Genomic DNA, 144,179 nt, shown 5'->3' with positions numbered 1-144,179 from the left:
GTATTAGCTGGGGTTTCACATTTACATTTTTAAACTTGAGCAAATTTTCTGCTGAATATTTGGGAGTGCACAGAATAAAACAGATGGTAGTTATTAAGTATATTGCTTTGCCAGATACAGTAGATTGCACAATAGAATTTCAGTAACAACAAATGAAATCCCACGAACCAATCAACCAACTCTGCATCTGACTCAGTCAAACAGACCAGAACAAATGTGATACGACACACTGTAAAACTCATAACTGCTACTAGTTTCCAAACTATCCCTTTCTCATCAGAACAAAAACATAATTTAACTTTCTCAAACTATTACACTCTACTATTTCTACAATGTGTAACAGTGTTCAGCAGTCCTCGGTGGTGACTGATGCAGCAGTTTTATGTTTGTCTATACATGGCTTTATCACAGTTTACATCACATTATTGCAAGTTGTATTTCACTTTGGTTGCCCGCAGCAGAGATGTCATCACTTCTGGATTCAAAGTTTAATTGTTTTCTGTATTTATGGCTGTTTTTGTGAGTTTTCTATCACTGATAACCACCACACATACACACAAACACACACACTCTATAAAGGAGGTGGTGTCTATAGATCACTGAGGCCCCCTACATTACTACATACAAAATCCACCATAAAAGGGAAATAAAAGCAGGAAATCAATGTGTGAAATCAAATGTTTTGATTCGCTCTTGATGAATCCTGCGAGCATGATTAGGTCACTCCAATCGTTGACACACTTGCAGGAAAAACAAGAGCCAACGATAACCACCTGCTGTGCGTCCAGCATGCTGCCTTGCCCATGGGGCTCCGGTATCGATCATGTGTCTTTTTTTTATGTAACTACACAACTCAAACCTCAATTGTCTGTTTCTTCCTTTTATGTGTCCCTCGCTCTTTCTCTCCTCCTGTCCCTCTCTCTTCCGCTTTCTCTCTCTCTCAATGCCTCATTAGTGCTCCGAACTGCCGACAGCCATGCCCGGGGCTGCTGGGTAAAACACTGAACAGAGCTGACAGCAGAGAGGGAGGCCAGGGCAAGAAAAGAAATGTACCAGAGCGATGAGAGCAGAGAGAGGAGTCAGCCAAGCCGTCCTCTTGCCATGAGGACGTTGGAAGTGGTATCAGCACAAACACAAACACACTGTACTCTATGTACTGTAATTACAGCTACAGATAAAGTTCTCTGGAAAACTTGGGGATTTAAAGTTACTTTTTTCTTTACCCAGCATCCATCTTTTAAAATGTTACCCAGACAACTAACTCAGACTTCTATAAATTGGTGCAGTAAATTAGTAAGGAAGTTTTATCAATGTGTGTCTGCATTTTGTAAGGTAAACTTGAATTTTCCTTCTTCCTCTTTCACGTGTTTATCTTCTGTCCTCTCCCTCTGATTTGCTTCTTTCTAAACTTAAATATTGACATGCTCTTCATCATATTAATTTTTTGAAAGTGGCAAGGATTTCTAGAAAATGTAATGTTTATAATGAATGTATCTGCAAACTTTGAAATGAGCATATTTGCAAATAAGTAACTTTCTGTTTTATCCCCACAATATCCCCTGATGGTAACTTATGCATAGTTTAGTTTTTAATATTTAATATTTAGACAACTCAAAGTGCTTGGTAAAAGTTGAGGAAATATTGTTGTTTTAATTAAAATACTTAAAAATGTCAATGCTGAACTGAAGCATGAGATGGAACATGTTTTGTAATATTCAAGCCATCCCACAATCTGTCCCTTATTGAAACTAAATGTAACTGTGGCTGTGAGATGCAGAATTCACCAGTGTCCACACTATATTACTGTCTTACTGTCCTCCCCAGTTAAGTTTCAAGTGTGTTGCAGCTCTGACCACACCCATTAGTGATGTCACGGTGTACTGACACACCCTGCAGTGCACTTCAATATCACTGCAGCAAAGTGAGAAGTTAAAGAGATACTCCATCAATTTAACACATGAATATCAGTTTATTTCGACTCAGTCTGTGAAAACAGTTATATGAAGTCTTCTGTGGCTCTGAAAGCTTTTCAAAGATTTCACATTGAACTTGAGATTTAGGTCTAATGAAAGACAGTATTGGCTGCATAATGGGAATTTGTAGGATCCAGTGATTTTAGAACTTTAAAGTTAAGTTCCCCAACAAGTATGAGCTACACTTTTAAGAGACAGACAAACACATTGTTGGTTTTGACCTTTCATTGAAGTTGTAGATAATAATAAAACTCTAGAACACCAGCCTAACATTAAAAATGAGATGTGAGTGGTACATAAGCAGCATTGAAGCTTTCTATCAATTTAATCCATGCTGAGAGGCCTCCCAGATTGTTTTTACCTGGCTCACTGCTCACTGACAGTAGAAATTTACTGAGCAAAAATTGTTTTCATGAAGGCTTCACAGGAGGAAATATATATCTATTATTTATTGATTTACTGATTTTATTTATTTGGTGAGCTGGGGGAATCTGCCTGTAGTGATACTGGCAAGCTTATAGCCTTGATCTATCATTAAAGATAAATTCACAACATATTATTAACAGCAGGAGAGTTGTGTGATCTAAACAGTTGTCTGTGGAGATTACACTTCACTAAATCAACCCAATGAAAAGACAAAAACTAGAGCGTACAAAATTGTGGAGGTCCTGGGACGATGCACGAGACGTCTAGATTGATACATTTTCTGTTCTGTTTGTCAAAACCAATTCTAAAAACACATTCTATGTGTATATGCATTTATTCTTTCAACAAAACTTTCCCTAACTTTAACCACATCTTTTAGCTGCTGTGGGATCTCTGACAAATGTCTCCTGTGTCAGAGAGCGCTGTCAAGAACATGATTCAGACAGCAGAGTATATGAACATCTTTTGGAAGAGACAGTATTGTCTCTTACCACCTCAACCATCTTCTTTTTTTTTTTGTCGGAGTGTGTGTGTGTGTGTGTAGTATACTGGTGTGTGTGTGTGTGTGTGTGTGTGTGTGTGTGTTTGTTGCAGCAAGCAGGAAGTAATTTTATCTGGCATAGTATAGCATGGCATCTTACAGTATGTGCCACTTCTCCAAATGCCTTTTTCAGTCATATAGCTAAAATATGTGTGTCCAAACCAACAGGAAAATGCAGGTTTACCAATGTTATACTGTACACACTTCACCTTATACATAAGATATAATGTATGAAAACAATATGTGACATAATAACCTTACCTTTCCCTCTAGCTGGGAGCTGCATGTGTTTGTGGGCATGTTGTCATGTATGCGCAGCTGCAGCGGGGAGCAGATTAATAGAGCCGGCTGTGAACTAATGGACCCTGGCAGTATACTGCTCCCAGCTCTCAAGGGAATTCCTCTCCTCTCCTCCCCTTTCCTCTCCTCTCCTTTCCTCTCCATCCAAATTGATTTAGTCTCTCCAGCCTTATCTTTATTCACATTTCTCTATTAAAGACCTGATGTCAGTGATCTCTCTGCAGTAAGCTGGACAGTAATGACAGTAATGACACACGTGCTGCCAAATTCAACTGAAATGGAAATCTGTCATGTTTGCTAAACATGCTCTCAGCTGGGTTTTTTAAACATCTTGCCTCAAATGACATACATGAAGAAATCTGATAAAGTAGAACCAAAGATACCATAAAAAGACAGCTGGGAAGATGTGAGCAGCAAAAATACAAAAGGACAGAAGGAATAAAGACTTGCTCACTAAAAAGAGGTTAGACAACCTGCAGATTAATCAGACTATTTGGAAGTCTTCCTGGGAGAAATGACTGTTAGCACTAGTTAAATAAAGAGGAATAGAAGGTCTCACAGTCTTATTCCCACAAGTCAATCATGCTATTAGATGTGGTGTTTGAAAAAGAACACTGAAGGAGGCTTCACATGATTGACTCTTCAGTCTTTGCTCATTTGCAAAATCAAAGTCACGTGCTGTTCAGTCTTAAAGGGCAACAAGAAAATGTGAGATCATATTAGGCTCTATTCTCCTGAAAGGTGCAGACAGAAAACAGAAAACCCCTGGTACAAACACAAATCTGTATATTTGAAAGGACTCATTTAGGTCTTTAAAGTCAATTAACACAACCAAGTCTAAAATATGCTACATGCTTGTCTTTATTTATCCAACAGAAAAAAGTAGATATTAAACTATGGTTTGTTTAAAAAAAAACACATAAAAGGCAGTAATCATTAAATCCTGGTCTTATTGTGCAATATAAGTAATTAATGAAGGTATCTGCTTTGCCAGCTATGTGCAAAGAAAAGTGTGTTCCTGCCTCTGCAATCTGATTGATATATTTTCATAATTTATTTATGTCCTTCCTGACCATTGAGCATCCCTACAATATCCTGTACTCCACTTCTGCCTGCACCGTCCAGCAGCAGCTCTGAGCTTGTATATGATTACTGGTCAGGTCAGGTCTTATTTAAACAGGACAGGTCTTGAATTGATTTACAGATCATGTCCACTAACAGATCAGTTTTTATAAAGTTTTGCAGGTTCTGAAAGAGTATGATATGTCCAAGACTCTGGTCAGAAGATTAAAAATGTACTTGCATGTTTAAAATAGTTTGAAAATAGTTTCACGGATCCTGTCACCTTGTCAGGAGTTTGAAATAATGAAATCACTGAAGCTGTGCAATCACTGCATACAATTAAGCATAATCTCTCTCTCAAATCAGAGACTGCAGATGAAATATAACAATTCAGGAGCGCCCCGATAAATGAATGGTTACTATGAATGCCATATATCCACAACATTACTGGTTCGAGTTGGGCCAAGGTTCTTTGTTGCATGTCACACCAATCTCTCGCTCCCCTTGTTTCCTGTCAGTGTAACTATCCAATAAAGCCAAATAAAACAAAAAAAACCCCATCATTCCTGCTGCTGCTATGGGTTCAAAGGACAGGTGCCCAAATGAAAGCTGAAACAGGTTTTTCTTGACATAATTGTTCTTCCTGTTGAGATTGGCCATTGGAAAATCACATCATAAAACATTTACAAAGTCCACAGTCCTCCTGTGCAAAAATGCATTTAAGGTTTACCTGAAGCTAATATAAAGCTTCAGCTTGAGTCAAATCATTAGATATATCTTTCAACTTTACAGTTTTTTTAGTGCCAAAGTCCCTCTTTTGGTTACTATACATCCACCACAGCTCAACAGAGAAACACAAAGAGGGAATTTGATGCTAAAAAGACTGTAAATGTGTCAGAGTAGCGGATACAACACGTCATTAATGGGTAGGCCTGGGAATACCTGGATGAGCCTCTTTTATTAAAGAAACAAAAACGCATAGCAGAGCAGCTGCGAAAACTTCTAACTTGTGCTTTCTGATTCAATGTAACATTTTTTAAAGCTTGACAGAATCAGCCCTTCAAAATAAAAGCTCTGTTCCCTTGCTTAAAATTAAGGTTAATAATGGATTTAATTCTACAAATACGTTCACTAAATGCAACTAAAGCAAACACAAAACAATAATTACCAGAACTATGGTGAAATATATTACAGTAAAAGCTAATGTAAATGTTGCACCGGTGTACAACAGGCTGTCTATTCTGGGGGGTGTCATGCTGGGAAAAAAGCTTTTCTATTAAAGACTGGTTTATTTGAATGCACCATTAGCTATTCATTTATAAACACATATGTTTATACTCTAAAACTGTTTCAATCTACTTTTATTTGAAACACAATCAAAACACATATTGCACCTGAAACACTGTGTGGGGTTAATGGTTAATGGTCCGGTAATGATTTGCTTAACTGAACTGGACCGGTATATTAACTCAGGGTTTGGGTTAGGCTATGAGTTTCAATTAAACCTTTTTAAAAAACACGGCAACTTTACATAATTGATAGTATGTATCTGTATGCTCACTCGAGTCCCAAAAACTCTTCATCAGAGCTGTCGCTGTGCGAAATATTGCACCCAAGTCACTGTAAGTCTCACCAAGCACTTTGTCCTCAGAGTAGTAATAATCAACAACAGACATAACTGCAGTGACCTATCACCTAGATCGGTCAGCCATTGTTTTTTTTTAAACTAAAAAATCAAAGTATATGTCAAATAACATTTTTCACAATGATTATTTCAACTGAATCCAAAATCAACATGACTGGACGAGCGAGGAAGACCATCCTTAGTGTGGATGCCCGGGTGCAGTGTTTTGGCTGTGGTGTCATGGTTTGGAGAAACCTCCTCACCTTGGTGCCTTGGAGGAAGAGCTGTACTAGATGTCCTGGTGATCCACTGTGCCAGAAATGACCTCAGGAACATGAAGCTTGTTGCAGGGATCAAGCAGGACTTGCAAAATCTAGACTGGTATCTCCTCTGCCATCACCCAGCAATGTCGGTGGAGGTCAGCCCACCCAAAGAAGATGATGGAGATGTAATTGGCTATTTTGTATCCTTATTATGTATCCTTATCCTTTCAGTCCTCTCATCTCGCATACTGCCTTCTACATTTATTGGTGTAAACTGTCACTCAGTTTGGTGTTTATTAGAGTAAGAAGTTAGGTATGTTTCATGTTTAATGCACATAACTCAAGAAATGTGAAAAAAGCTGGAATACTGCTGATTTTACAGTTGAGTGAGGTGGAGAAGTTGCTTCTTGTATAGTAAACAAGGCTCAGCCTTCAAGACCTCCACTTTACGAGAATGCCTGGAAAATAAAAACTAAATACAACATGGGCATCAGTGGTATACTCATCAACAACATCCATGGATTATCACCCTCCTGTCACCATAGTGGTTGGTTAATACAACCACAGTATACACAAAGATCAGAAGAGTGACATTCATTCATTCATTCATTCATTAATCATCCATCCTATGGGAAGCAGCAGTCACATGCCATGATGTATCAATCTTGGCACATTTGTTTGTTTATATTCACATAAAGGGAGTTGAAAAGTAAATCTACAGTTGACTCACAATTCATTTAACTTAAATTTGCTAAATTAACTTGTAAAAACATTTTAAATACATGAATTATAAGCTGTGAGTTGATGGCGTTCAAAGCACACATTACACAGAAAATGTGTTTTCTTTAACATGTAGGGATTTGTTCTGAGATGAGACCAAATATGAAGACCAGTAGGAAATTGGTAGTGACTGTGTTAGGGGGAAACACTCTCCACATAGGATGAAATGAATCACCTGAATTCAAAAAATAACATGGAACTTGTGTTTGTTTGATCAGATTCTAAAGCATTATGATGTCATAGGCCTGATGACATCACATTCCAAATTCACAGCCCTCATACCAAGAACCCAAGACACACTGATCAATACACACTCTTCAGATATCTGCAGGAGTTTGTATCATCAAGTAAATATTTGACAGAAATTCAACATATCTACCATGTCTACGCAAGAGTTAATGACTCTGACCAGCGGAAATCAAGGTAAGTTATGGCAAGAAAATTGCAATCCCTACTGACATGAGAATCCACAGGATTTATCAGATGCGAGTACCAATTCTGATACAGTGCCTTGATTTGAAGTGAAAAGTCCTGTTGTTGAGTGTTTTACAAATGCTGAGAACGTATTCATGATAAACATTTGTGCTATAACTTTTCATTATTATTTTCAAAATTCATCAATAGATTACTGACCTAAATATAATGATTTAATTATCAAATACAAATGTTTTTGTCCAAACAATATTCTCCATACAAGGCAATTATGTCATGTGATGATGACACATGTAGGTCCCATTAGCATCACCTCTTGTTCAGTACTGATTTAATTATTCACCTCCATCACTTTAACTAGGTGCAAGTTCAAAAAACATTTTCGTGGTGTCTTGTAAGCCAGTTGGGTTGGGCACTTTGTGACACAATAAGAAAATAAAATCAATCAATCATATATTTTTCTTAAGTCAAATTACACAACTATAGTGTGTTATATAGTGTGTTGAGTATAAAAAGTTGTTGACAGGGTTTTTTGTCATTTGTAGAGAACATAGAGATGGCTCTCAATGTGAGGAGACGAAAAAGAGAGGACAGTTATGATGCTGAGCCGGCCACCAAGAAGATCAAGGGTTGCAACGTCTCCACTGAATCCAACAACAGGGTTCAGGAGGAAGTCAGTGGGAGAAAACGAAAGGGAAGCGACAGTGCTGGGCCATCAGCAAAAAGAGTTAGGTCTAGCAGCAACTCCTGGATCAATGTGTCCAGCACCACTGGATCCAACACTACTGGATCCTGCACTTCTGGATCTACTGCATCATTCATCACTGTACCAAGCATCACTGTACTCAGCATCACTGTGCCCAGTCCAACTGCACCCAACGTCTCTGCGCCCAGTCCCACTGCACCCAACGTCACTGCGCCCAGTCCCACTGCACCCAACGTCTCTGCGCCCAGTCCCACTGCACCCAACATCACTGCGCCCAGTCCCACTGCACCCAACGTCTCTGCGCCCAGTCCCACTGCACCCAACGTCTCTGCGCCCAGTCCCACTGCATCCAACGTCACTGCGCCCAGTCCCACTGCACCCAACGTCACTGCGCCCAGTCCCACTGCACCCAACGTCACTGCGCCCAGTCCCACTGTACCCAACGTCACTGCGCCCAGTCCCACTGCACCCAACGTCACTGTGCCCAGTCCCACTGCACCCAACGTGACTACAGACAGCGCTACAAGAACCGGCACTTCTAAATCCAGTTCTGGTGAGGTCAGCAGGGAATCAAGTGAATCAGAGATGGAGGACAGAAATGATATTGACTACGTGTTTTACAACGTCCCACCTGAGGAGGAGATGATGTTCCTGATGGCTTCCTCAGGAAAAACAAACAGAGGTAAGCAGATAGTGTGAAAGAAAGTTAGAGAAACAATAGTATGTGTGCTGCTATTGCAGTTTAACCTAAGTGAAGGCACTCTGCCTGCACCTTCTACAAAAGATTACTTCTAGCCTGGGCTTTGTATTCTGGGTTATGGTTAATAATAAATTCAGGACTGGTTAGGAGAATGGTTGGCTGTAAAAATGTCAGAAGTAAAACTAATCTCTTTTGTGTGTTTGTGTGTAGCTGAATTTATTGCGAAGTATCACCGGCAAGGACATCTCGGTGCAGGAGGCTTCGGCTCTGTTTTTGCCGGAATCCGTAGACAGGACTCGTTTCCAGTAAGTGTTACAATCACATGCTCATACACACATTATACCATTCACTGCAAACTCTAAAAGTGCCAACCCAATAACTTGTATTTCTTTTCTTGCAGGTGGCTCTCAAGTTTATTCGTAGGGAGGATGTGAGGTGCCAAAAAGTGGTGAGTCATTTGTTCTGATGTCCAACACAAGTTAGAATTGTTACCTGAATGTTGAACATTTCTTTCACTGCTCTACTGCGGATGAGCAAAACTCATGCACACACTAGCTGTCATTTGTAAATACATTTTGCTGCCTGTATTACGTCTTTTGAAAGTACTTCAGTTGAACCTCATTTAAAACTCAACGTGTATACATTTGTTTCTTTAGATATGCAACGGGAGGTTATATCATATCATTCTCGAGGTGGCCATGATGCTGAGGGCCACAGGACCAGGACCAGTTGGACATTCTTCTGCTATATCCCTGCTGGAATGGTACACTCTGGAGGATATGTTAATTCTGGTGTTGGAAAGACCAGACCATTCCCAGGACCTCCACACGTACCGGCATAGAAAAGGAGGCTGCTTGCCAGAACATGAGGCTAAGGTACTGAAGCTGTGTGGAGGATGTTTCTGTGTGTGTGTGTATGTGTGTGTGTGTGGCCACATGGAATCATAGCTAGCTCATCACATCTTAATTCAGTTCTTCTGAAAGACAATTGAGCTTCACAGTTCAGCAGTGTGTGAGGAACTGTTCTGAAAATTATTGACCCATAATGGTATTTTAGACATGTTATTTAGACTTTTCCACTATGCTAAGAACCTGGAGAAAATAGTGCCTTACAGTCCCTCTCAACTACTGTATGTCCATGTCTCTCTCTATCTTAGATGATTCTGAAGCAGATGGTAGATGCTGCTGCTGACATGCATGCCAAGGGTGTCTTTCACCGGGACATCAAGTTGGCAAACACACTAATCCAACAAAGTCCAACTGGTGTCCCAAGAGTCCGGGTGATCGACTTTGGCTGTGGCAGCTTCTCAACGGAGATGCCCTTACGTTCCTTTTGGGGTATGATCTCCATTATTTAGTTTTCAGAATAATGACTCTCATGTTTAATGGAAGCTTAGCTCCCCTCTCATTTATGCTCACTTTTTGTCTTTGTCTTCCTTAATTTCTATGTTGCTGTGTGTTCTAGGTACCCGTATATACGCCCCTCCTGAGTGGTTTGAGGTTAAATCATACTCAGCCTGTCCCACCACGGTTTGGCAGCTGGGTGCCCTCTTCTTTTCACTGCTACATAGAGAAGAGCATTTTAGTACTGAGGAATTCATCGACAACCGCACTCAGATTAGCCCAACACTGTCCCGAGGTAAGACTCTTATACCAGACAGTATCTCCTTCTAAAAAATAATATGCTTTTTCCCCTCAAAGAAAACAGTAGCTGTCCCCTTAAATTTAAATTTTGCTCTGCTTTCACTCCTACTTTTTAGAAACCAAGATTTTGTTGGAGATGTGCCTGACCAGAGACCCAAAGAATCGTGCCACATTAGAGGAGCTACAGCGCTGCCCTCACCTCCAATAACTCCACCATCTGCCCTCCACCCACCAAAAGTCACGTAAGTTCCTCTCAATAAAAAGCCTTCAGGTATGTTCCTCCCTCCTCCCCACATGCTCACAGTCAGGACAGCACCACACACAATCTCCAAATTGCAGGAAACAGTTAGCATAGAACTGTCATTTGAGATATGCTTTTTTTGCATGTAACTGTTTCTCTTTCTGCTGAGATGTGCTGGAGCCCACCTGTCCTCCATCGCTGTCTGCCATGTGCCCTGCTGGATCCATGGAAATGTAACGTAAATACTACGGAGGAACCTGGAAGAAACACAGCTACAACCACAAAAATGGACCGAAGAAACACCCAGCCGTCCGTGTAGAGGGGATCTCTCCTTGAATTGCCTCTGCCGAGGTTTCTTCCCAAATTTCCAAACGGACTCAGAATTTTGGGGAGTTTTTCCTCGTCTTCTTGGAGAGCTTGGGCTGGGTCAGGTCAGGAGAGGAAGAGACGCAGGAGAGAGAAGTCGAGGCAACAGGCATTTAACAAAGACATTGTTCCTACAGAGTTGTCAATTAAATATGAGATATATTATTATTATATGTATATATTATGATCTCTGTCAGAGGAACATGACAATGTTCATTACAACTTATATATTTACTTTTAATTCAAATCACAATGACGCATGATGTGACATGAATGTATGAATGTCATAGGTTACTTTTGTTGTTTTTTATTTAACACCCACACACTACAAATGGTTGTATGAAAAGTACTATACAAACAAGAATTTCCTACATAACTGATTTAGTGATATATAAACACAAACACTTTCACACCATGGTTTGTACATTCCAGCTGTGTGTCACACCAATTTTATATGTCATGGGTAGGGGTTTGACGATACCCTCAGCTCATGAGATGAGACAATACACGATACTGAGTTCACGAGAACGAGATGAGACGAGATTTTAACACTATTTTTAAAAAACTTCAATGACAAAATATATGACTGGAAAAATAGTCCTTTATTTGTGGATGGTCTTTTACATACCTATGATCATACCCAGATCCAACCTCTCTCTACATTTTACTGGTGTATAGGACACACCAGTATATAAGACGCACCCCACCCTTTTAAATGAAAAAACAAAATTGCCTTAAAGGTGCTTCTTATGCACCGGTTTTTACGGTTTATCCTAATTGAGGCTTTATTTATTTATTCATTCATTCATATTATTATTTTCATGAATCTGGTTTGGTGGGCCACCTGTCAATCTGGGTGGGCCTGTGCACATCCAGGCCCACCAGTCAATCCACCCCAGTTTACAAAGCACATTTGAAGGGTGAAGGGTGTCTTTAATATTCATTGGTCTTCCTCAGTCACATTAAAAATGATAAATTGAGGATTTTCTGTGATTTTGTAGAGCTAACTAAAGTAAACTCTGAACTGCAGTTACAGCTAACAAGCTTGCTTGCTAATAAGTTATCTCATTACATGTTAGCTTAGCTTGTTCTCTAATTGGGATAGTACTTTCAGTTCATACTGTTCATTAAAAGTAGATAAACTACTTCTCTTTTGTGCAGGAGCTACTGTAATACTCCAATAGAGGAGATTAGATTAAAGGGGATGGTGCAACACAGCTAATAAGCTACAGTAGCTTCCTTCAAAGGTCAGCACTGTCAGGAAAGGTTTTTATTGGTCAGTCATTTAAAAAAAAAAGAAAAAAGAAAGAAATCATGCAGATTTAGTCTACGAGATCATCTAAAGATCAGGGGAATTCCTTTGGGATGAGTGATCTCACTATGAAATGTCATATTTCATTCCGGTCCTCCTTTAATGTATTAGTGTGTTTGTACTCATGCAGACTGCATGACCTATAGACTCTTTTTAGGTAGAGAGAAAAGTACATGTATTAATAACACCTGAGTGTGTGTCCATGTGTGTGCATTTGCAGGTTCATGCTTACGTGTAATCTCCCCATCAAAAACTTTTTCACCTTTTGAACATAATGTTTTTTTTACTGATATTGCTTCAAATGCAAATGTCATTTGTGCCGCTCGCTGACTTTCAAGTTTGGTTAAAAAAAAAAGAGAGAGAGAAGATGGGAGAAAAAAAAAATTAAATAAGCATGGCTAAATTTTTTGTCTGACATGTTCCTTCTCCCTGTTTGGCCTTTTGCGTCCTCCCAACATGAAAGACTTCCATTTCACCCATGAAAGATCAACAATTTGAAAGAGATAGCTTACTCATTTTCAATTACGTAGTTCAACATTCAGTGCAGACAGCTCACCTTTCCCATCAAAGGGGAAGGGAAGGGATCGAAAGCACACAGTCACCTTTGACAAAAATCTGGTCGGTAATGAGTTTGCACATGAGAACAGACTGTCAGACACTGAACTCTCTGAGTACTGAAGACCGACACTGCACTGTCGGACCAAGAAGGGAAAATGGTGCAGGTTCTGTCCACGACACAAAAAGGAGGGGCCAGTATTATATCTGTAATGCCCATCACAACTGATGAAGTGCCATTGAGTCTGGAATTCGTCCACCTGTAACTTGATCTGAAATTGTCACTATATAAACAAGCATATGCATGTATTAGACAAACACATATGTATGAAGAGCTGTGGGGTAAATTATGAAGCCAATGCTCATGCTGCAGATCTAAAGCGACTGTTAGATGTCTAAAAACTGTGTCTCTTGCTTCAGTGCATTTGTCCCTGTCGGGACACAGGTACTACAGGTGTTGGGATCATACGGAGACCACACGGTCTGTGGGGGAAGAAGAACAAATAAAAAGAAATGACAGAGGAAGGAGGGGGAGGAGGAAAAGTAAAAAGGAAGACATAGATGTGGTTCATACATAGAAGTAGGAGGTGATCATCTTTTGCTAATTAATCCATTTGAGCAATATCGCTTTTCAAATGAATCTGAACCAATAGTGTGCTCAGAGATTATTCTTTTTTTTTCTATATTTCATTCATAGCAAACCTTTGAGAAAGGAAGGCTTTACATACTTAGGTCCAATGCAAGTATTTAATTAAAAAGCCAAGCTTTTGTTCTTTAGACGTTCATCAGGATGAACAGTATGCTGACAAAGGGGAATCTTAGAGTTTAGAATGACATCCTTTGCACTACTTAGGATGGAAAAGCTGGATGTCTTCTAATACTTTTAGCTATGTATTTTAACCTTCATGCTAACTAGTTTGCTTAAACTATTAATGTTAAACCTGACAACAAAGTAATTAATGCTCTAGGGACTATTAATGGTTATATAATGTTGTGCCAAGCCAATAGTTGTTGAGATGTGGTGGACTGACTGATCAGCAGACTTACATAAAGACACACCACACACACCAATCCCTACAGCCAGTAAAGCCCCTAGCTGCTAGTGTGGCTAATATACTTATATATCAGCCTCATATGTATGTATGTGCACACACAATAATATACTGGCCATAACCACCCTCCAAAAACTTTCTCAGCCTCTCCATCCTCAAGTACAAACAATCCTTTATTAACTTTTACATATATATTTAAACAGCAGATTTTTTATTAGTGTATAGTAAGGGGACATTTCCATTTGAGACTATATGTGCTATTGGGCTATAAGCGGGGAGTGGGGTAATAAAAATGATAAAACAGTGAAGCAGCTTTTGTGAAAACAGTTTTCCTCCATGGAAAAATAAGCTTTGTATTTTCAACAATAACAAGCTGCTGAAAAAAAAAAGAATTTCACTCAGACACAAGGTTTGTGTGGGTGAATCTGAATCATGAATGGTGCCCTGTTCATAAACTACTTCTTTCACATTCACTTTACAAAGTGTTTTCTCACATATGTGCACGGACTGTTAATAACATCTAGAAGGAATATTATTGGCTGGACAGCTTAAAAAGAAAAAAAGCTCTCTGACACCTGGAGCACGTTTTCTTGATTAATGGCTGGAAAGCTGATGTATGATTCAATATATTCACATCATGTGAAAGCTCATTTAAAGTCAGGAGTCATTTTTAAGGGCTGTGTAGAGACATGTCCATTGTTAATAATCCCTCATGTCCTTTTCAATGCAGACGCAAATCTACATAAAACATATAATGAATGATTTGTTGAGTCGATATTGAAAAAATATTGAATCCACACACCATGTCGTTAAAACTGTAACCTAATCATGTTGCGCTGCCTCCTGCTGAATGAAGGACCTCTTCATCGTGCACACACACATACTAATCCTAACGCTGCCAGACCTCACAGGCGAGCGAGAGCCGTGTAAACATGTGAAATAGAATTCTAATTCGAGAGGTTTTTACCCAGGAGTCCACCCCACAGACTTCCTACTGACACCATGATGAATGGCTTTGTGTTTGTTAGATGTGGTTGTTTATGTGTGTGTGCATGTGATTGTGCGTCTGTACAAAGGCTCAAGGCACAGAGGTTGTCACCCCTCGAAAAAACAGCCCCCACACCTCCCATTAAGCTGCTTGTGGATAATTAAACCTAGTTTTGAAGAGCACCCGTGCTATTATTTATTTACTTGTTTGTCTCAGATGATACATGAGAAGAGTGAATCTAAGAGGGAGGCTCGGAGTGGAGTCTGCCAGACGCAGCATATTCAGGGCCACACCTCCTGTTAATGGAATAAGAGAATAAGGAGTCACGCACTTTCACATGTTTTGATACCTGATGGTGTGTTTCGCAAAGGCTTTTCGGACTTTTGATTAATTCTTGTCTGTTAGTAATGTTCAAACCTGCGATTCGCTATTGTCATTTTTGCTACTAAACAATGACAGTGGCCTCGGCTTAAGTCGGGCCACTGACGCAAACAAACTGCTAGCTTAGCCCTGTAAGCCTCCATTCTCACGAAACACTGGCTCAGGTCCTGCTGAGAACTCTCTTGGGGCAGTCTTCAAGAGGGAAGAATCATGCAAAGACTGACTCTTTGCAACCAAATTTGAATTATTAAGGGAATGAAAAACAGCAATTTGTAGCTTGGATGACAAATCTTTTTTAATGTTATTTCCCTTCATTTAGAGTCAGCACATTCCTGCCTACTAAAATGACTTTTGAGTAGTTACAGTAAGTGTGCACTTGGCACTGATATCTGAAAAATTACTCTTTTAAGAACAATAATTATATATTGCATATTTTGTCTTTTATGATTGTAGCCTTTATGTGATACTTTTGCCTAATATAGGTATATAGATTTCTTATCTTATTAAATTCTGACAAGACAAAATAAATCACCTCTTTCAGTAAAATTTGAATTTTTCGGAACTCAATGTGTGTCGAAGACTCCTTTGTCAAGACACAGAGCTGTGGCAGTTAGACAAGCCTGGTGCTCTGACTGTGTGGTAATATCAGCACATCAGCAGCTTCAGTCCTTTCTACACTGGATGCATTGCAATGCAGAATGTCTGTGCTCAGAGTATAAAAGTGGTCACTGTCCAATTCACAAACTATGTATAGCAGTTATGCATGTAAGTCAGAAAATACCGTTAAACTTGACCTTTAAGGATGCTTTGGCACCTGTTCATTTAGATGCACATGAGACAGTCAACAAGAAAACATAGCTGAAAAGTGTTTGGTGATGTGCACTGGTTGTTCTGGCTCTGTAGCATTTATGCTTCCAATGTGCACTGAAAGCGCTTAACAAGAAGCTTGTATCTAAGGAGTGAGATTTTGTGCTATTTTGTCCATTTTCCTACAGTAAAAGTGAGGAGCCACAAACTGCTTCATTTATATTCCAGACATACTCAACACTGAATATGTGATTTTGTACTTCTTCAAATGTGCTGCGTGGGATGTCAACAGTTTCCCTCAGGGAAGTGGTCTTTGGGGCATGTCAACTCTTCACAGGGGCTGTAGTAGTCAGAAAAGGTTGTAAACCATTGTTATGTGTGATAGTACAGCATGCAGCATAACAGACATGTAATTAAATTTTTAACATTTGGATGAAAGTGGCATTTTATATGTATAAGGCAACACTGCAAAATAAATCATTATTTCAGGGTGAGTAGATATTTGTCTAACAGACTACATGAAAATACATTTGATCACACATAAAGATTTCATCACGGGTTAATTCGACAAACACAATCCTATTCCCCAATCAGATTCTTGCCAGAGCCAAGCCCATCACCAAAAGGTCACGGCTCTGTCAGGGACATTTTCTCATTCTTATTGACTTTCTTATCGACTTTCCTGAGATTATGTAAGAGAACACAGAGTAGAAAATAAACAAGAATACAACTCATTATCAAACCTATTACTGTAAGCTCCATAACAACATATTAAAACTAACTTTGATCCCTGGAGGCCAATATAAGATCACTTCATCAATTCACCTGTCTCAATTGCTCAGAGCATCTCCTGTAAATGAGACAGCTCAGCTTGGTGATGCCTCCACAATGGCCATCCATAACGGACAGCCGCGCAACTCGGGTACTGTATGTGCTCAAGTGTTCGTTGATGGCTGGGCTGAGCTGTATGTTTAATGCACAGCTCCCATGGTAAACCATTACTGTGTCTGCTGTAAGACACTGCTCCCTCCCTGGGGTGAGCTGTGACCAGTTAAAAGAAACCTTGAATGGGATTTGCTCTCAGGGAGGTGTACATGCCAGTCTGTGACAGGTAGACAAGGGTACTACGTTGGGTTGTATGTGTGTTTGCGTGTGTGTGAGAGAGCTATAGGGAAAGAGGTTATTGTGTCGAGAGTTTGCACATGGGATCTTTTGCTGCATCTGTGCCAGCTGTTCAGAGAAAAGGAGCATGATTGGAGCAGGGGGGTGGAAAAAACATGAAATGGGACATCAACTTCAAGCTCTTGTCACTGTTATTTATAAATGGCTCAAAGTGTGTATTTTCAGGGCTGATGTACCTGTCACTCGCTCTGTGACAGTGAGTAATGAGCTCCACTCACCTCTGCATTTCATTTACTGGACAGACCCTCCTTCATTCCCATTTCAAGTTTCATAGTTGTTAAATTGGTCATACAACCAGTTAAAACTACTAGTTTAACAGTAATGACCATGGTTCTCCTCGAGTGGAGGCAGTTCAAAAAACGTTAAAGCTGAAAGTCACAAGTCATTTAGCAAAAGCTAATAAACATTAACATAATTCCAGCACAAAAACTGAAGTTTTCTTTAACCCCTCCCCCACACAGTGATTGTCCAATCATAGCGGAGTAACCAACCAACTCTACAGTTTAAACTGTGTGTTTATCTGCTCTAACTAATTTACAACCAACAGTATAACTGTGCTGTAGTTGCAGCATTTTCAACCAACTCGTGGAAGTATTGTTAGTTTAATTAGGTAGCTAGCTCCAGCTAATAAAATCTACCAGCAACAGTTGTCATTTTTTCGCTAGTAAAATAGATGGTCACCGGCTAAAAATGATAAAGCTGCCTTTTGCTAATTCTGTCTCAAGGCAAGGAATACATTTGTCTCTATTAACATTGTAAACTGCACTGTGCCAGAGAATTTGAAAGGCCTAGCAACGGTAATTAAGGGGCATGGGTCTTACACCGTGTCCAGCACCCGGGTGTCTGACTATCACGTCACAATGCGTAAAGTTGGATGCTCTCTGTCCACACGGACTCTGTTAAATTTGCACTCATATCACGTCATGTAAATAAACAACGTACCTATCAGCTATGCACTCAAGATCAGACTGGAGATGTAACCACTCAAGTACAAGATGGGACAGTACTTTCTATCCTATATTTGTACTTTTAAAACGGAAAACATTATACGGTGAAATGTTTCTTTTCTGGAAATGACAATATAGCCAACAACAACTTAACCAGAAACATCCAGCTCCCTGGCGATGCATTCCCAGTCAGCTACTGCCTCATTTATGTTTGTGGAGTGAAATGAGGAGGTATCATAAAGATAATGCCTCACTTTGACTAAATTAATAAGCTGTTTCTGGTTCATGATACGCTTTCAATAGGAAAAGCGTATCGTGGAGAGCAATAGGAAAATGGCATCTGACAAAAGTGGCGCACTCCATCACACTTTGCAGTGTAACACATGGCCAGTTGGGACATTCCATATTCACACTCAAAAAACTACAAAAGAAAAGTGTACTGAAAGACGTCAGTACATGGACAAGCAGATATTTGAGTGTTGTGTTGATGGACATTGATGTCCTACAATGTTATGCAGTAGCAAAATAAAAACAGCTGGGAGAAATCAGAAGTGAGATTGCTCCAGGACCATCTCAGAAAACATCAAGTCTAAATCATTTGGTCCCCCTTGGGCTGCTATCAGCACAAATATGTAGACAGGTAACAAGGAAAAACCAACATAAAGTGTCTTAGTAAGGTGTTGAGCCACCATGTGCTGCCAGAACAGCTTCAGTGCTCCTTGGCATTGATTCTTCCATTCTTCCAAAATATATTCCCTCATTTGGTGTTTTGATGGTGGTGGTGTAGAGAGCTGTCTAACATGCCAATCCTAAATCTCTCATATGTGTTCAGTTGGGTTGAGATCTGTTGGCTGTGAAGGTCATAACATATGATTCACCTCATTTTAACACTCATCAAATCATTCAGTGACCCCTTGTGTCCTATGGATGGGGGCATTGTCATCCTGGCAGAGAATACTCCTACCAGGATAGAAATGTTTCATCCTAGGATACAGGTAATCACTTAGAACTATTTTGTATTCATTTGTAGTGACTCGCCCTCTAAGGGTACAAGTGGATTCAAACCATGCCAGCAAAATGCCCCCTACAGCATACTGTAACACACCCTCCAGATCCTCTCACTGTAGGGGTCAACCAATCAGGCCTGTACCAGTTTTCCTTTAATTTGTTACCTGTCTGTACATCTAAACTATATTATCTGACTTCCTATTCCCTGCAGCACACATGCACCATATATCAAATCCCCTAACGACCAGCTGCAACTGCTCCATTTAACTGTAGGATTTGATTTTTCTCGCCCAGATGGCTGCTATTGGTAAATAGCTGCGAGGTGATCAATATCAGTGGATATCAATGTACTGTAGATGGATGTCAGCAACATACAACACACACACGTCAAGGATTCATTGGTTTATGTTGGATGGTGAAGGCATTTTCTAAGAATTCTCCAAACATCCTTATTGACTTCACTCAAGTGAAATGATCAATTTTGTTCTGGGAGGCACATAACTTACTGGTTTTCCAATGTGCCTTGTGCAAAACAGTTATTGATTTCATAATACGACCTAAAGGTTGACACTTGGTTAATGTTTAGTATCGGGGTGATGATAAGGTACGAGTAATGGTGCGAAACAATCCTGTTGGAGATACTCTATATACAATTAAGCTTTTTGTATATCTGTGAATCATCTGCAGATTACCAAGTGGCAAATGCACATGAGTCCCTAACACATTTCATTCATAGGGACACATTCAGAATATAAAGCAGAAAAATGGTAAAACAAAATGAGAAGAATATCTTTTGCAGCTACACAATCCCACTGTGCCCCTACTATGAACACTAGATAATAATACAATATTATAATAACCCTGGATAACATTTATTGAAATTGAACAGGGCACACATTGAATTTATTTAAAGATGCAATAATAACTTCTCATAATAGGCTGTTGGCCACCACAGCATGGACAAATGTCATGCTTGTATTGTGGATGGTGATTCTAAAGTAAACTGCTTCAGTATTTAATCTAATTAAAATTAAAATACATATATAAAAATATTTTCATTAAAATATTAAAATTAGTTTAATTTTTTATTTATTTATTTCATTCTAAATGTAATTAATCTAATTCAATTTAATGTACTAATTAATAGAGTATTTAATGTTATGAATGTAATTAAATTAATTAAATTAAAGTTTTCTATCAGCGTATGAACTGGCGCAACATCCAAGCTTTGATAAAAATGTAAAAAAGAAAAGGAAAAAAGAATGGAGATACCACATTGAATTATACCACATAAAAATATTGAATATATTAGATTATATAGAATATATAAGATAATTAAAATAAATTGAATTTCAATATTGAACTTAATGTAATGTGATTTAATTAAAACCCTACATAAAATTAAACTAATTCAATTAAATAGTCACATTTGATCAAATGTAATTAAAAAATATAAAGCAATTCAATTTAATATAACAATCAAATTATATTAACTATATCTATCCCATTTAATTAAGTAAAATAATTTATTAAATTGTCTAAGTTAAGATATAAATACAAATTATTATTTATGCGACTTTTGGAAATGTTGGATTTGTGACACTTGAGACTAACAAATAAGCTTCAGTGCATTCACAGACTATAGTACTATGACCAACAATAAACAAGCATAAATATATACATTTAAATATATATTTACAATATGCTGTTACCTTATACTGGGGTCATGTTGGGAAAACTGTTTTATACATTAAGACTGCATTTCACCTTAGCCTATATATCTGCAGGTGAATAGACCAGGACTGACCTGAAAAAACACTGTGCTGTATTTCTGCAGGTTTACGAGAGAATCATGAAGACAGTTGGTGTATTGTTTGGCATAAGTTAACTGTGACCCCAATACAGAAAATACTTTGAAGATGATCTGCTTCTACTCTCCTCTTTGTCTGTGTCCCTGTGTCATACTCTCACTAGAACTGCTACAGTGAATTTCCAAATATTTTAGCAGTACAGGACATCTCTTTCCCAGATAGAAAGTGGGCCAAAAAATAGCACACTTATACAACTTTAGCCATAACTCCAACAAAGATCATTCTTGGGTTTCATACCAACCTTAGCATATCATTAGAATATGATATGACATGATATGTATGAAAACATAAATATCTCTGCATAAAAAGGTTGTAGCATCCATTACATTACAATAGAAAACACATGAACTTTATAGTGTGAGTGAAACATTTTGCTGCCTCTCAAACTGCATAAATACATGCTGACACAGTTAAGTATACTTCATTAAAAACACCAAATATAAGAATATGCACCATATTACACTGCAAAGTATTTACTGTTTTTGTGGGAAACTTTCTAAAGATACAAACAGTTACACCATGGAGAATACCTCACTCTGATTGGCCATCTGATTCCTGATGCACATGCATTATTTCCAGATAACCACACAGTTCTGATACACAGATTGTACCTCATCACTGCTGTACTTTAATATGGAGAATAATGCGACTCATCTCACTTACAGTACAAACTTAATTTCCAGCCTATGTCTTCAACTATTTGTTCAAACTAAAATATAAATGAATAACAATTATATTTTAATATTTGATGAGTGGCAATATGTTATGGTGCAATAAATCCTGTGCTGTGAAGTAACAAAAGAATAATGGCCTCTGCAGTGGCAATTATTAACATCTGCAGAGTGTAATAAGTGGATACAGTATAGGGGTTTCTTTGAAGTGGTTTAAAGGCTGAGATAACATGTTACTCAGTTGCTATTATCTACTTACTATACATAACACATAACTGTAGAAAGGATTTAGAAAATGATAGTTGATATTATCTGAGGGGCACACACAATCCCTCAGTAAATACAGTATGTGCCTGTGAGAGTGATGATTGCTTTGTGTGACTGACTCATCTTTGGGTGAATCTTTGGTGGATCTTGATCTCATTGAGACTTCCTGAATAAATACAGCTCAACAAACCTCCAATACCTCCTTTGAAATACATGTATTTTGTCATTTTTGTGGCTTAAAATAATTCAATTTTCTTAAAATTTCCTGTTAAAAAACTGTGATTTAAATGTTTTAAGTGAGTGATAATTAAGCAGTCTTGAGATCTCATCAGTGTCCTTCATGTAGACACTCAGTAGCTCTTAGCCTGTGCAGATAGCTGGTCAGGAAAGCTGTACACGCACAACATACATACTGTACATGCCCCTGAATTGAATATATAGGAAAGTGCAGCCATCAAGTTCAAAACCAACTGGCTAATTATAAAATTTGAGATGGTTCAGTTTTGGTACTTTTGCTTTAGTAGTCACTTGGAAAAACTTGTTTTGAGCAATACACAGCATGAGGGCGAGCTCTGCCTGAGAAGAATAAGCTCATAAAATGCCTCTGAATTGGATTTGTAATGTTTTAAACTTCACATTAAATATTAGAACTGGTGAGCATTCATCCAGCTTGATGATTTTGGGCAAAACATTAAAAAAAGCAAGCTCTCACAAATATTACAAATATTACAAGACTGCTTGAATTTGCTCTAATTCTTACGATCACAAGATTACAAACTCTTGAAGGAGCTATTTCATTTAGTGCTCTAACGGCGAAGAAAGAAATAAAACATTAAATTCTAAATCATGGCAAGTGAAACTTTTCAGAGAAAGTTAGATTGGCTGGAGAGAAATGCACACTCTTAACTCTTAGGCAGAGAGAATCACTTTTTCTATCTAAATCTGTCAATTAATTAATTAATAAATCAATCAATTATGAATCCTCAGCATATTCATTTGTTTAACAGTGCTTACTCGAGTCAGTCCTTTTCTGTCCATATTCACGCACACGCACATGCATACGCACACACGTGTGGAAAAGTGTTGAGTTGACAGCTGCCATGCTGCCAGCCTGCCTCTCATTCAAAAACGACAGCAAGTGTGCACAGGAAGTGTTTTCACGCTGAACGTCATCATTGCCCGATTCCTAGAATGTGTCACCTCCTCACACATAGTGATGCCATTTGAATCTGGCTGAGGAAATCTCAGCTATTAATATTTCAGCAATGTTTTTCAAACTATGCTGTCTCTCCTCCGCTTCTCAAACATCTAAAAGCGTTCTCACTCTCTTCTCGTGGCAGAACATCATACTGTATAAGTGGAAAAAGGGATAATCTCCCACTTTTCCCATCAACCTTACCTTCCCTCCCTATAATGCTGGCCACAAGGGTTATTTGTTTGTCATTGCAAATGGTTTTTCCTTGATGAATGGTGCATTTGGTTTGCAGCAGCCTGATTTTGCCTGGCATGGACAAGCTTTGATGTTTTTGTATAAATCATAAGGAGAAATATCTGAAAATGACAAAGACATGATCTTATAATCAATGTCTGAGCACAAAGAACCATGAAAAAAGTCCCTTGTGGCATTTATAAACTGATGTTTACTGAGACTTGGAGGTAAAGGTGTTACAAAGTGTTTTACAAAGCTTTTAAGCCCACAAAGATATCCAGTAAATGACTATACAAATACTCTTATTTTCTATAACAGATGGGAAGAAAAACCTTGTGATTTTCTTTTCAAGCATAGTAGTCATTATCTAGCCTGCAATAGAATAAATACACTGCATTCACATGAGACCCCAGGAGTGTGTTTTTCATGGAATCTCATTCTGTGAATAATTGTGCATGTTAATATGAACTTAAAGTTAATTTTTAGAATGGGAAAGAAAAAGAAATGTGTGTGCGTGTGTGTGCGTGTGTATTTGTGTGTATGGACTAAACCCTGTCGAAAGTTCTCCCCATTTCTTTTCTTTGACTTTGGGACTTTGTCATCACATCTTTTGAAGTTTCATCCCAGAATGGGACAGGGCAAACATAGTTAAGCATACCAAATTTCTGCTGAGGCGGAATAATTTTTTTCCCTCCGAAGCACAACCCAAAATCTCATCTCAATCCATGTGCATACAGTAATGCCAAATCCAATAACTTAAGCGCCTTTCATTTTCCATTCATATTTTCATTAATTCACCAAGGTCTTGTCTCTCCTCCCTCTGCAGACACCTCATCAACACTGCATGGACATTATCCCTCACCCCTAACTCTTTGTGTTTAAACTTGAGGAAAACTTATCCATCAAACGTAACAAACAGTCACCTCTCCACTGTTGTCATTAACAAGAAAATCTATTGTATCTAAATACAGTTGAAATCAGGTATTTGTACATTTAGACAAAAGACAGAAAATTATATTCTTAATTAATCATTTCACAGTGTAAAGTGTGCTAATTTCTGTACCAGTCAGAAGTTTGGACACACTTTGAATGGAAATGTGTGTCCAAACTACGCAATTGAGAAAAAAGATCAGCAACTATTTTAATAATTAATCATTAACCAAAAAAGACAAACATCTTCCTGTTGGGGCTTCTCAGATCTGAGGATACATTTTATATCTTTGTTTGGGCCAAAGATACATAAGTGTGGTGATTTTCTATATTTTTCTTATTATCAATAAATCCTATAAAGATGAAAGGAAAGGGGATTCAGACTGCCTGAATCAAAACAAACCCAACAAAGAAATAAAGTAAAAAAACAACACATATTGTTATATGTATTTGCTTTTTATGTATGCATGTACTGTCATAACTGAAACATATGTAAAAGGACTATTGTTTACCTTTCCATTGTGACATAAATGTTTCATGGCGCCTTAAAATCAAATCGCAGCACAGAAAACAAAGTGGAGTATTTGCAGCACAGACTGTCAATGTTAAGGGTAGCTTTTTCTTTTTTTGAGATGGAGACAATGGTGGATGGGAGGGGGGCATGGGCTATGCTGATCATTGCTGACAGGAACTGATGGCGGCCATTAAGGACCATTAAGCCTTTCACACAACAGTTTGCTCTGGGTTAGGCTGGCAGGACTGACACTATTTACTTTACATTTAGTTACATTTATGAGCGTTCTCAAAACTTCTGACAGCCAATCACAAATGTAATTACATGTAAACTCAAGTCAAATCTGTCACTGCTGCCATTAGCTACACTAACCCCTGCCCATCGTTTATACTCTCGAAGCGTAATTAGGGCCCGAGCGGCGACTGCAAGTCGCCTGGCGAAAGCCCTATTGAAATTGTAATGTTTATTATTATTATTATTATTATTATTATTATTATTATTATTATTATTCCGACATTTCGTGCCCCAATTTCGCCCCTTTCCCAAATGCGAAAATGCTTATACTTTTGCACGGACATCCGGCCTCATCCGAAATTCGATATTTTTGGGTGGTCGCACATGGTCGACGCAGAATGGCGGAATAGCGCCCCCTACAAAGTCCAAAAATGCCCATAGGAAATTTTGCTAACTTTGTCCTATGCTCACAAAATTCGGTACACATATGTATTATACCCACATATGCAAAAAAGCCTCTTGACCTCATGACCTCAACCCAACAGGAAGTCAGCCATTTTGGTTTTGATTTGTCCCGCCTAAAATTAACTCCTCCAACAGCATTCGCCCGATCAAGATCAAATTAGGTACGCAACATCTCCAGACCTAGCTGAGCTTAAGTTGTGCTCTGCGCATCCGTAGGTCAAAGGGCGTGTCTGCCAGGGCTCAACTAACTTTGGCGTGCTCGCCATGTACATACGAGTGGCTCTCACGCCCACATACTTCATCCAATCAGCTTCAAACTTTCTGGAGTTGATGATGGCTCCGCCCTGAACGTCCCAATATATTAACTTCCAACGTAACTCATAGCTCCCCCCGGTGGTAACAGGAAGTGAACTTAAATTCATGAAAAATACATACTTTGCCCCATCAACTTCATTCAGAACCAGTTGGTGAAGCTACATTATGAAGACTGTGAAGCTACGAGTAACGGCGTCCGTGTGGCGACGCGGCGACCATCAATTCCTCGCCATGAAAATATGTTTGGCTTTTTGATGGCTTTATTGAACTCGTATCATCATGAAAATTGGTACACAGGTCCAGGGTGCCGACCTCAACGTCTGTATTCGCTCATAGGCGATCTCACTCGTGTCGCCCCCTAGTGGAAACAGGAAGTGCCATATTTTACATCATCATTGTGCGATTTCCACAAAACTTCACATGTGTAATCACTGACCCACCCTGAACGCAACCGCTTGTGTTTTGTTACACTCTACTGCCCCCTGGTGGATGAACCATCAACCTCTCATAACTCCTTCATGCTTTGTCCAATTCACTCCAAACTTCACATGACTGATGAGTGGCCGCCCTGAACACACCAGACCATATGTGTAACTACCTGTGACTGCCCCCTACTGGATGAACGAAACATTGCATTTTTGGCATCCTTCCAGGTTTTTTCTCACTTTCTGCTTCACGCCACAGCCCCGCCATGCCTCAGGCCCCGCGGTGGCATGGGTGAGCGAGGGCCCGCCATCGCCGCTTGCGGCTTTAATTAGACAATTAAATTTTTTATTTTTTTTGTATTTTGGCATTGACGATTTGTCTTCCATCTAAAAATGATAAAAGTTTCCTTGCAGCTTCTCATGAAAACTATTACAGCATACATACTGGTAGGTCTGTGCTGCCCTCTGTTCAATAACACTTGAAATGCGATACACCTCTTCACTTTGTCTTCTGTTGTGATTTGTGTGGTGTGAAAAATGCATGTCACAATGAAGAACTAATTGCCTCTTAACATGTGTTTTTCATTTCATTATGTCAGAATAAATACACATGCAAAGGAAATACACACAACAATGCATAATATAGCTAATCTTATGTGCCACAAAGTTCCACTGACAATTAAAACACATCATTGAGCCACACTGAGTGACATGTTTATTACCGTAGGTTGAACATGGGCACTGTAATTTTGAGTCAATTTACCTGTTTCTATAATGTTTGCTTAAAAGTTCCTGTTTTAGGTAACCAACTCTGAAAACTTAGTAGTTAGAGCCCTTATTATAATTACGACAGCTGCTAGAGGGCTTAGTCACTTTAACATTAAGATACTATATTTTGTAATACTTGCTGAAACATCCAACCCTTGTTCTTCTTGGAAAGACAGGTCAGACCGGTCTGACCAAACACCAAAGCCGGTAGAGTGGATGTTCTGCACATTTTGTGACTCCATTTCCAAGCATGCCAGGCTCAAGCCAAAGGATATTGAGCCGCTTGATGTCCAGAAACAAGGAGGCTGTGACAAATCCCTAACAGCCTAACTATTGCTATTTAGTATATGCAAAGTATTCTAATCCCAGCCTTGAAACATTGATCGATCTCTTACTCTGTATCTAAAGAGCCCTTCTTCCTGTTTGTTCTGAGGTGCTTAGACCAAACCATACACTGTATGTACCAAGCAAACCATTGTTTCTTGTTTTCTATCTGTCTCTCTTGCTCACACACATACACACACCACTCGAGATGATATGTTCGGCAGATGTGGTCCAGGCATTGAAGGACACATGTGTCAGCTTCTAAAATCAGTAATTTCATCTTTCTCTGCTGCTTCAGCTTGTTGTGTGGTGAGAGGAGCAACATGATGGGCTGAGGGCAGGTTATTATCCTGGTCCTTGTGTGCTTATGACTGGGATGAGTGGTATTCTGGGAGGAATTGTGTGTGTGTGTGTGTGTGTGTGTGTGTGTGTGTGTGTGTGTGTGTGTGTGTGTGTGTGTGTGTGTGTGTGTAGGTGGTCTTGTTAGATGTAAGGAAAGGTAATCCATAAACTCTATCTCTCTCCAGGATACACTTTTCTCATCCATTGTTTTTCCAGCCCTCTTCCTCCTCCTCCTCCGCCTCTCTTCTCTTTCTATGGTTTCTTTAGTAGTGAAAATGGCCTTTTGCCGCAATCATGCCTGAGAGTACGTCATGGCCCAGTGAACCATACATTCACTTCTAGCTCATGGAAAAGAACCCGACTGAGTGCAATGAGGCTTGCACTATGGTTCCAGTCTACTGTATACAGTACAAGTCCCTATAGCTGGTCTCAATCCACTATCAGTTCACACCCACACAAACAGACTTTGAGATATACTGTAAAAGCTGTGTGTTTTCACATAAAAGCATTGACCGCATTTTCAGCCAGAAATGAAACAAATAAATCTCTTTGAATCATTTTAAAGAATATCTTCAGTGGCAGCTGACTGAAAGATGAGGTCAAACAGAACACAGGAAAATAAAGTGCTATTATCCTCTCTTTCTGTTTTTTTCCTCCTCAGCATCATTTCTTAGGTGCCTGCACATCTATAAAAAAATCTTCTTTGAAGTCCCAACTTGATTATGCTATTCAACCTGTCCACCAATCTCGCACCTTTTTACCTCCCTGCTTTTTTGAGCAACGCTATTGATTCCCTTTGTCCTGCTGCCAGCGTGTAACTAATCATTAGCAGAGTAATTTTGGCACTTGTTTTGACAGGCGTGCTAAAAAGAAGTCAAGGCTAATGTATGCTGACCAGCTGAGTGATTGCTGCAGAATGCATCACACACAGACAACCCCATCCTCCCAGTCAATGACACCAAACATATCATGGGTAAACACAAGCAGAGGAAAAAGCATCTTATCAGTAAAACATGAAGGGAATTTGTTATTGATTTCCAAAACAAATCACAGAGAGAAGAATGAAGAGTGACCGTGAAGAGTGAATACGGTTTAATAGATCACACCTGACAGCTTTTGCCTTTGCCCCACCAATATGTGCTGGTGTTTTGTATTAGGTATGTTTATACCTTCCTACCGTCCTTATCTTTTTTTTGCCACCAAAGCAGTCACACATCTGAAGAGCCTGTAAAACCATTATGTAAACTCCTTTAGTACAACTTCCCCCTCCTTCCTTTCTTCTTCCGCTGTCACTCCCACACCCTGTCTCTCCAGGTGAATTTCCATGATATGTTAAAAGAGAGGGAATTTGACAAATGGCCACATGCTTTGTTGATGACATAGGGAAATGTCTACACCACCTACACTGTGCCTATTTAATTCACAACAGAGCAGTTGGTGGACATGTCTGGCTTTATCCTCTCCCAGGGAATATATTGAAGTGTCCTCTCCCAGTTTGAAAAAATAGGGAATAGACTGAGATTAATTTGCCTCAGTCAGGTGGCTTTGTCATTTGGAACCATTTGTACTATTACATGCCAGTCTTTTCTAAGTGAGGGTCCCAGAAATGGATTTAAATGTATTGATTTGATTTACCTATACAGGTATACTATAACACATAACCAGTAAGAAAAAAACAACAAATATATCTGAAAGATTATCACCATCTTTCAGATATATTTGTTGTTTTTTTCTTTTCATTATTCTGGACAAAGTAAAATAAACATAGTGTGATGTGAAAACTGGTCAATAGCCTGTTGATAATGAATTGTGCCAATGCAGAGTCCTGGAGGAGTTTTGTTGCTCTACCTTCTGCTTTAAAATACTCAAACACAAAATGTGTTCTATTGGATTCAGGTCAGGAAATAATAAGCCAGGTCACAGTTTTCACATTTTTCTTCTTTAAAAACTTTTGTGCGGTTTTTGCAGTGTGTTTGGGATCATTGTCATGTTGGAAAAGTTCTCTCCAGTCAACCTTCTTGAGTTTGGGAGTCATATTTTGTTATTCAGTATTTGACTTTAAAAACTTGCATTCATAGTGCCATCTATAAATGTCATCTCTTCTTCACCCTCTGCACTAATGCAGCCTCATATCAGCACACTCACCTCCATGTATCACAGTCAGCACTATGCAGTCACTGTGGTAGTCCTGGCCAAGTTCACGCTAAACATGCTGGACCCTATCTGATCCAAACAAATTACATTTGGTTTTATCTGATCAAAGAATGTTTATTTATTCATCAGGCTCATGTTTTTGTCAAAGATTAATTTTACTGTTTTGTGCCATTTCCTGGGCAGTAGTTCTCTTCTTGAATACTGTCTGCAGAGGTTGACTTCATGCAATGGCTTCATATCCTTTGCACTGTCTGAATAGTCACTGAAACACCAATTTCCACAGATAATCTTTGTGCTGAGTCAGTTTTTTAATGCATGGTTGCATAAATGGCAAATTTTGCGGTCATCATTTTTTGGAGGACAGCCACTGCACCTTCTCTTATTGGTAATATGGGTCCTCCTGTGCCCCCGAACCACTGCTGCAGCTAGGTTTTGGCTTCAGTTCAGTAGCCGACTGGTGATCTTGCACCCTGTCTCATCTTTAAGTCTCACAATGTGGTTTCTTACTCGTTCAGACAGTTCGTCACCATGTAGAACCATGTTGCATTAGACACAAAATTGAGAAATCTGTTGTGTTCACAGATTCTTTTATAACTTGTTTAGACAATTAGTCTTAATTGTAAGTCACAGCTGTACTCGCTTTGTTTCATGGGTTGCTGACTTCTGTTGTATTGAGGCTTGTATTTTAAATGCAGTCTATCTAACCTTTTGGTTTTTAAGTCTAAATGAGATGAAATACCGAAGACTTCACCCCAACAATAAGACAATTATTGTAAGATGACGTTGAATCATGTAACATTTTAGTGATATTGAACAGGGGGTACTAATTTTTTGTTATATACTGCATATCTACTGGAATACATTATTCTTCCGATATGATCACCCCACTGCTTGATTGTTTTTAACACAAGACTGTTTTCGAATCATATGCCCGGTAAGATGCTTGTATCTTTTGGCAAAGCATTCATTTTCATGGGGAGATGATTTCTGTTACCTAAATCTAAATGAAGCTTTCTCCCTGTTTGCAAAAATGCTGATTATTCCTCTTCCATTTTCTGCTAAATTGCTACATCACCACAACATCCACTATCAAAGAAAAAGTGATTTGCCGTTGTATTGGATTTTACTTCCCATGATGCCCATTTTTACCGGTTACTTTCCACTTCTTGAATTGCAATGGTGAAATTGTATCATAATTTGGTAATTTCTTTCTTGCCTGTCATTGAAAATGTTTCAGACTGTGACATTTGTCACAAATTGTCTCCAAATTTGTTCAACATATCAGAGTTTATAAAGAAAAGGAAGATGCATGTGCCCCATTGAGACCCAAACTAATTTCACACTGAAGTTTGTGAAAGACTGTGTAACACTGGTCATAAAAGTCAGAGGCGAAACTCCAAACACAGCGAGCAATTCAGTTTTGGTAAGCCTGCCACAGTAGTGGAACTTTAAATTCATACCTTATTGTTCACTGTGTGTTTAGCTTGTGTTTATGGTGCTGTAAATGGGAGGAACCCAGGAGAAATCAAGGTAATCATCATCTTTTACAGTTCCATGCTGTGCTGTCCTATAGAAAACCATTTATACGGTGCCAGAAGGGCTTGAATTATGGAAAAACACCCCGAATGTGCATTACACCAATCAGGTCATATTTCTTGAAGAACAGATGGTCATAGATGGTCAACAGATGGTTTGTCACACCAACCAACAAGTCCACACTTTTACTCTGAGAAGTACAAATCAAAGGTTGAATAAACACTGAATAATGAATAGACTGAATCTTGATCTTAAAATGTCTGTTTTTAAAGATATGTATATAGTGTTTCTCTTTTATCATAGCGGTACCATTCCAAAGAAAATGAAGATGAAGAACACACACTCCAATACTATATCTGTCAGAGGAGGAAAGTCCATCTTACGTTTTTGAAATGTAAGAGTTATCTCTTCAGTCTGTAACTGCTGACAATGAGCGCAGGTGAGGATGAGTTTGAGAAAATGGGTGTAGATGTGTACACATCCAGATGGAAATCAGAAATATGATTCCAGGGTTATATGGGGATGTGGTGATAAAGAAAAATAGTTTAATAGTTTTAGAACTGAGAAGAAGGATAACATTGATCAGCATTTGGAGACTAATGTAATGACTACTGCCAGTGGCGCAAAAAGTGGGTATGCACTATATGCGGCGCATAGGGGCGCCACAATTGAGGGGGCGCCAAAGCGATGGGGGGGAAATTATTTCGAGTCGGCATTTTCTGTATTTAACAGTGTTTGTGCATGTGTAGTAAATGATATGATCAATAACAGAGGCACGTCACTGATTAGGCGCGCCTCCCTCCCCCGCCCCCCGCTAATCGCCTCCCCTCCATTCACCTCTCCCCCCCCCCCCCCCCCCTCTCTACACTATAGGCGCTCCGGTGCGCGCCCCGTCGAGCACGCGCATGGAGAGGCAGAAAATAAAGCTCTCGGGGGCACAAAACAGAAAACGGAAGAGGGAGAAAGAGAACGATTTCGTAGGGATGAAAAAAAGCTTTTCAAAGCGGTTGAAAGACAGTAGTTAAGTTATGTCAGTGTATCAAGAGGAGGCTTGTAAATATTCAGGTTAACTAAAGCTACTAGTAAAATCACAGGTTACTGTTGTCTTGCAACTGTGTACTGATCAGTATTTACAATATAACAGATCATGACAAGAAAAATAAAGGAACTTGTTTGTGGTTACTTTGTTGTTCAGACAGTTATCATTTTTTTTAACTACATGGTGAATCATAAACGAATAAATTATAGAACTTGGGAGTGATACACTTGAGTTTAATGTCTTCACTCGGATATAACACTACAGTGCTGTTGCGATGTATCTGATAAGTCTGATCAGATGCAGCGTCCAATCAGTAACTGATATCCAATAAGGATATCATTTAAAATTAAAATTTCATGTTTTTTATATGTGGTTTGACTGCTGTATTTTTGAAACCTCCTCAACACAAAGTTCATGTCATTCAGGTGTGAGGATGGAAAGAAAGAATCAGGACACACAGGAGAAGGCGACAGGTTGGTCTAATATTAGGGACAGCCACTTGATACCAAGTGATTAATTTCTAAATATTATTTATATTGAAAAATTGCATTAGCAAGATGTGTAATTTATTCAAAGCTATTAAATAATGCTTGTTTGACAATATGACTTAGTGGAGAAGAACACAAGCAAGGGGTGAAGGAGACAGACATGAGGTCGGTGATGACATCTGCTATAGAAAAGACCAGTGATGACATCAGGTAAACTCACAGAAATAATTCATAAGATTTATGTATTTCAATTGCATATAAAATTTCCATCCATTTGAATTACTTAGATTTAACATAAACAGGCCAATAAACTTTATGTGCTACATATTTGTCAGTCAAATGTAAATGAAACAATTAAGAATGAGATGTATGTAATAATACTAATAAATCCAGTCATAATGTGATGTCGTCTTAACCCTTAAAGGGTCATTAAAAAAAATTCAGGGGGGGTGTCGGAGGGGGGGGGGGGGGGGGGGGGGGCTGCAATGTATCTGCATACCCCTCAGAAAGTAGGTAGTTGCGCCCCTGACTACTGCAATAAGAGCTGAACTGATAGCTAACCATGGACTCAAGAAGAAAGTAGTGATTAGCCACTAATTGAAGCTGCTACAATCAATAATTTATATTAACAACAGATCACATGACAATGATTATGTGACTAGAGTCACTGGTGGCCAAACCTCAAAATGATCACCAAATCCAAGCCATTCTCCTCAGTTCTACGGAGTGATTTACTGTCTTTCCGCACATACTAACAACTTTACTGTTTCGGTTGAGTCTCAATGCTCTCATTAATACTGTTTTCACACAGCAGGCAGCAGTTTTCGGTGAAAAAGTTCTAAAAACCCAATGTCCAATACCTGCCCACACCAAAGAGCAAACACACAAAGAAACTGGCTGTTGAACATATAGAGCTTTTAACTTTTTAGCCATCGGATATTGTTTGATATTTCAGGGTTTCCGGAGTAGCCAGTTGATATCCAGATGACGGATTTGGGCCAAGACTTCATCTACCATGCACAGGTTGTTGTTTACAGTCCAATTAGCAACTTCCAGATGGCATTTCAGGTAATCTCTGTTAATTGTATGTAAATGCAGATATATTTTTTAAAAAGCTAATAAAAAATAAAATCATTGAGAGAAGATAGCTGATGTGTTCCAAGTTTGCATTTCCACCAATGGTTCTGCTTCTTTTGCTCTCCACACAGACTGTTTACCTGCATGCAAACAAAGCCAGCTCAAACATGACTGGTCAATACTACTCAAACTACAAACGGACTACAGTACAAATGAAAGACAACGAGAATGCTTTCGGTACAAAATCCTGTCCTGTTGCCTACAGCTTCTGCATTCACATAGATAGTTTATAGAGATTACAGCTAGGCAGATATGTCCCTGAAGAGTTAGTGGAAAGCAGACCTTAACTAAAATGAGGACAAATATTGGACTTACAGTTTTTAAGTGGTCAAAACAATAACTCGCAAATGTTGCTCTGTACTATGAAGCAGGATTTGGGGTTAGCGAGGTAACTTCAGGTTTAAATCTGGGTTTTCAGTCCTATTATGGTGGTTCACCACATAACAAGGTACACCACTATCGTAACTTATGCTGAACAGCTAACCTACTCCGGAGCAGGTTAACTTCAGAGGTTTGTATCACAACCAGTCAACAGTCTGACCACTGGCCAGTCAGATCAATGGAAAAAATGACAAGGACAAAAGTCCTGAGTTTGCAATAAAGTAAAAAGTAAAAAGGAGAAAAATATGTTTGTATAGGCCAGTAGAAACATTTAGTTTGTTAGAAGCTTGCTATTTACTTTCTGTTTTTAAAGCAGAGCTTCTATTCCAAACAAACTACGAAACGACAGATAGTAGTCACTAAACTCATAATGATGATTTTAGCTGAATTTTAATTGTGCAAAGTTTATGGAGTGACAACTGACAGTGTGGATGATTTTACACTCTGACTCATCGCCGCAGCTCAAAATAACATCAGACAACTGTGTGATGATAATTAGTGATAGCTGGAAAAAATAACAAAGATTGTCTTTTATTAGAAAAACAATGCACAGTCTGTTAATTGGCTCCAACGATTATAAATGCAACTTAGGGGTCAGATGGACCTCATCATCGGATTTCCACTCTTTGCTTCAGCAACATCATTATGAAGTTTCTTTCTATGCAACATATTCAGATGGTTTCTTCATCATCCAACGAAATAGCAAACAATACTCACTCTAAACTTAAGTCATTTACAACAATACCTACATGTATTTTAAACCTTAGCCAACTTTTAATATATTAAAATTATTGCTAGTCTTTCTACATAATCTTATTGTGTTATATGGTTACAGGTTGTCAATTACATTTCACTTTGTTGAATATGAAGTTTTGCTGTCTAAAAAACTTATATTTCCTGAATGCGGCTCACTGTTTCATCTCATATTATGTGTAGACCTACTTCATTCATGGTTCTGATGATGTCACTGCTAATTAACAATCCCACCTCTTTCACATGAACTTGCTCGTAGGTGGATAGGAAAACCTGGAGTTGACTGAGCAGGTTGATAACCCCCTTCCTAGTACCTTCGTAGTTATCTGGATGGTCAATGTTAGGTTCAGCCAAGCCAGGAAACAAAAAGATATCCTGGATATGTTGAACTTGCTTCGAAGTCGTTACCGTAGTAGTTTGTAGTGCACCATATCAACCTGAGAGGTAAAATTATGTTTTGTTTACAGATTGTTGTTGTCCACTGCTCGAAAAGTGATCACCCCAACCAAAAATCTATCAAGTCAAGTTTAAAACCCTTAAAGCTCTTGCCCCATATGTGACCTTGGCACCCCATAACATTACACTCTGTGGCTCAGTCACACAGGCATCCCAGCACAAACCTTACGGAGGAAATACATAGGTTGTTTTTTTCCGTGATGCTGCAGTGGTTTGATCTTCCAAGATACTCTCATGATTGCACAGATGTTTATCTTTTCCTTGGGTGAAACAAACATTTAAATCTAGTATTTCCATAAACTGTGGTCTTCACTGCACCAGCTACACACTATGTACACTGTTGAAATACTGGACTAGATAATAGGAATGATTGAAATGCTCTAAAAATAAGGTCAGGTTTCATGTTATACCAATGTTTATTCTGCCCCACAGTCTCTGCTGCAAGCCCACCACATCATTGTAATGAGGCGTCCCTTGCACTGGTTGCCAGTCTGACCTATGGCCTCTGGCCTTCAGGAGACTCAACTATTTTCTCTCCGATCTACATTCCACACACTCTTCGAACTCATTACAGAAGCTCAACACGATCCGGCCTGGCTGACATAAACACACATATACACACACAAACAGACACACCATTGTAAAAACACACTCTGCCACTGAAAAAATACTGATAAAAGTCATTACTGTAACCTCACTTCAGAGTTGCAGTGCATTAATCAGCTGTTGGCAGAGTAATATAATGTGACTTCATTTGAATATTTTTAGAAGTACTTCAAACACCCTTATACTTTATTTAAACTTGAAGTTAAAAGAATTACTGTAGGGAAGAGTTGTCCAAGGTTATTGTTGTTAGTGTTTCTGCAGCAGTGGAGTGAGATGTTTTTTTCTTCTTGAGAGTATCATTTTTTCATCTAGACTCAGGTCTTCTTTTACATAATGGACTTAAATCTCATCTGCTGTAATCACCCACCAGCAGCACTCCTGAGGAGGTGAACAAAGCAGTAACTATGGTATCCCAAAAGACCTGCAGAGGTGCTTGGTGTAATCGTCTTCCATTTGGTAACCCACAATTTGTTTCAAACTGACAAACCCTTGAAGATCACCAACTTTCACAAAACAGAAGGTCTTTTTAATGTGAACTGTGAGGGAGATTGTCAAGAGCAGCACTGTCTAATCACTTGAATGCTTAGAAATCAAACAATCAAGCTCTCTTTTCATCCTGTCGCAATTAAACTGGTGGATTGCCAATTTCATCATCTGCATTTCATTTTTCTTTTGCTTGCACCTGTTTGATCATTTTGTGGCCCAAAACTAATCTGCCTCCCATAGTCGACCATCTTGTAGTGTGTTAATGAAAATCTGACATTTTGCCATGAAATGTGTCCTTACCGCATCAGTTGACAAAAGTGCACATAATGACTTCACATTACCAGCCAATGTGTTGAATCTACACTATATGGCCATTTTGTGTACTTTTGGTCCAATGCTGTTTTTAGTCCCTTAATTCCATTTACAGGAAGTGTAAATGTGAGAACATACAACGTTTTTAACAATTGTGTGTTTCCTAGTTTGCAACAACAGCTTGAAGAAGACTCTTTCCTGTTTCAACATGACAAACCTCTGTGCACATAGTGGTGCCCATAGAGGAATGGTTGTCCAAGCTGGTGTGTGTGGAAGAACCTGACTGGCATGTGCAAAGCTCTTTGGAATGAATTTGAACAAAGACTTGAAACACATCCTCGCTAATGCTCTTGTGGATGAATGGGAGTTTAAAATCCCAGCAGCCAGTTTTCAAAATCTTAGGGAAAGCCTCTCCAGAAGAGAAGTGTATGTTTTAGCATCAAATTAAAGCCCATGGTTTTAGAATGAGATGTTCAACAATCACAGATGGGTGTAATGTTTGGATTATACAATACTTTAAGGACCAGTTGCCGTGTGGCCTTTTTCCTCTCAAAAGGCATCTGAAGCAATGAGAGGAGTATACTAACTAATGAAATGAGATGAATGGATTGGAATTCATTGAAACACTCCCCTGATATGCAGGCACAGGATAAGACACATCACAGATGTAGGCATATTACAATTACAAATGTGTGGTTTGGAATAGAAAATCTCCTCTTATCAAATGTGATGTAATGTTGACAAGTAGCAGATGTCTGTCAGGCAATTGGTGCAGAAGGAGACTCTTTAATGCTTAAAATAAGGCATGTGGAGAAAATGTGATTAGATTACTTATGTTTATTGCCTGTGACAGAAGCCATGTTGGAGTCCACATTAAGTAAATACCATAGGCGAGTATCTACAGGTATTTGAATAGTTTGTGCTGCACGAGAAGATTCATGTTTACACAACTATAGAGCTGCAACGATTCATTGAATAATTGATAAGTTGATTCACTGAAAACCAATTGGCAACTATTTTAACATCTAAATAATTGTTTTGGTCCTTTTTAAGGGAAAAGGCCATACACTTGTGGGTTTGTGAGGATTATGAGTCAAACATTACAGAAAACTGAATATTGGACTATTGACTGAACAAAACAACACATTTGATGATGTCACGATGAGCTCTGATAAATTTAAATGGGCATTTTTCACTATTTTCTGACATTTTATAGACAATCGAGAAAATTATCTTCACATTAATTGATGATGATAATAATTGTAAGTTACAGCCTTTACGACCTTCTAGTTGACTTTGTAATGGACTAATGCAACAATAACTACTTTTGCACTACAACTAGATAAATCAATATAATAAAAGCATCATAATAATGCATGTGCTTAAAACGATATAACCTTTATAGTTGACTTTGTGTTGGACCAATGCAACAATAACTACTTTTGTACTACAACTAGATAAATCAGCATAATAAAAGCATCATAATAATGCATGTGCTTAACAACCATGACAGAAAAAACAAATTTAGCAACTAAGGAACCTAATTAAAGCCAATGAAAATACTGCAAACTGCTGGGCAGATAGCAGCACAAGAGCGAAAGACTTACCTCAATAAAAAATACCTTGATAAAATGAAGAAATGCTCTTCGAGAATACACCCTCAGCTGAGAATACACCCTTGAGTCAGATGCAGGCCTGAAGTGCGATTTTCCTGCTAGCAGTTACATCAGAGTTCTCAGGTAAGCAGTCCAGCACCTGGCATGTAAAACAAGCACAGGATTGAAGGTTTAAACACAACGCCCTTTTGCTTTGGGGTGCATTTTATATGTGTTGTCATGAGTTTGACATGTACCAGCAGTCCAATTTGAGTTGTTGAGTTTGTTGTTTTCGGTATTTATTTTTCTTTCGAACTGGTAAACATACCCATGAAAACTATAAATAAACAAATTTAGTACCCAGCAATGAGACTTGATTACCTATCTGAAATAAGCTAAAAATGTCAACCTAAAAATGTCTGCTATGCTTTGAAAAATGGTCAGCAGTAATGTAAAGTGTATGAAATTTGTAGTTAATGGGCTACAATATACAAAACACCTCATACGGTTCTTTTTATGGTCATTTTATGTTTTTTTTCTTTTATAGGCATCTATAGTATGTAATATTTAATATGTTTAATGTTTAGTGTAGCTTAGCCAACAGCAGAAATACTATGGGAATTAGACCTTACTTGTACAGTTAGATGCTTTGCTCTAGCAAAAAGGTTCAGTGTGCTTTTATGTGATTGTGAAAGCCAAACAAATGCAGGTTTGACAGCTTAATTCTTTTCATCTTCTCAATGAGCACATTTACACATTCAGTGTGAAAAAAAGGCCCCACAGTCACAAAGTTTACCCAGCTCCTCACCTCTCTACAGTCTCTCCCCATCAGTCATCAGTGCTGTCAGCGCCACATCCAGATACATAATGAACGCAGGGTCTGTTCTGTCACCTCTCCGTCCATCTCTCCACTCGCCATCTCTTAATCAGGAAGGTACCTGTGGGGGCGTAATGTGGACATAAGTCTTTTTCTAAATGCGGCACGTAGGTTGACAGCGGAGGTCGCCGTTCCCTTCAATCAAAGAAAGCCAACACACGTACACACACACACAGCACACACTCACATATATGCATGAAAATTCACACATTGACCAGCATCAGCCTCCTCTGGAACAGCTTATATGTGAGAGCACAAATTTCACTTCTAATGCTGCGGTGTATGTCATGGCACAGCTGATTGGGCAAGTTAATTAAAGTTGCAAAAGTCTATTTCTTTATACAGTAAATCTTGCAAAAATAAGACATTGCACAGCTGGGGCTTTCCACTCTTCTGCCCACCACCCATCAAATAGAGAAACTACTACGCAGAGGTCCCAGTGGCATTTTTTCCAAGGTGATACTGAAGCTCCCTCTTATGCATTCAGTTGGTGTAAATCTTGAATCCATGCACTGTATATCCCACAACACCCTGTGGTCCTTATATGGTGGTTTGGTGCCGTATTCAGACAGTCAGTCAGATTGTCCTAGTTTCAGAACCTGCTTTAAACACATTTGTTAATATGACCTTATATGCAGCCATTATATACTTTGGAGGTGACAGAACTAAAATTAGAAAAGAAGAAAAGAATAAAAACCTGTTCAACCAATCAAAAGTCATCTTGATGGAGGTCCCACATGAGGTTAACAATACTTCCCGCTTGGCCGGCTACTACACCTAATTAATTCACTGGATTATCTAATTCTACTAAGGGATATATCCCCACCTGGTTATCTAATGGGCCTCTTCTTCTTCTTTTTCACCACCTGTCTGTTATTCTTCATCCTATCCTTCTGTCTCCCTGAGTCCCTGAGGATGTGATTAGAAGTGTCTGTGGTCCCGGTGGGAAATCATTCGTGTTGCTGCTGGTATGTCTATAGTGACAGATTTGGCCCAGGACTCACTAGCTGCTAAATTACTCTGCAGCTGACCGGGTCCAAAGGAAAAGGGGAGATGAACAAGAGGAGGAGAGGGAGATAGATGAGAAGCAAGAGCAAAGGGAGAAGGAACAGGAGGCTGATGTGCATGTCCATGATGTAATAGGGTCATTTGTAGCTTTAGCTCTTGTTCTCTTGTTGTTATAAATACATAAAATCTATCTGGTTACAGTTTGCACAGTTTTTGTACAGATGGGTGTTATTTATTTTGGGCAATTTATTATCCTAATACATCTCATTAATTCTCATATTTTTTGTTTATATTTTTGTTCCTACAATGTTATAATCTGTCTGTTGCATCCTGTCAATATACTGATATCAACATATTAGCACTGAAAAATAACTGTAAGTAGTTTTAAGCTGGCGGCAAACTAAGCTAATTTGCGTTTTATATATTTATGTAAAGGATTTGGAGCGGGCAGTTGGATTAACATAGAGGTTCTGTTTTCCTATTTGTTTGTCAGGTGTCTTACTGTATATTTGGTTTTATTCCATTTTGCCAAAAGCCATTCTTGTATGATTCCCCTGTGGGAGAGGAGCTGAAGCAGGCAGTAAAATTAATATGAATTCTGCTTGCTGGTCAAAATAAACAGAAGTCAGTAGGGGTGTGACGAGATGACGCGTGACGAAAACGCGCGATATTTCTCGTCGAAGTGACTTTTGTCTCGCGAAGCTATAATTAAGGGGCACACCAAAAAAAAAAAAAAAAAAAAGTTTGTTTTTCTATCGCTCATTCGCACGTCATGTCTTCTTTTTATAAAGTGATGTGTGGATCATTAACCTTGTTACAGCTTCTACCTGCTGAGAAGATCTCAGTCAGCAGTAGGAGAAGAGGAGAGGAGCAGCGGTAAGTTGACCTCAGGTCTCTACACTGAAAGCCTGAAGTAGGAGGAGCAGGAATCTAGCGCAGCTGTGGAAGCCTAATGATGCAAAAAGTAAAATGAGTCACACTACCAAATTATAACACAATTTATATGTTGGTCTACTTGTGTATTTATGTGATACAGGATTTGTGCAATTTACTTTTATTTCTGTGTTTTTTTATTAGCAATATGTTATAATTTGTGATAATTGGATTCTTTATTTAATTTATATTTATATATTAGAATTTCTACTCTTTACAATTTACTTTTTAGTATTTGTGATTGTATTTTACTTTTTGTTATTTCCATAAATACCAAAATGATCCATCTATAAAATATCTATATGGGGAAAACTTTTACATTGCTGCATACTGCATATGATAATTATATATTTAGAAAGTAGAAAAAAGTGATTCATTACAAGCTGATTAGTTCAAACTAATCAGCAAACTGATAAAAAGAGCAAAATGGGATGAGAAAAATATAACAAAGAAGAAAATAATGATTTCTGAAGTAGAGTGGTCTCAGTGGCTGTGAACCATTATCACAGGTGCACATCTTCTTATTTCCTGTTCTTTGTTATTCAACAACATGGCCATTCATCGTTTTACTCTGGGGTAGAACGCTATCACATTTTGCAAGATCGCACAGTGTTGATACTTTTGCGTGTCAACTAAATTTGAGTCATGATAGTTAATGAAAAGTTGGCCACACCAATAAAAATGTATGATAGAAAAACAGAATGACGTGCCAAAAAAACATGAATTTTTACAGGTCGTGTTTGGATATTAAGTATTTCTATTGAAAATAACATCTGCTGATTTGTCATTGTCAGTTGTTTTTTTTAACCCTCAAATATAATATGTATACCAGCCTTCAAAATTCATTATTGGTCCAGCTCTATCAGAAATAACACTAGAGGTATTTCAGCCAGTAAGAGTGTCATGATCTCTTTCCTCTATTATTGATGAAGCTTTTGATGGAAGATGGATTGGTCTAAATTCTATTTTATATTCATTTGTTTATATCTATTATTATTTAAAATGCATAGCACCAATATAGATGTCAGGGCAATTCCCAGATTGCTGTGTGTGGACAATGAACCAGAAAGAAATAAAGGTTCTGCACATCTGCTCCAGTTGTGCAGACTGTGGTTTACTGGGCAGCTCACAGATGTAAAAATGTGCTGTGTCCACTCATGCAGCTTTTTGTTTAACCTCGGTTTGTTGTTAGTGATTGTGTGTTATTACATCTCAGCGAAAGCTTTCCATTCTCCCACCACATGTGCAGTTTTCAATAACTACAAAGGGACATATTTACCATTCAAAATTCTCAGTAACTTTTGAAATATTGTGCCCTTCATTTCAGACAGAAATCAGGCTTCAAATTTAGCCAGTACGTGTTGATTTTGCCAACTGGAATGACATCTATTGGCTATGACAGCTGAAAATGCCACTTCCAGCTGGCTTTGTTTACAGCTGACTCGCTTTAAACCAAGGACAATATAAAAAGGTCTTAAATATGCACTCGTACATATACACCTACCCACTCACCAGCTGATATTCAAAATACAGAACAATACAAGAAAATAAAAATAACTGCCTTGTTATTGTATTGCAGCGAGAGCAGTTACTGTAGTCGCAGTATTGAAAGTATAATAATGAAAATTTTGGATTTTGAATTTGAATGACTTTTGATTTTCAAACTGTATGTTTCAATTTTAAAGTTAAGAGAGAAGAGGCTTGTAGGATGAGGACTAACCAATGTTTCTGGCAAACAATTTCAGATAATGATGATGGCTTTAGTTGCTTTAATGTAAAATTCCCTAAATCCACTAAAAAGACAGTGTTTACGTTAGCTTAAATCATCAGGACCAGCGTCTATGAAATGGGTAAAAATTCTACATACAGTAGTATTCAAAAGGTATAATATAGGACGGTGTGTCCAAACTTGTTACTGGTACCCTTATGTGCTATTGTGAACAGGGCTTTCCTAACGTAACACAAAATGAAGTTAGCAAATATGCTCCTAGCCTTAGAAATAACGGCGTAGTTGCTAGTAGTAAGCTAGTAGAGCTAACCAGGCATGCTAACATTTGAAGATTACATTATAGCAGAAAAAACACATTGTTTAATCTATTCCTTATTGTTTGTTCTTATGTTTTTGGAAAGACTAAAAAAGCACACACAATCCCTTAACGTATTTAGATGTTGGGTACTAGTCTAACTACAGAATTTTAACCTGTTGCAAAACTTACAGTTGCCTTGAGCTATGATCGATGTTAGGGGTCACGGTTTGATGAAGGGTCATTTAGGTATCCAAGAGGTCCAGTGGTCTTAATGATCCAGCTGCTGACCTTTGTTACCTGTCAGCCTCCTTTCCGTCTTCCAATGTTTCCTGCTCTTTCAATCCAATTGATAAAGGCAAAACAGTAACAAAGGGATTCATGTGGTATTAAACACAGACTACAGAAACTAAATCATTTAGGTGAAAACAAAGTAACCCTGCCAAATCAATGACAAAGAATATAAAGGTTGCATTTTTGTATGAACATGTTTTCAGTTGAGATAGGAGACATATTCATTTTTAGCATGTTAATTTCTCTCTAGGGTCAGGTTTTTCTTTTATATTGGCACACTGTGTACTAACTGCGCTTTGGTTCATTAAAAAAGCTCCTTTGTCAGATTTTGTTTCTGGCTTGTGCGTACTACTCTGTTATTTTATCATATGTCTATTAATCTCAGTACCCGGTTGAATTCATACCTCCCCTGACAAATCACTTCATTCCCTTTCTGCCAAATAACAGAGCAGTTCTGTCTGTAATTTCACACTCACCAATAACCGTCGTGTTTACGAAATGGCAAAGAAGCTCCCTTAGGTAAAATGATGAATAATTGCATCACATTGATACATCACAGATTTCTGCTTCCTCAGCTTGTCACTTTGAAAACTGCTGTTGATCTGTGATGTTTGCGGGTGAAGAGCTGTCACTGCGCTGTGTGTGTGTGTGTGTGTGTGTGTGTGTGTATGTCACTGGCTTCTCATACTGCCAGTGACAAAGACTAATGATTGTCAAATGACAAGATAATGCTTCAGGAGGGACATCACTCCCAAGAGGATGGAACGGGAACATGTGCTCCTATGTGCGAGGAGCTACGCTTGCACACAAACACAAACAAAAAGCCTTGATGACAAATTGAGAGCTGTTCAGCATTTTAATTGATTTTGTTGGTTCCATAATAGTGACATTTTATTCAAATAAGAAGTATGATTGTCTCATGCAATTGTTATGTGCGTATAGTGCTGACTAAGGAGAGGCATGCAGACAATCTCGCTGCCAGGATATTGATGGAGACAAAAAGCACATCCTGTGATCATATTACTCCACTTTTAACTTCACATTGTCAGCTGCTTAGTAATTTTAACTTTGACTGTAATCTGACCATTACATATTGTTGAGAGTGTAAGATTTCTGTTTATAATACTCACATTGAAGAACCTTCACCCTTCTCTACCTGCATTGCACTCCTTTCTCTAAGCATTTTCCCTACTCAACAATGGACAAAGGCACAGGGGAGCAACCAGGATCACACAACCCTTTTGTCCTCAAGCAATAAAGCAAATGACAAAGCAATATTATTGCACAGTGTTGTAGCACTTAGTAGGATGATAAATAACCTCCATAGTCATTACGAAAAAAGCGAATGTTAAAGTTCATGTCAATGCATACTGATTTTCCTTGAATACATCCATCCAGGCAATGTCTAAACCTGCCTGTTCTTGTTCACGACCACAGGGGGCTGTACAGGAAGGGGGCAATGCCAGCATATTCTGCATGCTTGTTTTTTATGCTTATTTGTTACTTTTTTTATTATTCGTATTTATGAAGCACTTTTTCCATACTTTCAAAAAGTGCCAAGTAGGTACAAAAATGCATTATTTGGACATTTGAACCATTTACTCAGTGTCATCTATTCTTTACACACACACACACACACACACACACACACACACACACACACACACACACACACACACACACACACACACACACACACACACACACACACACACACACACACACACACACACACACACACACACAAAGTAAAGAACTGTTCAGCTTATTGAATAGATGCTGTTTGCGTATTTGGCCTTGCTTTCTTTCATTGCTCACAGCCTGAGAAACAATCTCAGTGTCCCAAACTTGAGATCTGTGCTTCATTGGCCTGTAAGTGGAGTGATGGATCATTTTAATTGAATAAACTGATTCTAATTGCAAAGTATTTATCTGTTCATTTATGTATCTACCCACAGTGGCAATAGAGATGCAAAAGGAGGTGACATAATTTTCAGGAAGAATCTTATCTATTTATCTGTCGAGGTTGTAATAAAAATCTAAATGGCTGAATTACTTCAACATGAACTGTCACTTCATACATCTGTATTATTTAAATGAATGATGTTCAATTAAATAGGCTGATTAATGACCTATAAGATGAAGACAGATGTAATAAATCAAATTCACACATCACTAGTCATCACTGTGAACACGAGGCAGGGAGATTGTGAAATTTGCACAGCAGTGAGGTTTTTTTGCCTTACATTCAGTCATCAGTCTTTTTATATTAGAACACTGTGTTACCGTTTTTTGTTTTTTAAAGGACATCACTGTAATAATCATCTGGTCATCATCTGGTCATGGTCATTTTTTCCCAACTCTTACCTGAAACACATGACTAACCTTTCCTCAGCAGCAGTGAGACACTTGCTCCTGTATCCTTTTTGCTCCTTCAGATACAGATGCAAAAATTATTGGTAAGCAAAGCTGAAATGCCAAGATGCTTTTAGAATGCTAAAATGCCCAAGAGATGGTTCCTAAAGTTTGGGAGGCTCTGGCTCAGTAGATAGAGCCGGTTGTCCACTAATTGGAAGATAGGTGGTTCCATACCCAGCTCCTCCAGTTCACATGTAGTTTCCTGGGGCAAGATTTCAGCATCCTAGAGCACGTTTACATTCAGAGAAGAAGCCGCTCCTATAAATAGTTTTGTTTTTTTTAATTTCCTTTCATTATAGCACCATGATATAGGCATTATGCCCCAGTTTTGTACATTCAGAAATAGAAGACAAGAGGTTTTGCACCCTAATGCCACAAGAGGGAGGATATCTTTTATTTAGAACTTCTGTCAACTGAAAGACAGACAAAAAAAAAGCCCAGGCTAATCAGATCAATAAGCCGTTGATACAGCAAACACATGTTCTAGAAGATAGTGCCAGTAAAGATGCTGAAGCATTGGCCAGCCTACACAAAGAATATGCAGCACTACAGCTAAGCTTTCAGACTTCTACAAAAACATTGAGAGAAAGAAATAGTGAGGCTGCCAAACAAAATGACCTACCAGGGACCCAGTTTGGACTTGTGCCCCAATCTAGCTGCTTCATCAGCAACCTGAATTAAAAATGAATGGCTAGATTGGGGAAGGGGGGCAGAGACACAAACAGTCATATTCTAACCTGATCCATCAAATTGAAATGGGACTGAAAAGAATCACAGTGAGGCAGAAATTATTGAAACCACTGTCATAGCCATCAACTTAGGCCTTAGCCTTTGTGATGTATTAGAGATCAAAATGGACCTGCAACCTCCATCTCCATCTATTACAGAACTTAACCAGAGTGTGCAGCATAAAGATGTGTCATCACTGACAGCAACCAACATTTGGAGACAAAAGTGGCAGCTAGGACTAAAGACTTGAGAAATTAAGCAGTCAGTCTCCCCCCCAAAAAGTGCCCAGCTCCCTAATCTGATAAGGAAGAAATATATGATTACCTGCCTGTTGGATGGAGTGAAAACAAAAACTTTGATGGACACTGGATCATAGGCCTCATAAGTGAAAAATGTATACAACAGAACATCCCACATCCCACATTTAGGAGTATATCTGAGATCCTAGGACCTGGTTCACTAGATGATCAGATCAGACACCAATTCTCTTTTCTGGGTGGGCTGCAATCAAGTTTTTTTCCCCCATACCAGTCCTATTATTTGTGTCCTAAAAAATGGACCGGGAGCCCTGCCCACCATCCAATGCCGTGTACACAAGACATGTTCAACACCATGAAGGGAAGTTCCTGGTTTTCTGTCCTCAACCAAGGAAAGCCCACCACTAAGGTTTCCTGAAGGAGACAAGTCGCTTCTCTCTGTATTTATTACACCAAGAGGATTGTACAAGTGGGTGAGAATTCCCTTTGGATTATGATCCGCTCCTGCAGAGCTCCAAAGGAGGAGTGCTTGGTGGGGCTATGAGATTAAATATGCTTGCCATACTTGGTCAACAACCTGTTTCATCAGACATTCCCCCACTTGGAGCACTTGAATAATATGAGGAATGTCCTGCAACGTTACAAGAGCCACAGAGTTAAATGTGACCTCCTCAAAAGCCAGATGAGATTCCTGAGGAGGTTTGTTACCAAGGATGCTCAAACCATGGACCCTGCAGACATCTCCCCTTACAGGCCCTAATGCAAAAGAATCCACCACCATTGCGGAAGTGAGGAGGTTGTTTGTTTGACTCTCATCTAAGGTCACTTTTATTGGCCTCACAGGCAGACGGATGCTCAGCATTACATAATCCGGGTTTGTAGCTGTGTAAATAACATGAGTCCCAACAAGCCAACCAGAGCTCCCCCAACATCATCACCACAAACCCATTTGAGCACATTGCCATTGATTATTATAATTGGAGAAATGTAAGGGAGGGTATGAATTGATCTTGTGATGGACCACTTCACACAGCTAACATAGGCCTGCCCACACTGATAAAACTGCCAAAACAGCTGCAGGGAAGGAATATGGAGATTTTGTGTTAAGATTTGGTTTTCCCACAAGACTCCACCAAGGGAAGGTGTTTGAAAACAAACTGTTTCCTAGGCTTGGGGGCATGCAGTGGAGTTGAGGGTTCCAGGACCACACCATACCACCCACATGGGAATGGCAAGGTGGAAAGATTCAATAGGACACTGCTGCCAATGCCCTGAAACCTACCAGGTACAGCAAGGGCAGATTGGAAAGCTTCCCTTGCAAAGGTGGTTTATGCCTACAATTGCACATGCAGCAAGGCCACTGGCTATGCACCCGACTTTCTCTTGTCTGGATGAAACCTCAGACTCCCTGTTGACCTGATGGTTGGTTGGCTTGCCTCACAGTAAAAGACCAAAGCTCATATTACAGAGAGTATGATGAGAAATGGAAAGCTTCAATGAGTGTTTTCAAGATGGAGTTGTACCTTGGATGCATAGTGCTGGTCCAAAATCTAAATGATAAGGGAGGACCAGGGAAATTGAGATAGTTTTGAGAAGGTCGAGTGTTTGTTGTCACACAAAGTAAACATCCTGCTGCCATGTGACTCCCTGCCCATGGAGAAGGTGGACAACAAGAGCAAAAGCACAGTTCGGAGAATGAGGATGAATGAAGAAGAATCTGTGGATTGCAAGAAGAAGACAGGGAACAGATAGACAGATCATCTACAGACAAAGGCACCAGAGGTCTATCAAGAAAATGGATCAGCAAGGACAATGACACACAAAGGGAAAATACCCTTTTATTCCAGTGAGTACTTCTGTCTGGAGTAAACAAAGGCAAGGCATGTACATTGTACTATAGTGCTAAAATAAAGACTGGACATAAACATGTAACAATATGTATTTTGCAGAATACCAAGTAAAGGAATAAAATAAAAGATCATACTGATCTGCAACACACTTAACACCTAAAAACAGTGGGCACTGTGTAAGACCTCAGATATCTCTCAGGGCAAATACAAATAACCTTCCTTCAAGCATGTGCTTCCTTCAGGGATACATAAAGCACATATTCCTGTGTTTACTGACACCTGGTTAGATGACAGGGGTTATGACTCTCATTACTTGTTTGTACAAGTACAGCTGTTGGTGGTGTGGGATCAGTGTGGGATTATTGTCACTATCACTGCTGACACTATCCATTTTACTTCCCCTTAGAGAGTCCTAGGTCTTCATAAGAAAGTTAATCAGTGACAGCACAGAGATGGGCCAATGAGTCTGTGTAAAGAAAGCAAGGATGCTTTGAAAACACTGATCAGGCAAACACTGAAATTATGCTAGACCTCCTCAATTTGCATACAGACATAATTGTAGAGTGGAGGCTGCTTCTATAACACTACAGTTTTATCTATAAATATCTGGGACTGGGTAAAACACATGTCCTCCTACTGCTTCAGCATTTTTCCACATCATTTGCAGCTGTGCAGACAAAAAAAGCAAATCTTGATCGTTCAGTCCTCAATAACTACAGGCCAATTTCCAAACTTCCTTTCCTTTCTAAAATTCTTGAAAAAGTAGTCTTTTATCAACTATTAACCAACATGGCTCAAAGCTGCATTTTGGAAAAATTCCAATCTGGTTTCAGAGCTCTTCACAGTACAGACACTGCATTGCTGAAAATAATAAATGACCTCCTTTTAACCACTGACTCAGGAAACTGCTCCGTACTCTTACTCCTCGATCTAACCGCAGTCTTTGATTCTCTCGACCCTTCTGTTCTGACTCACAGGTTAAATAAATGGGTAGGGGTCTCTGGTTTTGCCTTAAACTGGTTGTCTGCATATTTATTGAACAGATCCTTCAGTGTCTCGATTGGTAATTCCTCCTCTTCTTCAGCCCCCATCCCCTGTGGTGTCCCCCAAGGCTCCATACTTGGTCCAGTCCTTTTTTCCTTCTATTTGCTCCTGTTATGCCATATTATCCAAAAGCACAACATTTCTTTTCACTGTTACACAGATGATACACAGATCTACCTCGCCCCTAGAACCAAAAAACTACAATAAACTCAATAACTGTCTTCAAGACATTACATCCTGAATGGCTGCAAACTTTCTCCAGCTCAATGAAAATAAGACTTAAATTATTTTGATTGGACCACAACAACCAGCATAACCTACATAATATCTCCCCATCTCAGAAAATGAACTCCTTCAGTTAAACCACATACAAAAAACCGTGGTATCATTTTTGATTCAAAAATGAAATCAATAATTTAGTTAAATTTAGTTTAATGCTGCTTCGGAACATCTCTGAACTCAAATCGTCTCTTTTCACTGTTGACCTGGAGATAGTCATTCATGCCTTCATATCATCCCGCCCTGATTACTGTAATTGATTATACTTTGGTATCCCGCAATCCAGTTTATACCATCTCCTACTCATTCAAAATGCTGCAGCTAGAGTTCTGACAAAATCAAAAAAGAGGGATCACATAACTCCCATTCTTGCCTCCCTACATTGGCTGCCTGTTAAGTACAGAATTGATCTTAAATTAGTAACAATTGCTTGTAAGGCCTTGAATGGACTCGCTCCCCTGTATTTAACAGAACTCCTGTCCCCATACCACACTGGCAGAGAACTGAAGTCAATCCGGCCAGGGACTCCTGTTTGTCCACATATCCAGTACTGCTATGGGGACAGGGCCTTCTCCATTGCTGCCCCCAAACCTGTGTAGATATAGTGGGTTAAAAAGTACATTTCCCTCTGAAATGTAGAAGAGTATAACTACAAAGGAATATAAGTAAAAGGAATCAGCAATGTTAGCATGGTTTAGGCCAGTGTTGTGTAACTGCAAAGCAGAAAAAGAAAACTTTGGACCTCCCAAACCATTCAGTATTTAGCTAAAATGCTAAATAATAGTTCAGCATATAGCATTGTCCCATAACTGTAACTGGAAGCTGCAGTGGCCGCTGTTCAGCAAAAGTTACACCATCTCACTTCAATGCAAAGACACAGTATTGATTTCAAGCAACTGGTGACTGACTGTCTTGACTCATGTCTCTACACAACATTGTATTCATGTCTCAGTAAGGATTCAAAAAGGTCATCCAGATTTTTGAAAGATTACAACTAAAATGCTGAGACACGTCCTCGTGCCTGTAAACACCAAAAGGCTGTTTGTTTCTTTACCGCTTTGACAAAATAAATAAAGGTCTGCAAAGCAGAGAACATTAGTATGTTTGGCTCCAGCTGTTGTCAAAAAGCAGAAGGTTATAATTATAGTATGAGAAAGGGAAGAGTGTGTTTCTCATTTTTCTTTTTTCTGGAGCATTCAGTGGTGTCATATAAAACAAAGCTTTTTCATATTGTTCTCTGACTATAAATGGTGCTGCAATTATCCCACAATGCACCATCAAGAGAGCTTCATGTTATGGGATGATTTGACTACAGATGTCATTTCTACATCCAGTATACTACAGATAAATGCATGGATATATCTACCACGGTTTGGCAGTGTTAATGTGAAATCATCTGATGCCAATAAACTGAAAGTGTTGTTGGTAGTGACTGCAGTGCAGCAGCCTAAATATGTTTTTGGAACAAAATGTTGTCTAAATCTAAAATACATCAAGAACGGTTTGGTTTTGACATGGTGCCACATCATAATGTGATGGTGGCTGTTGAAAACACACTGAAAATATATTTTAAATGTAGAATGAAAGAATCCCCACAATAACCACTCAAAGGGACACTTCTCCATGCTCCAGCGCTTTTAGCACTCCATCTCTCTCAGACTGTGTAGCACTCAGCCTTTCTTCATTTTCTTGATACTGACCTGAAAAGCTGACAAATATTTATAAGACACTTCATAAATGTGATATCTAAAAGGGTTTTAATGATCAGTGCATTGACTGAAGCATAATGTGCTGCCTCCTGGGGTAAAAGGTGAGCAGACTATAATTGGCGAAAAGTGCAGGAAATGAAAGAAAAACCAAACTTTGCATTTCTATGTTTAAATCTTGAAACTGTGGTTGTTAAAAAGCAAACCATGTCATGATTAAAAGTCCAAAACACAAACTGCACACACTTCCACATAATACATGAGAGTTGGTTTAATCTGGAGTTCTCAAAGTAGTTTATATACTGTATATAGTTTGGGATGATAATTGAATTCCTTTCTAAAATAGATTCCCTTGAAGACATTTGAGCTTCCGTTAAACTTCTGTTTTAATTTAGGGAAAATAGAAAAACTGCAGCCAACTCTGACCTCTTTGTGGAAAGAGGCTAACACAAAAAAGACTAATAAATAGTTTGTCACACTAAAAATATTTTCCACACCAAGGCTTTTATTCCAGTGCCGGGTGACGCTCTTAAATACCCTCTCATCAGTGTACTGTTAATGATCTAGCTGATTAACCTGCCAAGTGTGTTCTTAGACTAAACTACAGGTTTACTTTGATCTCTAGAGCACTTGTTGTGTGTTTGTGTCCTTAGATTAGTAGAAGTAACAAGCAAATGTCCTGCTTTTTTAATACTGTGGTGGTTCTTTGATATCCATCTTTCCCTGAGGTCCCAGTTTCATTAGGCATGAATACTTTCAGATGCTGCTCTCCCTTTTTCTTTCAGTCATGCTCATTTGAAATTAAAAGAGTTTGTCATTTTTCAGTAAGATACTACCTGTGCTTTGTTCTGCCAAGAGCCATTTACTCTGGGCTCACTCTTAAATTCAATGGATTATTACAACTCAGAGATCAAGTCATAACTCATCCAAATGTGATAAAAAGTATTTTAAATGGTTAGGAAATGAAAGCATGCCCATTAACGTGATGGTTAATGGAACGTTTCATCACATAGTTACACTGCCGGGGGTCAGTGTCACCTCAGAGCAGTAAGATCCTGGGTGAAAATCTCTGCTCTGACCTTTTCTGTATAGACATGGTCCTTGAGTTCATTTTGGGTTCTTCAATAATGTATTAAATGGTCTGGATATATCACTGGTTTTCACAACTTAAAATTTTCTTCTTCAATTTGCCAATAGTCAACGCACAAAAGAAATGAATCAGCTAGATAACAAGCAACTGAAACAGCTAAAGAATTAAATCTCACACCGGGGTAAGAAGTGTTTTAAAGTCCAATCAATCAACAAAAAAAAAAGGTAAGCTACAAAGTCAGACCACAACAAGTGCAGTAAAAATGGACAAGAACAAGTGGTATGAGGCTTTACTGTAATATTTGTGCATGATTATCAGTTCAAAAAACTCTTTATTTATCTTATATTGGCCCTTTACACAACCCCTCAGTTCAGCCTCTGTCTTAAACAGGCTGTTTTAGCTCCTGTCTCTTTAAGGGTCCCCTCCTCATGGCATTTGACTAGCAGGGAGCATTTTTACATGCGTTCACCTCAAGTTTTGGAACTTTGACCATGTTTAACATAAGCATCCAAAATTATACCAGTATGGAAATGACAAAAAAAACTAAGAGAATAATATATACTCTTTAAAAGCTAATTATTAAATACCTAAAACTGGTTGCAGCAACAACAGTAGAGGACATAATAGAAAGGATGATTTCCTTCCTCCAAAACAGCCAACATCCAATCACAATTATTCAAGAGTAATAAGCACTTAAAACTGGTCAGTTGCCACTATATACTGATTCACTCATGCCTACCCCCTGCTGCTTCCCATTCCTGCAATTAGCACTAGTGCTTTGGCTTTTCTGAACTTTAACATTTTTTTATCCTTCCTCTGGTGTTTCCTCATTACAAATTCATGAGAATGTAAAAGTAAAGAAGCAACAAGGGTTGAGTTTATCATTTTAATATGTGATTAACTGTGCTGCCTTGTGGAATGTGTTCATTACTATTGTTAAGAAGTTTATTGCTACTTCCTTGCCTTGGTCCATGTTAAGTAAGATACATACATGTGTATTATTTCATATGTGTGTTAAGTGTTATGATAGCGTTTCCTCAGTTCCTGTTTCTATTGAGTCCTTTATTTATAACATTTATTAATTCATTTATTGATTATGAAAAACGCTACATATTTGAATATTTCAAACAACAGAGTGCTGTATAGCAGAAAACACAGAAAGTTAAAAGACTGTAAAGACAAGCAATTATAGCAGTTCACAGTCTGATCATGTTCACATTAGAGATTAACAAGGACACAAGAGCTGAGCTGTAATATTTAAAGTAAACTTTACCTCCCACAGTCCCTTCTCCACATCACTACACATAGATACTGGCCTTTTTTTTTTGTAGCAAGCATTGATATAAAATTTAGGATGTTTTCATTCAGTGTACAGAGGCAGAGCCACTCGTTTGCACTGTCTGAATATCAGCCTGTATACACAGGGGTTTCCTCTTCTGGCAGGTGTGACAATACCTGGACAGTTTTCACACCAGGGAGAGAAATACACCTTAACGGCAGGAGGAAAGGGTCTATTTTTCCATATTTATAAGTCACACACTCCCTTGTGTTTGTAGCTCTCTGTGGAGTTGGCCCACTAGCTCTTACTGTATATGTCCTTTATACAAGCTAGTGTATGTGTCCTTGATACAAGGACATATACCCTGCTCTTACTGTACATGTCCTTGATACAATGCACTGATAGGATATGGTAAATGGTAAATGGACTGTACCTATATAGCGCTTTTCCAGTCATTATGACCACTCAAAGCGCTTTTACATTACATCTTATTCACCCGCAACACATCAGTAGATTTGAAGTGAAGACCAAGTGCACAATGAAACTGATATTTAAAGAACAAGTAAGAATTTCACCAAAAAACTACACGCAGGAACTAGATTAGCTGTATCTGTATGAGTATTTTTCAATCAAAATATGTAAAAATTCAATTGAGTTTTAGCAAAACGACTGCTGGTTTCACACCCTCTGCCATCTGCTGTAATGCAGATTGCTTCACCTGCTGCTTATGTGCCTCATTTATGGGCTCAAGAGACAAAAATACCCTATGAAAACAGTGGATTTGACAAACATCTGAACTCAAGGCTCACTTACTAGATTTTTCTGGAGCTTTCAACTGCCTCTGATCTAATTTTCACAGACAGAGTTTGAAGAAAGTCAAAGCTCCAGCAGGACTTATTAGTAGACCAAGGTGTTTCAGCTTGCTGCCTTCATCATCATTTCTGGCTCATGGACCAAATATAGTGTCACCCATATCTTTTATTGGATGCTCCCTTTGCCTCCCTGCCTGTGTAGGAGATTGATTGGCCTGAAGTCACCTGACCATGTACCCAACCCACCTTGGTGGATTACCCATTGGCTTATGCATATCTGGATGCTCATTATTGGTTATTTTTTGTATTTCTTCCCACCTTTTTGAACTTTTTCTGTTTTTAAATTGCCTAAATAAATGCTGCTTGTAATTTATGTAAGATACGTAAAATGTTTATGTATTTTATGATGACCCTGATGAAGGCTACAAGCCGAAATGCATTGGTATACTAATCAAGTTATCCTATACTACAAGTACTGCAGGAGCTTTGACTAGAGATAAGTCAATTAATTGATCGACAGAAAATGAATCGAGTCTTTCTCAAGGAACAGTAAAACAATTTTTTGATTCCAGCTTCTTAAATGTGAATGTTTCTGGCTTCTTCAGTTAACAGACTGTAACAATGAACAGAATATATTTGGGTTGCGTTCTGTTAACTTTCGGGAGTAAATAAGACATTTGACAATGCCGCTTTGAGCTTGGGGGAACATTTTTCACAATTTTAAGACCAATAGACCAAACAATATCAATGAGTTGACAAAATCGTCAACAGATTCAACAATAATGAAAACAGCAGTTGAATTTTTCTGTCCAACTGTTTCCAAGGTCAAGAATAAACTTTTGGCTCAACTATCAAATCACCGCTCTAGTGAAACTAGCACTCCACAAGTGTCCCTATAAAAACAGGTTCCTCTATGTCTTTTCAATCAGAACAGCAGAATGGAGGAAACCTGAAGGTGGGGGACAGACATATAGGGACCTGCCATGACACCTGTCAGTCTGGCACAAGATGCCGCGTTGCATCATGGATTACTTCTCACCGGCCTCTCACAGTGTATTCTCAGACTGCTGTTCCTCGCCACCCCTTCCTCACCCATCACACCAGATATATTCTCCTCTCCTGTATGTCACGACAGGCCCTGCGTCAAGCATTTAAAGCGTGGGACTGGAGTGACACACGTGTCCAGAAGACCCTTGTATTAGACCTGCAGACAATAAATCTACATGATCCATGTTTGAGGGCCTCATCTTTGCTTTCCTTAAAACCTCAGGCATATGAAGTTACAGAGCAGCAGTGGCCACTCTTCCAAGGTCAATGTCAGAGTGGGGGGAGGGCAGCGGTGATTGAGGAGAAGTGTGGGCTCGGGGCGAAGGATAGAGGGAGCGAGAGGGCAAGAGAGGAGGGGAGGCAGGAAGGTAGAACAAAATACCAATGTGATGGGGGTTTGAAGCGGTCTCGCTGGACGAAAATATTGTGGATGGAAAACATTTGTGTACTCTGTAGCTCACTCTTTGACACAGCAGTAAACCCTCTCATGTTTGTTGACCTTTTGTTCCTTTTCTTACGCCCGCTCTCACCGGTACTTGTTTTGTTCTCTGTCTGTTTCATCTCCTTGACTTTGCGAGATGTTTTCTGTCTCTGACAATATGGCAGCGGTCGGACCACTCGCATACAAACATCTACTGTACGCGCTCTACCTGTGGATTATTTGAATGCAGGGCACAGACGCTCGGGTGACACTTTTACCTTGACTTGCGCACCCCTTTGGGGCCCCTGCATAATGTCGACGCAAACAAAGCGCCTGTAATCTTTCAGCGAGGCAGGATAAACAAATCGAATGTACCATTTCAAGGCTTGATGATCAAACAGTGATAGCTGGGGAAGAAAGATTACGAGGATTTACAGAAATAGACAAAGACGTGAAGCTAAATTGAAGAGTCCATTTCCACAAAAATGCATCACTACAGAAAACAAGAAAACAATCATTAATAGGGGTGTGACAATACACTCAGCCCACGAGACAAGATGAGATTTTAACACTATTTTTAAGAAAACTTCAATGATGAAATATATGACTGTAAATAACAACCATGAATACCAAAATTAAGTTCCAATCACAAATACCAAAAATGAAGTATGAAGAATAGAAACAATTCTAGTATATAAATAGAAATGAAATAAAGAATCAAATTATCACAAATGATAACATATTGCTAATAAAAACAAATAAAAGTAAATTGCACAAATCATATAACACACAAATACACAAGTAGAACATACTTGTGTAAATTGTGCTTTAATTTGGCAGTGACCACTGTTGGGGAAGTAATACAATATTTCTTAATAGTTGATCGTGTTTGCAAAGTACTGCACCTGTAATCAACTCAAGTTAACTCTGATCATCAGTTACAGTAGTGCAACTCCATTCTGACTCTGTTCCTGCTCAAAATGTAAACCAAGAATTATTATGCAAGGCAGACTAAATTCTTTACAGTTTCGAAATGAAAAGTACACGTACTGCACATTTCATCTCTAGGAAATCTGTTTGTAATCCAGATGTACTGTGCACTATAGCATGGACTAGCAGCTGTCTCCAGCTGGTCTGGTCTGAGTTCACTGACTTCCATGACTAACTAATGACAGCAGTGTGTTGTTCATGGCTGTCCTGAAACCTACTGAGGTTATGCAGCTTTATCTGTGAATTATATTCTAACTAAGGGTTAGATAGGGATTAGATTTGATCATTTCAGTGTCGAGGCTGCTGCTAGACAGATTCTTTCAGTAAAATAGCATCTTTGTGTATTTTGACAAGCACCAGAAGTGACATGTGCAGCTGTCAACCATAATTACTGTGTGATGTCTTACAGAGGTGTTATAAGGTTGAAGTCTAACAAATGGCATAAAATTATAAGAGGACTGACAGTCTGCAGCCATGGCAGCTGAGGCAAAGAACTGCTATGCTGATGTTTTACAGGTGAAATTCACCATGTTCACCATCTTAGTTTAATGCGTTAGAATTCTAACATTTGCTAATTAGCACAAAAAACAGCTGAGGCTGATGGGATGTCATTAGTTGTACAGGTTTTGGATAGTTAGGGAGCGGGCAGGAAGACATAAGAGGTGGAACGAATCAAAAGTGATTATTAACTAAATTTAGCCCCTAACAGGGGTCAACAAACCTAAACTGAACTCAGGATTTAGCAAAATGAGTGTCTTAGAAACTGACCTGATGACAACCTGGCTTAATAATACTAACACACATTAGACAGAAAGTTTTCTGCTAACTTACTCTGACTATGAACAAAAACCTATACATCTCTATAGAGCAAAACTTGCAGAATAAACTCCATTATACACAAATGCCCTCTCCCCAACCCTATACTCCCCTCCACTGTGGTAAAATGTGCATGCTCATCGAGAAAACACTGTGCGTCAAAAAATGCTAATAAACCTTAATGCTAAATCAAATCGTGTTGATTGTTTAGTAATAGAAAAATGTGCCTGTAATTGACTGGAAATATTAATGAGTGAAAAGGTCAAATTAAATTAAAAGTGACAATGAGGGTGAGTGGAAATGATGTCATCTAATGATTTTGACTGCTGGTGTGAATGCATTATCACCTGAAGTAAAGTGAAACTAAAGTGAAAGTTGGCCCAAATGATGGCAAGAGATGAAAAAATGAAGGGATCACCGATGATATCGCAGGTCTAAAATTTCACGCCAATCCATCCAAACATCTGTTGAGATATATGAGAGAGGACAGGAGAAGCGGATCGGCTGACATCGCCCTCCATAAATCCGCACCGCTGTGAATAAAACAAGTCTTTTGTTCTAACACGACAAATCTGTGAGAGCAGGCAGACTTTAGAGAAAAAATTTTTTAACAATGAGCTGTGCCACCCCTTCCACTTTGGGCGAGCTTAATGAAATTTAATTGGATACTGACTCCTTGGCTGCCCTCCAACTTAATTCTAGGTTGAAATCTTGATCTGTAAATGCAGAGCTGGTTTGCGGGGAAGCACATGAGACTACATAATCACAACAAACAGGGTGATAACATGATGCACTTTGATGACACAACTGCCTGGCCAGCAGTCTGTCTACTAATTTATTTCATTATTGTCTAAATGTTTAACTCTAAGCTAATGTTGTGAGGCTAAGTTGATCCAGATGGGACTTTTTAGGTGCACAAGGTGCTTTGGTTCTGGGTCCTGTGTTGTGGAATGAAACCAGCATAATGGAACACTGGAAAGGAATAAACCTCCTTTTTTTCCTTTTATGACTAAATGCAACAGTTGGTCCATCACAGATTGAGGCTGAGAGATAATTCAGTTATAATCAGACAGGGCTAATAAGATAAAAAGGATCTATCGCAAGTCAAATCACATTAGATAATAACCATAAAACAGCATTCTGGCTGCACCTCTCCTCTGATTTACACTCATACATAGGTTCTCATTCCTCATAACCTTCTGACCCCATTTGCACTTTATCTCCCTGGACATCTCCCCAGAGTGCAGCCACCATGTTGACCTACAAATCCACCTAAATACCAACTGCCCAGTCCCGCTGAGATGATTAAATGGGGGTGGTATTCACAATAGAACTACAGTGTCTTAATCCAACCCAATTAGGACTGTATACAGGGAAAATGTTGTCAGAGTAAATGTCGCTGTACAGTTTTCACGGGTAATTGCCTTGCTCCTATGTGCGGGGAGGGGGGGAAAACACACACGTTAGTACAGACCACATAGGGGGGTAAAGTATGTCTCCCATCTGTATTTCTAACTTTGCATCCAGCACGCAGAGTCAAGCGTCACAGAGGGCACATTTTTGTCCCGCCGCACATAATTAAGAACACCTCTTTAACACCAAATGCCAGCGTTTGACCACGAGGACTTGCTTTTAATTACCAACTAATTGCCGACATTTTGAAACCTCTCTCTTTTTCTTTTGGTGGGTCATTATTGTGGCCGGTCTATGTGTACGCCAACAGCAGCATCAGCAGCAAAATTGTGCACAAAAAACCCTCAAAAAAAAGAGAGACTCGAATTTGTTTGTCACCTGCTGCAAGATGCAAACTGTTCTCTCAGGAAGTCATTAGAGCGTCTCTGTATCCAAACACTCAGCTTGAACACAGTATCTTTAATTTTGTGACTGGCAAATCAAATTAGGACATGATGTTCTTTTTCCAGAAATTAAAACAACGCTACATTTGGCATCACTTCATCCGTCAGCCAAAAATAAATAAAAAGGACAAATACGTTTCTCATCACTTTATCTACGAGCCATATAAAGTAAGAGTTTAGAGGTTGGTTCAAGCACTGCAGCGGACAAGGCAGACATGACTGAAGTAAGCTGGTCCAGATTATGCTTGTTTGACTCAGAAGGGCGCCGTGATTCAATAGGACAAGGTGTACCTTCTTAAACAAGGACTGCTGTTTCTCTCAGCCTGTGGTAGAATTTATGGACAGCACAAGGGCAGATACCTCCCTGACACTCATCATGTCTGAGCTTTTTTTTTTGCTGCTGCTTGTTATTTCACTCTGAAGCCGCCTTCCCCCAGAGTCTAGTTTTTCAGTGCTGACAGATGGAAAAAGATTTAATTTCACAGATTGAATCAACCAATATAAAAAATAAAAAAGGCTATTGGACAGTAGGAAATCTACTTAAATTGATTTCCTTTGTGAAGGGGAAAAAACTAGTTACATGCCAAACATTCAAGCCTCTGGATATTTGTGAAAACATGGTGTCATGCTGAGTTTACTCATATAAGTTTGCCTAATAGAGTGTAAGACAATGCTCCAAAGAGACTTCATCATCATCCAGAGCAACACCAACTTGAATCGCCTGGAAATGTTCATTTGAAAGTTAAGTTAAGACAGTTGTGGAGAAATGCACCTCACACAGTGCATTATTAATTAGTCTGAGTTGGTATTTGAACATGTAAAAATGGTCCTGAGTTCATATTTAAAGCTCTGTATTCATGAGTTTGATCTAGGAGATTAAGGTGCAGTTTTAAATCACTTGTGTTTGTTTTAAACTGCAATTAAAATGCATGGCAGAGTACAATTAACAGATGCTAAGTGGAGCCGGTCGCTGCTTGGTGAGTCGCTCCGCAGAGACCGTGTTCAGCATCAGCACCACGGACAGAGCCTCGTATCATAACCCGAGCTCTCAGTGGATGTGAGAGAGATGAAACCAGCACCGGGAGATACTGAACAGCTCCTCAAACTTTAAGGTGTACTTTTTTCTTTTTCTTTTTTTTATAATCGAGCTGTGGTCACAGCGGGCTGGCTTTAGCGCGGTACTCCCTTGAGCAACATGCTGATCGTCTGATTGGTCTGCTCTGGATTTCCATGCTGCTCTCTTCTCACAGAACCACCGGCGCCGCTCCGCTCCCTCCCCCCACCCCACCTCACAACACCACCTCTCCATCCCTCCCATCCACCCCACCTCCGCCCAGACGTCAGCTGCTGGAGAGCGGGCAACGGTGATTTAAATACGGACAGAGAGGAGATGGTGTCTGTATGAGAGACAAGAGCGAGAGCGTCCATTATAGCCAGCCACACGGTGGAGTAAAGCTTAACCAAACTTTTTTTCAATTTTCGAACACCCCCCAACAACCACCACCCTACCCCCTGAACTTGAACTGAGGCACAAAGTTTTGACATTCCCAAACAAACAAACTATTATTTCACTTTTACTGTTTGGCTCTACTTTCTTTTCTTTTTTTTCCTCCACTTGACATTTCTTTTAGAGCATTAAGTGTTGTTCGCTGCGGGAGATGGTTTGTCTTTAGATTCTTTTTTTTCTACATACAGGGTGAAAAAAAATAAATGCCAGCGATATATTAGGTGCTGTTCAGTTCACTGTGGCCGCCTAGTGTGCCACCGCCGTGACACCGGACTGCGATGATCGTGTCCAACGTGAGCCTGAGCGGCTGCGCAGGGGTCAACAGCGCTCTTTGTGCCGGAGCCGGGGAAGGGCACCTGGGGGGAAGCTCATACCGGACCACCCTCTCTCCGACAGGGAACCTGGTGGTGGCTGTGTGCTTGGGCTTCATCGGCACTTTGGGACTAATCAACAACCTCCTGGTGCTCGTTCTCTTCTGCCGTTACAAGATACTGCGGTCGCCCATCAACCTGCTCCTGATTAACATTTCCATCAGCGACCTGCTGGTGTGCGTACTAGGGACTCCGTTCAGCTTTGCGGCCAGCACGCAGGGAAGGTGGCTCATAGGAGAAGGGGGCTGCGTGTGGTATGGCTTCGCAAACTCCCTCTTTGGTGAGTATAAAAATGTGTAATGTGTAAAGAGATTTGTGTGTGTATCATTTTATAGCTTGCGTATATATACATTGTTTTGTTTCAGATGTGGTTGTTAATTTAATGACGGTGCACTGTGCACACAGGCTCTCTTATAGCTGCGCTTTGTTACATTATGACTAAGATTCATGTCTGTGGTGTGAGTGTGCATTTTGAGAATGATTTTAACAGTATTGTCTTTATAACGCCAGATGTTGTTCATGTCAACATCAAACTTTAAATAAAAAGCCTGAAAATCAGTTAAACCTATAAAGAGATTAGTCACTGTGCACGATGCGCACAATATGGATGAATATAGTATCATCAAAGCTATTGATTTTGCTGTTAGCACGTCTTTACATATTTGAATAATATATTTTCTTCCTCTAGAGCTTTCCCTCTGTTCTTTTTAATTGTGAGTGTGATCATCGTGCAGTGTGTCACAGCAGAGATAGATAAGATCTTGGCAAAAGTGCAGATTGTCTTATATTTTATGGTTTGCGCAACATAATCCGATAGAAGTGCTTGCAGTGATCCGGTGTTGCGGATCATAGATTTAAAGCACAACGCATGCACGTGCAGATGCGCAGGTTTCGGTCATGCAGGTGATGAGTTGTGAAAACCTTCTTCGGTCATTATCTCCGGCTGGGGCTTCATGACAGGCTGTTAAATCACTTCCACAGCGCGTGCGTTTCCACGGCGCGCGATCGTTGTGGGTATTTAGGGTGGCATGTGTGCTCAGCGCGCCCTCACAGATGCTTAGTCAGTTGTTCAAATGTCATTATGAACTCTGAGAGCATGTCACACAGGACTGTCAGCGGCTGATTTGGCTGCTGCGTGTGCTGTATATAAAACAGGGCGCAGCCTGCTATTAAATGTCCACTAAATGCTTGTTATAGTTGAGTGGCTGTGCCTTAGGCAAGTAAAGACTCATCACTGTTCATTTAGCTGCTCGTGCTGGTGGGCTGTGGGGCTTTGGGGACGCGGTCTCGGTCCGTGAGCAGGCTACTGCAGATGCATCACCAGCATTTGTTTCAGAACACCATCTGTAATGAGAACGGGGACGTTGGTCTACCTTTGCCCAGGAGTGCTGATATAGATGCAAATGAGGAACAATGATGCAACTGAGAATAAGGCACTCACTCACCTGGAAGCAGGCCAGGCTGAAATGCTGAGCAAAAAAACAAGCTTAATGTTCATATTTGGATAAGCCAGCGGTGCTATAAAAATGTGCAAATAAGGATTTTTAGCATCAAACTAACACAGAAGATAGAATCATATTAATTTCCCTGGAGCACTGTATCAATCACAACTTCAAATGTATATATTTGAGTAATTTGGATGAAAATGTGTTTGATACTAAATTCAGGAGAAGACTCATCCGCAGAACGAATGCAGTACACATTTTAAATGCTCTCCCATCACCAGGAGCCCTTGGCCCGGTGCCTGATTTAAAGTTCCTTAATGAGCAGAATTTCTCGCCATCAGTCACACTAATTGCTTTAAAAGCTTTCCAAGCCATCCAAACAACCTTTGAAGAGCAGGAAGCGTGAGATACGAGCTTTCAAAAACACTAATTTCTCAATGAAGAGCATGTTAGAGCATGTGCACTGCTGTATGTGCTTTCTTCCTGTCCGACTAAAGTGCATTTTTCAGAGAATATCTGGAGGTTTGTGGTTGCAAACACTGACTTTTGAAGAAAACAGACATTTCTACAGTTTACATACTTATACTTTAGACCAGTGTTTTTTTAATTGGCAATCAAACTCAAAAGCCTTCAGAATTACTCTTTTACTTTCTGAACACTGTTTGGCTGAAAGTGGCAATGATCAGCTGTATCTCATACAATTCACTGCATTTAAAGTAGCTAATCATTATATCTCCACACACATTGAGCCTCATGTAAGAAGCAGTTGGTTAGCTCTTAAAATGTGCATACTGGTGTTTTAAGAACGTTTGGTATTCATCAATTTTCTTGAACTTCGTATTTTCTCTGAGGAAACGAAACAGACCATCAACTTTATCGGTTTGATTTACAATTATAATATCCTGATCTGAATTCATTCAGAGTTTAAACTTGGTACCTAAATTAACTTTACAAAAGTATGTATAAGTAAAACAAATCTTACAATCTGTTGACCACGTTTTCACCATTATGGCTGTCAATTAAATGATACATTATTCATTTTATTTTATCATTTTTATTGGCAAATTTTGGCGGAGCAGCTCCTTTTTTTTTTTTGGTGAATAAAACTCTCCCAAAAACTGAGCGGAACACGGAGCCTTATATGGCGATTTTAGGGGGAGGGGAGCGCGTTATGCTAATGAGCCCATCTCGTGAACGCGCGCCTCCTCATGAACAGGTGACGTTAATTGGACTGAAACCAGCCATTGTTTCCACAAGTTCAGACAGTTAGAAGAGTTTGTTGGATCCCAAATAAGAAACTGCTGAAACTACAACTCAGTCGTCATCACATTTTTGTAATTTATCAGGTTGTCACTAGTAAAGTCTACTGGTTTGTTTCCAACATTACAGCCCACATATAAAAATTATAATCAGAGGAATAATCCCAGCCACTGAATGTCATGCTCAGCTTTTAAAATTGATTGGTTATTGCAATAAAACTCTGAAACTTTTGATGAAATGCGGAGCTTTTCAAAAACAGAGCCTTCCAAGTTCCTTTACAACTGCTTTCCTCTGATGAAGTTTGCGTAAAAGGGCTCATAAATCTTGCACAAAGGGTTCCCTCTCACTCACTTCAACGCGTCTCATCTCATTATGTTTAAAGGCTCACTTTTAACTGGAGCAGCTTGCTGTAGCCACCCACAAGCCAAACAGCAGTGCTTCTAATACCTGTTGTAGCTGCAGATTTCAGGCAAATGCTCACACCGTGCGCTCAACTTAGCCTAACTAAATTGAATTTTCCTTCGCTTAAGAGCTTCTTGAATCTGTCAAACTTTTTTAAATTGAAAACAGACTCTGGAGCACCGCACTTCTACTTCCTCTGGGATAAATTGGCAATTTCCAAAACAGGATTACTTCATTTCAGTCATATCCCGGAGAATAAAGCGAAGCCCTCGATGTTTCTCGGTATCTGGATGATTGTATCCGCTGTCTCGCTAACTCAAGTGTTATGACGAGATTAAGCGCCATCTGAAGATGTGTAACACTGACATCCACAAGGAGCCAATTTATTAAAATCTGACATGACTTTGGCTTCTACCAGCTAAAACAGATCAGGAGGAGAGACGGAGTGAGAGAGAGAGAGAGGGATAGAGAGATGGCTCGCAGACATAATTAGAGGCTCCATTGGTTATGGAGGAGTAATTCCACAATGGGTTCATAAAAACAGAGCAAAAGAAAGAGTGAGGAGGGTCCGAGAGAAGAAGAATTGATTGTTTAGGTGAATAACTGGGTGCAGCTTTGACAAAGCGACTGTGTCTGTCTTCACCAAATCACTACAAAGCCTTTCCGAATGATCAATGTTCCTTCAAATTAGAGGGCATCACTGTCACCGACAAAAGACACTTATCTTGGTGTTAGGACATCGTATACCTGCCCCCTCCTCACATTGATTTCTACTCTTTTTTTTGCTGCTTTCAGCCTATAAGGTCCCAGATTTTTGAATGACTGAACAAGTGAAGATCCGCTGCTTTGACTTTACGCTGGGAGCACTGACTGAAGACAATCTGTGGAGACACGCACACACACACAGACACCCCTTCTCCCCCTCCTCTTCTTATATAGGCTACCCTCTGCTCTGCGATCACCCGTTTAGCTGCCTCACCTCTGCTGCCCACCTCTTTGCATTTTCCTCTCCATCTCACTGAACATTTTATTGCCTTCCATTATGTTGTGGAGGAACAGGGGAGGATTTTTTTTTTTTTTGCCTCCCCTTGTGTTTGACATCAGGTCCGCGTGTCCCTGCATACTGCTGTCTGCCTCCTCCTGCCTCAAGTGGACTGTGCACACACTCACTGGATTAACCTTGCACCGCTGGGCTGCTCTCCCTGCATACTGAAGTTAGATTGACCTACTGCAAGCTGACACAGACACACACACACACCAGATCATGGTCACTTTAGGGGACACTACATAGACTTATATGCATTTCCTGGAGATTTAGCGTAATCCTAACCATCACCACTGACCCCAAAATCAGCTTTTGTCACCAATTGAACAAGCCATCCCCAATTAACTGATCCTAAGCCTGAAATTTGTCCCCAAAAGTAGCCTATGACAGTCTATATACACTTACACGAGTGAGATATAAGCTCAGAAATGGATGCACATACACATGTGTAGAGGGGGGGGGGGGGGGGGGGGGGGGGGGGGGGGGGGGGGGTGAAAATATATATATATACATGTGCATCACGTAGACGCAGGCAGCACCTGGTTTGAGTGATGTTCAATTGTTATGACGGCACGAAGGAGTCTCAGCAGGGGGAAAGAAAGCAGAGCAGTCCTCCGCCATAAAGGTCAGAGTGAGGGAGCTGGCTAATGAGCCTGTGTAGTAAACAGAGAAATGCAGGTCTCTTAATGCAAAGACAAAAAATATGACATGGCCATCTGGTTTGAGTTGCTTATTAGAGAGACGTTTGCAAATCTGTTGAAAGGTTTCTATTTTTCTTTTTAGACCTGGTAGTGTCACAGCGGTTCCACACACCTGTGATCTCGGAGAAAAAAAAGACACCGAGAAGGGATTTATAGGACAAACACAGCTTTATTCGATCCTGTGTTTTTCATTCAAACTGTCTTTCCCCGGATATCCAGTATCAGACAAGTGATACCGAACCAGATGCTTTCCAACAGACAGATAAGACAGTAGCAGTGAGGGAGCATCACAGAGACAGCAGAACAAAGATGCTTCTTCTTTTTTAAATTTTTTTTTAATATTTCAAACATTATCAGATCATAAGATGTTTCATTTTGGAATATTAGATTCAGCTGCTGCCTCTGATCCTGCCAGAGGACCAGAAGATGGATTGTGGGTGATGTTTGATTTCAGATGCGATGAAGTTTGACATTACACTCCTCCAATAAAGAATTGCTCTCATCAAGAGGGTGGACATACGATGGCATCAGCTGGTATAATCAGGTTTTCCTGTTAAAAATGACCAATTATGATCACCTGCAACAGCTGTGTAGAGCCGTGACGACAGAGGTTTAGTGACATGATTACCGCCGGTATTCAATTTCCTATTTCCATGTCTCTGTATGTGAGGGATGAAAGCGAGTTGCTAATCAGCTTTAGCAATTTGATGGGTGTGATTAGATTTGGCTCCTCACTCAAATTCGGTGTCTGTGGGCATTGGAGACGTTTATAGATGTTATCAGTCTATTATCTGAAAGATGTGCTACACCACATGGTCCCAACCTGGCTTCACAGGATTTCACTGGAAAGGAAGAACTCTAATCTGCATCAGGAAATCAAAGTTTTATCACAAAAACACTAAATACTAAAATCCAAAAGCCCCAAAATCTGAAGCCCTTATCAGCAGGAAGACATCATTTGTCAGTACCTTCATAAACTCCTACAGATGAAAAGCATGATTATTCTGACCATTCTCTGCTCTGCCCTCATAGTGATTAAGGTTTGGTTAGGTGCAACAGGGTTAGGGTTAGGTGCATATTGAAATCTCACATACTGTTTATATTCTGACTCATAATAAGTCTCTACACCAATTCACATCATAAATCCCCCATCAGTCATGAATAAATGTTTGATTAATCTTATGGGAAAATACATTCATAATCACTAGTTTATGGTCCAGAAGAACATTTTATAGAATATGATGAATACAACGTTTGAATGCTGACTTTTGAATTTGTTTAATAAACACAGGTCAAATTTGTACATTTACATAAAAATGTGTATCAGCTGCACAAAAATTAAAAAATGTTGCATTTTATTTACATTTTGGTACACTGTGGATCACATTAGGAAAATAAACGTGTATGTGCTGGTTTTACAGCTCTCAAATGTTAAAAAAAAAAAAAAAAGGTCAGATTTGACTCTGAACAGTGTGTTAGGGTTAAGGAAAGATCATAGTTAGGGTTAAAAAAAAAAAACTGACTTGGTAGTTTGACAAAACTATCTCCACTTTCAACCGCATCACATGGTCTTGTGGGTTTGGTCAGTTATCAGGAGTCCAGGTTAGATTGAGCCAACTTGTCCTAAAGGTATTCAGACTAATGGAAAGTTAGGTAACATCTGCTGATGAAGACCATATCATATGAGCCAAAAGCTCCACAACAAGTGAGTAAATGGACCTTGAAGTGAGACTATTTTGTCAACTTAACCCAAACCATGATTTTTCCTAACCTTCACTCTACAGCTTTTTGTGCCTAAACCTAAACTTCTCTAAACTGCTAGACAAGTCTTTTTTCTATTGACAGTTTAGTTTATCTTAAGGAAACTAATGAACTGACATGGTACAGTGTTTAAATCACCAACTGCAACTTCTGTATGTTAGAGGTGTCTTTTTAGTAAAAGAGTAGGCAAACACACACCAAAGTCTTTGTAAGGTTCTGGTACTTATAGCAGAATTCAGAAAGGAGAAATAGGAGAAAGTACTGCACTCGGTTCCATTTTTAGTTCTTTTAATCACCAACATTTCTACAAACACTCTGACGAAGTCTTTGTCAAAACATTGGTGATTAAAAGAATAAGAGGAGCATTTTTCACCTTTTACTATAACTTTTACTATAGTTTTTAGAGCTTTTACTACTCCCAGCCAATCAGAAAATGGTATAAACAGCAAACCTGCATTAACTAATCATAAGAAGTTTTGTAAGACTGCTGCATATTGGATTAGAGGCTACTTCTATCAGATTGTGGTTTAATATAACAGATGTTGCTGTTTCACCATACCAGTGTTTACTGATGGCACTGAGATATCAATACAGGGATTTAAGCCTGAAAATGAGATCAGTCTACTTGTTGCGAGAAGACAGTTCAGCTCCTGTTTCAGAGCGAGTGACGACAGAGAATAAGTGTTGAAAAATGACAGGCCTGATGAGACAGAGCAGCAATGAGTTGGGTATGAAAGCCCCTTTTGTCAAAATATAACAAAAACTGTGTTTGGAATTGGTTGCTATTAGTCAGTCGGCTCTGATCAAACAGGAACAGAAGTGGGCTGTTGTACAACTGTGTTGACTTGTGATATTGCAGTAACAGAGCTATAAAAAGCAGCTAAGCAGTCTGTGCAGGAGAAGCTACACGAGTTCAATGTCTAGGAGCTAACGACAAACACCACACACTCTGCTACGGAGTTTAGACGCTGCAGTCAGGGGCATACACATACTGTATGGTCAATGTTTGTAAGATGTGAGCGAGGAAAATCATCATCTTCAATCCCACAGCTGAAATCTGTTTCCATCTTCTTCTACTAGCTCTCTTTTTCTTCCTCTCTCCCACCTACAGTATATTCTCCTACTCTCTTTTTACGTTCGTTCGTATTCCTTCATGAGCAAAAAGGAGCGTCCAGCGTAGGTCCGCTTCAGTCTTCACGGCCATTGAAAATCAATGAGCATGAAGGACGACCTTGTGGATCATAATGGCTTCAAAACAAATAGAAAACCGGATGAAAAGGGTTAAGGGTTCAGCGTGAACACTGAGCTGCGGGCTCCTGTGGCCCTTTCCTCTAAAATACAGAGACAGAGAGTCATAGAGATGGTGAAATAGAGGGAGAGTGTGTTTATTGAGCGCTTACGGGAAGAATAAAAGATCTCTTCCAAATCTTGGGTGCTGTGTTTCGCTGCGTTGCTTCTGTCAAGCGGAGACACTACAGGTAGCGCTGCTGTTTGTGATTTACAGCAGCATGTATCTGCTGCATGTGGAATGAAATATTAGATGACTCCACCAGACTTATTATGCAGCACTTTTCTCTCAGGTAATTGTTAAAAAAAAAAAAATCATAACCCTGTTTGATGCTGTAAAGCCAATTTAAGCTGCACTTTTGATTTCAGAAAGAGTTGTGAAGCTTTATATCACTACAGTAGATAAATATTTGAGCAGGTAGTGCATGTTTGTCTTATTTGAGTCAGTAGGCTGTGGGATGTATTTAATGCTTATCTATGTGTGTGTGTGTGTGTGTGTGTGTGTGTGTGTGTGTGTGTGTGTCCTGTTCATCCTCTACAGGCATCGTGTCCCTGATCTCCCTGGCCGTCCTCTCCTATGAGCGCTACAGCACCATGATGGCCCCCACTGAGGCGGACTCTTCCAACTACTGTAAGACCTCCCTGGGCATCGCTCTGTCCTGGGTCTACTCGCTCATCTGGACCCTGCCGCCGCTCTTCGGCTGGAGCCGTTACGGCCCCGAGGGACCCGGGACCACCTGCTCTGTCGACTGGAAGGCCAAGACGGCGAATAACATATCTTACATCATCTGCCTGTTTGTCTTCTGCCTCATCGTGCCGTTCCTAGTGATCGTGTTCTCCTACGGGAAGCTGCTGTGCGCCATCAGACAGGTGAGTCAGTGTGGGGGAAGACTTCCACCAAACTGAACACATTACTTATTAAACCTGATAGTTGAGCAGAATAAGTGCTGATGACATCCAAAATGCTTCCTGACAAGGTAAGCAGTCGAAAAGGTTATTTTTTTAAAAAAGAGAGAGAATGTTCAAAATTGAAGATATCTTGACTTCAATTATTTCCTGGTATGAGTCAAGCTCCAAAAACCCTTGAAACTACATTTCCCATAATGCAACACAATAGCATCTTTCATGAAATGCCCACATATCTCAAATCTCACAGCTCCAGTTTGTAATGAAGGGTTACTACTAATTAACTACAAAGTCAACTTTGAAAAGCTCCCTGCAGAGCCACAGAAGACATTTTACAACTGTTTTTACAGGCTGACTGAAACCCTGCATGAGTGAACTCAACTTAATGTGAAAAATTTGCAGGGTGGCCTTTAAAAGGTCTCAAAATGAATGGAGAAGTGATTTATTTAGACACAAAGAACCTCTAATTCCAGCAGCTGGCAGATGTTTAGTGTTTCATAATGGTTATTACCCAGCATTTTTTAAAATAGAACAATCATTTTGTATGATTGTACATCAGGCTCATGGTGTTATTTCTTCAATACAAGCTGACTCAGCAGATGTTGGGAATCTAGCTGTGGCAGTGTTACAGTATTAACTGCAGCGTAATGCATCTGAACTAAGCCAGAGCAGCAACACTGCAAGTAAAACCAAATCCTATCACAGCCTCTTGATGTCAGAGATCTCAGCAAGTTATTAATATATAAAACAAGTCAAAACTAAAAAATTGACTCCTGAAGTTTACATAAAACCTGACAATGTCCTTGTCTTTATTGGTAACGATGTTTCAGACTGTAGCCTCTTCTCCAATGTTAACAGTGCAGAATGTGCACTGGGTTATGAAACATTTTCATTCATTTAAGTAGATCTCAGAAGAAGAAAGTTGAACTACGCTGTGAGACAAAAATACTGAATTTATAAAAATGTTAAATAAATCTAATACATGAGATACTGTGCAGCCAACACAGTAGTAGGCTATGCATTGTGATTACATTATTGTAACTTTTATGTAGTTGTTTCTACTCACTTTTCTACTGATCTCAGGCAGCTAAACTGACCTTCTCTTAAAGCTGTTAAATCAAACGTGCTACTGCTTCATGAGCATTTCTATAGCGGATGAATTTACTGGAGCTTTTTTTCATATGACCTTCCACTCAAATGGCTGTTTTATACTTTAGCAGAGTTAATTATCGTTATGAACCATTAACTGGGGCTCTATCAAACTCAAATTAATGTTGCTGCTGTCATTGTAAGTCCATAAAGTCGATCTCTGAGGGTTTTTTTGGTCTCCATTTGGTTCCCACATTTCTCTAAAATCACCTCAAAAACTACAAACTGACTGTGTGTGTTCACTTCTGATGAGCTGAGCCACATCATGTAAGTGACACATTCAGCAGTACATTTTGTCTGTGAGGTGAGAAGGACAGCAGATCATCTAGAGCAGTGGTTCCCCACCTAGGGGTCGGGACACCCATAAGGGTTCGCTGGATTAATCAAAGGGGTCAGGACAAGGTTTATTCTAATTTCTGCTTGATTTCTTGTGGATTTCTATTTTTTACCTCCCCAAGCCTCTAAAAGCTCTTTAAATAAAACTAAATAAGTGCAAGGTTAATCGATTAATCATTTAGTTGATCGGCAGATGATTAATCAACAACTATTTTGATAACTGTATAATTGATTGTCATTTTTTAAGCAAAAAGGTAAAAAACAAGAGTTTCAGCTTCTCAGATGGGATCATTTATTACTTTTCTTTGTTGGACATGAAGATAAACTGGATGTATTTGGGATTTGGACTGTGAGTCAGACAAAACCAAACATCTGAAGATGTAATGTTGGACTGTGGGGAACTTTAAAAGATATTTTTTACTGTTTTTTACCATCTTATGGACAATAACCGATGAATCAATAACTTAACTGGCAGACATCATGTCACAAGGGGTCTTAGCTAGACTCTGAATTATTTTAAGGGGGTAACAGGCCACAGGAACCACTGATCTAGAGAGACAGTGTATTTGGTGAGATTTGCTGCTATCCACCCTGTGGCTGTGAACTGTAGCATGTTTGGATTTTCACACACTGTTCTGCACTGAATGACCGGAAGAATATGAGGGGAGACAGTGTGGAAGGTGGTGCTCTCCTTCTCCGGGGAAGCCACACACACACACACACACACACACACACACACACACACACACACACACACACACACACACACACACACACACACACACACACACACACACACACACACACACACACACACACACACACACCAGGATTAACACCTACTCAGTCTCTGTGACCATAAAGTGTGTGTGTGTGTGTGTGTGTGTGTGTGTGTGTGTGTGTGCGTGCGTGCGTGTCTTTGCATGAGCATGCTTGTGCTCGGCCCTCTGATAAATAGCTCAGCAGACTGGTATGCGACACTGACACAGCTGTGAGCAAAAACGAATAACAATCAATCTAATAACAACAATCTTTCTTTGACTGGAGGAGGAGAGGTCTCTTGTTAAAGTCTTTTGTCCTCTCTCTCCTCATAATTTTTCACCAGTTTCTCTTTCTTCTGTTCTTTCTCACGCTTAATCTATCTGCTGTCTCTCCTCATCAGAAAACACAGTTGTTAGACCAATATTGGGGGGTGAGTGAAAGTAATAATGTTCAGTTTTTCTCTTGTAGCCTTTGTCAGGTTTCTCCTGCTTCTCTCTTCTATTCCTTCTAAAAAAAATGTTCTCTCTATTATATGTGGGGTGTTCTCTCTATTATATGCAGCTTCTTTGTGCGAGATTACATTCTTTATCTTTGCTCGTTTCAATGGCTCGCCTTGCTGTTCAGGGTTCTTCTTCCCCCTTACTGCTAAATGTCAGAAGGTGATGTTAGGTGACACCAGCTGGGACAGATAAACGAAGTCAAGCATCTTGTCCACTACAAGCTGAAAGAAGTGAACTGGAGAGCGGTGTGTGTGTGTGTGTGTGTGTGTGTGTGTGTGTGTGTGTGTGTGTGTGTGTGTGTGTGTGTGTGTGTGTGTGTGTGTGTGTGTGTGTGTGTGTGTATGTGTGTGTGTGTGTGTGTGTGTGTGTGTGTGTGTGTGTGTGTGTGTGTGTGTGTGTGCGTGTGTGTGTGTGTGTGTGTGCGTGTGTGTGTGTGTGTGTGTGTGTGTGTGTGTGTGTGTGGTCAACATGGGGTGAAACTGACTAAAGTTTAAGTTTGTTCCAGATGGATGTACAATCAGAGGAAGAGGAGGAAACAGATACTTAGAAGAAAGTCAAGGAGGACTTCCAAACTTAATTTAGTTTCACGCTTTACCTCGCTGTGGTGTAAAAAAATAAATACAATTTTAAAAAAAGGAGAAAAAAAGTGCTCCTCGTTCAGATTAACGTAAACCTCATCCCGCCCGTCAAGTGCGTACTGGGAGGATTTTAAAGGAAAAGAAATGAACAGATAGACGGGGAAAAAGAGAAAATGACAGGCGGACAGATGCGCAGGATGAACCAGTCTCTGCTTGCTTGCACATGCTTGTAAGTGTCTGTCAGTGCTGTCGTCCCTTGTTATTGCTCGTTGTGTGTAAAGGGAAGTTTTGGTCTTGATCAGTGCAGAGGACAGAACGCTGTGAAGAGAGGTGAGTTCTTCCCTTCACAGGCACGTCCATCTGGGACCATCTTTAAATAGATGCATGCTTTAGAGCTTCACTTTGGATTATAGTTTTTATTTATTTATTTGGCTTATTGTTTGTTGCTTTGACCTGTCCTTGTGTATAAGGCAAATTAAATCTGTCTCTGTCTAAGCCATGTTAAATCATGTATACTGTAGATCTGCAGCGATTAGTTGATAAATCAATCGACAGGAAACTAATCAGCAATTGTTTTAATAATTTAATAATAGATTTTAAGCAAATAATCACATATTTACTGGTTCCTGTTTTCCAAATGTGAGGATTTGAGGCTTTTCTGTGTCATACATGATAACAAACTCACTATATTTGGACTTGAGCTATTAATGGGCCAAAACAAGACACTTCAAGGTGTCACCTTGGGCTTTAAAAAGTTATAACAGCCAATTCTTCACTATTTTCTGCCATTTTATTTACAAAGAGATAAACTGAGGAAATAATCTGCAGATTAATCAATAATTTAAAAAAAGAAGGTTAATGGCATAATGTGATCAAGATGATGATCATTTATAGGAAAAAATATAGTTTGTAAGAAGAGCTTTCATGAGTGGCCATCATATAAGGTGCAAATCAGGGTTATTATAGTTAACTAAAACTATGACTAAACCTACAATAAACCAGGTGCACATACACATAAAGTCTCTCTGAGTTACTAAGGATCTATTAGATATGTGAGGGAACGTGACTGCACCGAATCCAAGACATGGTGTTGGAGAAAGTTGAAAATGAGGGCAAAGGCAAAGTGAAACACGCACAGGAATCTTATACATCATATAATTCTGCCATCTTCTGCTCTGAGTTCGTCAAATTGTAGCCTCGAATTTCTCCTTCATCCTACGACGTCCCGTATTACTCCTGTGACCTCAGGAATTTTTATGTGCTGAAGCTGCATTCGGAAACGAGATTAAACCAAGACTAACACTGAATGTCTGAAATCACATGAATTGAACGTTGTCTGTACAAGAAAATGTAAGGCATTCGAAAGCGGAAGGCTCCGTCTTGATTGAATCTACGAATGAATATTTCATTATTCTGGCTTTTCTCAAGATTGTAGCTGCACAGGCTGATTTTAGAGGTGTAAAAATGCATTTAAAATCAGCCCATGTCGTAAGAAGAGTTTGTGAAGGTAAACGTCTTCTCCTATGTGGGTTGATCATCCCTTACGGGTAAGCACAACATACTGTATATAAAAGGGTGTAGCATCAGGTTGGAGGGGCGTATTCAGGTGCTATTAAAGGGATACAAATTGCAAACAGGTTGCTGGCAAATGTTGCAAATCACAGTTGTTTTACATGAAAATTGCAGAGAGCTGCTGCTGCTGCTGCTGCTTGTTATCTGAAAACATGACGGAACACCAGGAAAACATCAGCTTGAGACAACATGAGATGTGCACTTGTAAGAAAAAAATAGACCTTTACATAAACCATGACCAACAAACAAAAAAAAGATACAAAAACAACATAGTTTTCCTGAGTAATTACATCTAATTTACATAATGGAACAATATTTAGTGTCTTTCTTGATATATCAGATGAAATTAAGATCTTGGATGTGGTTAACTGCTGATTGATTGCTTTATCGCACAAGTACAGTGCTTGAGGGGATTTTGTGTGACTCTGATGATTCATGATTCCGACAAGTCCGGTTCATCAAAGCTATTAGATTTCCTGATTTAAAGAGTCTCTGGTAGGTTTTTGGACTCAGCAACAACAGTGTCATTAAACTGAAGACATGAGAGCAGCATCAGCAAAGAGACGCTTGAAATCATTTGGACAAATTACGAAGACGTATGCAGACGTACACACACACACACAGACACACACACATACACACACACAGACACACACACACACACACACACACACACACACACACACACACACACACACACACACACACACACACACACACACACACACACACACACACACACACACACACACACACAGATAAGCAGCGATTTACCCCCCCCTCTCTCTCGTTTCAACATCTTTACCCTTGGTCTGAATTCATTATTTGACTCATACGTCCCTGTGGATATCTAGCGATACTCTCAAGTGCTACAATTTTTCTCCAACATCCTGTAGGCTATGTGTGGCAGAGAGAGGTAGAGATGAAGAGTGGGAGGGAGATGGAGATATCAAGAGGAAGCGAAGGAGGCAGTGGAGATGAAAAAAGAGCAAAGGGGGGAGGAGAGGAGGGTGACGATAGACTGCTGGGGTCCTAATTATATGCTGGCCCACATCAATGTAGTGACCTTGCTCTGGTCATGTGGTAATTTCATTTGCCACAAGCTGATTTTTTTTTTTTTTTTTTTTGGCCAGCATCCTAGCCCTGTTTGGTGATTTCATGACCTGCTATCATATCACGCAAAAAATGGATGGGGAGTGCACTACAGGGGACTTTCAAAGCTAATTAGGGTAAAGAAATTACATATGTGCCTGTATCTACTTAGCTGGCATGCACAAAAGGTAGTGTAAAGAGGTTTTTTACCTTTTTAATCATTCACTCGATCGAACACACCTGTCAGCAGATGGAAATCAGTGAGGGAACATCTCTTTGTTGCTGCACTAGTGGATCTTAAGAGTGCTTACATACCTGCTTTTAATAATGCAGGTTAGTTTTTTTAATGAATTTTTTTGGCTGTGATGTTGGCAGCATTGCTCACATATTAACCTGTTTTTTTTATGCACCTGGAGGATTAAAAAATTACTAAGAGGCAGATCAAGGCCAAACTCCCCAATAGCAGAATATTCCTTGGAAAACAGATATAACTAAACATGGCAACACTAGAAGAGGTTATTCTGTTGTTTAGGGCTGAAGCAAGTTTATGAAATTAAATGAGTCAGTAACTTCATTGTCAATTTCAAGCGAAAATGTGTAGTTTTTTAAATGGAATGATTTGCTTTTGTGCTTTATTTTTTACAACTAAATACCTCTGGACTTTGGACTGTTGGTCCGACAGAGCGAGATATTTCAAGAAATCACCTTATGCAGTAGGAAATTGAAAAACTTTTTGTGACATTTCAGGGACTGAACAATTAGCTGATTGAGAAAATAATCAGCAAATTATTCGCTAATCATTATTTGCTGCCGTCATATTGCAGATTACAGCATTGCAGCAAAAAAGAAGCTGCAGTGGAGGGAGACATCATGTAAATGCACGTTATTGCAAACAAGTGCAATTATTTTCTCCTCCAAACTTTGTCTTCTGTCGACCTTATTTCACATACTGAGATTTTGCCTCTGTTGTTTATGAGCTTCACCACATCTTGTGGATGTTAACGTCTTTTTCTGAGCATATGAAGAGGCATAGCTCTGATGGCACACAGTCAATGCAGGATAGTGATTACAAGTGGACAAACCTATTGTTAAAAGCAAGGTTATTAGTCAGTAAGTGTTGAACTTGATTCTTGCTGCTTTCATCTGGACAAAAAGGAAGGAATCTCTGTCTATTTGTATGCATGTGTATCTTGACTACCGTTCATTCGATTGACTTCACACATGTCAGGTGTGTTATTGAGAACCAAAGGAAGTGCAGTGTGGAGTGTGACGTTGTTTGGATGAGCGGTTGTTAAGGAAAATGCAAAAATACCTCATAAACAACGTTGCTCCTGCTTCTTCTTCTGACTGCGGAGCAGAAATACGGACAGCACCACTCCACCATTGCAACCCACACGGTGGTCAGAGGTGGGATTACATCCGTAGTGATGAGAACCTGCAGAGACAATGAATTGAAAAAGTTCTAAGTTAAGCTCTACTATTAGTGTTCCTCATGCAGGAGGGAACATCGGTAAATTGTAGCCAATAGCAATACCAAAAATCTACATGTGAGGCATTTGGGGAACAGGTACCATTGAGAAATCGGGCCTATTTGGAACAGGCACATTTGGTTGTTATTCTAGCAAAATAACCCTAAACCTAACCCTTACCCTAACCCCAACCTAGTGTCATTATTAAGTCCATGAGACACATTTTTTTTCTTTTCTTAACATCATTCTCACATCTTTTTATTTTTTTAATGTAAGCAGATTGCTGCTAGTGTGTGTACGCTCATCTTTTCAAATTTATTTGGCAAATAAAATGTTTGTCACGTAGGTTGAACAAACAAAAAGTGGTTTCATAATGTTTTATAGTCTGTACAGCACTCATTGTCTCATAATAGTTTAAAGAGAGTTTTGGTCCCCGGTTGTTCTGAATGAAGAATGTTCCATGTCTGGATGTATTACTTCAATTGAGACCGTCAGACCAGACAATTTCTTAGTCCAGCACCAGTATGATATCTCACTAAATGACCAGCTCTGCACCTGTTATCATTTATTACCAAAAATCTCTTGCTATCCAAGTGCTGCTATAAACTTGAGTCTGTGTTAACGTCTTGATTTGCATCATCCTTGATGTTCCTCATCACAAAAACAAAGTAACTAAAATACCTCACTACACACACGACACAATCAGAGAGGTAGAGGCGAGGAGACGCAGCTGTGAAAACACGTCTTGGCAACTCTTGGAATGAAAACTGCCAGCACTTCTGCTTGATATGCGCTTGGTGGCAGAGTGGCGAGATGCTGGAGGGCACGGCTGCTGCTCTGCAGAGTAAGCTGCATGCCTAAAACACAAATTAGTTCTCTGTCAAACTGGCTCCAGGATGAAACTCTTCTTCTCTTTGTATGTGGGCTCGTCTTTTCTCATTGTCTTGCTGGATCCTTGATTTTGCACTTGTTTTTTTGCTTCTCTGTATTCCCTTTGCCCTCTAAGCATCTATCTCCAACTCAATTTCCATTGTTTTACATTACTTTAGACTGTTATGCTTATCTTATGTGTGAGTTCTTTATTCTTACTCCCATTTCCACACATCCACACTCTGTCAGTGGCTTTTACACACACACACACACACACACACACACACACACACACACACACACACACACACACACACACACACACACACACACACACACACACACACACACACACACACACACACACACACACACACACACACACACACACACACACACAGACACACACACACACACACACAAACACACAAACACACCCTCTGCCAAAGGCTCATTTCATTTTCTGCAGTGTCTGCTTCAAATCTTGCTTTCTCACTTTCTCTTTCTCTTTATCCGAGCTCTCTGGGTGCCCCCTTCGCATATTCTTTCTCTTTCACTGTGCCATTATCATCCATCTTTTTCACCTTGGATGTCTCCGTGGCTATTATCGCTCCCGTCCCATCTCCACTCCTCATCGCCTCCCTAGAAACCGAGCTGGAATGTGCTGTTTTTGTGAGACAATGAGACAGATGTCAACAGCAGCCAGTAGTTACTTGTGCACATGATGAAAGGAAATCAAAATGAGTTGTTTGTTTTGAATGATGTGCATATGCTGAACTGCTTTATTTGTGTTCCCATCTGATAAGAGTATCAAATGTGAGAACCTCTGTCCAAAACTTTATTATGAATAACTTTAAAACAACTTCTTTGGAGTGAAGAAAACAAATCAGAAGTGATGGATCTTTTGGAGATTTTTTCATCTTGGGATGAAACCGGTCATTTTAACACAGATGTGTGTTAGCTTGATGTCCCTGCATCAGTGACTTGCTGTCAAGTTACAATATTGACACTGATGCAGTTTCTGCTGTTTGCAATTACCAGAGAAAACAGAGGAAACATGGCAGTTCCAACTTTTTGGAATGGCCTAAGAAAAGACCAATTCTGTTGATTAGATAAATACCCTTGTGTCAAAGTCTGAGAGGTACAATAGATGGTCAAAGTCACAGAGAAGCATTATTGCAAACAAAGGTTTTAGTATTTTATACCTTCCTCTTTCTGGAAATGGTTTCCTTGAACATGTTAAAAAGGAAATTAAAATGAAATGTGAAAATTGCTTTTAAAGGTGACATTTGACAGGTTTAATGAGTTTGTGGCGCATGCATCAAAAGGTCAACCAGATTAGACTATTAACTAAAAGACACAAAAAAGAAAAATATCAACTGAAATAATGAGAAATTACTTATCATTAAAAAATGCAGCACATTTTTAAAGCTACAGTGAAGGTACTGGTATCACATGAAACTAAATGACCTGCAGCATCCATTACTACCAACCGTGCTAGCTTGTCAGGAAGGAGGCTAAATTATGTTTAAGTTAGGCTAAGTTTTGGTAAGAGAAAAGGTACCTTCTGAACTCTCCCCCTTTCCATGTGTCTATGTGTGAATAATAATCTTTTTTTCATGTTTCTATTGTCGACTTTGTTGAAATTCTACTGGCACTTGAACATGGAACACATTTATTGTTGTTAATTTACATTTATATTAGTGCAATTATTTAAAAAATGATTCCCTTCTTAGATGAAATCAAATTTTAATGACCTAACTGGCACTTTAAAGGCCTGAGTTCTGTCTTTTTCTGCTGATGCATATAAAAAATATGTCTTGCAAACTGACAGTCAATGGCTTTTATAAATCTGTAGTTCACAGAAGATGCAATGAAACAATTAGTTTAATTAGAATTAGAATTCACTTTCTTGGTTCTTTTTCTACATTCACTGTATAATTTTACATTTTAAAATCCATTTTTACAAGAAAAAGATAATTTTCTCTGATTAATCGTGATTAACCACAGCAAATTGTGTGATTAAGTTTTGGATTGTTTTAATCAATTCACAGTCAATTTCATACAATTAAACCTTTAAGCTTCTAAATACTCCACGATTCTCACTGGCTGGTCACTGACATTAGTTGTCTGCTGTTTGGTGTCTTGCACGAAGCACACAGTGGGTTTATCACAGAAAACAGTTGCCTGCTGCTGCTGCAAACTGCACTGACACTGAAGAGCAGTGAAAGTGAACCAAAACAGAAAAGTTACAGGCCAATAAACCAAAAAAAATGAGCTGAAATACAAATAAATGCTCCATAGAACTGAGGTGAACTGTAGAAAGTCAGTTCATGACGTCTCACATCATGTTAATATAAAAAATATTGTTAGTAGCAGCTTTAAGTAAACTCACTCTCTTATTTTCCCTGACAGACATGCTATTACAAAAGCAAACTTACTTGAAACATGCAGGGTCATAGAGTATATTCATTCTTTAACACACATTCACCTCACAGTATACACGCTTCTTTATACTGCAGACTGCAGAGTTACGGCTTCATTATCCGCCTCTGTTGAGATGTTGCAGTAGTCACAGTAAGTGCAGGGTCAGATATTTTCATTCAGGTGTTCATTTCAGTGCCTAAATAGCTCTGCATTTCAATAATGGTAGGTAGAAAAAGTTAGAGGCAACTTAGAAAAGCGAGTTCCAGTGCAATGCTTCCTGCTGTGATTGCTGTTCTCAATCAAACAGTGACTGAGAAAAATGTATAATTAATGTAGCATACTTTCTGATAATACAGCATACAGATAGAACAGACTTTCAAGATTTAAATACAGTTATATAGTGTATGTTTTTGTATCTAGCATCCAGTGGTCATTACAGCTCATTCACATAAGCTTCAGTCTTTGTCCATGATGGATCTGACACACATATTCTAATACTACAACCAACAAGACCATAAATACCAGATAATACCAAACTCTGACACATCACGCCATAAGGAACAGGCAGCACATTGCACTTAAGGGTGTTCTTGAGGCTCCTAGACATCTGCCAACCCCTCACTACCAATCTGTGGACATATGGAGTAACTGTCCAGCCTGCACTGACGACCAACCTCTACGCCATTAACTAAACCCTGCTGATTGATAACCTAATGAGAAACACTTCCTACAAATGATGGTCAAGAGTGCAGCCAACCCCCCAAACCCATTTGGAGTGCTGGTAGAAAGATTTAATTAGTTGGGCAGGAGGTGTAATCAAGTTTGAGCTGTAAAATTGATCACGTGCTCATCAGCAGCTACACAGTTTTCTCTGTATGTTTCAAGCTGTCCGGTGTTGCCATTGTCCGCATGGCACAAAATCCACCAATCCTGTATGCATTAGCAGGTCTTAATCACAGTGTCACAGTGAGAGACGGCGGCGCTGAGACAGTGATGTCCTCAGAGAAAATAACAGATTCAGAGTGGAACCTCAATCAGTCCACAGCTGCTCCAGAGGTCAAATAGTTCAAGATACTCTGACTAAAAGCCACCAGAGAGTGTGTCTATCTTTATCTTAGGAAGCCCATGAAAGATGGTTTGCCCTCTTTTTTTTTGCCAGAGGGATTTTCATTTCATGTCCAAAAACTCTTTCTCCATGACCACTGTATTATCATTTTTCAACATCTTTAATAAATGGGACAGCTTTGTAGCTCTATATTGAGTTTTCCTTTTTGGTACAGAAGATGACGTCTTTAGGTTAAATTATAGAGAATGTACCACGTGAAGCACATTTTCATTTAGCTCACTCAGTACAATGGACGGTGTAGAAATAGTGTTGAATCTTAGACCAGACCACCTGCCTTACAGCCACTAATTTCAGCAGCGAGGCTAAATCTGCCCCTTAAATCAGTTTCAGTGTTAAAAGGAAGATTATGTAATTAACTTGCTGGTTTCAATCATCCGCCATGTTAAATTAATGTCCAAGATAAGAATATGTCTAATGCACATGAATAATTAATGGTCTACCTAGGACTTTTATCTAATCTAGACAGGCACCGATGAATACCGCTGCATCTTTCATCAAAGGGCAAACAGTGTTTTACCTCCAAACATGACCACTGAAAAAAAAGGAGTCAATTCAAGAGAGCATCTTAATTAGACTTGAGATCCTATCTTTACATCATCTGTATCTGAAAACACATACACTCCCTTCGCAGAGAGTTAAATGAGAAGATACCCCTCTTATGTCTTTTTTCCCCAGGATGGCGAAGTCATGACTCAACTTACTTGCCCTGATATTCTTACCCTAACTATTCTCACTGCTCATGCCTAAACCTAAGCAACCCAACCAACCTCATGACTTCACCATACTGGGAAACATTTTTTGACTTACAGTAAATATGAAGCTACCACTAGTAACGGTTAGCTTAGTGTAGCACAAAGACTAGAAGTGGGGAAACGCCAAGAGACAGCCAAGAAATACTCAAGTTTCTAGTTTTTTGTTGTTGTTTTTTATATTTAGCCGATTTTACAGATTTTTTTTATCATTGGACATTGGACTGTGATGCAATGCTGTTTTTAAAGTCTTTGTACTAAGCTAAGCTAATTGCTACTAGCTGTAGCTTCAAGAAATTAAAAAGTATGACAATGGGCCTATTGAGTTTCTAATTTCTATAACCTATGTATTACAACTAGGGATGTCCCGATCCGATATTTGGATCGGATCGGCCGCCGATATTAGCAAAAAAATGCATATCAATATCGGATCGGCCTGCACGGGAAAATCCCGATCCGGACTCCCGATCCAGTTTGTTTTCCAGCGCACCGATGTAGGTAATCCATTCCAGTTTTTTCAGCTTTTCCCCCAAAATCCGGTCCGCGTTTTTCAGCACACCTAGCGACCTGTCCAGCATCCCACTATTTATTTTCTACTCAGCTTTTTTGTGAGTTTTGCTTTTTTAATACAGTTTACAATATTGTTTGCACTGATGGCTTTTTAAGCCTTGGTTTACACTATTGTTGTTCAAGAGCAGAGCACTGATGCCAATTCAGTTTGTGTGGTTAATTGACTATTTATTATTTTGTCTATTTTGTGTTTATTTAACCCTGTTAAGAATAAACAGGTCAGCTTCTCATTACCAACCATTGTGGATTATTCAAACTAACCTAATTAAGTTGGCTAGTTGTTCTTAAGAGTAAAACCCTTTTCAACATGAGTATAACAACAAAATAAGTAAATATCTTTAATCTTTAATACATGCTTGGATCGGCCGGTATCGGTATCGGCCTATGTTAAAATCTACAATATCGGTATCGGATCGGAAGTGCAAAAAGCTGGATCGGGACATCCCTAATTACAACCACAACATAATTGCCTCCTCACATTTATACAGTTATTATAAAGGAAACTCATCAACATGCAAAGAAACTGTCCAACTACATAACAGCATGTTTAAACTAAACAGTTTGGTCACATTTTAAACACCTAATCTTCTTGCACAGTTGTGTCACTTTACTGATGAATTTAATCTAAATGTATTTTAAAATTACTGTTTAATGTCCAAACATATAGCCGGTGTTCAAATTCAGTGTCTAAATAAACCTTCTGTTCTTACACAAAATTGCATGCTGCATATGAAATTTGGTGTCTATGTGTAAACAACACTGTAATTACACTTTATTTTTACCCAGCGTGGCAAACAGCAAAGGACCGCGTGTTCTGGTAATTAAGACTAACACCACAAGCTGCCTTTTTGTGAGCAAGCATTTAAAAGCAGGGATACCATGAGACGCCTTCAGAGTTGCAAGACCCCCCTTTTTTTTTTCTTTTTTTTTTATAAAGGCGACAGTATCATTAGTTTAATTCATAATTGAGATGTACTCATTTGATGGCAACCCTAGAGCCATTTATTTTTACTCCAGTTATTAAAATGGATTATATTGGATTTGAAAGAGCTCATGTTCTTTGTTTTTTATGGCTGCCAAAAATATTAATGTATAATAGAAGAGATGGATAGTTACAAAGAGGTTGTATTTGAGGTGGGTGGTATTAAGAATAGAAGTAATATATCACAAGCCTTTTAACTCCCATGACAATGTCCCTTATTCGTTTAAATTGACCTTCTACTCTAGTTATCAATCATACTGGTAATAGAACATAGAACTGAGGTGAACTGTAGAAAGTCAGTTCATGACGTCTCACATCATGTTAATATAAAAAATATTGTTAGTAGCAGCTTTAAGTAAACTCACTCTCTTATTTTCCCTGACAGACATGCTATTACAAAAGCAAACTTACTTGAAACATGCAGGGTCATAGAGTATATTCATTCTTTAACACACATTCACCTCACAGTATACACGCTTCTTTATACTGCAGACTGCAGAGTTACGGCTTCATTATCCGCCTCTGTTGAGATGTTGCAGTAGTCACAGTAAGTGCAGGGTCAGATATTTTCATTCAGGTGTTCATTTCAGTGCCTAAATAGCTCTGCATTTCAATAATGGTAGGTAGAAAAAGTTAGAGGCAACTTAGAAAAGCGAGTTCCAGTGCAATGCTTCCTGCTGTGATTGCTGTTCTCAATCAAACAGTGACTGAGAAAAATGTATAATTAATGTAGCATACTTTCTGATAATACAGCATACAGATAGAACAGACTTTCAAGATTTAAATACAGTTATATAGTGTATGTTTTTGTATCTAGCATCCAGTGGTCATTACAGCTCATTCACATAAGCTTCAGTCTTTGTCCATGATGGATCTGACACACATATTCTAATACTACAACCAACAAGACCATAAATACCAGATAATACCAAACTCTGACACATCACGCCATAAGGAACAGGCAGCACATTGCACTTAAGGGTGTTCTTGAGGCTCCTAGACATCTGCCAACCCCTCACTACCAATCTGTGGACATATGGAGTAACTGTCCAGCCTGCACTGACGACCAACCTCTACGCCATTAACTAAACCCTGCTGATTGATAACCTAATGAGAAACACTTCCTACAAATGATGGTCAAGAGTGCAGCCAACCCCCCAAACCCATTTGGAGTGCTGGTAGAAAGATTTAATTAGTTGGGCAGGAGGTGTAATCAAGTTTGAGCTGTAAAATTGATCACGTGCTCATCAGCAGCTACACAGTTTTCTCTGTATGTTTCAAGCTGTCCGGTGTTGCCATTGTCCGCATGGCACAAAATCCACCAATCCTGTATGCATTAGCAGGTCTTAATCACAGTGTCACAGTGAGAGACGGCGGCGCTGAGACAGTGATGTCCTCAGAGAAAATAACAGATTCAGAGTGGAACCTCAATCAGTCCACAGCTGCTCCAGAGGTCAAATAGTTCAAGATACTCTGACTAAAAGCCACCAGAGAGTGTGTCTATCTTTATCTTAGGAAGCCCATGAAAGATGGTTTGCCCTCTTTTTTTTTGCCAGAGGGATTTTCATTTCATGTCCAAAAACTCTTTCTCCATGACCACTGTATTATCATTTTTCAACATCTTTAATAAATGGGACAGCTTTGTAGCTCTATATTGAGTTTTCCTTTTTGGTACAGAAGATGACGTCTTTAGGTTAAATTATAGAGAATGTACCACGTGAAGCACATTTTCATTTAGCTCACTCAGTACAATGGACGGTGTAGAAATAGTGTTGAATCTTAGACCAGACCACCTGCCTTACAGCCACTAATTTCAGCAGCGAGGCTAAATCTGCCCCTTAAATCAGTTTCAGTGTTAAAAGGAAGATTATGTAATTAACTTGCTGGTTTCAATCATCCGCCATGTTAAATTAATGTCCAAGATAAGAATATGTCTAATGCAAGAGCAGAGCACTGATGCCAATTCAGTTTGTGTGGTTAATTGACTATTTATTATTTTGTCTATTTTGTGTTTATTTAACCCTGTTAAGAATAAACAGGTCAGCTTCTCATTACCAACCATTGTGGATTATTCAAACTAACCTAATTAAGTTGGCTAGTTGTTCTTAAGAGTAAAACCCTTTCAAACCCTATCAAAATGGCTCAATATGGGACACATCTCAAGGCTTCATTATTATGGCTACGCCCCAAAAAACTGACGTGATGTGATCTAATTAAATCAAAACATTATGTCATTTATATGTGCAGCTCCCAAAGCTAGCTAAGACTCCACAGTTAGTTTAAAAAACAGAAAACACACAGTCCAGGCCAGTGCTGTATGTCTGTAGGGAACTGTGTTTGGCCCTGCCCTCAATGGTACAAACATTGGCACGCAGGACACATTTACATGCAGTGGCCAAAAGTTAATTTGACTAAATCTTGGAACTTAAACCTGACAGTGATGCTTATCAAATCAGAAAAAAAATATCATTTGGAACAGCTGGCTGATTTCTAACTTCGTGTATGTGTTTAAAAAAATCTGGTGGCCATTTTTTGTCTACCTTTGAGCACATCCGGGGTTCCTCCGCCTGTCCTGACCCACTAAAACATGGCCTAATTGAAGCATTTGAATGTGAGGCAGCAGCTCGTCTTCCAACGCCAGCCCTCTGCAGCCATCTGTCTATAGCGTGCAGCAGCACAGACATCCATTCATTCAGCAAAAGCGGTGATGAACATGACGCGTTCCTTGAAATTATAGCAGTCGTTCTTTGCCATATTTTACAGGCCACAGGTTTATTGAGGATGACTTTCTTCTGTTATGATAGTGTGTGCGTGCCCCAGCTACACCCCATCTGTGTTTCTCCTAAGGATATAAATCTAACATACCTCTTGAGAATTCTGTATTGGAAATGGAGCAGCGGCCACACAGATATATTATCCCTTTGATTGCGTTCTTTTTGACCTATTTTCGTGTGTTCTCTCATCTCCTCGCCCTCTTATTAACTGCGGTTGGAGCTTGTGGAAATATAAGCTTAGCTAGCTGAAGATTCCCATTCCCGACTAATTACTAATTTCTTTTTTGGAAAACACAAAGCTTGTAAAACCAAAGATCTATAACTTTGCTTTTGTAGTTCTTTCCCCAGTAATGTATCCAAATCTCTAAACTTCCTTCCGAGTTCGTCACAGGAGATTTGGATTACATCCTCGAGATTTTTGTGCGGCTGGTTACCTTTTAAATTTCACATTTGAATGCTGCGCAGGAGAAAGATCCCACATGTGACAGGAGGGAGACTCTGACATTAAACCGCCTCCAGCCTCATTGTGACGCACTGACCTGCATCATGACGGCTCTCTTTTTATTTCTAGTGGCTGCTTCTCTCTTTCATCAAACTTTGTCTTGTTTAAATAACTAGAATAATATGTGTGAGTGAATGATTGATAGATCATTAACAATTATTCAATCAGTGAAGTTATAATGGGTGTTTTGTACAATTAATGTTCTGGAAAGCCTGTATACACTGTGGATTTTTACATTTTAGAGCTTTGGTAATGTGCTGCTAACAGCCTTTTTTTGGATGAATATTACATTTCATGTTCGCTGACACAGCAGGGTCACCTTTCCACTAATCTCTTGAAGTTCAGTCATTCATGAAACATGATGTCAGTCACAGCAGCAGGTTGACTCTGCCCCTTCTCTTAGATTCGGAGTTCTCTCAGTTCAACCTGTGGTCGGCAGCTTTGTGAATCCATCTTCAGAGGAGTCCCAGCTACAGTAGGAACTTTTAGCTTCAACTTATTAGGACTCGTAGTGTAGGAATTGATGTTTGCATTGCATTTGGATCCAAAGAGGCATACACACACTTTTGAAAACTACCAAACTTTGAACATCTTGTGACAGAGACATTGGGGAAAATGTAAATCCTCACATCTGTACTGCTTCACCTCGTCTAATTGCTTTTCCTCGCTCTTTCTGATTAAATATTCATGTTGATAATGAATTTTCTGTTGGTATTTAATGTCCCCCGTGATGTATTAAACCAGAGTCATACTGGGACAATCAATAATATTCATACTTAAACTAATGCATTTAAAACCAAACAGAGAAAAATCTTCCTGGTAAGGTGTGTGTGAATTTGTGTGTGCTGCTGTTTCAGGCAGTTTCAGGACATGTTGAGCGATGGGCTGTTAGCCCCCTGCCGCTTACTGATGAAACACAAGGACATAACGAACAGTCTTACCCCGTGACTGTGTGCAAGTGCTTGTATATGCATGTGTGACCTTTTTCAGCATATGGTACATGGACATCTGTAAAAGTTGCAGATGTGCAGTTTTGTTAAAGGGGAAATCCACTGATTTTAGACATAAAGCTCAGTTTACTACTTATGTATATAATATATATACAGTACCAGTCAAAAGTTTGTATGTATATGTTGTAAAATGTACTCTGTGGCTCTGAAGGCAGCTTTCTATAGTCTAAGAAATTAACACTAATAATGCCATCAGGGTCTAATAAAAGACACTGTTGAGTTGCATCATGGGAATTGTAGGATATCTCAGCCTCTGTTGCTTGCTTTTTTAAAATCTGTCTCTTGAGAGTCCCCTAACACAACAATAGTGCAAATGCTAACTTGCTGGAGTGACCTTTTAACATCATGCTGTGTTTAGTAACTACACTCAGAGTATATTTTAAATGTTTAAATAGAATCATAATGATAAAAATACTCTTCTGCTATTTTGGTTTTGCTGTCATGACACTGGAAACACTTTGTTAATTGGGTGCTAAGGGGTGTGACCAGTAAACTGGACTCCTTAAAAACTCACTGAGATCATTAAGTCTCCTCTGTATGCAAGATATCACCAATCTTCTCTATATACTGTACGGGTGTGAATATAGATGCGCCAAATTATAAAGAAACACCTCTGCAGTGACAGAAAAAGCTTGAGTTTTTCAGAAATTTGACGTAGGCAGACACATTTCACACTATTATAGTTGCACAAATGTCAGCATTTAAGGTGCATGGATGGAGGCTCAGCACAATTAAAGGCACTAAAGTTGATTCAGCAGTGAAACTTTTGGTTCCACACACACTGTGTGTTTGCATGATGTAGAGATATGGGTGATATCTGGGGAGTCGTTAGAGATGAAGTGATGAACACCACATGAAAATACTCACTCTTCAGCTGTAGGTTTATTGAGGACAGATGTTATTGTGGTGCAAGTCATGGATCCAGCACGCAAAAAGATACTTATAAGTCAAAATTAGTGACAAAGCTCGGACAAGCGTCTTCTATCCTTAAAAGTAAACTCTGACTTTTCATGGTGGAAGTGTGAAGACTTTTTTTTTTTTCTTTGTGTGAGTTCATGTTTTTGAGTCACTTGTTGTGTCAGTAAGTAGGATAAAGCCGGCCAGCAACGGACAAACCCATCAAATGAGTTGGAATAAAACGCTCCCTCTTTCAACAAAGCCCGTCACACAAATAAAAGCCTCCTATGGCTCCATTATGTTCAGTGAAGTGACAGTTCCCACATAGATTTCCACCTTATATTTGAAGTCCTTTCTTCTGGGGTTCTTCTTTTCAGCTAGGTAGGTAGTAGGCTTTGGCGACTGGATGAGTATATCAGGTATCACCAACCTACCCTAGTAGGTAGAGGGTCATATTGATGAAGACTTTGTGCCGAAGTATGTTTTAGCATCATTACCAGGGTCATTATAGTTTTGAAATTTTCATTTGTTTTTATTATAACTAGTTTTTCAGTTTGCTTTTTTATTTCAGTTTAGTTTTAGTTAGTTTAACAAGTGATTAAGTTGTTTCAGTTGTTTTCTATTTTGAGGAAGTGACTAGTTTTTATTTAGTTTTTTACGTTTTCAGGTATCTGCCTGGAACTTTAGCCATTTCTAGAAAATCGTAAATTGCATGTCAAGCATCTTCTTCTTGTGCTTTAATCAGCAGCTAGCTTCTGCTATGCTGCCACCTACTGGAACAAGCCTGTTATCTCAAGAAGTGAAACTGAACAGGACAGTAAAAATGGAGGGAGAAAACAAAACGACAATGAAAACGAAGCTGATTTTATCTTCAATTCAGTTTAGTTTTAGTATGTTTTCCATTCTTCATTTTTTAAACTATTATTTTTATTTTTATTTCAGTTAACTAAGTTCAGCTATTAACTCCCATTTGCCACCTTGCCTGCTACCAGCAGACATGATTGATTTTGTACTTTTGACATCGGATGAGAAAATCAGTTCCAAGATGTTTCTTTTTTCCTCCTCTCAATCTAGTGTCTCTTTAGAGTTCCAGGAGGCAGGACAAGAGACAGGATCTCCAGACGTTACCAAAAGCAATCTAACCGTGAAAAAGAGAAGAAAAAAAAGCCTTTAGGTCTACAATTCAACTAGTCAATTTCACACCGCTTCTACAGTGCTCCCCTCTCCCTTAGGTCCTCGGAGTGTTGTTATTCCAAACGAAAATGAATGTCCTGACACTATCTGAGCGTACACACACACATTTCTCCACACCAACTTTCAATTCACTACATTCGCCCCTGAATTACCCTAGCAGACCCTCAATGCGGTTCCTGATTCTTTCCCCTTACAAGTTGTTTGTCTGTGGAAAGCAGCTGGTGATGTTTATTCCCCGCCATTTTACACATTTACTTGACTTTCCCTCATTCAATAAAAGTTACAATCATGCCCTTTTTTTTCTGTGCGACCTTGCAAGCACCTCGACATGACGGCGAGGCGGTGAGCGGGATGGAGAGGCAGGGAGGAGGAGGACAGTGAGTGTTTGTAAAGCAACTCAGTGGAGCGTTGAGGATTCTTGCTGAGAGAGGCCCTTTGATAGGCGACAGGCAAGCGTAGTGTTTGGCAGGCCACAGGAGGCGGGCGGTGTACAGAACTAATGCAGCAGACACAAATCCTGCGATCAATCATGTTTAGCAGCCAACAACTGCGCTGGCAGAACAGCCGGGCCGACTCAGGAGCTGGAATGCTGAGGCACAACAAGCTAGTCAAAAGTGCTACGCCTGTGTCTTTTTCTCTTCAGGGCGTTGTGTGTTTGGGTGTGTGCGTGTGCTGTCTGATTACTTACCTGGGTGCTCAGGTGTGTGTTTAAATGTAAAAATGATGTGTTGGAGTTGAGCCTTATGTTTATCCAGGTGTATATTTGAATATATGGATGCTCTTGAGTCTGTATTTGTATGCAGAGTGTGTGTATAGATCTGAGCGTATATTTCTGTACTGTGTGTGTGTTTGTGTGCAAGCCCTAAAGTACTAGCAGCATACAACCGGAGCTGTGTACAGCTGATTGGCTTCAAGAGACGCTCTCTCACCCACTTTGAGGAAGTCATTTTCAGAGGAGAGATGTCACTCTTGCAATCACTGACATGTTTTCATGTGACTCTAGGCATTAAATGAACGTCTTGTCTCAGTGACTTTCCCTCCCTCCCTGTGGCAAAAGCGGGTGGAGAAGTGTGAGAAACATGATGGAAGGGCGAAAAGTGTGATCAGATTGGTGAGGACGTAGTTTTCTGAAGTGCTCATGTTCTAGTGCCAGGATTTGACTTAGCTTTGATATCACGCTGCTGTTTCTGCTGTCAAAGCCGCGCCAACGGGGGGAAAAAAATCATATGCTGAAGTTGAACTTTTAAGCTTCTGATTACGGCGATGCCTGAAACAAAATGTGTCACTTTAATTACATTTACAGTGTCTGTACTGTAGGTCTTGTAAATCCCCCAGCTTTCCAACAGAAGCCGGGGTGTTTTCACAGCGACACACGATATGCTTGTGTTTAATAAATGATCAAATACAAAAACTATGTGTCAGTTATGTGAGGCATGCGAGTCAAGAGCCGTGGCATTAGAAGTTCATATGTTTCTTCCTCATTAAATAAAGTTACTGTCATATATCTCCTATTTTGTTCCTCGCCACATAACTTTAGTCTGAAACAGCTGAAGCAGAGGTTAATGGAAGGGTGGGTGCACCTTTCACACCTATCACCCTTTCAGAGCATGACATCTGGAGGGCTTTTAAGCTTGTGAACACCAAGAAAGCAGCAGGACTATGACCTTGTTTACACCTGGCATTTACATGCATCTCAGATCACAAGCGGACAGTCGAGACACTTTGCTGTTCACATCGCTGACCATTTGTGTCCAGATTTTGTTGCTGCCTTCGTCACTTCTGCTAGAAGGTCAAAGGGCCACGCTCACAGTTATTAGATCAGTCAGACAAGTGTCAGATTTGTTTTTAGTGCAGACTTATTCCAACTGTTCAAATGACTCCAACCACATACATCTGTGCTACTCTCAATTCTTTAAACCGTTTACCAAAATAATCACCACGTCCTGCATGATGACTTATTTTAATGTTACGTCTTTGCCAGGGACACGTCTGGACACATTAACAGTTACACTACAAAAGATATGTGGACAGATACGTCCCAGACCACCTCAGCAAGTGGTTTGAGTGATCGGATCACAATGCGTCTTGGTGGTCGTTTACACTTGTATTTAGCAATGTCCATGGGTGATCGGATTACTCAAGATGTAAGTTAATACCAGGTATAAACAGGGTCTATGTGCTAACTATAGCACCGGTGATCACAATGACATTCGGAAAACTTTGTTTAATCCATGAATTGAAGGAACAGGTAGGATTATCTTTCCCCGTGAATATACCTTATATGATAACGTGGCATCTAAACATGATTGACCGACTGATTGATTGACATTCAGTAGTCACAAGATAAGTTTGGGCTATTAGAGGCAGCTGATTTACACACTTGAAAACGGCAAAAAGTTTAGTGTAAAAGACAGAAGTAAATATCGAGTCAGAATTTACAGTACAGGCACTGAGAAAATTGCTTCTAATCTTTCCTGGGTGAGGTGGTGTAGTGTTGCAAAGCCGTTCCAGCTCACATCTCCCAGGAGTTTTCACCAGTGTTGACAGTGCATTCCTCCAAAAAAAATCCTCATGGCGCAGTAGATACTAATTGCTTCAAATGATCTGGCTTAGGTCTCTCTTTCTCAGGAGTCTCTGAGGGTGTGCGCACTAACTGTGAGACAGTTAGAGAAGGTTATGTGGCGACGAGCACTTTCACGACAGACTACTGTTTTAAATTTGGACACGTGTTTGTGTAACTGGCGAGGCAAATGTGGCTGCAGCTGCCAAACTTTTGTTTCTAGCCAGGAAAACGCTGGCTAAGCTGGAGGCTTCACCTGCTGATAAGAACATGGAGCAAACTCCCACAACAAATGCCCAGAATGAGGACAGACAGAGTGGGAGAGGGGAAACTTCAAATTAATCAAACAGCACTTTAGCCTCTGCTGATTTGCCATTCACAATAGGACTCACAGGAGTCTCCGTCAAATTAAATCAGTTATAAATGTACCTGTTTGCACCACCTCCCCTATATGCCTCCATCTCTCCCCCTCTGGGAAATTAACTCCCCCATCCCACCTCTCTTATTTCTCTCTACTGCACCAATCCTATTCCTTCCACTTGTAATCTTTTACCTCTCAAATAAGCTCTCTCCGCTATATCTCACTCTCCCTTTCTCTCTCCACTCTACCTTCCGCTCTCCGTTCTCACGCCCATGTCTGGCTCATGCCGCTCGCTTTCAGTTGCATCGCCACAACTAATCTCACAGTCTAATAGCCAGTGTCTGGTGCTGCTGCAGGCTGGGAGGAGGGCAGGCAACAGCTGGGGCTAGAGCACAGGAGGCAAATGCTGCCTCCAGCCTCCCAGAGCTGAGGTGATTTTCAGCAGCCAGTCTGGCAGCCGCACGCTTCATCCGTGTAATCCAGTTATCCAGCCTGAAGACTCCAAATTAACTGATTATGTGGATTAATTAAGAACACAGAGTGAGCAAATATGGTTGAGGGTGTGCGGGCGTGGAAGGGTTGGGGGTCGTCTGGTGTGATTGTGGTGTAATTCTGGGTCAACGCCAGTCATTATGAACAAGAATATTCCTGTTATCTGTGTGTAACCTGCAGGCCAGGGACCATTTTTTTTGTGTTGAATGTCATTATTGCTCTGCTTCAATCTGCTTTTCATGATACAATTATAGATATCGGTGTGTGAAAACCGCTACATTTGTGCGAGGGCTGAAGCTGAGAGAAAGGGCAGATGTGGAAACAGCCAGAACATCTTCTTGATAAGACGGGAGGGACAAAGGAAAATAAAGAGACCTTTTTAAAGAAGGAAACAAGAGAGAGCAGAACTTGAACAGATGAAACTGTGAGGATGAAACTCAAACAGTGGATGGCTGATAACAGAGCACAAAGAGAGTATTGTAGAGTGTGTAACATTAATCATTAAATTCTTTGTAATGACTGAGCACTCCCCGTCAGTGGAGTTTCTGAAATGGAAGCACGGTCAGAGTTGTGTGTTGATTTATTAGTATATATAAGTCTGAGCGTTCACAGCACAGACCTGACTATTTTGCATGTATAAATTACCTGATAAATTATATAAGAGAAATTTGAGAAGAAGCATTGTTAACAATAAATGCATGAATGAATGAGAGAAAATGGCTTTTTCGGAAGACAAGACCAACAATAGGACAGAAAGAGACGCCAAATGGGAGGAAGGAACAACCGGGGAGATACTTCCAGTGTGGGCACGGGAACTTCTGAAGCAGTTTGCTGATGTTAAAAAATCGTCGATGCCTTCAATGAAAGTTTAAGGAGTCTGAAAAAGACTCTCAAGCTCTAAGTGGAGAATACAGTATAGTATAGTGAATCGGCAGTTGAGAAGACTTCGAAGACATACTAAAATGACCCAGTACCTTTCCAAAGAAGTACAACAGCTAAAAACTAGAATCTTACCTGGAAGGAGGCAGAAGGATTAACCCAGTGTTTATGGGTTCTTCTGACCTTGGTAAAGAATGACAGTGATTCTCAGATACATATCGGATCTCAACGAGTCAGACGAGGTACCAGAAATAGAGCGGAAACATTGAACCCTGCGACCATGACCGGGCCCATCGAAACCACAGAGACTGTATACTGTTCACATGCTGAACTGGAGTGATTGACAACATATCCTCAAAGAAGCAAAGGCCAAGACAGTATTACAGTGGCACAGAAAACCTTTCTACATATTCCAGGATCTTCCCGTGGAGATACAACAGCAATATGCTGCTATAGTTCAGATAAGAAAAAGACGCTCCGGGATGCAAATATACACTTTGGCTTTCTTTACACATCCACATTACTGGATACACTCAATGGGGAAAAATGCATTTATAAAACTACTGAAAAGGTGCATCAAGAACTGGTAAAACCTGTCCCATTGGCTTTTGTTCAATCACAATATGGACTACAGGTCAGTGGATTTCTTTAATCTACAGTGGGAATGTAAAGTTTGAAATTTGGTGTTCTCATTACGAACTCTGAACAAATGCGACCTATTTCTGTTGTATCTTACTTATTCAAATTCCAGAGAAAATAACGGGTAAATGTTGACATTATAATTCATATAAGATATTTTAGTGTTAGAGTGACACACACAAACTCTTGGATCATGGACAAGGGATGGAGAATGGATCCCTATATTAAGTACAGTCCATTTATAATATTATATGTTGTTAACACCCTTATGATAGTATGTCTATGTTAAGTTTATTTTGTCAGAGGAACAGAGTAAACTGATTGAAATTCATCTTGGGAATCACTTATATGAACAGGTATGTGAAAGATGGGATTTCAATCTTTTGGAGTTTAACCTCAAAGAACTGCTTGTAGCTCTACTCTCCGATATTAAACTGAGGAGACTATTTGATTACACTGATAAAAAAAGAAGCTGATCTGATCCTGTGGGTGTGTTATTAGGCTTAAGACATTACATTAACAACATAGAATAACAATTGCACGCCAGGCCTGAAATACCACACTGCTTATTATCGTCATTCCCTCCCCTTCATGTACTGTATGCTTTGACAGAAACTGCTGTTTTCCCTTCACTACATACCTTCAACGAAGAATAATCTGGTGTTCCTGAAAATCTCATTTTTGAACCATAACCGGTTATTGTGATGGAAATAGAGATTTGGAGTTTAATTTGGCGAAATACAGGACTTTATTCACCAACTTTTAGATATATATTTTTAGTTTTTAGATTACTTTATGGGGTATCTTGATGTTTCTTTAATGTATCTCATACTCATGAAAACTGCATCAAACAGGATTTATTATTCTTTAAATATCGACATCACAAACTTCATATATAAAAATAGAAAAAGCTGAATTTCTGAAGAAAATGTACATCTACCACTGACATTTTGCAGCTGAAAGTTTGAAACATCACTGAAACAGTCAAAGTTGTGGTTTTAAGCTTCAGTCAAAATACAAAACTGATACAAGTTCAAATGGAAGTGTTAAAAGGATTAAAAATTTCACATCAAGCGTAGGAACTAAATGAAGTTGAAATGTGACTATAAAAGTAAACGTTGAGTAAAGTTCAGGTCGTGTGAACTGGAAGTGCTGAAAAACCTGAAGGTTCACTTCAAGTTCAACCACTGAAATGTGTTAAAATGTTAGCTGAAGTGCAATTGATTAGCTTGAACTAGAAGTGTGAGTTGAAATGGGCCCGTACGCCCCTTCAAGTGAATGAACTGAAAGCGTCTTTTAAAGTGTTGGCTAAGGTTTAAGCAATGAAAATTTTGTTGGAAGTTAAAGATCTGAGACTTCAAAGGTGTTGAAGTGTCAGCTGAAGCCTAACGTTCAGTTTAAAAAGTCAGAAATGAAAGCATTGAAAGTGTCAGTTGACGTGTGAGCACTAAGAGAGGCTCGATCGTCAGTTCAAAAGTAAAAAATGAAAGCAGTTGAAGTTGAACTAACAAAGTAAAGTACAAATGTAGAGATAAATTTAATGTTTGATTAAAGTTTCTAAGTGAAAGTTTAAATGAGTATAAAAACAGATGGAAGAGGAACCCTGCCAGGGTCATTAAGAAGTGAAAATAAGCTTTAGTGTCAGTTATTGTAGTCGTGTTATTATATCTAGAGCAGACAATAATGACAAGCTGTAGAGGCAGTATTTCACAATTAAAACAGCGTTTTCGGTGTCCTGTCCTCATGCCCAGTCCTATTAAACCCAATTTTATGGCCGACTCCACAGGGCAGCGGAGAGAACAGAACGCAGCGAATCCAAATTGAGTCAACGTGTTCCCTTTTGCTATTTTTCTGTTATTGATTAAGTTTGTCTGGCAAAGTAGAACCAATATAAATGTTCACCTCAGTACATTCCTCTCCGGACCTTCGCTTCAGCTCGAGAAATGAAAATCCTTCTTTCTTTCTTTTTTTAAATGAAGATATTTGCCATTCGCAGACTGCTGAAAGAAGCAAAAGCAACTTAATTAATTTCTGGCTGCAAAGCATTTCATTTATCTATTTCAACTTTACCCAATGTGTAAGTCAATACATATATATATATATATATATATATATATATATATATAGCACACAGAATATGCTAACAAAGGGCTGTGAGCCATTCTCCTTGAAAACTAAAAATACTAAAAAATACATAGGTTGGGTGGTTTTCCCTCCACTAGTCCTTTCCATCATCAATGACAAGACTGTGTCGACTCCTGCCTGAAACCTGCAGGAGACCAGACTCAATTCTAGACAGGGAACTGTCATACAAAGCCCACAATGCAGCCATGAACCGAGTATGTAGGTTCCAAAAATCCATCAAATCAGATCTTTCCTCGCCCAGGACTCTGACCGGTGCTTTGCTCAAACTTTAATCATCCCCCGCCTTGACCACTGCAACACCAATTCAGCCAGGCTACTAAAGTATTCTTTTAAACCAAAACTCATTCATGATTCTCTCAATTCTTGCATGTCCTTCAATATTTTCTCTCCTTGAACAAAGGTTATAATAATGCAGCTGTGGCAAAGCTCTCAGCCCATCAAGCACTCTAAATTCTGCCCAAAACATTCCCTACCATGAGGCAACCTGGTCATCACTTCTTTTGACTCCACTTATGTGCATCTCTCCACTGGTGGCATGGACTTCTCACGTCAGTCAGAAGGCTTTCACTTTTTTTTCTTTCTATTTCTTCAAAAAAGCACATCATGTACCCCAGTGAGTGCTCACTTCATACTCGTACCATTAAAAGCTTCTATAGGAACTTGCTCATTTACTGTAAGATCCTCTTTGGAAGAAGTAATATGAACAGCTAAATGCCCAAAGTAATATGTAACCGTTATATTGCTAAAGTGACATAGCACACAATCCAGTTTATCTGTCTCCCTCGCTTCACATACCATCATTCATCCTCTTACATGTGACGTGCTGTGATTAGAATAGATGGCTTTGCTCTCAGACAGGAAATTTCTACAGAAGATTTCAGTGTGACAGCAGAAAACCTTTTCCCACAGAGGAGCAACAGGCTCGACACATACTGAAAGCAGGTTCTTAATGTCAACTTCAATGTCATCCGGAGTTGCAAAACGTCTGTGTAGCGGAAAAATAAACACACAGGCATTTAGGCTTGTAAATGCAGTGACATATTGTATTCTTCAGGGGTAAGCAAGTTGTAATATTTAAGAGATTTTTGTTTTTTTGGGGGGTGGGTGTCAATCATGCTCCTGCTGAAAAATACAAAGAAATATGTTTTTCAATACGAACGGTATTGAACCATGAAAAAAATCATCATGGTATCCATTTGTTGGTGTAAACTTTTAGATGACAGCAGCTTGCGTGAGCTCAGCACTTTCCTCAGCTGCTGACTTTGCTATGGCAATATTTTCTACTGACTTAAGTGTTTTCTGATTTTAAAGTCAAACAAAAAAAACTATCCCTTGACACAAACAATGCATCAGAAATAATCACACAAGGATAGGCCTGATTTTGCCTCGGTGGCCAAAGCCCAAATTGCAGGTCACATGACACACTGGGCGTCAGTACAAGAGAAACAGCTGGAAGACTGCTGCAGTGCACAGATTCAAAAGCCTCTTTAAATCACCACAATTTGAAACATTAAGACCAACAGAAGGTGCTATGTCAATTTCAATGATGTGAGCCAGCAGAGAACACAAGGAGTGAAATTTTACACCCTTCATTTCGTAAGAATGGACCATTGTGTTTGGATACCTCATCTAATGTTTATTACATGTAGCACTGACTTACATAAATCATCTGTAGTGGATCCACGGCATTGAGCAAGGTCAATTTTGCAGCCAAATGCTCTAAATTTTGAGTGTGATACACACACACACACACACACACACACACACACACACACACACACACACACACACACACACACACACACACACACACACACACACACACACACACACACACACACACACACACACACACACACACACACACACACACACACGGTCCTTCAACCAAACCATTGATTGACATTGGCTGGCAAAATGACCAATGTAGGTGTTTTCTGATTCAGTGCCTCCATCATTCAGACAGTATTGTTAATCACGATGCCTCCCAAAACTCATATTACCACTCCAAAAATAATTATAAAAATGATCTGATCTGCAACCTGTATGTTTATAGTTTGGTTAAGTTTAGTCATCTAAAGGCACTGTTATCCCTGTACAGTAGCTCATTTCATTTGATCCGGACCAATGAAAGAAATTACATATTGTTGCCTTTAAGTTTAATTTCTGGTCCGCCTACAAAGTAACCAAGCTTTAAACGTTAAGTTATATAGACTGACAGATGAGTCATTGCCTGGATAATTTTGGAGATGTCACCCTGTATCATCAGCACTTCATGCGCCCACATGGAGAAATCAATTTCTGATAAATGACAGGAGAACATGCTGCACTTTACGACACCTTACTTGTGTTCTCTGATGCCAAAAAGAATGAACAGAAGACAAAAATGATTATGAGCCTTATTAGTTCAGACTGCAGCTGGACTTTGAACATCATAAGATTCAAGATTCAAGACTCTTTAATTGTTACATCCCATTACACATATACAGTATATATAAGAGCTACATTCTTGGGTTTCTGCTTTGCGACACTGCAGCAGCAACAGTAATAAAATAACAGTAGAAGTAACAGTAAAATAGCACTAAAATATACATAGTGTGTGTAAAGTGTTGTGTTAGTCCTGCCTTAATAAATGTGCATATGCATATGCAGTTATTTGCATGTTTGTGTGTGTGTGACAGACAGATTGGTTAGACAGGCTGTTAGTGTCCATTATTCATGAGCCTAATAGTGATGTACAGAACCCTAACAGGACAAAACAAAAGAGGCAATGGTTAGAAAATATTACATGAGGATAATTAATGTGTGGTTGGAGAGGGACACAAGCTCAACACACCTCTCTGCGCACAAATGTAACCATGGTTACCAAATAATCATACATAAATATTGGCCATACATCGCTTATACAGACATAATCACATATCTACTATCACAAAATGATATTCAGTGGTTGTTCCGCTTTGTTTTCACACCACAAACAATCCTCATCAGAGTCCTTAAGAATGAATCAGAGTTCGACTGACAGATATTATACTCACCCAAACAAACCAAACTAAATGGGAATATATATCAGAGTTTGTTTGAAGCAAACAAAACATGTCAGAAAACCTCTTAAACTAGTTGGTTAAGGTAAAAATTGACTGTTCTTATGGTTAAAAGCAACATTGAGAGTTGGGGGTATTGCAACACAAACATCACACTACTCACATTGATCGCTTCATTCTCCGCACAACCACAAGAGATAATCTGTCAAATGTGATGTTTTAAGTGTTTTTATGGTGGAAACAGTCACACAAACAAACATTAATTTACAATTTTTGACATGTACTTGTGTGTGCTGACAGGACCTGAAAACTACAAATATGAACAGAAAGTGACAGTAGAAGCACACACTATGAAAGCATGAAGATATTTCATGTACCAACACTCTGAACTTTATTCTATTTACAAGATGGGACACCTTGAACAGATGATATGTCTGAATAACAGCCTGCCGGGGACTCAAGAGGAGACAATGCTCCTTCTGTCGCTGCAGAGGAAAATTAGCCATGGGTTATTTAATTAAGTCAGTGAAGGATGTGAAGATATTCTCTCTTTACAAACTTATCCCGTCAAACAATTCTTGACGAATTCTATCCCACATGTCTATCCACGGTCTGTGGGTTTCAAAACTGCATTGGACCACTGCCCATAATCTACAACTCTATTTCAAACTGTCAAGATGCTGAGCTAAAAAAAGAAAGGGTTGATTGTTAACAGTTAGTTCACTGCCTGCTCACTGCAACATCATGTTGTCCATCATCAAAAACCTACTGTTTATTTTGATGCTCATTACCGAGCTTGTAGTCTTCAACATTTTGACAAAAGGCTGCAACAGATTTGTGCCGTTACGCGGACGCAACACCATAAATATTAATTGCACGACGTTGGGGATTTGCTATTTAGCATATTAAACGGATTCTCTGTAAGTGAAGTCAATTAGAAAGCTAGTTCCTTTTAGCAGCCACCAAGCCTTTGATTGCAATCATTCAACACATCCCTGCCACTTCATTTATTTAATCAGAGCCAGGATTGAAACTAATACCGACCACCTTTTCAATGTGATGAAGTCTACAGGGTGGGAGCAGAGCAAAACTAAAAAATGAAACTTTTTTCTGAGCCAAAATGATGGGTAACCTTTTTTTGAGAAGGATAAATTCTAAAAACTTTCAACTTAACATGAAAAGGCAGTAAAAAAGAGAGCTTAACCACTGTGTCGGGAGAGCTATAGAGATGGCACTGAGCAGTCCCTCAGCTCTTGGCAGGATGTGTGGAAGTTTATACACACTGGCTGTTATGGTGAGTAAAAGGTTAGATGTGTATTAGGGTTTGAGTTTTTTGAGTTTAGTAGCCTCTTTCACACAAACTAGACAAATCTAATTGTGTCCTGAAGATCTTGTTTAAAGGACTCTTTGTCCTACTCTTTCCCTGCCAAGATTTGAGAGATTTGATGGCAGATCAAGGGAGTCAAAACAAACAAAGTTATAGTCCCAGAGGCTAGAGCATGATGGACTTGTCTTTCAAATGGTGTTTTTGTCTGCTCTAATGGCTGTATATGTTAACCACGTCCAACCAATGAGCATTATGCTGCACACTTAAGTAGACAAGGACTCTGTCTTCTTTTTTAGCAACTTTATTTTCCTCAGTGCTGCATATGTTCATTTGGCTTAGTTTGTTTCGATTTTTGTTTTTTTCAAAGCAGCCCGAGTTCACATAACAACGGCAAGTACAACACACTCTCAGCTCAACAACTGTGACACAGCTCTGTACAGACTGGTGACGTATAGCATCGCTGACAACTGTCATAGATTCCTCTTTTATAGATAATAATGAACTAAAGCAGAACAATTAACAAAATATCTGACTAATGGACAAAAAATGTAATTAAAATGTATTTTACAGTATATCTATAACGTCTCTGTGTGGACGCTAAACCTGAATACTACTATATCAGACTTTAGGCTAATGTCAGCGAGGCTAACGTTTTTGGAGAAGTTTAAACTAACCCAAACTTATTATGATAGATAGAATTACATTTGCTAAACACAGTGGTTAGTCCTAATTTTAAACAGTAAAATTTATAACATTTAAAATAAACATGCCATTTGAAAGTATGAAAAAACTAGAGTAACCACCATACCTCTTTCTTGATAGTCCAAGAAAGCTAAGGAGCTAAACTGGGTTACGTTAGAACAAGCTAACAGTCTAATCTTATAGCTTTCCTTATCACGCACTATATTTCACCATTACTTGCATATTCACCTTGAAACATAAAAAAATAAGCTGGAGACAGCGTTTTCAAACAACTCATGGAGTTAATGTTAGCTTAACAAGCTAGCTAGCGAAAGGCAATAAAATCACCTAGCAACAGCTTTAGCCAGCAAAATTGTTGCAAGTAAGACGCCAACATTCATGTGCTTCTACCTGAATTGTTTTAAAACATTACAAAAATGGTAACTTTTATAAACTCAATAACACAGTTTGCTTGAAAGCAGTTAAACTAAGCACTCCAGTGTAAATAACAATGTCTAAACATGTTTTATATGAACACACTAAATCCCTCATTTGCAGAGCTGAGGGAGCTTCTTGGGGGTAAATGAGCTGAATGTAAAGAGGCTGTCAATCACTGGCATGGCTTGATTAGTCTGCCACAATGGAAAAGCATTTATTTTCTCTGTGTCATATTGTGACAGTAATACAAACACTCTGCCTGTCTACTGAAAGCTGAGTGCCCTATTAATGTGTATATTCATGAAAAAGCCACAGTATGAGTGACAGCATAGGAGTAGGCTACACAGGAATGCATACGTTTATAGCATGGTCTGTGATGTGAGCTGAATAATGCAAGAGAGGAGATAAACATAATGTCACATATTTTATCATATTCTATAGACCAGCATGCCAACATATGTACACAATGTGTGTAGCATGACATATACGAGTAAATATATGTTTACAATTATGAAGGTTTGTTTAAGGAATAGTTTTCTTCATGATTAGCTGTCAGGGTGATGATGACTGAGCACTGACCCATTAAGTTTTTCTTTTTATGTTTGTTTTCCTGCTTTGGGTGTGTGTATGTATGTGTGTGTGTGTGTGTGTGTGTGTGTGTGTAGCATATGTACTTTCATTAAGTGTAACTCAGACCACCACCACCACCACCACCCTTACCCAGAAAAAAAAAAAAACCTGCCACTGCATGAGCTTTTTTTGAAAGTGGTTACCTGTCAGCGTGTCTCCATGGCAATGAAAATGAGCGACAGCAGCCGACATGGCTACGAGGCAAAGATATAAATGGACACGGCTCAAGTTTGTGGAGAGTAAGGGTGTTCATCAGTATCCAAGTGTGTCCATGTGAAGGTGAGTGTGTGTTAAATGAGCAAAGAACACTCACTAAACACACACACACACCATCCATGTTAATGTCTAAAATGGTCAGAGCATGATATTATGCATCGTCCATTCATCTGCCACTATTTATGTGTGTTTCATGGTGCTAGATAAAAAGCAAAGTTATCACAAACACTGACATTTCACTAAAAACCACATATAGTGCCACCAAAAAGTCAGAAGAATACATGGACAGAATGTTTTGGCAGTCCATCTAATAGTTGTTGAGATACTTCAGTATTAAATGTGTTGGACTAATGCCAGTAGCATGGCTAATTAAAACTGCAAGTGTGCAACTACTATAGCAGGTCAAAGTTGAACTACATACAGTAGTTGGTGTGCAAACAGTGATGGATGCTTATAATGAGCATTCTGGGTCATCACTACACAATTTAGCATTTTCTCTTCCAAATATATGCGTTTAACCCTGGGATTTATTTAAGACCTGTGTAATTGTCTGACTACTTGTGTTCCTGCTCCAGCGGACTCCTTTTTAGCGTTGCTGCAGTTTTTCCAGGTCTCAGTAATTAACTTGGTGAGAGATGTTATTATTACAGGAGCGTTGGCCAAAACCACCAAAAATACAATAAATAAATAAATAAAATCCAAGATGTAATCAAGCAGAATTACCATTTAATTTATGAGATGCTGTGTTTGTCCATGTGTTGATTTAAGAAATGACTGTTTATGAGGTCAAGACTTCCAGGTAATTAAATGATCAGTGTTAACAAAGCACTCTCTGTACTGTCTGTCACTTTCTTCTTCCGTTGCCTCTGTCTCACTCCTCACTGAGGATGGTGAGATGAGTTTATTTAACCTGTGTGCGTTTCCTGCTCCATCTCAACCTCTCCATATACTTCAATCTTTCACTTCAACCCATCTGGCTTGTATTCTTTTTTATTTCCTAGACTCCACTCTTCCTTTTCTAACAGCTCTCTCAAAACTCAAAAACCTACATGCCTGAAAATATTGCATCATCACAAGATACTGCTAGCTCATTAAAAACGTATTTCTAATCATCCCCTCCTCCTCCTCTTTCTCCCTTGCTATCTCCAGGTGAGTGGGATCAATCCATCGATGAGCAGGAAACGAGAGCAGCGCGTGTTATTCATGGTGGTGGTTATGGTGATCTGCTACTTATTGTGCTGGCTGCCTTACGGCATCATGGCTCTGGTGGCCACCTTCGGGCCGTCGGGGTTGGTCACGCCCGAGGCGAGCATCATCCCTTCAGTCCTGGCCAAGACGAGCACGGTCATCAACCCAGTCATCTATGTCTTCATGAATAAACAGGTGAGGAGGGGGCTGGAGCTGGGGTCAGTGCCTTTTATCTTTCGCTGTCAGGGAGTGACAGGCTGAGGTCATCTCACCTACTGAGACCAGTAGTCTCCATTGTTTTCAAGGTAGTTTGATACAATGAAAATGAGTCAGTGTTTTGTATTCCTATCATATGTTATACCGCTGCCTTTTTGACACTGAATAATCTAAATTATACACTTGTGTGTGAATGATGAATAAGGTGTTTTTTCTCATTTAAATCTAGCTATTTGTTACAGATTTGAAGAAAAATGTTAAAGCTTGTACAATGCAGTTTTAAGTGAACCTATCTAACCTTCTACCTTGTCCAAGTTGGCATATAAGAGTACCTCAGGCCACATGTGCCTTATTATGAAGCCTTCACTTATTATCTTTAGTTGTTGTTGTTGTTAGTGGCCTGGGACTATTGTTACGCTCATTTGCTCTACTCCTATATTCTATTCATGAGGACATAAATTAAAACAGACACAATGAGTCCATGTCAAGAGCCCCCTCTCAGGTATCCTCATTTCACATTAGGCTGATCACTGCTATCACTGGAGCTTCTGCGAAAAAAAGTGTGATACTTGAGACATAATTTTTGAAGAATAATTGTACATAAAGCTAAAAAAAAAAAAACTTCTATGGTTAAAAGTTTCAAGGCCATCACGGCTCTAACCACCTCTGTATCAATTGATCACTGGTTATCACACCCAACAGTGATGTCATGATGTGCTGGAGTGCACCTGTACAACATTACAAAAACGATTTAAAAGGGGTGGTGAGTCACTCTTTAAAGCCTATTTAAACTTGACTTCAAAATTTAATCTAAAAATGTCTCAAAGTGTCTCTTGATAACATTAAATATTTATTATTAAACAAGCAACAGTGAAAGTTTATGGTGTTATTTATTATGAGTTAGTGTTGCACCATCGCTGATGGCTGACAGTTATCGACCACTGAACCCTCTACCATCATAACATTGTTATTTATAAAATGCCCTCCAACACCCCTCGTCCACACCAACACTGGGGCGCACCCTGCCACCCACACACACACACACACACACACACACACACACACACACACTTATTTAGTATGGATCAAATCTACATGCCACACAGTAAACTACACCACGTGGAAACTGACAATAGCCAAAGACACTGGAATTACAAAAAGACAACAAAAAAAAAATCATCATTTCAGTGTCTGTGCTAAAATAAAAAACTTATTAACTTATTTTTTATTTATTGCTTGCTTACTTAATGAAGTAGGCTATAGGGAGGAAAAGTAAGGAAAAACAGAGTCAGTAGAACAAGGATATCGTTGTCTATCGTGATGTGTCACTTTGGACATAAGCCAGTTCGGTAGAAATCGCCCAATCCTGTTACGAATTTAAATGTGTATTCCTTCAGGTAGTCATGAAGTCAAACTTCATTGCGAGTAATGTTTATACGTTTTTTCAGCAATAGCCATTCATTGTATTTACAATTTGTAGCAAAGAAGCTAATCGAGAAAAAATACTTTCATCAGGACTTTTAAAATTGTGTTCACATACAGCTCAAATCCTGCAAAGACATGACAATACATCTTGTCACAAGCTGAAGAGAAAAGACACTTTTTTTTAGGCCAACAGATACTAAAATAGACATTGTGGGCCCCGCTCATGCATTTTTGGACGGAGGGCCGGAGACACAGGACACAGGATGAAAGCCAACATGCGGCTAAGATTCGGAAGTGAACTCCAACATCAGACGTGTTTCATCAGTCAATGTGTTATACCTCTAGTGGCCAACATGCAGAAAACCACGTCTGATTATAAACTAGCTGTGTACGTATATATCTTCACACACACATATATATATATAAATGATTGATTAAGGACCAGGGGACACACAAAGCCTTTGTATCCAAATAATTAATCACAGCAGACCTTAAAAGTAGTATCACCTTTATCATGCAATTCTTGCTTGTTTGTGTTGTTTAATTTAATCCACGGACTGATGCAAACAAGCATATTTTTGTTGAATCATTCAGTTCGAGCCTTTTTACTTAGCAATTTCAGGTTCAGCCAAGACAGCACTTTCCAGAGTCCAGAACAATGCTTGAAATTGATCCAAGATTCCCTTTCCTGAAAATTAGCCTAACTAGTGGGAGTCCTCATGCAGTTTTGCCCCCAAAAGGATATGCTTAGAGGGCAAGTATTGTTTAATGGAGAGTTTCAGTTGCTTTAAACTAGGTCTTAATTTCTCGATGTTTTGTATCACAATGATTGATTGTGTTGAAATCACGTGCTTCGCTGTAGCTACAGTTCCGTGCCAGAGCGATCTACAACAGCTGAGTACAGTAAATGATTCAAACATTTCAAAACAGAATTAGCATAAAATCCAGGTTTTAATTGCTCATTTAATTTGTTTACTCTGGCTGCAAATGGACAAAAAGCTGACAACTGCCCCAAAGCCCAAGAACTGAAGTTTAAAAACAAGCATTTCTGGTACTTAAATTAAAGTTTGTTTTTGTTCTCCAGTGAAATATTGGATACAATCACCTCTTTAGGCATCTAAAAATCCGAGAACTCACTCTTTAACTGTTGTCCAATAAACTCTCCTCTAAGCCTACAGCTTGTTAAATGTTTAAACTTTTATTACTTTAAAGCGGTCCACTTTAAACAACTGCCTTAAGAGGCCAAAAGAACCTCCAGGTATATTGTCTGGAAGTCTGTTTACAATAATCTGAATAACTGTAATGTTAAAGCATAAAATCCAGTTAACTGCAATTCACTAAGAAAGACCACGCCAACTTAGATATGAGTTTAAGTATTAATTATGTGGAAGGAAAAGGGGTCGAGGGTTAGGTATGAAGGGACGAGGGGTTAGGTGTTCGAAATGAGACGAAGGGGGATAGAGCGGATAGGGTGTCACCGTAAGCAGGCGCCGAAAGCGTCAAGTGTTGTGAAATTACTCAAAATTCCAGTAGGGGGAGACAAATTTCCCACACTGTGGCATTAAGGCAACTCCTGCATCGTCACGTTTTAAGGCCTTCATTATTATTTCAGTTTATTATCTGCTTACATGGTACATATCCTAAAATGTGTTTAGTTCGTTGTTGTATTCAAGTTTGTTTTGCTTTACTTTGAATCATCTATTGATCATATCCACAATCGCTTATGATTATTATTATTATTTATACCAAATAGAAATTCACTATAGTAATTAATTATGTGATGACTTTCCATCCTCAGTGTACATGGAGCTACAGTATATTTCTACAGCCACATTACCAGGTGTGTGAATGCAGCTGCTATAAAAATATCCACACATCCTACCTCTAACTCCCACAGGGTAGTTGACATGAACATTTTTTTCAGCAGATTGCATTTGCAGAACTTCCCATATGACATGAACGCAGCATCGGCATACTTGCCAGCTACCTCATGCTGCAACATTTTAACTAAATTCAAGTTTTAAGCAAAGGGTAGCCAGAGATTAGATGAAGGCAAGTCCTGCTGATGTGTGAGAGTATTTTGGATTGCGTCTTGGCTCAGTTTTGGAGGACAGTACAGCTGGGGGATGACAACTACTGTGTGCATGAAGCTTCCCAGTAAAGAAAAGTGATTGACATTTAAACAGAATCCATGAGCATCACTGAAAAACCAGGAAAATAAGGGATTGAGGATTGAGAAATATAGCAAAACTTTTCTTTTCTTGGTGTTCTCCTCCAAAGGCCTTCACATATATCATGTGTACTGCAGGATTCCTACCACCTAAATGATTAAAGAGAAAGTTAATCTACTGCTACAATTATCCAGACATTAATTATTTTTCTGTATTTCCTCACAGAATAGGAGACCAAACTGTTGGACAAAATGTATGAGCTTCCTAAATAAGATTTGAACTTTAGTCCTACGGTGTTAGAAAATGATTAATAACACAAATAGAAAGCATTGTGGGGAATTTTTTCCCACCGTTGACTAATGATAATATGACTTTCAAAGACTGAATCAGCCCCCTTAAGACAATATTCAGTGCCTATTAGGCCTACTGTTATTCAGGATTTGTTTTTTCCCTAATTAATGCACTTTTATCATATGTGATATATAGCAAAGGTGAGATCTACCCAACCAGCAAGATGTAAAAAACCTTGTTTCTGCTATTGTTTCTAGTTGTCTTTATAACTGTAGCACTCTACATACCAGCATATCAAAAGCACTGTTTAAAGCAGCTGTTGCACAACTACAGACTGTTCAGAATGCTGCTGCCGGGGTTTTAATAAAAGTTAAAATGAGAGATTACTCCTGTTTTATGCGACCTACGTTGGCTCCCTGTATCTTTTAGAATTGATTTTAAAGTCTTTAAGGCACTAAATGGCCTCACCCTCTTGTATATCAAAGACTCTCTATTGTTTTATGATCCTCATCGTCCCCTTAAGATCCTCCACAGCTGCTGTTTTAACTGTTCCCAAGGTGGCCACTAAAACCTGCTGCTGCTTTTTTATTACGCCTCAAAAATACGGAACAGTTTACCTTTTAATGTTAAACCTGCTGACTCAGTGGACAGTTTTAAACGACAATTCAAAACCTCATCTTTTTAATATAGCCTATAACTAACAACTGTCTGTTTTAATCCTTTATGATTTTCTCTAATATCATGTAACTGTACAAATAGGAGCTTATAAATCAACAACATTATTTTTTCACATTTTCAGCTTGTGTATGTGTATTTTTAAACTTGGGTTTCTGGTGTCTTGTTCTTGCTGCTCGGTTGTAAAGCACAACCTGTGCATGAAAGGCACTGTATGAATAAAGTGTATTCATTCATACTATACTGTATAGTCCTTTGAAGGTTAAAGTCTACATAAAGTCCACGTTCTTTATACTTTCTTATAAAGTTGCTCTCTCGAGTAAATCTCTTTGTGCCAAACAATAAATCCAGACTTAAGTTTGAAGATTTATGATTGTTCTCTCCACTGGGGCACACTGATGAAACTTTTTTTCCACAATGTGATCTTTATCATCTCATTCCGCTCTATTATATGAAGCACAAAATGCTATGTAAGGTTTTAAAAAATATTCCCCGCAGATTCATTCAGTTGGATTTCATGTGCCATACAGAGAATTATACAGTGCTGTATATTGGAGAGCAAATCTTATCAGCTTCCAAAGTCACTCAGGTGTAATATCTTGTATTGAAGTCTAAACTTTCCTCACAGAGTTACTGTCAAGTTATTTTATTGTGAGGTTTTCCAGCAAAAATAACACTCTGTTCCAGATGTTGTCGTCACATGGAGGTACAAAAGCTTCCATCTTTCTTCTGTCTGTTTCTATCTCACACAACCTTCCTACTCACGCCCGCCGCTGCCACCACAGCTACCTGACCTTACAGCCACGTTTTAGCCCACACATCACCCACCTTATGACAGCCTGCAAGAGAAAGAGAACGTGGGAGAACGAGGGACACCAAATGTCCTGTATGTCATTTTCAGTCTTCAATTCCTCCCAGCCCGTTACTATGGAAACTGTGAGTTGAGGCGAGTTGAAGACTAAAAATGCTGTACAGATACAAGTAGCAGCTGGTGTGTGTTTGCCCCATCGACCATCAGCGGTGCTTGCAGCTGAGAGGCCTGAGGTGGATGTTAGAAAAGTTCATGAGAAAAACCCTGGAATTGTGGGTAAGTTTGGACTGAATCTGCTTTTCTTTTTTTTCTCAGGACACTCTATTGTTCAACTTAATTTGTAACTTATGGATTATTACAGCCACAGGCTTGTGTTCATTTCAACATCATTATTTTGGATGGATCTTGAAGTTAATGGAGCAGTGTCTGTCAGGGCCTCCTGTGCTTTAGAAGAGCACCTGCAGAGAAGAAACATTATATATACAAAGACTAGACAAAATAAATGTAAAGTAGATGCAAAAGGAGTTAAAGTTATCCTTTCCTGCAGAGAGGAAATATTATATATACAAAGACTAGAAAAAAATAAATGTAAAGTCGATGCAAGATGACATAAAGTTATGTTTTGCAACAGTAAAGAGCAAGGTTAGCAAAGTTACCAACTGCAAACAATACAGCAAAGGTCCTATTTAGGTCACTGACCGGTTTTGCCAAGCCCCTCCCCACTTAACTGTTGCTATGCCTGACACGCTTTCCATTACATATGGCACATATGTAGTTTACAGTGATAACAGGGACAGATTTTACTGTTAGAAATTCTTCACAACTTTCCAGCTCATGACTGTCAGTTACGCCAACTGGCACATAGTAAGAAACCTTCACTATTAAAGGGTTTTTTAAATACGGCAACATACGTGATATCACGCTAAAAGACTGAGGCTACAGCTACATGTCCCTGGTCATGAGTAAGCACCCTCACGTCAGCTGATGATTCATGTAGATAGAAGACGAGTGAATCACTTCACTTTAAAGAAAGGAAAAAGCATCGTTCTTATACTGCTAGAATGTCCTAGAATTATTCGTATGATAAGGACAATCTAAAACCAGATTAGACTCTTATCTCGTTGGTTAGATGATTAGTTGACATACCTGGACAAGGAAGACAGAGGGTAGATTTATGCTTTATTCTTCATATTTTCAAACTGTGTTTCACTTTTACCTAAGAGAGCTTTTAGGATGAGGACTAACTGTTGTGTCTTAGGTTGCTAGAGTGTGCACTTTCCCAAATCAACTAAAGAGCAGCATGTTACCCTACACTCTGATATAATGGCATACAGGACAGGCTTCCACAGAGGGATCTGCTTTAGTAAAAAGGGCTTCTGCAGTACCTCTGCAGTAAAGTTAACCAGACGTGCTGCTTTTAGCAGCTTATGCCAGAGCAGATAAACACACCTTTTTTAATCAATAACTTACACCTTTGCGCTAGTGCTCTTAGCTTTGGAAAGGCTAAAAAAATTCAACCACCCTCCAAAGACTTCAAATGCCAAATCTCTCTCTTATTTACTACAGGCACGCTGCTTCAACAAGGAGAAATCCAAAGCTTGACAGGCCTGTCGTTTCAAGTTAAAGCCGCTAAGATATGACTGGACAAACGCTGTTCGGGGGAGATGTTAAGCAAATGTCAGTTGTTAAGCTACAAGGCCAGTTTTAAAGCATCATCAGCGAACTAGCAGACCTCCAAAAATACCAAATTACCTGTGTACGAATTGCAGATGCATCATTACAAACGACTCCATACTTACTTATGGGCAGGAGGAACAGTCTCATGAATTATAAAACTATATGTCAAACAAACCGACAGACGGCATGATTTTAACATCTTACAATTCTACTGCTGTGAACTGCTTCATCATTGCTGACAGTTTGACAGGCCCTGTGATTTTCTACGTGATCTCCATCATCACTTGTTCAATAATTGAGTTGTAATGAGATTTTTATGATCGGTAGGAGACCCAAAAGCAAGGGATGGTACTCCTGAAGTACATCCAGGTAGGGTCTGCTATCTCTGCTGCAGCCATACTTTAAGGACAGGTTCATCATTTGTCAAATCTGTCCTACAACAACAGTCATGTACCCAAATGGACACTAAAAGAGGTGTATCAAGTGGATATCTGCCACATTTATAGTCAAGTTGCCTCTTAGTGTTTCCCCATTGAGCTGTGGTGGAAGTATAGTATCAAAATGAGGGACTCAGGCACTAAAAACAGGACGATTGATTATGGCAAGACGACCCTATTTCAATGTTTTCTCAGGCAACTGATTATGAAGCTGTCCTTTGAATGAAAATCTTTCAACTTAGTTCATCAAACTCAGTCAGTGGTCAACACTAGATCGGTCTCTATCAAGAAACACCCAGATTGACATATTAAATAAAAGTTTCAATATTAAATGACATGGGAGACAAAAGTTTTACCAATCATGATGCAGGTATATTCAACAACTGGTCAAAGAAATCACATTTATTAATAGCTGATTACTGTTGCTCTTCTTATCTGATCAGCACTTTATTCACTTCATGGTAATAATTATGTTTTTTCATGCTAAACTCAGTTGGGACACATTTGACTGCAGTTTATAAACTAGTTTTCAGAACTTCAATCATTTGACCTATATGAGAAATTCAATTGTGATATGATTTTAGGAGCCTTAAGGCTGACTTACCCCATACTTATTGTGTACTATATTATCTTTATGTGATCATCTTTTTAATTGGGAAATTTCAATAGCGCCTTACTTTGATCCACCCCTTTGGCATTACACTTAATACTATGTATGAACCATTGTCTGTAAAGTTACACTGCTTCCATGCTTTCTTTACATTCCTCTATTGTTTGAGCAAGCATAGCATCATTAGTACAAACGTCTTAAATCACACGGTTAGCATGAGTGGCTGTGTTAACGAGGCATAGCAGTCACATTATGCAAAATGAACTACGCTTACTGCTTAATTTCCCAATGAGGAGCCAAAGTAGAGCCAATTAATATATACAGTGCATACATTACACTACAATCAGTGTATGCTTACTGTTATAGTAAGCATGGTGCATCTGAAAAAGTTGTGGTAGGAAAGAGCGTTGGTAAAACATTGCTGCATTGTTAGGTACCAACGTTTAGTGTAAGATCTGGTTTCTGTTTGGTTGCTAGTGAACAGCGTAATATCACTCCAAAGGACAGCCACTTCAAACATGATCTTACTCAGAATACAGTGTTAAGGCAAGCGACAGATCTATTAGGAAACATTAAGTTAATGGCACTCCATATCATGGAAATGAGATGTTGCAGGATATCTAAACATTGTGAGACTTGGAACTTCCAGCTACTGATTGCAGTATGAGGAAATGATTGATGCACACAATATAAACACAGCGCAGCCTTTGTTGAATTGATAATGTGCCAGGAAATCCCGAGAGGAAATCAGATGATTGTCATTCTGCTCACGTGTTCCCGCGTGACAGCCATGATTTTCCCTGGGGGGAGCTCTCAGATCTATTTGTTTTTATATTACATTCTATGGTCTGCAGGATACTTCACATTAGTGGGGAGGTTATTGGATCAAATTAAGTCATGCAATTGTCAAATGAAGAAGTGAGTTATCTGGTGATCCAGCGAAAAAGAAACTTAATGCTTCCTGCCGCTGACTCAACTAATATAGATTCCTTAAACTGATTAACTGTTGTGTACTTTAGTGATTGTCAGCGATTAAACTATTCTCAAACAGTGGTGAGAAAGCTGAAAAAGTTTGTGATTTTAGTGTCACAAAAAAAAACTCAGTTAAAGAAGGCGGCTCAGTTCATTTTTGCATCCAGCTCTGCAATGTGGTAATGCAAGTAAGACTCTCTACCTCATATTTTTTGGATTATGTTAAAGTGAGCTGGCCTTTTACACAACAAACAAAACCGGTGTCTCATCTAGCCGAGCCAATGTGTGAGAAATGCTAATGAAACTCTTTGTGCAGTCAGGTTTGAAAGGGAAAAATACCAGCTCTGAGCAGACATTCCCAGCCTTGAAAAATAGATGAAGCCTTATAGTCTGAGATGATGCCTGACATTTGACCGTCTTGTCATCTTCTCCCCCCCCCCCCATTGAGCATCAGACCAGATCATATAAGCATCACCCAAACCTGATGTGACCACTCCAAGATGGCCCTCCCAGAGTCACCCCAAACCTCTCTCTCCAGAATACTCTGTCAGGGCATCTAGCTCCTTCCATCCCCTTGTCATGCTTTATCTATTTATCTGTCAATGCCTTCACCTTTCTCTCGACCTTAGCCCTGACGCCTGTGTCTTAACTGACTTCATCCTCTACCATGAGTGCGTTCTCTTTATCTCCCTCTCTACCATCTTTCTAGCCATCCTTTTGGACAGATGTAGGGAGCAGGGACTGTGCATCAGCACCGCAGAGAGGTGTCAATCGTCATATTTCTTTACATTTGGCTGGCCTTCATTCATGGATGACCTATAGGTTATGGACTGACTGAGGGGATGAATGTATTGCTTATACTGTTACATACATTGTGAGGAGAATGTGTGGTAATGTCTTGAGGCATTTCTCTCTCTCTCCCAGTCTCTCTGTGTCCATCTTTTCACACTCAGCAAGCATTTGACGGGTTGTGATGTGTGGGAGAAGTTCAATGTCATGTCAAATGACCACGAAATTCTCTTGAGATGAGTTGTGGTAAAAGAAAAAAGATCACGTCGCAACAGTTTTGAGTAATGCTTGAAACTGAAAATGACTTAGGTTGTCATTTAAAGGATGAAGCTGGTGATATTGGTTCGAAGTGAAGATTTGTAAATCTTTAAAACATGGTCATATATACATGCTTTTTTTTAAATTCTCATTTTAAACTTAACTTATTTACACCCTTACATATTGTTCAGGTTAAATTTGACCCATTACATTACATTTCAGAGCTGTAAAAACACCCCTAACGTCGTTGTCGCCAACTCAAAATGAACTACCATGTCCATGTTACCTGTTACCAGTGCAACAATGTGGCTCATTAATGTGGTTTTAATTACAAAAAAACAATAGAGATCTATGGCACAAAGGAATAAGATACAGTGTATCAGGCTTCGTCTATGTAGGCCATACTTGTTAGTAGGATAGATTAGTTGTTGGTCTTGGTCTTTTCATGGTTTTTGTTGGCAATAAGAACAGTACAATATATTACCTCATACATGAATTGTCACCTCAACTCATTTCTTATTACTTACAACAATAAATGTACAACTTACTTCTATTAATCTAATTTTATTACTGTCTTTTGATCAACCTTTTATTTTGCTTTCTCTTAATGTTTCTGTATATATAATTTTGTTCACAGTTGACATGCTATGCTATGTGTGCATTTGATTTGTATGGTATCCTCACGTTAACAAGACAGGCTGTGAAAGAGTTTCGTCACATTTTGTGCTCATGAGAAAATGTAGTAGACTATAAGTATACATGAAACTCAGGAAGTATACTAAGTATACTACGTTTACTCAAGAGTGGCATTCAGAGCCCACATTAACAGGAGCTTGGGAAGAGGACTTAAAAATAGGCTAAATTGTGATCTGTGTGTTGTCAGTATGTCTCTCTGTTCACGGACGTGGTTGGAAGTGCCTGGAATTTCAAGTATAGCCAAATACCCTGAATGAATTGTTATGCTTTCAACCTGCTGCCGGGGTGCTCAATTATTCAGAACCTTCCTATCTGTCCATCAGCCAGACTGCATACCTGGACTTTGAGCTAGGTAACACAGGGGCTCTGTGTTGTGTGGAGGTGGGTATAAAAAAGGAAGATCTGCATGAAATCACAATCCTCAGACATCCAGGTCTGTTTCACGGATTGAAAAATGTATTCAGGGGTCCATTCACTATTTATTATACCCTGGCAGATAGTGTTTACATTTCAATGCCTTCCCTCTGTACCTTTTGAGACTGCCTGTCCCTCCTTTCCAAATGTGTTTGATGTATTTTGACTTTTGGTGCAGGTTAGAATACAGTTTTTGTAGAGACCTGTACTGGTTTATGTAGAATCACTGAAACTATGTTATCAATTTGAGGTAATGTGTTTATGGAAATAACCAAGTTGACACTGATCGCCCATCAATTTCCTTCCATCATTTTTGCTCAAGTACTAATCTTAGCTTTAGAAAACTACAACCCTCATGAAAAACTACTGAATCACTACTATACAATATCTACACAAAACCTTTCGTTTCAATTACCTGATGTGTAGCAAACTGTAGTGATTTATGCAGTAATTTCAGTAGTAAGCAGTAGAGTTTTGGGACATATGCCTACTGATAATCACTACATAATGACTATTTAAATCAGTGCATGATTATTATTTAATTACTACTGTTTCACCATTTAGCTTTTGGAAAATTACTACATAAAAACTACTTATTCCTTAACAATGATTATCGAATTACTGCACTATGCCTACACATTTAGTTATTACGTTATTCCAGTTTGCTAATAGACTTGCGCTCAACTATCAACAGCGAGTAGATTAATTTAATTCTGCACAAAGTTTAAACCTGAGGAAAAATGACAAATGGTCGATGGAAACAGTTTGAGATGTATGTTGATGGCAGGTGTGAATGCATCCTGATCAAACACAATCTGGTTTAAATGGGGTCCTATATCACTAAACTATTCAAGAGACACAAGATTAGCTTTTGATTAAACTTGTGATTGATTTCTAAAGGCTGCAGGTTTTAAACTTGATTAGAAATAAATCTAATCCATTGTTAGTCTTTAACTTGTGACATTGTTGTCAGCCATTTAATTAGATGTAGGAAGATCTCCATCATGTCACACACAGTGGTTATTATCATACTTCTCACCAATTTATGAGCAATAATAAGGGTACAAATTGAAGGTTACTTGGAGACCTTGTTCTATGAGTACAGGTGGAACCCAGCAGACACAGTGGACTCCCACTCTCCTCTGCATGTTGGCCCTCTAGCAGAAGTAAGGGCAAGCACCAGTGCCTCATTGATAGGCAACAGCTTGAATGAAGTCAAGTCCAGTTAAAGAGCACTGAGAAACAGCTGGAACATTGGTGGACATAGTGCTGATGGCCTTTACTTCCCACCTTGTTAAAAAAAAAAGATTTACCAAGCGATGGCTGTGACTGACCACATTTCTCCCACAAAAGCCCACATATTGGGAAGGAAATTGCTGATAAATATGTTACAAGTAGAATGTGACCGGTCAAAATAGGTTTGTGGTAAGAGAGCAGTGGCTCTAATGAGCAGGTCAATGAGTTTAAACCCCACACCACTGCTAAACAAAGCACACATGGTCTGAACGGTACACACTACAGACCACAACCCTATGTTCACCAGTCAGTCACAAGAAAGACATCCCCACCAATAATGGCATTCTCCTGTGACAGTGGCACCCACAACTAATAGACGGGCCAAGATGTTGCTATCCTCAGCTGAATGAAGGAGCTACTTGAATATCCACAAATCAGAAGACCTCAGGTGTTTTTGTGTGCCAATTCTAGACAAGAGAGCAAGAACCTCAGGGGACAGTGAATGTGTCACAGGTCATATATCCAGATTTAAGGTACAATGCTGTAGTGCAGCCACCAGGAGCACCCTAAACAAACCAGGGCCAGGATAGAGTGAACAGTGTCCTGGGCTTAAAATGCCAGTTTTTCCATGCTCAGCTTGTTGATCTACAGTGCCATTCTCAGCCTGAATAAGACCAACTTTTCTCATCAGAAGCTGAAGTGCAGTTGCTCGATTTAATTGGCTGATGAAATGCAGCAGGACCCCGATCTTTGCTTCCTATTTCAGAAGTTTAATACAATCCTACGCAAAGTGGCAAAAAGGGCCTCTTCTTCTCCCCCTCTACAGCCTCTTGGGAGATGCAGACAAAGAAGGGCATCTAAGAGGTTATATCTAGCCACAGCTGCCTCGGAATAGGTGGAAGAACCATGTAGACACTAATAGCTACTGCCACTTTCTGGCTGACCACAGGGAATTTATTAAGAAGAGAGAACATGAGAGCTTTTCAGTTCAGTCTCTTTAACACAAACTACTGGTCAAAACTGTAGAGAAGGTTAGATGGTGTAGGTGTATGTCACACAGTATCGATGGTAGTGGATGGCCAGGGAAGTGGTGGTATAAAGGTTAGAAAAGAAGACTTGTGATTGTAAGGTCGCTGGTTTGTTTTCTGGAGTGTTCGCTGCTCTCTATGGTTCTTGCTCTCCAATGTGGAGAGGATATGTTTGCACACAGAAACTAGTCAAAAAGGCTGTTTTTCAAATCTGAAAGAGCTGCACTTACGTATTAAGTAGCACACCTAGCATCCTTATTACCATCTTGAGCAGTTGCGCTGGGCATCTTCTTAGTATGAAACTATGCGAGTTTGAAGGGATTTTCTCCAGTGAGTGCAGTAAGACAGTAGGTCTCAGAATGATCTTTTGTCTTCCCCATAGGTCAGTTATTGTATTTCAGACTTTTTGCTTCTTCTACAAAAACAGCTTTTTGCATTTTACTTACGTGGTACAACTTTTGGGAATGATTCAGTGGGTCTACAATCTGCCACTTGGTAATTTCCACTTTGGCAAGCAGTCTGCTTCCTGTTTTGACTCACACACCTGGTTACAGCTATGTGAACTGTGCAAGGCAAAAAGAAAAAAGCATATCTTGGGCCATAATGAGCAAAATGCAAATTAAGCCTAAAAATAAATAATAAAACTATTTATTGGGAGCTAAACCATGTGCAGACCTCACTCCTTTGTACCGTGCAATGAACATTTTCTTGACTTGTACCTGAATAATTTACCTGGATGTGCACACACTTGGTCCCTTTTCAAAATGCAAATTGAACCAATATTCTCTGTCTTAATTCATAAAGTTTCGCTATGAAAATTATTAAGCTCATTGTGGTAAAGTTCAGTGGCTGAGAAGAAAATAACAGATTGGGCGAAAACATGGGATTGGCAGTTTTCCATCTCTACCTCTCTCACCCTCAAATTGCCACTCTTCATGGGAGCAAAAGCACTTATGCAGTTATTGTTCCCACTCGTGACTGAAAATTAATAGTTCAAGATTTAATATAATTTGAAAACTTTAAATATAATTGGTGTCCCTCAGCATATTGTTCCACATGAAAAGGCTGAAGACACAATGACCCAAATGACGAGAGCAGTGTCATGGGGAGCAGGAGGAGGGCCAGGAAAGAGAAAGGGAGTCCAATCAGTCATAATTATTTGTAATTACCCCAAAGGTTCACTAGAGAAAAAGAGTTAGAGAGAGATGGGAAAAATTATGAGGCAAATTAATTTATTTCAAGAAATATTTGATGACATCTGTTATGGATGTAGCAGTCGTATTTATTGCATTCAGACAAGGTCAAGGAACCAATTACAGCATTACTCTTCTTGTGGAGTCTTTTCTATGTCATCTTCTTGTCTAGTTTTGCAGTACAATAGGTTTCTGATCACATGCCTGTGTTGTATGCTTGCCCCAGTTTTACAGATGTTTCCAAGCGCTGCTGCACTGCGAGGCTCCTCGACGAGGCTCCAGCATAAAGAGCTCCTCCAAAGTTGCCACCAAGGCCGTAAGGGGTGTGGCAGCCACTGGTCCCCGCCGTACCAACGACATCCTATTCATGGTAGCTTCCCTGGGTCAACCAGCAGCCACAGTGCCCCAACTGGGACCACCCTTTGAACCCACGATTGATGTCACCAAAGCCCCATCTTCAGACATCAACAAACCTGTTATAGTATCACTAGTGGCCCACTTTGATGGGTGATGATTAGTTATAACCATGAAATCCCGAAGTCCCCAGCCGGGAAGGCATAAATTATGAGAGAGGTAGTATTACTGAGGTTGGAAGAGCTACAGTCTGCCAGTCCAGGTGGATTTAACGCAGCTGTTGCATCATCTCTGCCATGGTTACTAGACATGATGGACCTGAACAAAGGGAAATCTTGGACTGCTTCTGGACAATATGAGCAGAAATAAGATGCAGTAAACCTGCAGAGGCAGGCAGTCTATGTTTCTCTGCAGAAGAAAAACGTCTATATCTGTCAGGCAAGAAGGAGCATTTTAAGGATGAGAAAGTACTGTCAGACTGTTATGGTAACAGAAGAGAAATTGAAGGTATCATTCATTTTGTGCAATATCTAAGGTTTGGTAAGATGTTAACTCATAAAATGTCACAACAGAAATGTGTTGAGTGCAGAAAGAGGGATAAGATGTATTTTTGTATTGATTGGTTATGGCTACAAACCATTTGTATACTACAAAGGGATGAGCATTTTTAAGTCTTTCCTAAGGTAGACAAGATTTTTTTTTTTTTAAATACATGGGAAAACAGTCAGTAATAAGAATGTACTCTTAATGATTTAATGATAAAGTATCTGTCTTTTGATCTTTTATTCTGTCAGTAATTTTTATTTAATTCATTACTTAACATTTTAAAATGGATACATGGTTTTTCAACTAAGTGGTTTAATAAGTGGTTTGTTGTACATGTAGCACTGCTAGCATGCTAGCGGCATTTATGTTTTTTGTAATAGTGACTTTAAGGTCACAGAGATAGGTGCATGTTGGAGAGTTACCGTATAGTTTCTTCAGTAAGGACTGTGCATGTACACTGAGTGTAATATGAAAATTGGTTCAGAGAAATGCAGTAATGAGAAATTGTTCTATTTCTCAGTGGTGTTTGGTAATGTTCAGTGAATAGCACTGATGCTGATACGCAGTGTAGTAAAACAAATCCTGAGAATGTACTCTCCTCCTGAGATGATTTTGTTTTTTCATAGTTTTTAATTAGATATTTCCACATGTATATATACACAGCACACAGTAAGATCACACTTTTTGGCTCTGCTAGGCTTGGTCAAACCCAAACTTCAGGGTGTTCTGCACACAGTTGGGGTCACAAGCCCCCTGATGTAACAGTCATGTTCAAACATCCATTAACTATTACCAGTCCAATGCCTTGCTCATGAGTGCACACTCTGTAGTGCATATTCTCATAATTTGCACAATATTTAAACTATTTGCTTCCTCAGAAGTCTTTCTACTGTGTTTGTAAATGATTGGCTTAATCACAGAAAATTTAAAGATCCTAACAATAAACAGAAATTCTTCTACAATGTTTTCCAGAATGTGATAAAGGACATTATCCAAGGCCACAAAAATGTTATAGGTGGAATACGTTTGTTCTGTATACATTATATAGTTTGCCATGTGCTTGTCTGCATCTTGTTCCAATTTTTTGATACCTGATTGACACTTTTTTCCTTCTTGCAATACAAAGATAACCGTGGGGTCTCTGAGAGCAGTGCATCTATACTGTGTTGTCAATGAATGTCTAATCTATCAGTGGTTTGGTACTTGCACTACTGGATACGATTAAAGTGTGTGCAATTTTTTGTAATTCCCTTCTAGCACACTATCTGTTTTTGTATGTGCCGTCAAGATCTTGTATACATCAACAAACAGTACGTGAGTTGATACCAAAGCTAAAGAAATGTCCATATTTTTTGAGGGTTGCTGTCCAATAAAGGTTTTGTTTACAACATTGCAGTGTTTTCTGTTGATGGAGGATTGTTTGGAGATTGTGGTTGCCAAAATGAAGGAGGTTTAAAGTGTAATATACAGTATATGTTAGGGGTATAATGGTACACAAAATGCATGGTTCAACATGTCGATTTTGGTACAGCAGGAAATAAAGAAAGGAAGAACATAATATTTTGGTCTTTATTTAGAAAAATGTAAACATCCATCAATGGCTCACTGGCTATATGGTATATGTAAAGTTACATATTCATCATATGTAACTGACCACTTGTTAAACCTTTGCTAAACAGTGATGTTCCAGGGGCTGTATGTGATTATATATACATAGTTAAAGAGTTTAGAGGGTATTTTTTGGAGTCTTTCAAAAACCAAATGTTTAATTAAATAGTGTGTTTGCTCTAATGTAAACTGCTAACATCAATAACCTAACCATGGCTGTGTTAAGGAGAGTATAACCCAGTGTTACCTCCAAGGTAACAGAATATTTTATACTACATTATATGTTTCAGGTTACATTATAAAAAGACTTATAATAGCATATCCACTGTGAAGTTAATTAATTAGCTAGCTACAGCTGTTAGGCACTGGCTAGAGATGAGAATCCTGCATTTGTATGCCTCTCTCAGGAACAAAGAACCAAAGATTATGGATAATTGTGAGTGGTAAATCTGTCATTATTATAAGCTGCATATATGCTGTGCCAGAAAGAGAGCATGGCAGATGTTGAAACAGAAATCAAGGGGTAAAGCTTAAAAACTGTGGGCGCGCAGGTGGTCGAGTGGTTAAGAGCGCATGCCACATATACGCAGCGGACCTCGGTTCGAATCCCGGCCGAAGGACCTTTGCTGCATGTCACATGTCACACCCCCCTCTTCTCTCCCATGATTTCCTGTGTCTCTACTGCTAATAAAGGTGTCTATGCCAGAAAAGAAAAAGCTTAAAAACTGTGAATATATTGCCATTCAAAACGCAGCTGAATGTTAAGCAAATGCAAATGCTTAACACTTTTACAGGCAAGAGGATGTCTAAGCTGACTTCATGGAGCCGGAATGCTACCTGGGGTGAACCTAGCTAGCTGCGAATGTGGTTACTGTCTATAATGCCGTAAACATAGATTTTCCAAGGGGAATAACAGGGGACTACCAAACTACGTCCAACCCAGTCAAAAGATTTTTTTTTCCTTCACCAGACTTTCTATCGAGTTTGAACTACCTCCAAGTAGTTTACCCATACCACATTTTAAGTTCACACAGAATCAAAGAAAGGAACAAATTGTTCAATAAAATTTTAGCCTCACTTTTTCAGTCAAGGAGACTGTCTTCAGTCTTTCATCTTAAATCTCTAAACCCTGGTTTGCCTATGCCCATTCAGTTATATTAAAAAAAACACATTTATCATCTGGTTACAGCCTGGAGAACTCAGAGTGAGATAAGGCTACACATCGACAGCTGAACATAAATGCTATGTGGCTGCTTTTCCACTAATTAAAGTAGTTCCTCTAGAAAAGTGTGAGATGAAATACCTAAAGGGTGTAATCTGACAATATTATGATGGGCATCTTGAATATGTATTCATGTGTATTAGAATCACTGAAAAGGGTGAATTGTTTGATATAAAAGACTCCTGTCAATGTTACTATAAGCACTTATACCACCTAAACTTGATGCATTTGAGTGAGGTCCTTAAATATGACAACAACAGTCATGACATGAAGTTCACCTTAAGGCTGCACTGGGGTTTTGACACTGCAAATTCAGTGTGATTGGCCAAGTTATATCATTAAAGCAAATTCATTAATGGATAAACTATCAGTCTTATCTGTTACATAATTTGCTGATCTATTATGAGCAGTAGATATTACACTAAGGACTATGAGAGCCCTTATGAACCTTTGTCTTATCAATGAATAACAACCAAGAGATTTACAAGAACTGCACAAACTAACCTTTAAGCTTATCCACTGAACTTAAATTGGTAGTTGGACTTCAGGTTGAACAGATTTGTTCCCAGCACTGATTTTAAATCTCGTTCAGGCATTGTTACACCTTTAGGGATGTTCTGCTAATTGTTTTTGTGTAATGCTTGGTCCTTGGACTACACTGTTTACTATAAAGCCCCTGGTGAGCAGAGATAAGAGACGCACCAATAATCAACATGGCTGTAAGACAACATTGTGGCGATGGACTCCATTAAACAGAAGCCTTGGGCGCAATGTCTGATTAGCCAGTTGAATAGCCTCAAGACTGGAATGGAGCTGGGATGAGAAGAATCCAAATTACCTTTTTGTCACCAACCCTTTCAGCTGTTCTCAAAAGTAAAAGCCAGTTGTCCAGATGCACCACTAAAGGGCCTGCTTCAAAATTGATTTCCCTCTCTCTCACACTTTTAACACTTCTCTCTGTGCATCTCTCTCTGTTGATCATGTCTGCAGCTCCTTTATTCAGCAGAGCAAAACCAGATGGAAGAGATGAAAAGTTGAGATCTGGCCAAACAAAGGATTTATCGCTTTTCAAATATCATAGAAACACTGATTTACTTTCACAAATTGCAAATGCATTATGTTTGCCCATTTCTGCATTAAATCATTTTTCACCATGAGAGAATCAAGGATACAAAATGATTTGATGACTCAATCCCATCTAACAGGTTCTTCAAAAATACATCTCATTACATCCATTCATCTGTAAATTTAAAACCTTTCATTCGATTCCAACCGCGAGTCGGAAAGGTCTTTTAAAAATGTAACTACAATTGTCTCCTAACCTCAACCCTGTGGTTATAATTATAACCATGATGATGAAGATCACCTAACTTAAAGGAACTACTAGCTTTAACACACACCGTATACTATACTATATTCCATTAGGATAATAAAACAGAAGTAAGATCAGATGCTCATCAGAGACTGGGCTTCACAGCAACAACAATAGCATTATAGCAAATAGCATAGTCCAAAAGTTGGAGATGTCCCTTTACAGAGTTTATTCTGACAGCGAAGCATTGAAGAAATCTGATTCTTTCCTGCCACCTGGTTCTTGCAGCACAGGTGGTAGACTGTTTGTCTGTGACTCCTGCCAAACAAGGCAGACTAAAGCGATTGTAATATCTGGCAGGCTGCCATGTGACCAGTAGGGCAAGCCAGCACTCTGATGATAAAACACTCTGTAAATGAGTGCAGACAGCACAAGGGATTCCACAGTTAATTGATTAATAAAATCCAGTGTCACCTGAAACTTCCCACCTTGAATTTTCTCACGGGCTTTATACGTTTGACCTCTTTCTGTGTAAGGTAGGACACACGCAGACCTCATCTCAATAGTAGCAATAAAGTGTTACAGAACATCTCAGAATCAGAGGCCCATCCACTGGGAATCATCAGTGTCCTTTGTACATTTTTTGGCAAGCTGGCTGTTATATTTTGATTTTCTTCATTTGTGAAAAATGTCCTTATTTTAGTCAAAAGAAACTGTCATTATTTACAATAAATGTAATCAAACCGGGCTTTTGTATTTATGCTACCCTCTAAGAGCCAAAGTGTGTAATACAAGAAGACAGGAGATCATCCAGCTAGTCGTTACAGATCTGGATCAAAGTGTTGGACAAAGACACCATCTGACCAATCGCCATCAGCCCCTGCCACTACTTTAATTATGCTCAACTTTCAACTTTCAGTCAGCTGTCCTGCAAGTATGCTGTGTGACTGAGAATAGAGATAGACTGTAGGTAAAACAGGAGGGTGTTAGGGGACACCTTACTGTAAGTCCTATCATTCTGGCTGATCTACAACTCTTCAAGATCCTCTGGGATGTCTGAAATGTAGTAACAAATAGATAGCAAATCAGCTTTTGCATCAGTTTGATCAACACTTTTTGAGGCAGACCGATCTCTTCAATTAACAGTGTTTGAGGCAGGGCAACATTCACACTCAGTATGTCTGCGTTTATAAAAAAGGGAGAGAAAAAAATAATAATAATAACAGCTCCTCTCAATAATAAAATTGACCTAAATTATACACAACAGTTAAATAAGCTATAATTTCCATTTTCACCATGACTCCCAACCATACCTATAAGAAAGACAACTGGTTATAACTGTTTATATGGGGTGCATGTGCTCCTATTTTAGTAAATGGATGCGTTTCCATGTTTTGCTGTTTAGGTCTTCATGTCATACGTCCTTGTCCACCTGGTCTTATAATGGTACAGTGAGCACAACCAGTGGAAAAGTCTTCACCTTATCATTTTACATTTGGGGTCTTTAGCCTTACTTAGCTGCTTGAACGTCTGTCTTTGACTTGAATTGTTAAACTTTACATAGACCAACTTTGTATAGTACAAGCTCAAAAAAATACTACTTTTGGACACTGGATGGATTGAATGTTCAACGAGCCACCTGGAAAAAAGCATAATCTGACTGTTTCTATAAATAATTGCCACACACCTCCTACTCCAAAGTTCTTTATGCAGCTGAAGCTCCTCAGTAATTTCTAAAAGGCTCCGAATTAAGTTTTGTCACTAGCCTCGGGCCAATTTATTTTCGGTCTGCTGATCTTTTTCTCTTATTCCATTATTTCTCTGCCCTCCAGATGCAAAGATTTAATTGCTAAAGCCTTTTCATTTAGTGACAGGGGTTTCGTTGAACTAACTATGCATGTTGAGCTAATCAAGCACCCAAGTTTTCCTTGATATATTTTTAAATACCTATTTTTTACATGAACAAATGTATTTTTCTACCCTTAATTATAGATACTATTAATGATACTCCCCATTTATGATATAAATATTAACATAAAAACGACTACATGAAACATTTTCTGGAAGGGGATGTTGCCTCTGACTCATTACTGCATCAACAACCACAATAACAACAAATACAAAGAAAACTGCCTAAGTTATTAGTTATTGTAAAATACTGTATGTCAAACTGTCACTCATGTGGTCTGATATACTAACAAAGCCTGAACTGACCTTCCATTTGAAAGGATGATGGATGCAAAGTGATACAGTGTTCAGCTGCTCCCTGAATACTGCACTCTACTTGGTGTCACTTTTTGACCTAGCTTTGTCAAGGTTAATTACTGTATTCAACTTCAAAACTCAGGTGACAGTTTGGGCCAAATGAGATTCATTAATACAATGAAATATTAACTGCGTGGGAATTTCTCTGCCAAGAAGGCCCAAAACTGCAGACAACCTTGCGATAAATTGCTGCAGGAAATGTTGGTAGGAGCTGGGTTGCTAAATGTGATAGAGGAGGCAATTTAAGATTTGGGGATTGGGAGCTTCGGTCAGGAAATACTGGCATCACTTTTGCAAAGTGGAAGAAAAAATACCTCTGTTGCAAAACACTAAAGGATCCACCAAAATGAAAAGTAGCCCACACATAGTCCCGTTATGCTCATTCACGGTATATCCTATGTATGTGTCCTACTCTGCTGGCCAAACAAACATCTGGTTTCCCCACACTTGGGTTACACCTTTAAAGTGTTTTTATGGCAATGCCTAAGTCTGTTGCAATGTTACCCATCTTTAAGACATTTTGCACCACATCTCTCACACACTCAAGAGAACGTTTTCATAGCTGATGGTTGTAACCTGAGCCAGTTTTAGTTACGGCTACCTTTGATAAAGGCTACTTTTCAAACTGTCACATCAACCTTCCCTTGTTTGCAGATGCTTTATTCAGTGAACAGTTTAGAATTTTGGTGCCTCGGTCAAGGCACATGTCTGGAGGCCATAAGCAACCATCATCTTTTTGTTTTAATTGAATTCTGCTTGTCAAAGCAACACTAAGTTGTATTTTTATGAAAACATGTACCCATTTTATAAGACTAAATCATACTTAAGGCTACAGTATAAGCCAAATATTCAAGACTATTTGCCAAAATTTAATTTAGCCAGCTTAGCTTTAGCAAACCTGACAATGAAGTAGGATGCCTTTAGTTTGAGCTCTCACTGAATTTATGTTTTATTTAAAATTAATAAGTGCTTTGCATTACAAAACTTTGGGAAATCTGCTCTGAATGCATTTCTGAAGTAAGATGACTGTGTGTATATGGCTCAATTGCAACGAATCTGTGCAAATACAGTATAAATACAGTGGATCATCCAGCACTAGGGCCAATGCTGCCTCAAGTTCCACTGAAAACCCAGGTCGAACAACCCCGCCTGCTACACAGCAGATTCTTCTGTCATCAAAAGCAGACATTTCGGCAGTGATAAAATCAGAACTGAAAAATACACGTGCCGAAGACTTGAGATCGACCAATTGAACCACAATCAACGGGGGGGGGGTGGTGGGCTCTCATCATGGTCAGAGAAGGTGGCAGCTTTGTAGACTGCAGTAACTGTTTTAAAGGTAGAGGTTACAAGGCTTAGAGAGTAACTTGTGGACATGGAGGGAAAAACTCTACTACTATCAAGATCACGCAACAGGGATCTTGATAGTAGTAGAGGTTAGGAATGTACTCCGCAACCTTCAGGGTGTCCACATCACGCACAATGGTGAAGAAAAGGAAATCATCATCAGAACATCATCCCTACAACAGCGGCTGAAATGTAATTGGGGGACTAAACTTGATGTGTTTATACGTTATTCCAATTTAAAGCATAACTCAAATGGGCAAAAGAGCCGTGGAGGTAAAGCCAGCCTAACCAGTGAACTGTTTTCTGCTGTTGTTATAGCTTTCTCTCCTTTCTTTTTTTCTTATTTCTATTTGCTGACATATGTGGTAGGTCACCCTCAGTCATCGACCAGTGATACTGTATCTCATCTCAAGTCAAGCTTTGACAGGACAATATTTGTTTTAACATATTATCACCTTTTTTTTTTCTCTGCTACCACTTATAACATGCAGCATAGTTTATATGCTTATGTTAAAAGATATCATCCCAACAATGGACGTTTCAGTGTGAATGTAGGACTGAGCCTTATGTGCTACAGTAATGCACTATTCCAATTTAAAGCCTGGCCCAGGGGGAAAATCATTTATCTGTTTGTATTCATAAGGTGTCCTGAGGTGAAAATGGCTCGAACAGGAAACAATTTTTTGATTCTATTCATGCTTGTTTCATCTCCTTTTATTTACTTCTGTCTCTTGACATACAGAGTTGGACATCCTCAATCATGGGATTATAATGTTCTGTTCCACTTCAAGGCCAACTTTGATGGGGCAATGTTTGTTTAAACATATCATCACTGCTTTTGTCACTTTTGATATATTATACAGCATAGTTTATGTATAGTTGTTAAGAGACATCTGTCTGACATCAAAAGCTGAAGTGTGATTGTGGGACCGAGCTTTATGTGTTTATACACTATCCAAATTTAAAGCCTTATCCCAATCGGGCAATAACTCATCTGTTAGTATTCATGATGGTTGGGGAAGTGAAACTGGCTTGACCTGAGAACTGTTTTTGATGTTGTTAAGGCTTCCTCTCCTCTCATTTTATTTACTTTTTTTTTCTTGACATACAGTATGGGCCACCCTCAGCCATGAGCTTATGATGCTCTAGTCCTGTTTCCATTAAGGAAGTTCCAGGTAAATTTTAGGAGGCAGGAACTTTACAGAAACATCCCACTTTGAGTATACCCAATCAGCACCAAGTCAACCTCAAGCCCCACCCAGGAAATTTTCAGGGCTGCACGGAGTACATACCCTGAGGCAGGGACTCGTTTTGCAGCCGTTAAAGTTCCAGGAGGTTGCCCTTCAGAGGCAGGTCCTGCTATGAAGACATGCACGAACGGTCAAAGCCCCATAAAATTGCCCCGAAGTTCCTACAGTGGAAAAGGCCCCTTTTGTTACATTTCAAAGCTAACTTTGACGGGGCAATATGCATTTGTCTAGTTAAGGACTTTTTGATGAGGGCAGAACAGACATAACTCTTCAACATATTGTAGTTAATGAATTATTGCACACCACTGCTTGATAGTATGAGAATGGAGGAAAACTGAAATAAAGACAGAAAATACAGACACTATAAATATGATAATCCTCATCAATATGTTTTACCATCATGGATTATATGTCTCATAAAGCATAACTGATATATATTGCTACAAAATATAGCTAGCAATTTACAGACAATACTTCTATAAGTGATTCCAAAAGAAGATGGATGTAGATGCTTTGACAATGTGCTTTCTCCCAAGGATAGCAAGGAAAACAAAAATGGCCTCCTACAGGGACCAAAGGACAAGCAATGAGGCACATATTATGCAAAACACAATCAGCACCTCCGAGTGGCTAAAAAGTGAACTGAAAATCTTCTCCAGGTCATGTTCAATCCAGATTTTTCTTAAATCATGTGGCATTGCTCATGCGTGGTGGTTTCCTTATTCTACTTTCTGAGAATATTTTCCCGCTCGTTCAAGTATTCATGTATAGATATTTTTTCCTGGATAAAATACTCCTTTCCCTTGTAACCGTTGTAACAGTTATTTCAGATCATGGTTCCTTAACTAAGAAAATGCGTATTCCTATTTCACAGTCCAGTGACCAGCTTTGGAGACTCAATCCTCTCCTTCTATCAGAGGAAGGTTTGACTAATTTCATCACATCTGAGATTACAGTATTCCTTAATACTGATCAAACCCCAGGAAGGTCTTCTTTAACTATTAGTGAGTTGCTGAAATTGTATTTATGGAGGGACAGGCCATCTCATATGCAGCAAATTTTTAAAAAATATACAAAAGAAAACAAATACTACACACTTTAAAGGGCTGAGAGATAAGATATTGGAGGTAGATAGATTATATGGTCAACTGCCCTCTGCAGACGCAATAAAAAGTGTATGTCATTGCAGGCCCAGTTTGATCTTATTTCAACACAACAGGCTGAATACCTCAAAAAGGGCTGGACGTGCACACTAACAAAAATCAGTCCCCCTACTCTGAGGGTAGGAAATTCAGGAAGTAGGATTGGAGCATAAAGCATTGTTTTATGCAGATGATCAACCCTGTTCAAGTCTCCCTAAGTTAATGGTCTAAGTTAGCAAAATATCTACATACAAAGTTAATATTCAGAAAAGCGAGCTGATGCCTGTTCGTGATGGGGCTGATCGGATGCCTTCCGGCTCATTTCCTTTTAAAATTTGCCCTAAGAAATTCAAGTACCTTGGGATATGGGTTAGACATAAACATAAAGATCTATATGCAGCTAACTATCAGCCTCTATAATCGAATCTGAGGCAGGATATATAACACTGGGATCTCCTGACTCTCTGGGTAGAATAATTAATATGGTATAGATGTACTGCCTAAGGATGAAATTTGATGCCTGTAGATGTCCTTAAAAATAAACGGGAAGCAGATTTATTTGAATCCCTTCAGAAGACACTTGGTACAAAATAATACAAGGAATTTTCTTCCACCTTTGATATGTCTTAGGCATGCTGTTATTCAATTCAAAATTGTACACCTAAACTCAAACTTTATAAGATCAAAGCCAAATTAGATCCCACATCTGATCGATACAGGCAGGCTCAAACCACTCTGCTCCACGTGTCCAAAGCCTTAAACATTCTGGAAAAACAATCTTTGAGTCTTTCTCTAGGATATTTGGAAAATATAGAGCAATAGAGCCATCTTCATTCATTGCACTGTTTGGTGTGGCCCTGGTGGATACCCCTCTTACTAGGTAGGAAATCAGCTTGTTGGACATATGCTCTCTCCTGACCAGCAGACTGTTGAAATGAATAGACCCTATTCCACTGACATAAAATCGTTGGATCAGGAAAGTCATGGACCATATTAAAATTTGAAAGATTAGATATAGTGTCAGAGGGTCTAGAAGGGAATTTCATACTATGCGGCAGCCTTTTGTTAACCTTTACCTTGAAAAGCATGACAATATAAACTTTTTTTTTTCAATTTTATTTTATTTGTATTATTTATGGATGTCTGACTGTGTATGACGTTTATATGAGTATGTCAGGTACTTGGGGGTGGGGGTGGGGGATTTGGTTTGTTGTTTTTTTCTGTTGCACTTGTTTGGACATGTGATATAATGTGAAAAATAAAGACCTCGATCAAAACATCTGATTGTAGGTTTGGGGACACTGTGTATGCCGTTCTACCCACAGAAAGTAATGAACTGAGAGATGAAATAGTATAAACTCTGCTCAACAGTAGCAAGTGGGCACTCAACCAAGAAAAAGCTGCTCCCAACATTAGATGGTAAGCCTCTCATCCCCTCGTTATCTTGTAGTACAAAGGATCACAGAAAAGTTTGGCCATGCTGTGTGGAGTTTATGGCAGTAGTTCAGACTTTGCTCCTCCGAACGTGCAAAATGACCTTGTGAAGTTTTGAATGATTAATCCTGCTTAACTGTTTCTCTGTCCTCTAAAATAATACGAAAACCTTGGCGCACAGTCGCAGTACAGGTCTGTTGTGGACAAGCTTCTTTATAAGTCAGTATATTAAGGCTGTCGTGTGCTGCTGAAATGGAGGAGATAGCATTAGCCCACACCTAACTTTTGACAAATCACGTGTCATTTGAGTGTCACTGTGTGCTGTAGTTAGTCTAAAAAGCTTTCGGCACACTTAAGGCCAATCATAAGGCTTTAATTGGAGCCACGGGATTCAGTAAGGAGGCCAAGTGGACAGTATCAGGTCATCTTCCCTATGAAGTCAGAAAGGACCATCTGCAAATAGATCCCACACTGAGGTCTCTGCTCTGGCAGGAAGCTCTCTGAATCACTCATGCCTTCATTTCATTTGTGTTAATCACTGAAAGAAATGAATAAAAAAAGTTTATATCAACTCAAAAGTATAATAGACACACTGGTACCTCAATTAACTTTAAGATAGTATTCAAATGTGTGTCGTCTTCTCCCGACCCTTATTGTTATTTTTAACAGTATTGTAAGCTTGTCTGACACAAGAATAGGTCTAGCATTTGAAGACAGAGAGGACGTTTCTAACGAAATCCATTTAAAATGTAAAAGGGAAAATAAGTGAGTCGGCCTCCTTTATGTGCGTGTCACAGTGATTTATGTTGAGGTTGCACTGTCCTGTAATGATCCACAAGCACGGGCCAAGCTCGGGTATAGAATTGAATTACTCAGACAGTGGCTGATGGGGATTAACTGGAAAAGTGACAGAAATGGAAGATTATTAAGCCAGGCCATGTTAATTGTCCCATCTGGTATTATAGAAATCCATGAGTAAATCCAAAACTAAGGAGGGAAATTAAACTCCAATTAAACTTGGAGAAAATATGACATGGGTAAGTGGACAGAAGAATGGCAGACCAATAAATGGCAAACATATCAGCAAGTGGGTGAGTGTGAATAGAAGGAGACCAAAAAAATTCTATTAAAGTGTTAAGAGTTCTCGGTAAGAAGAGCACCCTTAGAAATGAAACTGAGTGAAAATACAACAGCACAAGGTGATGCTTTTTATTCTCGGGTTAAGTGGATGTTTAGAAATGCTCATTTCTCATGTTCACATTGAATTCTGCGGAACCGTAGTATAAATTCAGCTTGCATTGCACAGAAGAGACTGTTCAATAATTCCTGGTAGTCAAAGGAGAAAACATCTTACATTTGAAGACTGCAATCTCACTAAAACAACACAACTATGGCTTTCTGTGGGTGGGTGTGTGTGTGTGTGTGTGTGTGTGTGTAGGAGTTTATCTTTGTCCAAGGTTTGTTTGTTGATAAAATCAACATACTGTATTTCTAATAATAACTACTGATATGAAAGTTAAAATACAAGCATCAGTGTCTCTCTCACTTCATTTTATTGATATATACCAAATTTTAAAACACACACACACAGACACACACACACACACACACACAAACAGACAAGAACCCAATCAATTTCAAGGTCCATGAAATTCAATTTCAAACTTTACAGTTTGGGTTACCGACAGGCACTTAACACTTGGTATTTACGCTTCCTGTATTGTAGAACTGATAAATGTCCATTTGAATTAATTGAAATTCTAATTTTAAGAATTTTAAGCATCAGACTTTGGTGGCAGTAGTACATTTCACCTTTCATTTCCAATGCCATATTAAGTGAAAGGCTGATGCTGCTATTCAAAATCAATGCTTTAAAAAGTCAGATATAAGTCACATTCCTGCAATTATAACAGTAATTCAGGTAGAGTTAATGAAGCATCTTTCGGGAAACTTGGAAAAGGTTTTTAACTGTTTAAAGGGCAGGGGAAAATCTGTCTTTTAAATCCTTAAAAAACATGTTTCCCATCAAACCAGATATGTGGACGTTCACTGCACATTGTTGAACATTTTTGGTGGACTATTCATATTACATCAACATCAAATACAGCAGACCAAATGTAAAGTCTGGCACTAAAGCCCTCTGCTGAGGCTTTATCTGCAGATTGCACCAGTTAACTGCCATCAAAGGCTGCTGAGTTTTCCCTGGTGCATGAAATGTGCTACATAAATAAAGGTTGCCCTGCCTTTTCTTAATTGCCTCGCCTTGCTTGTGATGCAAACACACCTCCAGAGGACAGTGCCTGCACACCAGATGGTAGTCCCTGCCCTCAATGCCAAAATGTCACGCAATGCTCCTACAAGTAAGAGCGATGCTGCTCAGGTCCCTCACTGGGCTTGCAAAGCACACAAACAGCAGGTCACTTGAGCAGTGGGGGGTTCCTGTCTCCTCTCTCATTGTAAATGTGCAATGTCCTCACCGGACACAAGTACTTAAACCTCCACTGCTCTGCAGAAACAAAGGATGAAAGGCAGAGAGTTGGAAGGCCAAACCGCTATCATCCCAGTAAACCTCATGGTGCAATAAAAAACCGCAGTGCAAGCTTTTGCAAAGTGTATACAGGAGGGATAAACAGATAGTGCATTAAATTCAGTTCACATGCCCATCCAATATGAGAGCAAGTAGAGTGGTAATGTTATCTATCTCCTGCAGTGGCTATAAAGGTGCATCACATAGTGCCTCCAGCAAAAGTGACAGTGTCCTGAGATTGAACTGGATGGAAAAGTCTGGCAGAGAGGACCCTCATGACTTGGTGTACCTTATTATCAGCCCAAACTGTGATGTCATTTTCGACTATTGGGTAAAATGAAAAGCAGACCGATTTACCTTGAGGGATAAAGAAGCTTTCCTTGGTCAAGCAACGAATACCCACAGGGATGTAAGAAAACCTGCAGCGGAAAACTTAAAAGGTCTTTCACAAGGTCTCATACAAGGTCCAAATTGGATGAACCTGTGTTCCATTTATACAAGACAGGTTCCACAATTGTTGTCCGTGATCCTGCGATGTGGAAGTTTGATTATATCTAATAGCTATCCCTGCAGTAAATGAGGGGCTATCAAAATCCAGGAAAGCTGCTCCCTCTCTCCGACATAATGTGATGAGAGGAGATGGGGAAAAAAACACAGGAAGGATATTTGGTTATCTTCATGTGTTTTGTTTGGATGAAAAGATACTGATTATGTGACAGACAAACTAAATCTTTTCATGCTCATTGTGAAACCCTCCACACAGGAGTCACCTGAGTGATGGGATGCAAGTCGCACACGGTCATTTTAAGTGAGCGGTGCTCCACAACCAGATCAGTGATGCTGGAGGGAGTGTACGCATCCCTACCTGTGCGTGTGAGAAAACCACTGATATATCGTCTGTGTAAATCAATACACAATGGCTCTGCAGGAGGTGAAAGAAGTGTCAGGCAGAAAAGGCTCATCCATGGAGGCAGATGAGGTTGCTCATCTAACTTTCAGAGGCAAGAGGGGAATCATTACCCAGCACAGTATCATTTATAAAATAAACATCCTCTATTTTTTGGGAGAAAAAAAAAATTATTAAATTTTTGATACAAATGCTTTAACAACGACATCTGCAGGGTGGGCAGGAGGGTAAATTGAAGTCTGTGTGAAGTGGTGGGAGGAGAGCAAAGGAGAACGAACTCCTGCTGTCTTCTTTAGGCTCAAATCTCTGTTATCAATTTAAAGTACTTCATTTTTTTCATGCTAATCTGTGATTGGCCAACAAAAGTAAAATGACGCTCCACGGAGTATGTCCTCTCTAACCAATCAACATCATTGCGTTGGTGTAATAACAGTTTCCAAACTTCATTTTTAACTCTCTACCACTGTATGTGCTAAAGTCATAGATGAATACAGTAGTGTATTAGAAAATAAATTATAACGTGCTAATTGCAAACTACCTTTAAAACCGGTAGATTAGTCGCACCAGTGTAAAGTCTATTTTCGGGGAGTCTCATGCAAAATGCTTTTCTATGGAAGACTGCACCAGTAGTTATTCATTTATAAACACAGACGTTTATACAAGTTACTCCAAAACTTTTTAAATGTACTTTTATTTGAAACACACATATTACATCTGAAACAGTGTGTCAGGTTAATGGTTAGGTAATGATTTGCTTAACTGAACTGGACCGGTATATTAACTTAGACTGGGTTTGGGTTAGACTATGAGGTTCAATTAAACTTTTTTAAAGAACACTTTACATAATTGATAGTGTGTAGCTTTATGCTCACTCGAGTCCCAAAAACTCATCATCAGAGCTGTCGCCGTGCACAAATATTGCTGTAAGGCAGTCGGTCCCAGTGTCAAACAAAGCATCATCCTCTTCCATCCAGTGGAAAAACAACAAAGTTAGTGAATATATTAGGCTTCAGATCTGTGCTCATACTGTGTGTCTCTGCCAAAGCTCAACAAAAGCTGATCATCTGTGCGCTTTTGCATATTGCGCTTCAACATCAGTTCTGGTCTGTACTACTGGAGCATCACAGCAACTAGTGTTCCAAAATACTTCTGAACAACACACTGAATCACCACCCGTCTGCAAACCCTTCTGGGGGGGTTTTATTTTCTGCGTATAACACACAGTAGTAACAAGTCATCAATAGCCTATCAATCTTACAATAGCTGCTGACACAGCTGGAATGTGCTGCATGCTTGACACCGCTGTTTACACAACATTATAGTTTGTGTGAATACTGACGTCCTTATTATAGTAATAGTTGTAGTGATTGCTCTTAGTGTGGACGGCGATGGATCAATCTTGTCACATCTGTTTGTTTATGGGTCAATGATGTGACGCTACTTTTTTTGTTTCTATGTGATTTAGTCAAATTTAAACGGGTTAAAATTTGAAAATAAACACATGAATGCCTTGCACACATTTTCTAGTGCATCGAGTATAACATTTCTGCTTTTAATCCATTTTGAGAGGATATATTAGAGGATTATGGCAAAAATGTCCCAGTGGTGTAAACATCAAAACTTGAACCAAGAAATTACACTTGCTTTAAAATGCTAAAATTCTCAATAAAACCCCATCAACTAGTTTGACATAATCTTACATCATCACTCTTTCATATTAAGTAATGATTAATGGAATACAATTGTTCTAAATATTAAATATAATTTGAGGAATCATGTCAAGTCAAGTGAACCGCATGAAGTGTCTCAAAGTGTAACCACCATTTAAAAGGCCATGTTGTTAATATTGTGAAGAAGGCCCAAAAAACAGGAAGTGGTTTGGACTTAAATTAGGTTTTCTCAGTTTATATGTCCCATGGTGTAACCCTAGAAAAACATTATCAATTCATAAGAATTCATTAAAATGAATATTTACTTTAAGAATTACATTTCAAATATTGAGACTAAAGCCATGTGCTTACACAGGTGTCAAATTTGATTTTAAAATGAAACGTCAAAATTGTATAAGTGCTTACATTATACAGTAAGCGTTATATTAAAAGCTTTTCTGTTAGAGGACAATTTTGTCAAATATCAATAGTTTATTATGCTAATTTTGTTAGATATCAGTAGTTTATGATGCTAATTTTGTTAGATATCAGTAGTTTTTGATGCTAATTAAAGATGTATCATGAAAAACCTACTTTGGAACATGTACAGTAGCTTTAAAATACCTACAAATCCAATAATTCTTTTAAATGAGAAAAGTTAGTCAAGTATAACATCTGCAAAATACAATTATTTACATTTCTGCTATTTCATTACTAATATAAACCAAACTAAAACAATGACACTAAATAAATAAAATGAATTTTCTCCATTAGATGCAAACTTTTAAAAAGGAAAAGTGGATCATCACAGAGTGTGAATGCTAATGCTGCTGCATGAAACAGCTGGGTGGGAAGATTGTCTTCACCTGGCCTCAACCACCTGACCACTTTATAATATAACATCATCATCTCTGATCCAGAACTTCTGAACTCTCATCTGAACTCAACTTCTCAAATCACAAAAACTAAATGTGTCACTGACCCTTATACTCACAGAAAGGGAGTTAATGGAAACAACATTTAAAGATGACTCACAATTAACTTTTAAAAACATTTTAAATACATACATTATAAGCTGTGAGTTGATGGAGTTAAATACACACATTACACAGAAAATGTTTTTTTAACAATGTGTTATTTCTTTAACATGTAGGGATTTGTTCTCAGATGAGACCAAATTTGAAAACCAGTAGGAAATTGGTACTGTAGTGACTGTCCAAGGGGGAAAAATACTCTACACAGGATGAAATTAATCACCTGAATTCAAATAATAACATGGAACTTTTGTTACCTGTTTGCGTTTGGATCAGATTCTAAAGCATTATGATGTCATAGGCCTGATGACATCACATTCCAAATTCACAGCCCTCATACCAAGAACCCAAGACACACTGATCAATACACACTCTTCAGATATCTGCAGGAGTTTGTATCATCAAGTAAATATTTGACCAAAATTCAACATATCTACCATGTCTACGCAAGAGTTAATGACTCTGACCAGCGGAAATCAAGGTAAGTTATGGCAAGAAAATTGCAATCCCTACTGACATGAGAATCCACAGGATTTATCAGATGAGAGTACCAATTCTGATACAGTGCCTTGAGTTGAAGTGAAGAGTCCTGTTGTTGAGTGTTTTACAAATGCTGAGAACGTATTCATGATAAACATGTGTGCTATAACTTGATGGAATTTCAAAATTCATCATTAGTTTACTGACCTAAATATAATGATTTATTTATCAAATAAAACGTTTGGTCCAAACAATATTCTACATACAAGGCAATTCTGTCATGTGATGATGCACCATGTACTGTAGGTCCCATTAGCATCACCTCTTGTTCAGTACTGATTTAATTCATCATTTAATTAATTAACTTGGTGCAATTTCAATATATTTTTCTTAGGTCAAATTACACAACTATAGTATGTTATTTAAATGTGTGTTGAGTATAAAAAGTTGTTGACAGGGTTTTTGTCATTTGTAGAGAACATAGAGATGGCTCTCAATGTGAGGAGACGAAAAAGAGAGGACAGTTATGATGCTGAGCCGGCCACCAAGAAGATCAAGGGTTGCAACGTCTCCACTGAATCCAACAACAGGGTTCAGGAGGAAGTCAGTGGGAGAAAACGAAAGGGAAGCGACAGTGCTGGGCCATCAGCAAAAAGAGTTAGGTCTAGCAGCAACTCCTGGATCAATGTGTCCAGCACCACTGGATCCAACACTACTGGATCCTGCACTTCTGGATCTACTGCATCATTCATCACTGTACCAAGCATCACTGTACTCAGCATCACTGTGCCCAGTCCCACTGTACCCAACTTCTCTGCGCCCAGTCCCACTGTACCCAACGTGACTGTGCCCAGTCCCACTGTACCCAACGTCTCTGCGCCCAGTCCCACTGTACCCAACGTCTCTGCGCCCAGTCCCATTGCACTCAACGTCACTGCGCCCAGTCCCACTGCACCCAACGTCACTGCGCCCAGTCCCACTGCACCCAACATCTCTGCGCCCAGTCCCACTGCACCCAACGTCACTGCGCCCAGTCCCACTGCACCCAACGTCACTGTGCCCAGTCCGACTGCACCCATCCTCACTGTGCCCAGTCCCACTGCACCAAACGTCACTGTGCCCAGTCCAACTGCACCCAGCGTCTCTGCGCCCAGTCCCACTGCACCCAACGTCACTGTGCCCAGTCCCACTGCACCCAACGTGACTACAGACAGCGCTACAAGAACCGGCACTTCTAAATCCAGTTCTGGTGAGGTCAGCAGGGAATCAAGTGAATCAGAGATGGAGGACAGAAATGATATTGACTACGTGTTTTACAACGTCCCACCTGAGGAGGAGATGATGTTCCTGTTGGCTTCCTCAGGAAAAACAAACAGAGGTAAGCAGATAGTGTGAAAGTTAGAGAAAAAATAGTCTGTGTGTTGCTATTGCAGTTTAACCTAAGTGAAGGCACTCTGCCTGCACCTTCTACAAAAGATTACTTTTAGCCTGGGCTTTGTATTCTGGGTTATGGTTAAGAATAAATTCAGGACTGGTTAGGAGAATGGTTGGCGGTAAAAATGTCAGAAGTAAAACTAATCTCTTTTGTGTGTTTGTGTGTAGCTGAATTTATTGCGAAGTATCACCGGCAAGGACATCTCGGTGCAGGAGGCTTCGGCTCTGTTTTTGCCGGAATCCGTAGACAGGACTCGTTTCCAGTAAGTGTTACAATCACATGCTCATACACACATTATACCATTCACTGCAAACTCTAAAAGTGCCAACCCAATAACTTGAATTTCTTTTCTTGCAGGTGGCTCTCAAGTTTATTCGTAGGGAGGATGTGAGGTGCCAAAAAGTGGTGAGTCATTTGTTCTGATGTCCAACACAAGTTAGAATTGTTACCTGAATGTTGAACATTTCTTTCACTGCTCTACTGATGAGTTTTGCTCATCCGCAAAATGCACACAGTAGCTGTCATTTGTAAATACATTTTGCTGCCTGTATTACGTCTTTTGAAAGTACTTCGGTTGAACCTCATTTAAAACTCAACGTGTATACATTTGTTTCTTTAGATATGCAACGGGAGGTTATATCATATCATTCTCGAGGTGGCCATGATGCTGAGGGCCACAGGACCAGGACCAGTTGGACATTCTTCTGCTATATCCCTGCTGGAATGGTACACTCTGGAGGATATGTTAATTCTGGTGTTGGAAAGACCAGACCATTCCCAGGACCTCCACAGGTACCGGCATAGCAAAGGAGGCTGCTTGCCAGAACATGAGGCTAAGGTACTGAAGCTGTGTGGAGGATGTTTCTGTGTGTGTGTGTGTGTGTGTGTGTGTGTGTGTGTGTGTGTGTGTGTGTGTGTGTGTGTGTGTGTGTGTGTGTGGCCACATGGAATCATAGCTAGCTCATCACATCTTAATTCAGTTCTTCTGAAAGACAATTGAGCTTCACAGTTCAGCAGTGTGTGAGGAACTGTTCTGAAAATTATTGACCCATAATGGTATTTTAGACATGTTATTTAGACTTTTCCACTATGCTAAGAACCTGGAGAAAATAGTGCCTTACAGTCCCTCTCAACTACTGTATGTCCATGTCTCTCTCTATCTTAGATGATTCTGAAGCAGATGGTAGATGCTGCTGCTGACATGCATGCCAAGGGTGTCTTTCACCGGGACATCAAGTTGGCAAACACACTAATCCAACAAACTCCAACTGGTGTCCCAAGAGTCCGGGTGATCGACTTTGGCTGTGGCAGCTTCTCAACGGAGATGCCCTTACGTTCCTTTTGGGGTATGATCTCCATTATTTAGTTTTCAGAATAATGACTCTCATGTTTAATGGAAGCTTAGCTCCCCTCTCATTTATGCTCACTTTTTGTCTTTGTCTTCCTTAATTTCTATGTTGCTGTGTGTTCTAGGTACCCGTATATACGCCCCTCCTGAGTGGTTTGAGGTTAAATCATACTCAGCCTGTCCCACCACGGTTTGGCAGCTGGGTGCCCTCTTCTTTTCACTGCTACATAGAGAAGAGCATTTTAGTACTGAGGAATTCATCGACAACCGCACTCAGATTAGCCCAACACTGTCCCGCGGTAAGAGTCTTATACCAGACAGTATCTCCTTCTAAAAAATAATATGCTTTTTCCCCTCAAAGAAAACAGTAGCTGTCCCCTTAAATTTAAATTTTGCTCTGCTTTCACTCCTACTTTTTAGAAACCAAGATTTTGTTGGAGATGTGCCTGACCAGAGACCCAAAGAATCGTGCCACATTAGAGGAGCTACAGCGCTGCCCTCACCTCCAATAACTCCACCATCTGCCCTCCACCCACCAAAAGTCACGTAAGTTCCTCTCAATAAAAAGCCTTCAGGTATGTTCCTCCCTCCTCCCCACATGCTCACAGTCAGGACAGCACCACACACAATCTCCAAATTGCAAGAAACAGTTAGCATAGAACTGTCATTTGAGATATGCTTCTTTTGCATGGGATTGTGCTGGAGCCCACCTGTCCTCCATCGCTGTCTGCCGTGTGCCCTGCTGGATCCATGGAAATGTAACCTAAATACTACGGAGGAACCTGGAAGAAACACAGCTACAACCACAAAAATGGAGCGAAGAATGGACTGAAGAACACCCAGCCGTCCGTGTAGAGGGGATCTCTCCTTGAATTGCCTCTTCCGAGGTTTCTTCCCAAATTTCCAAACGGACTCAGGATTTTGGGGAGTTTTTCCTCGTCTTCTTGGAGAGCTTGGGCTGGGTCAGGTACAGTAGCTGATGTTAAATCTTCAAATAAAGACATCTTTAGTTGATGTTGTAGTGTGAGTTTTAAGCTAGGCTGTGTCAGAGCAATGTGG

General features: G+C 39.3%; 1 protein-coding gene across 1 annotated transcript; it reads left to right on the top strand.

Moving 5' to 3' along the window:
- Positions 1 to 62,302: 62,302 nt before the first annotated feature.
- Positions 62,303 to 121,771, top strand: tmtopsa (teleost multiple tissue opsin a). Its single transcript, XM_062429041.1, has 4 exons — positions 62,303 to 62,675; positions 70,838 to 71,166; positions 106,323 to 106,556; positions 121,487 to 121,771. The coding sequence occupies exons 1-4, from the start codon at positions 62,303 to 62,305 to the stop codon at positions 121,769 to 121,771; spliced, it is 1,221 nt and encodes a 406-aa protein (XP_062285025.1).
- Positions 121,772 to 144,179: the final 22,408 nt, after the last annotated feature.

This window comes from Scomber scombrus, chromosome 11 (assembly GCF_963691925.1).
Source record: "Scomber scombrus chromosome 11, fScoSco1.1, whole genome shotgun sequence".
Classification (NCBI taxonomy): domain Eukaryota; kingdom Metazoa; phylum Chordata; class Actinopteri; order Scombriformes; family Scombridae; genus Scomber; species Scomber scombrus.
This window is presented reverse-complemented; position numbering and strand designations above follow the sequence as displayed.

What these genes read in the sequence shown, in the direction of transcription:
- tmtopsa (XM_062429041.1), top strand. Translation starts at nt 62,303, where the DNA reads ATGATCGTGTCCAACGTGAGCCTGAGCGGCTGCGCAGGGGTCAACAGC. An exon ending in CTTCGCAAACTCCCTCTTTG is followed by an intron (nt 62,676 to 70,837) that starts GTGAGTATAAAA and finishes CATCCTCTACAG; the next exon opens with GCATCGTGTCCCTGATCTCC. An exon ending in ATGTCTTCATGAATAAACAG is followed by an intron (nt 106,557 to 121,486) that starts GTGAGGAGGGGG and finishes TGCTTGCCCCAG; the next exon opens with TTTTACAGATGTTTCCAAGC.